The sequence below is a fragment of the Cibotium barometz genome, chromosome 11 (genome assembly GCF_041138505.1).
Source record: "Cibotium barometz isolate CiBa-2024 chromosome 11, ASM4113850v1, whole genome shotgun sequence".
Taxonomy (NCBI): domain Eukaryota; kingdom Viridiplantae; phylum Streptophyta; class Polypodiopsida; order Cyatheales; family Cibotiaceae; genus Cibotium; species Cibotium barometz.
The window spans coordinates 31,708,147-31,852,325 of NC_141056.1; the positions used below are offsets into that span (position 1 = coordinate 31,708,147).

The 144,179-nt window shown below is 42.5% G+C and overlaps 1 protein-coding gene across 1 annotated transcript; it reads right to left on the reverse strand.

The window, feature by feature from the left end:
- Positions 1-15,086: 15,086 nt before the first annotated feature.
- On the reverse strand, positions 15,087-74,646 carry LOC147634062 (nudix hydrolase 15, mitochondrial-like). Its single transcript, XM_086805165.1, has 4 exons — positions 74,145-74,646; positions 72,184-72,326; positions 71,944-72,063; positions 15,087-15,595 (listed from the first exon to the last, which is right to left on the reverse strand). The coding sequence occupies exons 1-4, from the start codon at positions 74,476-74,478 to the stop codon at positions 15,386-15,388; spliced, it is 807 nt and encodes a 268-aa protein (XP_086661291.1). The 5' UTR covers positions 74,479-74,646; the 3' UTR covers positions 15,087-15,385.
- Between the last annotated feature and the right edge of the window lie 69,533 nt (positions 74,647-144,179).

Below are 144,179 nucleotides of genomic sequence, written 5' to 3' on the forward strand. Positions count from 1 at the left end.
ATTTTTCCTATTGAGGGTAGAATTGAGACAAAGGAATTATTATTCCAAAAGATTGCCCTATGTTTGAGTATTTTAAAGAGGTGAAGCTTGAGGCTAGTAAGCACATTTTTCCTATTGAGGGTAGAATTGAGACAAAGGAAAAGAGCCTTGCTTGAGAAAGTGTATCAGAGAGCACAACATGTGCTAGGTGATTATGTCAATGTGCCTAGAGGAATTATTATTCCACAAGCTTGCCCTATGTTTGACTATTTTGAAGAGGTAAAGGTTGAGGCTAGGAAGCACATTTTTCCTATTGAGGGTAGAATTGAGACAAAGGAAAAGATCCTTGAATTGAGAGCTCTTAAGAAACTTGACCTCATTCAAATGACAGCTCAAAGGCTAGTTTATAGGTACTTTTTTTCTATGAAAAGCTAATGAGTCATGTGCATATTTATGGCAACTTAGTGGATTGTTCTTCATATTATGCAGATTCTTTTTGTGGTTGAAAGAAAAGAGTCACATTCCCTCGGTTCCTATTAGAGAAAGAAAATGGCTCTTGCTCAACAACGAGGCAGCTGGCAGTGAAGCCGTGAAGGAGGGACAGCAGTTTCGCCAAGAGAAGTAGAGACCGGGAGAGAGGCTTGGTTGTCAGACGCAAGGGTGAATTCCCTTGGCAGTAAATCCAAGCCAGAGTCTTGGTTTTTGGTGTAATTGTTGTGTTTGTTTGAAGTGTGGTGAAGATGGGACTGGATTTCCCAAAGTTTTATGGTGTGGATGGTGCTGTGTATGTTTTTACTGGATGATCATTTGTCTATCGTGGTTTTGAGCTATCTTTCTGGTGTGGGTGGTGTGGTGAACTGTGAGAAGTGTTCCAGCCGGTGGCTGGTGGTGCCCCCCTTTTGTATTTGTTATATCAAAGTTGGGAGGTGAAGGGCTATAGAGGCATGGTCTTTTTTTCTTGTTTTCACCTCACAGTAATAGTCTACCCTACTTTGATTGCTTATGAAGGAACAGGAGAGCAAGCTAACTCTAGGTGCAGAAAGGAAAGATGGCAAACATAATGAAATGGAAATGAAAGCAATGAACAAGTACTTACATGTAGACCAAGATAGCTTGACTTGATTGATTTGACACACACTCAAGTACATCACTCTTATAGAGTGAACACACACACTCAAGTACCATATGCTTATGGGATAACTCCCAAAGCGACACATGGCACTCTCTCACACAAAGATTCACAAATACACACTCTTTGACTATGATTTGCTCAACATCCCTCCTCAAAGCAAAGAGTGTGAGACCCAACACGTGAGGAGTAGACCGATCCCCCCTCTACCGCAATACTGGAAAGAGCAAGTCCAACTATCCAACACCTCCCGTGTGATAGTGACTTCTAAGTCAGCTTCTTACAACCGGCAAGTGAGAACCATCACTTGTCACCCCCCCTACTCTGAACTGGGTGTCAATAACATCATATCAAAGAAAAACCAATACACATTTTTGGGGGACAATCCAGGGCAGAGGACCCTTATTGACCATCACACATCACATTGTTTATTTCATCCATTTTATGCATAATGCAAGGGCAAAGCACCCATACACACATCGAAGAAATTAGAAACAATAATCTTTGTCATCCTCATTGAGGGTGACATGAGCAGTAAATGCATGAATGTCATCATGTCATCCTCATTGAGGGTGACATGGGCAGTAAGTGCATGAATGTCATCATGGGCTCTATCCACCAAAAGAAGGTGGATAGAAAAGGCCATAACTGTCTAGATGACATGGTCCAGAGTCAGAGGCAATCCAGATCCACAAAATTTTGAAAATTTTCAGAGCAACAACAACTGAGGACTTACTGAGGATGTAATGGATGTCCAACTTTGTAAAGACGAAGACTTGTGCTGAAATAAAGTTTGTTTATGTTCTTGGGTCTGGTGTTCTGGGTGTGTTTGTATCAGTGTGTGGAAGTGTGACACTCTATAAAGGCATATACAGCTATACCGCTTCCGTGTCATCACTTTTTGGTGCCTCCACAGAGGAAGAAATTTCCTTCGGTTTGTGAAAGAAGACAAGGGTTTGTGTGAAGAAAGATTGAAGATATGGCTCAAGATTTTCCAGAGTATTGGGGATTGCCACAGGAGAGTGCAATCAGGTTTCTGGAGAAGATGGAGTTTACAGCTTTGATGAAGGACAGGGCAACCTCGGAGATCCTTTCTCAAATTTTAACCTATTGCTTATAGGGTGATGCAAAAGCATGGCTACAGATGTTTGTGACTACACACAGCAATGCTCATCAACAGGATCCTGAGTACCGTGTAGCTAGAGCTGCATTTTTGACACAGTTTGTCCATGTGAGGAGTTCGAATGAAGTGTGGAAAGAGTTGTGTAAAATTCAGCAGAAGGATGGTCAGGATGTGGATCAATATTTGATTGAGTTTGGTAGACTGTGGAGTCTATGGTGTGAGGCTTTGATTCCTGAAGTACCCCTGTAGATGATAAAGGGAGACCTGTTTGTGGCTGGGTCTGGAGCCAGCCCTCCGTCTAAAGGTGGAGCTGAAGAATCTGGATAGCTTTGAGGAAGCTGTTAGAGTTGCTCGAGAGAAGGAGTGGAAGGTGAAGCGTCTAAGGAAGTTGGGAATATAGGAAGAGCCGAAGAAGTTTATGAAGATGCCAGAGATTGAGAGTATGCATCCTGAAAGAGAAGCTGCTGTTGTTCCTGAACAGGAGGATACTTTGAAGAGAGATGTTCATGAAGCAGTGGAGCTCATGAAGTCTTTAAGTTTGGATTGGATAGAGTCTGCAGGCAGCAGGAAGAGGAAGAGGCATAGGTGTTATGGGAAAGAAGACTGATGCATCATCTAGTTCTGAAGAAAATTCAGCAGATATTGGAAGAGGGAGAGGGTATTTGAGTGATGTGCAATGCTGGAATTGTGGTGAGTGGGATCATATCAGTCCGCAATGTGAGAAACCAGCCAAAGCTAATGGTGGTGTGCTTGCCTAAATGCTGCTACATGGTCATATGGATCTCCCGACCCTTCGTACTTCTTTACCAGTTTCTGAAGAGTTGATGGCCTTACTTGTCTTGAATACTCATCATAGGGCCTACGGCCTCTCACTCTCTCAGTGGGAATTGTTCCTCCTCTCTTTGGTAAGATGGTCCACATGCATCCCAAATTGGTGTGGGTCCCCTATTACCTACCTCACCAACCCCCTCCAAAGATCTTGTTACCCGCATTTCAGTAGGTGCATTTATGGGAGGCCGAGTTGGCTCCCCTACCCTCCGATTGTCATAGTGAGAAAAACATTGTTGTGGTGTGATCTGTGGTTGCACTTTTGGTGTAGGATAATGTCTTGGTGCTAGAGTTGGGCTACTTGCAGTGGTCCACTTTGATGTTGAGGGTCCCTCTCTAGTGAACTCTCTTAGGGGAGGAGCAACAGTTTCTCCAAGAAAGGCTGTCTCTCCCGGTTAAATTGTATTTGTTGAGAACACTTCCATGAATAATGGTTGTCCTTTCCACGTGAGCTCCCGAATCTCCTTCCAATCTAAGGTTCGGTATTCATTGGCCCATTTATCAACGATTCGGTTCATGTGTCCTGCAAGCTTCTCGACTACCACCACAAGTGCTAGAGGAAGATCTAGCTCTGGCAATCTAGTTGTGGCATAATATCCCTCTAAAGAGTCCTTATAGACCTCTTGAAGTGGGTCATCCTGTAAGACCTTTGTCACTGGAATTTGTCGTACAAACTCCCATTGGTTCTCAGCCTCCTGATCCATTTTGCTCTTGCCTTTCCTATCCCTTTCCAAATTTAGATCTACAAGAAGTAAATCATCTATGGATGGCTTTGAGGACTGGGCATTGGATGGTCCAAGCATGTCCGGCTCAATGAGCCAATCATCTCTAGACTCCCTTGCTCTGGAAAGCTTTGATAAGTCTAAGAACTCGGTTTTGGAGAGCTTCCCTAATTTTTCTACATTCTCTGGATAATAGGTGACTTCGTAGTAGCGAACACCATCTCCACCCATGTACATGTTACCCTGGTCATTGACTAGCGGTGCTCTATCAAGTTCAGAGAAAAAGTCTGCGATCTTAACAAGATACCGTTGTTGTAGATCCCTAAAGATCTCAGCTCCTTGAGCATTCGTGTAGACATATTGAAGTCTCACATTGAGTGGTAACCCCATGGTGTCGGCTTCAAATGGATTAAAAGATCTTGTGGGTGTCCTATTTGGGGCTAAGGGATGACTATTTGACGGCCCTAGATTGTCCATGGACAATGAGCTAGTTGTTCTGGAAAGGGTATCAGATTGGGATTCGAAAAAGGTTTCAGCAATATCTGCCAAATTTCCTACCGATTGGGTCCCACTATCCTGCGTAGGTACTCTAGAAGGTGCCCTAGGCCCTATGCAGTGTCTATATGACGTCCTGACCGCAAGTGCATAAGGTCAAATTTTTTTGGTTTTTTTTTTGTTTTTCTTTTTTGTTTTGTTTATATATATATATATATATATATATATATATATATTTATGTATATATATATATATATTTTTAAACCCTACCTAACCACTAAATGCAACTAACCTGAATATGTGTGTAAATACCTATCTTATTTTTTTTTTATTTTTTTTATTTTTAACTAATTACACAAAAATACTAATTATAATAGCAAACTAGATAATACTTTCCAAACTAGATTTTAAACACGCTGGGAAGGTTCTTTCAAAGTACAACAAAGATTCTCCAATGGCTCATACCAAACTAGAGGATTTGGATGGAACCATGCACACCAGAGAAGAGTCAATGGGTATCGGCTAAAGAAGTATGTAACAAGGATGATGATGGTCACCAACCAGTCAAGAAAATGAGGAGAAGGATGGAGAAAATTCATGTGGAGGCAACCAAGAAGAGGATGACTCCATGTACTCAATACATCAGCTATTTGAATTTAAAAAAAATGCAAGTTACACTAATTATGTAAAAAATTACAGAAATTTAAAAAAAATATAAATTATGCAAGAAACATGGACTCAAAATAAAACACAATTTTATTTATTTATTTATTTATTTTTATTTCTTTCTTTCTTTCTTTTCTTTTTTTTAAATTATTTTTATTTTTTTATTGTTTTATTTTTTATTTTTTATTTTTTTAAATTCTTTTTTTTCAAAAAAAATGCACAAAAGAAGGAAATTAAAAAATAAAAAGATACTAACCTTATCTTTCTTATCTCCTCCGGGATTTCTGCATTCGGCTCCTCTTTCGGCGCCTTCGTCTTCTGCTGGCCCTTCGCCTTGCTTACAGCCTGCCTTCGCTTCCCTTCAGCTCCTTGCGCGCTTTTGCTGCTGCTCCACCGCCGGCCACCTTACTCAAGCGCCCTCCTATTTTCGCCTTCTCGCTGCTGCCGGTTACTTTACAGCTGCAGCCGGCCTCCTTGGCTCTCCAAGCACCCCGCCAGCCTGACGCCTTCTCTTCCAAGCTCTCACCTGCTGGCTTCGGCCACTTCACCTTCCTGTGGCCAGTCAACTCGCCTTCTGGCCTTCTTCTTCTCTTTCAGGCCTCCTCGCCTTCTTTGCTTTCAGCCGGCCTTCTTTTGCTTCACGACCGCCGGTCAGCGCTACCGGCCTTCTTTTGCTTCACGACCGCCGGTCAGCGCTACCTGCCACTACTGCTTCACGACCTCTCTTCACCACCGCTGGGGCAAGCATAGGCCTACGCCACCTTCGCTCTCTCAGGCGCCCTCCACGCCGGCCAGCAGTCGCCTCAGCACCAGGCTCTCTCCACACGGCCTTAGATGCAACCGCCCCTGCGCTTACTTGCTGGTGCATTCACCTCCACCTTCAACGCTCGCTTCACCTTCTACACGGCCACCTCTTTCAGCCAGCTGGCTCACGCCTCTCTAGCCTTCACTTCCTCTGCCCGGCGTTCCGGAGCTGCCCGGCCTTCTTTTTTGCGCTGCTCGCTGCTCTCAAGCCAGCCGCCTGCTTACTCGCGGCCAGTCAACGACGCCCGCTGCTACTCAGCTGCTGCTGCAGCCGCCTAGGCTGCCACTTCTTCACCGCCTCACAGCTGCAGCACCACTTTCGCCTGACACCTTCAACGGATGCAACTGGTGTGTGAGCCTCCTTGCGGCCACTCTACCACAGGCGACTTTCCTTTGCTAGCCAGCAGCCGCTTTTGCTTTTATTTTCGGCCACTTTCACACCGGCCAGAGCCTTTGGCTTCTTTTTTTATTTTTTACTAATTACATGTTAGCGAAAAGCATGAAAGCATGAAATGACAAAAAACAATGAAGGTAAGCATAATGAACGGTACTTGAAAAAGCATAAAAGCAATAAAACATAAAAAACAATGCGGGAGAAACCTCAACCGCTCAATGGGTTTTTCTTATCCTAACCTTATCCACTCACACCGGGATCGCACACCCGAACTTAACCTAATCACTCAATGGTTTTGCAACCAAAAGAGGAAATAGTGGTGGTTTCCACACACTCTCGACCAAATTTGAGTCTTCTCCCCGGCAGCGGCACCAATGGAGAGACAGAAAACTCTCTCACTTGTAGCAAGAGTAGCATGATCCACGTGTAGCTCAATCCAATGGGATTTGTATCCCTTTCGGAGCTAGGGATTCAACCCGTACCGGTGCACAAAAGCTTATCCACAAATGGAGAGAATGCTAAGAATACTACTACCATTGACATAGACTTAACACACACACAAGCTCAGTCTTGCCATAACTCACTCACTCATCATCCCACTCATTCATGCATCCAATACAAGAAGAAAGCTAAGCTATTGCATACACAAGCTCAAAGCATTCTTCATTCTCAAGCACTTACTTCCCTAGCATGCACACAAACCTTGAAACTATCAACAAAGAAACATGCACACTAGAGAATAGACATGAGAAGAGAGACAAACAAACATCATCTCATTGCATTGAATTAACAAAAAAAGAACTTACAATAATGTAGATGGGGAGAGAGAAGAGCTTACACCTCTATGGAAAAAGAGGGAGAGCTAGTCTCAAGAGAGCTCCAACATGAGTTTAGCCCAATGTGTGTATAAGCTCTCAAATGAGCCACTTTTTATACAAAAACTCTAAAACTCCCAAAAGTTCCCATGTGGGATTATTGTCAAGCCCACTCCCACACTCATCTACAACTTGGAACTCTTTACAAGAGCCCTAAATAAGCCCGTCACGCAACACTCATCGATACTATGGGCCATTCAAGGTTTTGAGACATCATGTGGTGAAGTTGCTTACCAATTGAAGCTTCCATCAACCATAAGAATTCATGATGTGTTTCATGTATCACATCTTAAAGCTTACCTTATGCCAGAAGTTATTATGCAAGATGAGTTACCTCCAATGGATAAGAAGGGCATGATTGAGTATGTGCCGGAATAAACTGAGTATGTGCCAGAATTGATTTTGGGTATAAGAGAAAGGATTCTTCACAACCAAACCTTGGGCATGATTGAGTATATGCCGAAATTGATTTTGTGCACAAGAGAAAGGATTCTTTGCAACCAAACTTTGGTGGGATACTTGATCAAATGGCAAGGATTACCTAAGAAAGAAGCTTCTTGGCAGCCCACCTCTATATTGGAAGGGTTTGAAGGACTATTGGATGCATTTGACGGGTCTAATGAGACTCAACACAATGAATTAGCTTGCTAGAATTTCCTATAAATTCACTATGGACAGCCCTATATCCTTGGGTTTTGGATGCATAGTGCTTGGAAGCTACATGAGGCTCTTATGCCATTATGGGGTAGATGTTATGGCTTGTTTTGAAGGATTTGGGAGACAGTTTACATCAATACACATGTATTTTTAGAACCATATACATGGCATGAGAAGAGAGAAAGATGTTGACATGAAACCATATTAACAAGAACTATAACCAAGAACTATTGGAAAAAGAATATTGAAGCTCATATTACCATATTAACAACTGTTGAAAAAAGAATATTAAAGCTCATGATGCTAGCGGTTTTGGAAATTACAGAAGAAGGGCCTCCCTCATGGGCTCCTCAAGAACACCTATTATAAGGTGTTGATATGTAACCTCACTTTGGTGAGCATTGGTCTACCATAGTGTGGATAGTAGAGATATGCAACCAAATTTTGGTGGAATACTTGATCAAATGAGGAATACCTAAGGAAGAATCTTTTTGGCGGCATGGTGAGACTATGCATCCCCAAAGGGGAGGTGTTTGAAATTGGGCATGGATTTTAAGAGGCAACCTATTATCTTGGCATAATGTGGTTGAAGGGAGGCATAATTTGGTTGAAGGGAGGCATGTGGTTCTCCTAACTTTATAAATTAAGGGGTGGAAGCAAGTCTCCAATTGTATGGTCTTTAGCTTGCAAAACATCAATTTAACTTAATGCCAAAGTTCAATCACCAATACTATGGCCTAGTATCGGTGAGCTTGCAAAAAATCGCTTTGCCTAAGCGTTATGCATCAAATTGCTAAACGCATCAAGGAGTTGTCGAAAACATCATAACGTCAAACTTACCAAGAAAAACTAGAAATAGGACACGAGACCTATTGATAATGAAACTGTCATCTTGTATTAATAATGCAACAAATTTACAAGTGATGGGTTGGGCTCTGCGGCACGGGATACCTTGCTAACAACCCCTATGTATCAAAACATGATTGAGGTGGAAGAGGTCGGGCTAGGCCACATTATTTCCACAACTCCAAGGGTCTCCTACATAGATGCATTATCCTTGTACGGGCTAGCATAGCTCCAAAGTTTTCTCAAGGCTAAGCCATGTCCCACATTCACCCCCCCTCCCCCCCTTCAAAAGAGCTTGAAGTCCTCTTTAAGCTACTTCATCATGCTACAGAAGAGTCATCCATGTTGTAAAATTGGATGAGTAAGGAGCGGGCTATCTTGAGCATCTTATCTTCGGATAGCTAACTACAATCTGTCACCACAGGCCAACCCTTCCATTTGACAAAAAAATTCGGTTCGGTGCTTTCGGCTCAATCAGGACTTCAAAATGACCTTGGACTCATATGGTGGGTCTACAACATTGCCAAATTGAATGGGAAAAGCATCCTACCCTAACCCATGTAAGGATAGAATCCCCTTAACACTAGTTCTGTAATTGGACACTAAAGTGTCCTGAGGACACTTTAGTGTCTTGTTTCTCACCAAAACTTTGGAATTTTTTGGGAAACCTAGAAACAACATTTCTACACCTTGTTTCAACCATAGGTCGGTTAAAAGTCAAAAAATAAAGGGGATTTTTCATGATGTCAAAACACAAGCTATATTAGAAATTTGACAAAAAAAACTCTAACTTGAAATTTTTATTGAAATTTGAAGCTGTTTTGTCAAAAATCCCATAAAATGCCTATAACTTCTTGAATAAATCATGTTTTTCATGTTTGTAAAAGTCAATTGGTAGAACTTGGGGTTTCAAAACAACACAATCTCCTTTAGGTCATAGTTCCTAAGCTACTTGTGAGCTATAACAAAAATCTCATACCAAGATGCTGAAAAAGAGAAAAATTTTGGCCTTCCAAAGGTACTTCCATAAAACTAGGGTGATGTTAGTGCAAATTGGCAATCGGAAATGATTATATAGTTCAAAACCAAGTTAATACATATTTTTTGGGGTCCCAAGCTCAAGTAAATCTTGCTACTTGAGCGCTATCTTAGTTTTTCAATCGTGCTACATTTTTCAAAATTTCTAAATTCTCTCTCAACAACCATGAAACAAAGGTTTTAGGTGCCCAAATTATGTTTGTACAATGTACCTTAGCGGAATTATTCTATACAGACAAAATGTTGCAAGTTTACTAAGGAATGTAATGCGTATGACTCAAGAATCTAAATCCAGAATTTTTGTTGTGTGCAGTTTTGACATTTTGAAACAATTAATATTTGTAGCTTACTAAGAGGCTTTTACATATAACTTTAAGATCTCAATGGATAGAGTAAGCATTGTATCACCTTAAAAAACTTGCAAACACATTAAAACCATGTATTGGTTTGGATACAAATGGATGCTAAAAAGTGGTGTATCAAACACACACAACTTCCTACTATTTTAAACACTCTCAATTGAATTTTATTTCATGTGAAACTTGGCAAAATATTTGACACAAATATGAAATAATTACTTGGAATTTTTCACGGGGCTTAGTGATTTTTTTCTCTAAGCTTATAAGGTGGTTTTCTCAAACCTGAGTTGCAGTCTCATGCAAGTCCTATTTATGGATGTAATTCCTTATCGTGCCAGCATCCAAATTGCAAGGTTACATTTTTAAGACACACTAGGTCACATATTCAAACTCCTCAAGAGGGATTTTGAATATGTCTTTCCTAGCGCAAGTAGCATTTTATTTGCATCGTTCGAAAAAGGACACTTAAGTGTCCTTTTTTGGTACCAAACTAGTGTTAAGGGACTAGCATGAAATGCATTATGAATGCTCACTTTTGCAGGGGTAAGTCAAGCTTATATATGTGACTCCATTGTAAGACTTAACAACTTTGTAGGGGCCATAGTATCAGTGATTAAACTTTGGCGTTAAGTTTGCAGGCAAAGCGATGTTTTGCGAGCTCATCAATGTGGTTGAACTGAGACATGTGGTTCTCCTAGCTTTACCAATTCAGGGGTGGAAGCAGGTCACGAATTGTATGGCCTTTTAACTCAAAGGATATTTTGTAGAAGGTGAATTGTAAAAACAAAAAAGCAAAATCACATGGCCTAGTCACATCGTTTACATTGAGTAATCACATCGTTTACATTGAGTAATCACACAGTTTGCATAACTCACATGCTTCTTGTGGATAGATCCATGTGGCATACGATCAAGGGTGTTGAGTTGGTGCAACAAAACTAGGAGATTCACACACGATTATTAATACAATTAAACTCTTAAAATAAGGCACCCACTTTCTCCATTGAAAACCACATGCACACTTAAATATTGGACACCACATCGGGACAATAACCCCCAGTGTCGTCATAAGTTTTATGTATACCCATCAAGTTCATAAACTTTCATATGGTACAGGCGTCGCCCAATAGTTGGGCAACCAATCAAGAGTTTGTCAAAAAGTCTATAAATTCATACAATACTGATAAATGTATGTAAATCTCAAAAATGGTGACATCTACTCAAGTACAAGTACAAGAGTCACCTGTACAAGTAGCTAAATCAAAGGCTAAACTCATACTAGCCAATGTAGCATCTCAAATACATGAAACCTGAGTACAAGAGCCAATCTTGAAAGTATAATCTTGATCCAAAGTGTGTCCCAAAATTTGAGTCCAAAGTGTGTGTTATGCAAGACCACTAGATTTCCAAGATGAGATATGATACCAATGTAGCAATGTAGTGTCCAGGAATAATGAATCCCCAAGAGTCACAAAGCCCTCCCCATGGAGTAGTGGGCATGATATCCCTTGCCAACTGGCCTTACAAGAATATATACATGAACTTAACCAACCTATCCAATACAAGAGGCTCCTCGAGACATCTGATTACCTACCTAAAACCAACGAGCCATGTCGATCTCCAAAGTCCAACGCTTTCCAGAGCTATACAGCGCTATCCAAAGCCATCGAGAGCTATCTAGAGCGAATGAGAAATACAACATTCCCCCAGGATCATACCAGGATCCGAGAATCATAAATTGATCTTAATCTTGACAAGGTCAGAAAATCGTACCACTTGTAGGATTGCCACTTTATTGTGAGGATTCGAGAGTCGTCCCACTTGATCCTCTACTTGGCATAGATATTCGAGAATCATACCAACTTAACCTGTTAGTGAAAATGAAGCTCACTAAGCAATAATGATGACCTGTCTTACCAACTTGACCTCTCGTACCCGGGACAACCTAACCAAATTCTTAATTGGATCCCATCACTACAGTGGTTGGGCGGTTGGCTAACCCATGGGTCTGTAGGCTATCAATGAAAATGAAGCTCGCGAAGCAATAATGATGAGATTGGACCACTCAAGTGATGGGTCATGGACCAATCCTCACATTTAATGAAGCACACTCACATATGTGTATTAAGCAAGAATCAATGCTCATCAAGCAAGCATGACACTCACACTAAGCTAAATGAGAAGCATAATCACATGACAACACACATAACTTGAGTATAGCACCCAAGAATGTGTGCATGGATCTCATAGATACAGACCTCACAATGATAGGCCCCTAGATCTAGAATCATCTACCTCTACTCGATCTCCCCTAGATCAATGGGAGATGCCTTGGATCATGGAGATTCCACCTAGGAGATACACCTAATAACATGCCGTCAAGAGTTAAGGTTAGACAAAAACTAAGGTTTATATGTGCACACCCAACTCATGGATGCTACATTACATCTTTCAACACTCTCTCTTGATCAATCATCCATATCACGCAGGGTGTGACTGAATAAGGACACACAGAGAGATCTCACTATACAGAATGTTACAATCACAAAGGGATAATGTCACACTAGTTATCATCACATATACAAGATCTATGATGGAGTTGAAGTCAGCATTCTCCAAGAATAAGATATTGCCTTCAATAGGGAGGTCATTGTCCACATTGATTAAGGATACCAACACAAACCGCCACCAAGGATCACGATGAAGACACCACCAAGAAGATGAGAATGTGATTGTTTCACATGCCCATGTATCACAAAACTACCAAGGATGATGAACCAAAGGCATACACACCCATCTCACGCATGGAATGTATAAGATCACCATAAACTTCACAAAGATTAGCACCACCAAGAAAGAATGTGTGACTTACATCCCCACCAAGATGTCGATGAAGACCATTGCCAAGATGATGAACAAGGAAGTGCATTCACCCATCTCATACATGGGTTGGACACCTCATAGGTCACCATAGATGTTGGCTATTACTCTCACAAAGTACTCACACACACATAGGGAAATTATTTTATAGATGGAGGACAATAGAAGGAGCTTGATTTGAAGTTCCCAAAGGGCTTAAATGCTCACAAAGGATTTTGATCCAACAGACACAGATAACTTCCACACATGATTTTTTGAACACACAAAGGGAATCAAAACCCTTTATAGCATTAGGGCATTACATTGGGAATAAGACTTCACAATTCCCACAGAAAGAAAAAAAAATAAAAAACTTTCTACAAAGGTTAAAAATTCCCTCTTTCAAGGAGGGAAAAGGGGGAAATTTTCCTTGGTTTTTGCACCCAAAATTTGACTTATGCATGTCTTGGAGGAAATCATGAAGAGAGTTTGCCACCTACTTGCTACATAATATGGGTCTAATGCCAAATCAAATCCAAAACTCTGCCTCCTGCACACCTAGTTGGCCAAAAGTACCCTGGTGAAGAGGTGGCCCCAAGTTTTAGATCCTCGTCACAGTTCACAAGAAAACGTTCCACATTCTCCTAGCAAAGTTATAAGGGTAAGGGTGCACATAACCAATGCAACTATATGAGAAAAAATAACAAATGCAATCTTGCAAAACTCAAAATATACTACACTTTTTTATGTTGGTTGGAGTAAATCTTCCTTGTCGTTTAATATGAAGAGGAGGTCCTCTTACCAAAGCCTAATATTCTAAGGTCCAAAGCTAGATTTCTCCCATAGCTCGTCTTCTCTCACAAGCGATTAGCCATATGGTTTTCTAACCAGGTTTGAGCATAACTTGCATGAGTAATTAACTGGAGAGAAAATTTTCCTCAAATCTTCCATCAAAATGTCCCGAAATCAAAAATGTGTGGAGTATTTATATTACATGTGTGGATCCATCGTAGAAGTGGAAACACACTAGGTCATCATGCCCATTTTTGAAAATTTGTATCGCCAAAAAACTTACAATAGTAACTTTTGGGCATTTAAAATTGCATGTAAATGTGCAACTTTCACCCCTCACCGACCAATTTGATGAACAAGGGTGCCTGACAAAAGGCAAAGGATCTTATAGATCTTGAGTGAAGGGATACATGTCTTCTTTTAACTTTGATCATTGATCAAGCTTGTGGGACTCGGCCCTTACAAAAATCCACAACCCATCAATAGAATGTCTGTCCTTTTTTGCTTGGCTTCCCCAATTATGGCTTTGGCTTTGAATATGAGAACATTATCTTGTGTGGAGTGGTGGAGTGGTCCCATCCAAAATCTACTTGCCCAACAACTCTCACAAACACTTCATCCAATACATTTGGTTGTTGCTTGCCAACATTTATGTTCTCATATTCTTGTTGCTTTTGAAGGCTGCCAACAATGTTCCCATCTCCTTATATTGGTCTTGTCCTAATTGTCCTTAGGGGATCCCTTCTTTCTTGCACAAGTGATTGTGTCCACAACTAATCTATATCTGCCAATTTAGAACCTATGTTGCTCATCCAAACTCTGCTTGATGCTTTAACTTGCATCTCGCATTCAAGAATGTTATCTCATGATCACTAATAGAAGGAAATAAATCTACATCGAACCATACTGACCTTGGCTATCACCTCATCGAGACGAGCTCCTCTATCAAGAAAAGCATTTCAAAAAATAATTAGTCCTCACACAAGAGGCCATGCATTGCCACGCCCCGTGTTCTAGCTTACAGATAGTCTGAGGGATTTTAAACTGAACCTCGTGGCCATTCACATTCCACTATCAAATGTCATCAAAACAGAGTGCACCTCCCCCTTTGTCGTGATTTTAGATGGGCCGTTAGTTTAGACCAGATAAATTTGCTATGTAATGGTTCCTTGTGGTTAGAATGTCCCTTCAAGAGGAAGAGTCTACACATTTAAGTAGTTCATTTGCAATTTGCATAGTAGAAGAAAGTGGAGGTTAGTTTCTCACAATTCTGAAGGAAATGTCCATCCTCCTCCCACACCTCAAAAAAAATTACTTTCAAACTTGAGTTAAAACAAGATGTTTGCATAAAGCACTTCCTAGCAAGGATGACTACTCCATGCACTTGATTATTCCTAATGATATTCGAAATACCTTCACACATAAGCATCAGAACCAGAGGAGGCAAACACGATGAAGGCTAGCACTAAAGAGCGAGCCCATTGACTTAGCCAATGTTTCATTTATTGTTAAAAAGAGATGTTACCTGTACTCCACTTAGCTGTGTTTATGAGAAAATTTGGTAAGGTCTACAAAATTAGAGCCTTCTGTACTTTAGGTTAAGTTGGTTGTTGCTTGCATCCAGATGATGCATATGATTGGTCTCTTCATTGCCAAACAATGGGACCGATGATAGTACACTAACTCTTGAAGGAACATCATGCCCCTGCATGAGGTAAACTGAGGTCCTCTGACAAAGAGGTAAAGTACCTGTTACCAAGTGATTTGCTGCTTGTGAATACTGCTAAGTTGACCCTCTACACAGATGGAGGCAAAGAATCATATCTGAACATGGTTAGTGAATGGAACAGACTCTGAAGACTGAGCAAATTCTGGAGCACGCTGATAAATAACAGATGCACAACGGATCAAGATGGAAGCAGTCAACCCCCATATGAGATATTTCTCATTGTTCACTTTGAAGTCAAAATAATGAACACGATAATTGAATCCAATCCACTCCCTGTCCTCACAACGATAATTTTGATCCTGGCAAACAAAAGGGCATAAGAAACATCTCCATGAACTAACTATGCCATACAGTTGCTTCAAAATCAAGAAAAGCAACTAGAGTTCCCACACATCTTATACCTTTGCTATAAAAATGTGACATAGATTCTTATGACAAGAGAATGAAAAACTATCTTGGCAGAAGCCTTCAGCTTTAACCATTTAATGCCCAACATTTCAAAAAACCAATAATAGTACAACGAAGGGACATTCCTCTATGTAGCCAGATTTAGCCTCCTCTACAAAGTGGCTTATACCACACACTTGGCCTTATTGACTAGTCAAGGTATCATTTCACCGTTGATGAAAAAGGTGATAGTTGCATCTTTTGATTGGTCACAGATTATTACTAAACTAGAGACACTTCTTTATATCCTTGCTTGCTTCACATGATGCTAGATAAACTGATTATGTGCCACAGCATCCTGATCCAGCATGATGACATGGCACTCTGGAAGTTTTGTTGACTGCTAATTGGTCGCAATATTTAATTATCAGCACAAAGCTCTGGACAAACATTACTCAAGTCTCAATGATGTCGGCTACATGACATATTCATGGCATGGCTGAATGTGATTAGCAAGGTTGCATAAATATGGCGTACCTTATTATAAGGTACGTTTTAGTGTACAGTACGGTACTGTACCGTACTGCTGTACCATACTGTATGGATCTATACGTGGCAAGTTTTTTTCCCCCCCTCCCTGACTGACCTTTGGCCTGAGATCCTCCCGTAGTTATAGATTTTCCACTGCCCATAGTTGAATGTTCAAAAATGAATTGTTTTTTCATTCATTTTTCTGTATATATATGTAAACTATATAGTATATTTTTTATGTTTTAAGGACCTTACGTATTAAACGTACCTCAAAATCTTAACCCGTACCTGAATGTGTACCTTACCGTACTTTTCCACCTTGGTGATTAGCCATTATCTCGAAAAGACCTATATGGCTGCTTAGGTTCCCCTGACTCCCTGCTAAATAAGCTGCCCTGTTATCAATGAACTCTGAAGTCCAGGAACATAAGTGCCGATGGGAAGGTACAAGGCCCGTGTCTTCGGCTGAAAAAAACTTCTGCCGCGAACAAGAAATGTAACGGAGGAGCAGGTAGCCCTGGCATGCTGAATGAGATAGAGAGCATTTCCCTCCAACACCCTGGATAAGGACCTTTCTGTGAGTAGCTGAGTAGAGAACTGAGACTAAACCCACTAGCTCTAAACAGAGCTGGAGCTCCCCGCCTAGCAGCCTGCTGAACCCCCTCCGTTCGTCACAGCCCTTCTGCCCCCCACACAAACCCCCCCCCCCCCCCCCCCCCCCCCCCCTTTCCATGATCTCGGCTCTTGTCCTCCTTCCCACTCACACCCTTCTGCCCTGCCCATCCAAGCATACTGTTTCCGTCCACCTTCCAGCACCATCATTGTTTCTAGGTTTCACTGTCAATGTTCATTCGCCTTTTGAGCATAGCTGCTTCTAGCTCTTGTCATCTTCAGTTGGCAGTTGCTCAGCAGGTTAGCCAATAGCAGGCACGCTTGAGGGCAGAACCAAGATCTCCTGCAAGCCACGCTAGTCTGCAGCAAGGCTGGATCTCCGACATAACAGTTCCTCAGCAATGAGTACATTTAGTTTGAGTTTGGCTTCGCTGCTCTTGCAGATAGTCTCCTGCAGCTGAGCCCCATCGCAGTATGCAACGCACAACTTCGCCAGAGCTCCATGGCTTCACACCCGACTCTAAACCCCTGGACTCCATGGTTAGCTTTCTCGTCACCATCTGCCTCCCAGGGCTGGCAAAGGAGTCACAAGGTCAGATCCTTGTACAGGTGATAAGAGGCAGCTGCAGTGGCTCAGGCTGCCAGGCTCCTGTCCATCTGACCGATTCTCCCATCACACCCAAGAACCTCCCATGGCACCCTTTGATTCAGAGACTAAGTGGCTCTCATTTCATACAAAGGGCTGAGTTCCCAGGGCTCCCTGGCCCATGCTCATAGTCACATGGATGATGGGATGCGAAATGGGGACGGAAAAGATTGAGACTGGCCATTCCCTGTGACTATAGAGTGACATGGGACAGGAATGGGAACGGGAAGATGCTGCCATCCCCAACATTCCCGAGTCCCATTCCCTGTGACTATGCCATGCTTCATATGTCGCCACATGGGACATATCACATGGTCCAGCACTGCACTAGCTGACAGCAGCTGCAGCAGCAGTCACAACAAGACAGCCCCGACCAAAGAGGCCCAACACGAGAGCCACCACATCCCATGTCCCCCCCCCCCCCCCCCCCAAAAAGAAAAGGAAAAACAAACATCAATGGAGTCACTGCCCAAGCAGAGTTGGCATACTCCCGGCGGACACGCAACAGTGGGTGCGGATTTACTGTCACCAGCCTGGACATTTCCCAGTCTGAAAGGGGTCTGGTGGACTCCAGGATGTTTAAATATTTGGAAAGTACAAGCTTTGGGAATGGGGGATTATCCTAGAATACAAAAGGACCGCACTCCTAACATTTAGGAGAGTTGCTATTTTTGGCCCGACTCCGATGGAAATTCTGTTCGCGTCATTACATCTGGAATTGAGCAGATACCAAGAGTTGGCAAAGTACCTATGACAGAATGTCTACCAGTTGGGATATTTTTAGAGATAAAGTTTATGGAAGGACCCATCTCTTAGATTGGGGCAAGGAGGTGGACCAAAGTGAGACAAGTGGCCTGACATTTGTTAGAAAGTGGATCAAAGTGAGACAAGTGGCCTCACACTTGTCACTTCAGCTATTGTGTGGCTCTCCACTTGTCATCGTAGCCTTCTCTTGCCATTTTAGCTCATGGGAGGCCCAAATCTATAAATTGGAGCCCTCTCTCTTCATTAATGGAGGCTCTCTTGCTGCACACTAGCCTCTACCACCGTTACAGGCTGTCCTAATGATGGCTACTCTCTTTCTCTCGCTCTTGAAGGCTGCCCATGAAGAATACCGACTGTTGGGGACTGTTTTGGAGGCTTCCATCGCGAAGAAATACTGAAGGCAAGGGTATTTAATCATTTATTATGATTTCTAGCCATTGTACTTGTTGCACCAGCATTTGTACTTGCTGTACCAGCCGTCATACCTGCTGTACCAGCCACCGTACTGGCTGTACCAGCCACTATACCTACTGTACTAGTCATTGTACCTGCTGTACCAACATTTGTACTTGCTGTACCTACTGTACCGGCCATCGTACCGGCTGTACCAGCACTCTGTACTTGCTGTACCAACCATTGTACTTACTGTACCGGCTGAATGGAGAGTTGTACTTGCTGTACCAGCTCTATTGCATGAAGACCCATGGTTTTTGGGGAAGAATCAGTACCCACACGGAGGTATATGGATTATATTGTTGGCTCGGCATTTCTACAGCCTATGTTCCGGCTTGGTAGCCTTGTGTTGGGCTGTGTTATGGCATTTGTATAGGGATAATCCGGCATCTCCCGTGGGGAGAGTAAGGCCCCTCAAAGCTTGTACATGATATTATTCTCCTTGGGTAATAAAATACTCCAAGGGGGGGGTCGCCCATTCCGGCCTCTATGTGGTGTCACATGTGCAAGATCCATTTTCAGCATTTGTGGATGTTTTGTCCAGCTTTATGTTTTATGCAAAGTGATGATGGATATGTGTTAAGGCTGTGGCCATGTTTAAATGTTTTAATATGCATTGATGGTATCAACAAGTGTGCCGCGAGTTACATTAGTATCAGAGCATAGGCTTTCTTGGAAGCGGAGACTTCCTTCTATCAATAAGGAAGAGAAAAGATCTCAAGTCGGGACCACACTTACCATCATTGCTGTTAAGCATGGCCAGCCGCTTCATAGCTTATGAAGCAAGAGCATGAGCAGTAGGCAGCTTGTTGGTCCAAGGATTTATGAATTCACAGAATTTATCTTGGAAGTATGGAGTTGGCTTTATGAGCACACGTTTAGCACTCTTTCCATATGGATATTGTGGATTATATTATCATGCTTACAAGCAAGCTACATGGAGATATATCTCAGGATATCTTAAGGATATGGTGACGAGATATTTCTTTTGGTTTCATGACCAACCTGGCAAAGAAAAGCTAAGTATACTTTGAGTTTGTAAAGTTAGTGCTTTTGCTATGAAGTGTTTTTGATGTTCACTTGCTATGAAGTGTTTTTGATGTTCACTAACCCTTGTATAGCTATGCAAGGAGAAAGGTGTTATTGTTTGCCTTGAGATGGTTTCAAGGAAACATTGTTTATGGCTCCCTTTATTGGGATGGATTATATCTATGGAGATTTCTTTCTTGGACGAGATTTATATAGATATTGGGCTTCATAAGCAATTTCTATGGACGAATCTGTCCGAGTTTATAGAGACGAAATCTTTGGATATCTCATGGATATGATGCTTTTATGGATAAAGTCCACCTCTACTCCAAGGTGTGTGGTTAGCACGGAGTATGTGGTAAGAGGTATGGTATACAGGTCTATGGATTCCTAGACTTCTTTTCTAGGGATTTGGATCCATCCTCAGGATTATGGATTATGTTTATGACTCCCTTTTACTAGGATGGATTATTCTTTATAGCTCCCTTTATTTGGGATGCATTGGACTCATGGAACTCATGGTTCACATACCTTGTGTAGTGTTCTCTTGTCCTACGTGCTCTCTTGAAGATTGTTTCTACCATGTGTGGGTGAAACAATAGAGAGCAGATGGAAGGGAACATGGGCACTTCAGAGGGTAGTATGAAGCACAACATACCCTGTGTAGTGTTCTCTTGTCCTACGTGCTCTCTTGAAGATTGTTTCGACCATGTGTGGGTGGAACAATAGAGCGCAAATGGAAGGGAACATGGGCACTTGAGAGGGTAGTGTGAGTTGGTGGCCAAAATGCCTATAAACTATGTGCAGCAGAAATGCTTATGGAACACCAGGCTTGAGACATGGATTATGATATCTGAACTTATGGGACTGATTTGTCTCGCCCATTTATCTTGGGACATGATTATGATATCTAGACTTATGGGACTGTTTTTGTCTCGCCCATTTATCTTGGGACATGATTTTGATATTGGTATTATAGAGACTTATTTAGTCTCGCCCATTTCTTTGGGACATGGATTCTTCGGTTATATTGGATTTTTGAGACTGTCTCGTCTCACCCAATCGATGGGACATGATTATATCTTGAATATATGGCTTGAAGCTTAAAGTTGCGGACAACTTTTAAAAAGTTGAGGAGGATGTCACCAGCCTGGATATTTCCCAGTCTGAAAGGGGTCTGGTGGACTCCAGGATGTTTAAATATTTGGAAAGTACAAGCTTTGGGAATGGGGGATTATCCTAGAATACAAAAGGACCGCACTCCTAAAATTTAGGAGAGTTGCTATTTTTGGCCCGCCGACTCCGATGGAAATTCTGTTCGTGTCATTACATCTGGAATTGAGTAGATACCAAGAGTTGGCAAAGTGCCTATGACAGAATGTCTACCAGTTGGGATATTTTTAGAGATAAAGTTTATGGAAGGACCCATCTCTTAGATTGGGACATGTGGCAAGGAGGTGGACCAAAGTGAGACAAGTGGCCTGACATTTGTTAGAAAGTGGATCAAAGTGAGACAAGTGGCCTCACACTTGTCACTTCAGCTACTGTGTGGCTCTCCACTTGTCATCGTAGCCTTCTCTTGCCATTTTAGCTCATGGGAGGCCCAAATCTATAAATTGGAGCCCTCTCTCTTCATTAATGGAGGCTCTCTTGCTGCACACTAGCCTCTACCACCGTTACAGGCTGCCCTAATGCTACTCTCTTTCTCTCTCTCTTGAAGGCTGCCCATGAAGAATACCGGCTGTTGGGGACTGTTTTGGAGGCTTCCATCACGAAGAAATACTGAAGGCAAGGATATTTAATCATTTATTATGATTTCTAGCCATTGTACTTGTTGCACCAGCATTTGTACTTGCTATACCTGCTGTACCAGCCATCGTACCGGTTGTACCTGCTATACCAGCCACCATATCGGCTGTACCAACCACTGTACTTGTTGTACTAGTCATTGTAGCTACTGTACCAGCATTTGTACTTGTTGTACCTGCTGTACCAGCCACCGTACTGGCTGTACCAACCACTGTACCTATTGTACTAGCCACTGTACTTGCTATACCAACCATTGTACCTACTGTACCGGCTAAATGGAGAGTTGTACTTGCTGTACCAGCTCTATTGCATGAAGACCCATGGTTTTTGGGGAAGAATCAGTACCCACACGGAGGTATATGGATTATATTGTTGGCTCGGCATTTCTACAGCCTATGTTCCGGCTTGGTAGCCTTGTGTTGGGCTGTGTTATGGCATTTGTATAGGGATAATCCGGCATCTCCCGTGGGGAGAGTAAGGCCCCTCAAAGCTTGTACATGATATTATTCTCCTTGGGTAATAAAATACTCCAAGGGGGGGGGGGGGTCGGCCCATTCCGGCCTCTATGTGGTGTCACATGTGCAAGATCCATTTTTAGCATTTGTGGATGTTTTGTCCAGCTTTATGTTTTATGCAAAGTGATGATGGATATGTGTTAAGGCTGTGGCCATGTTTAAATGTTTTAATATGCATTGATGGTATCAACAAGTGTGTCAAAGGCCCTAGTCTCCCGGGCACCCGCCGGGAGTTACATTTACCACATGATCCATCCTCAATGACTCAAGAGGACATGTCGGCCACAACTACCATCCCTTTACCAGAGGAGACCCACTCAGTAGCCCCACCCAAACCGCATTTCCCAACAGCGGAGGCCCGCTCGGTCCAACCGTCACAGAGGAGCACCTGCCCAGCAGCAAGACCCAGCCCCCCCCCAAAACACCCTTGACGGCAGTCTCTGCCATCTCCTCACCCACCCCACATTCAGCACTGCCCGCCCACCCCCCGCCATGACCCAATGCTGCCCGGTCCAGCACTTCTCCAACCTGGTTGAGCCTACGATAGTGTCACACATACCCCCAATGCTACATGGACATACGAACCCTAATCATGTGCCAGTTTTGGGTCAGTGATGAACACTGTGTCCTGTTGTGAGCCCTAGTGTAGGGACATGTTAGGCCAGTCACCATCACACGTGCAACGGAAGCATGGCTGGAGAGATCCTGATAGACCACCTAGTTAACTACACAATGAACAACTCCTCAGCTCCCACCCCCACCTCCCCGCCCTCTCGAAAACCACCTCCTCCACCGGGGCCTACCCCACAACACCGCCCCCCCCAAGCCCCTCAGAGGAATACCACCCGCCTATGCTCTTTCAAGAGCTTCTCAAACCAGGTGGAGGTAACAGAGTACCCAGCCTCACCTCCAAGAGGCCCCTTGTTCCTACTGGAATACATAGTCGACTACGCTTTCTTAAGGTGTCTCCCGGTGGACTCAGCAGCAAAGTTTTTAAGGAGACCAGGGCACCATTGCGAGGTTGTGCCACTCTGCACCCACTACCCTGTGAAAGAAAGGAGGAAGGGGATGACTCATTTACGTGGAGTCGGGAACACGAGACATCGTTTACATGAGTTTAATACATGGGTGAAGGTTACCATGGAAGCTTGGGCATAAGCACCAAGAAGACATAGATGTCTATAGAGAAAAATATGATCAAAAAGGTACCATGCCCATGAGCCCTATGCCTAATACAGCCCAAGGCCCCCAAAAATACACATGTAAATGATCCTAAGCCCAAGTGCCTAGGCCCCATCCCCCATGTGCTTGTGCATACCAAATCTACTTCATTACAAAGCATCCCCTCCTACAATGATTTCGTCCTCGAAATCAAAGGGCGGTCGTGTACAAAACAAATACAAAAGCTATATACAAGGAGCCCATTACATGAACAAATGTCACCATTGCCGAGAGCCAATACCAATACATGAATCTCATGACCCTCGGGATCAAATGAAAAAGATGAAGGACTCCTGTCGATGATGAGGCTAGTCAAATATCCTCCAAGGTCAAATGGAAAAGATACGAAAATTGCCCCAAAGATGAAGTAATCCATACAATCGCGACAGCATGAAAGAAATGTAGATCCAAGCCATGTAGACCCCACAGCAATGGCTCCCAAACCACTTGGATCAAACAAAAGAAAATGTAGAAAGCCCATGTCGGTGATGCGACTAGCCAATCCTCCTAGGTGGAATGGATAACCACAATGTAGATCATCCAACCATGAAACAAATATGTGACCTCCCAGATCAAAGGAAAACTTAACAGTGCATCCAACAATCCGGAACATAAATCCAACACAACATCAGTAAGAGGAACTCCATCATCCATGGTCGTTGCACCAAATCCTCTTATCTCACAAAAATCCTGACTAATAGCCACACTATGCTTTGTTGTACCATGGCGTGCCACAATCATATATCATGCATCTCAAGTGACATAAGATGCATGTGAAAGTGAATGCCCCATTCCCATAGATCATAGAATCATATCAGCATCCACAAAATGTAAAGGCACATGCCTCATAACTAGCATTCCCATGTACATAGGTGTCATCCTCAAGATCGGCATGTTTGCTGCCAATGCATACTTCATCATTATCATGTATAGCATGTGCAAAATCCATGTGGTAGCCATGATCAATAGGAGTAGAATATGTCACCTCAAGACTCATCATCTCCATGAATAACATGTGTACCATCCATATATGCATGATCATCAATACATGCATAGACAATCTCATCATGAGAAAGTCCTCTCTCATATACATCAAGATCCACATCCTTTAAGTCCCCATAGTCAAATAATAGACCATCATATGTTGTCAAATCCGGACTCGAGAATGAATCATACAATGCATTCCCATAGATCTTCCACGAGTCACTCACCTGATGCATAATTATCTAAAGCATAGTCATCACATGTATCATCAATACATGAGTCATCATCCCTTGTGTCAACAACAATTGCATGCACATCTAAAACATCCTCAATGATCATGTCTTCATGATCTCGTGGCATCATATCATAAGCTGAAAATGTATCAATCAAAGCACTTGTGTGTTCCCATTGACCACGGACACATTGGTAATGACTTGTCGAGAAAGAACCGACATCGAGGTACCCTCATTTACTTGTCCACAAATTACAGCAAGTATCTCATCCACTTCAACACCCACAATGTGTGCATAAAGACCCACATAGTCATACTCTATGCAATGACCAAAAGGTTGAGTGAGCAGGTAAACTCTTTTATCCCTTTTGATACCCAAATCTTTCAACATGAGTTGAAGCATTCCATCCCCACTCAAGCGTGAAATGTAGCCAAGAATGGGTACCACCAACTCATTCATTTCTATCTTGCTTAACTCTACAAACTTGCCCTTGTAATTGACCCTTTGGGTATGCATGTGGACAAGTCCCACCAACATCATGATCTCAACAAGACTAATGTCCTCATCAAGTTGCACAATACTTTGAGATACTTGCATGAAATCTTTGTCTAATCTTTGCATAAACTCTCTATACTTTCCTTCTTTTTGATGTCGGGGACGCAAAAGGAAAAGTACCAATATCACTTCATATAACTAGATAGAGAGTCCTCATGTGAAAATATCATGCATCGATCTCTAAAGCACTTTTGCTCTTAGGCGGTCACAAAGTGTTCCACAATATCATATGCCAAATTCAACCAATCCCAACCATATTTGTGCATTTTCTTCAACCACCCTTTCGTTGAAATGAGAAGTCACTTTCTTCACTTTGTCAAACTTGCCACAAGGAAAGGCATGAAAATAAGCATCCCAATTACGAATACAATCCTTGAGTCCCATACAAGTGACTCTTTCACCATCAAATGCAAACAATCTTTGTGCAAATGGCTCTCCTCTTTTAAACCATAGACTACCCACTTATGTAGATGCCATATACTCAAGAAAAGCTTGCACTTTCATTGGTTTCAACAACCTTGCATGCATAAGTCCATACATCATGGAAAACCTAAATCTTGCTTTTGCATCCATGACCTTTTGACTTTGAACATTACTACCACAATGTTCTATACTTCTTATATCTTCAAAAGCATATTTTCCTTTGTCTTCACTCTAAATTGATAAAGGCCTTTGATAGGCATTTCCATCCATTACCCTTGAAGATGAAAAATCTCACGTTGGCCTTGCTTGAGAGAAGCCTTGTCCTTGTATACCATATATGCTTGAGGAAGATTGCTTAGTATAAACATTGCTTCTTGCAGCTTGCTTACATGGCATCAACATCCTCTTCATCACTATCCTCATCAATTGAGTTCGTAAGATCACTCTCAAGGATGTTGAGTTGAGACTCAACTCCACTTTCTTGGTTCCAATCACCATTGTGTAACATGCGGAAGCTTCGGAGAAGAATCGGTAACTTCAATACTCAGAAATCAGCACTCTTTTCGCGATGGAATTAACGCACAAACTGAATGAAGATGTGCAGAAAATAGAGAGAGAGAGAAAGAAAGAAAGAAAGAAAGAAAGATATATTAACGTCTACGAGAGTCGGCCTATGAGACAAAAAATAATACAACTGTGTTCTTCCGGTCATCGGAAGAAAAGAAACAAAAGAAAAAGTGTGCATGTGTCTGGATACAACTGTGAATCATCATGGATCGGTGGAGCCCATATACAAACAATATAAGGGAGGTGGGGATGTGGATGGAGTGCTAAGGCAAGATGCATCTCTATATGCTGAAGGGGTAGTACAAGCATGCTATGTAGATCTATGTCTAACTCCATCCAGTGCCATAAGAGGGATATAAGATATCATACATCGCCGATGCTGAGGCTGTGAATGGCATGAACATGTACCCTGAGTCTGAATGAAAGCGAGCTAGCCTCTCCTGTGTCTCCATCTGGTGTCTCATTCGGATAGCTGCTATCTCTCGGTGACGGAGTCGGGGTGCTCTATGTCCAGTCTGTCTAGGTCTCCTCCTGGCTCTCAATTCCTCTGCTCTCTGTGCGGTCACCCCACGTGGTACATCAGCTAGCACTGGCATAGCTCTCTGGAAGAAATCTGTGAGCTGGGACTGTCTCCCACCCCTAGTGGGAGCGGGTGTCTGGAGGAGTCTCTCTCGAGAACTATGAAGCTCTAGTAGTAGTCTGCCAAGCTGTCGCTGGTCCGAGGCCTCCATCAACTGATGTAGTGAAGAGTGCTCCTCAAACAATCCTGCATATCTATCTCTGACCCCCTGGTGGGCTCTACATCTACATACAAAGTGATCCTCAGTCTCCACCTCCTCGCGGCACAATCTACATATCCGCTCAGCTCTAGGAACCCGTGCCGCTCTCCCAGCCTCTATCTCTAGCTGATGTGATGAGACTCGTAGCTGTCCAATAGCAACGCGAGAGCTGTGTGGCATGTATACATCCATGTACCACGGTCGATGTATAAACCCATCCCCTGAGATGCTCATAAAGTGGTCTCTGTAGTACAGCATCTTCGGTGGTAGTGGGCTCTCTGGTGCTGTCCATGTCTCCTGTATGTAGTGCTGCCATATGTCCTGTCTCATCACTCTGTTCCTCTCATTGAGAGAGAGGTAACCCCGTGGAGCAGACTGATCATACTGAAAAGGTGGCAACCGCTCAATGTCTATACCATGATGTGAGAACCACTGTAGCATCTGTGCATACCAAGATCCAGTGTGTCCAGCCTCGGCCAGCTGTCTGGATGCCTCAAAAGCTCGGCGGGATAATCTCTCCATGGGCATCTCCCTCATCCTGTATCTAAAGGAGATCGTCTGGAACAATGCCTCCACTGCCATAGGTGGTGCAGCAAACTCAGCTCGAACAATGTCGTGCGGGACGGATGGTTTGCTGCGTATCATCCTCGAGAGCATCAAGATCTGTGGTCTCTCCAACTGTACCCATGTGGAGGCTGCAAGCCCTGGTGCCCAAACCGCTGCTGCATACATCAAGGTTGGTGTCACTAATGTATCAAAGAGCCACCCCTTCGTGCGGGGTTCCTGAAAATGTGCCTGATAACACTGACGCTCAAGGCCAGCAAGAGCTGCATACCCCCGGGTCACTCTGTCTCGGACTGCCTGAGCCATGGAGAAGCGTCCAGCTGAGCTAGTAAATGTGATGCCAAGGTAAACATAAGAGCTCACCACCTCGACCCGCCCTCCTGCTAATGTGAGAGTAGTGTGGCTCCTGACTGCGGGTGAAGTGTGGAAGATCATAACCTTGGTTTTCCCAAGGTTCACTGTGAGCCCCTGCTGTGCGCAGAAGTCATCAAGAGCCACAAGGTGTCTTTGAAGCCCAACCTGCGTGTCGGATACCAAGACGATGTCATCAGCATAAAGCATAACATGGACAGTAATACCTGATAGCTCAACCCCAGAGCCTCCTCCTTGTGTGATGTAATCGACCACCTCATCAATATAGAGCCCAAAGAGCGTGGGGGAGAGCGGGCACCCCTGCTTCACACCAATGGTGCTAGCAACTGTGTCGGACAAGCCTCCTGGGCATCGGACTCTCCCAAAGACCTGCTCATATAGCCTGTATATGCCCCACATCATGTCTGAAGGTATGCCTAGTGTCTGTAGTCGCCGAAAGAGGCGCTCTCTGGGCACAGTATCAAATGCCTTGCGGAAATCCACAAAGCAACAATAGAGCCGTTGCCTCCGTGCCTTGGCCTGATCAATCAGGCACCTCAATGTAAAAATGTGGTCGATGGTCGAGAAGGCTCGACGGAAGCCTGCCTGGCCTGCTGCTCTCAATCCCCCAACCTCTGCATGAGTGCTCAGCTCTGCCTCCAAAACTGCCCCGTATAGTTTGGCCAATATATGGCCAATCATGATGGTCCTGTAGTTCCCGGGGTCTAGTACATCTCCCGCTTTATGGATCGGCACAATAGTGTGCATCGTCCACTCAGCCGGAAACCCCTCTGACAGAGCTCTGTTGAAGAGATGAGCAAGAAATGGTGCCAATGTATCAATAGCATAGATGAGATGCTCTCCCTGTAATCCTGTATGATCTGTCGCCCGTCCATGTTGGAGTCGGCATATGGCCCTCCTAACCATAGGTGGGGTGAAGAAGGTGGAGACTGTGGAGCATGGCTCTGTGGGCTGTGGTATAGGGGGCTATGCAGGCACATCATAAAGTCTCTCTGCATATGTCTGCCAGGTCTGAGGATCGGCAATAGGTGTGGGAGGACGGGGCTCTCTGAGTCTCCTCCAGGCAGCAGCAGCATCTCTGCTCATGAGCATGTGATATGTGTCCCAGTACTGAGCCTCCCGCCGCTTACGGCGGGTGAGAGTATGCATCCTCCTGCCTGCCTGCCTCCGGGTGATCTCCCCGCGAGCCCTCTGCACTCGGAGACTGCGGTAAAGGTTTCTGCACTCATCATCATACCATCGGTTCTGGGGCATGCTCCCAGATGTAGGTGGCCGTCCTGTCTGTATGTGGTATGGGAAACTCCTCGCGGCTGCGGAGTGAAGTACATGTGAGAGCTGGGAGGTGAGCATGGCCATGGGTGCCGATGGATCTAAGGCAAATAGCTGATCATGAACATGAGAGAGAGAGAGAGAGAGAGAGAGAGAGAGAAGACATAGTATTGGGTCCGAAATACCCTCTGTAGGGCCCCCACCACGGATGGTGTATTTGCTTTATTAGAATGATGTAAATCTGAAAGAAAATGCAGAAATCCTTGATCTTTCTTGGCTGGAAATTCCCTGCCCTTGACCTACAGTCCTTCACCCCTTTGCTTAGCACCTTCTTGGCTTGTCTAGCCTCTTTATGCTTGAGCTCTTGGTGAGAAATGAGATGAACAATTGGGATTATGGACTCTCCTATTTATACTACTCCATCTAGAGCAGTCAGCCAGTTCTAAACCAGGTGGCCAGCATAAAAAATTCCCACGACTGAATTTCCAGCATTTAATGCTGAAATAAATCACATAAAATGCTGCGTTTTTTTCCTAACTGGCTGGGCATCATGCACCTGCTTCTATATGGCTGGACAATGGTTTTGCAAACCTCTTGAGGGCTGGGCTGCCCCATACCTGTCCTACAGCCACACAAAGGCTGTATCTCCTGAAATCTGCCTTTAGCTTGCCCCTAGGGCTGTCCTACAGCCCCTCCATGGCTGGTGGGTTCAGCCAGGGCCTTGCTGGCCCTCATGGGGGTGGTTCCACACTATCCCTATCACGTGCATCCCGCACTTGGATGCCACGTAGACATTTCTGTACAGAAGGTGCAGGACCTGGGATGGTGAACTGGTCCCATGTGAGCCCAGTCCGGGACGAGTCAGCCAAGGATCCATCTCAGTCGTCCGAGGTCAGGTGTGCATTGTCCTGCACATGAGTCCAAGGTCAAGTGTGCACTGTCCTGCACATGAAACAGTGCCTGTCCGCGCTGTGAGTCTCCCTCTAGAATGATGTCAGTGGTTCTGTGTATCTGGTATGGTACCGGATGCCAAATCACTGAGTAGTTAGTGTTTAGGACAAGGGGCCAGCCCATAGGGCTACCCCGGATCTTAGTGTGGGCATGGGAATGGTGTAGAACCACCCCCATGAGGGCCAAGGCTGAACCCACCAGCCATGGAGGGGCTGTAGGATAGCCCCAGGGGCAGGCCAGGGGTAGCCAACTGATTATCCAGCCATGGGAGGGGTATAGGGCAAGTATGGGGCAGCCCATTCAGGCTGCCCAGTCCCCAAACAGCCTAGAAAAGGTGCCCAAAGTTGACTTAAAGCAGGCGCCTGATGTCCAGCCAGCCAGGAAGAGATGCGCAGACTTTATGGGATTTTTTCCAGTATTTAATGGGATTTTTTCAGCATTTAATGCTGGATTTACAGTCGTGGGACAGAATATTGCTGGCCACCTGGATTTACAGCTGGCCGACTGCTCATGATTGGGGAGTATAAATAGTGGAGGCCACAATCCCATTCATTCATCTCATTCTCCACCAAGAGCTCAAGCATAAGAGGCTAGACAAAGCCAAGAGGGTGCTTAGCAAAGGGGTGAATGATTTAGGTCAAGGGCATGGTATTCCCAGCCAAGAAAAGGTCCAAGATTGCTGTATTTTCTTTCAGATTTCTCATCATTCTAATAAAGCAAATACACCATCTGTGGTGGGGCCCCTACAGAGGGTAACTGGGACCCAATACTGTGTCCTCTCCACCTCTCTCTCTCTCTCTATTTTCTGCACTTCTCCTTTCAGTTTGTGCGTTAATTTCTGCACTTCTCCTTTCAGTTTGTGCGTTAATTTCCATCGCGAAAAGAGTGTTGAATTCTGAGTATTGAACTTACCGATTCTTCTCCGAAGCTTCCGCATATTATAGTGGTATTAGAGCCTACTTCAAGTACAAAGATTCAGCAAAGAAACCAGAATTTTTTCTCGCTCGTGTGGTTGGTTTTTAGACGCTGGTGGACTACCCCTTTCGGAGTGACTCCTGTCCCTCGAAGGACGGTTGGTTTTTAGCCTCCGGAAGTCTCCCACACAGATAGTAGATGGTCAGATTGCGTTCCGGAAAGGAATTGCATTTTCCTGCTATGACGAGCTTCGACGACGAGAGAGACCAAGAACCATGGGACCAGAGTGCACCGGGCAACCCAACTAGGGCACCAAGCTTGAGTGTCACATACATGTTCCAGCAGATGATGCGAGCAATTGCAGAACAAACAGCCAAGTTGGATGAGCAGAAGGTGCAGATCTTGGTTCTGGAGGAGCGTACCCGCTCTCCAACGTCGCGTTTTCCATCTCCTCCTCCCTCTCCTTCCGTATTCCAGATACCAGATCCTCGACACAGGGACCCTCTCGCGGGGTCACAGCCGCAGCCAACAAGCTCCTTGCTTGAGTTGCAGATGCGTGCATTGGAGATCCGACAACGAGAAGAGGAAGCCATGCGACGTGTGGAACACAAGCGTTACCTCAGAGCTTTGGACGCCAGATTGACACCGGCGGCGCCCTCGAATCATTTTCCCGAGAAAATGAACTTCAGTAAGTATAATGGTAAACTCGATCCCACAACTCTTTATTCATGGTTACATCAATTTGAAGCTTACTTTGCCGCAGTTAGAAAAACAGATACTGACAGAGTGATCTTAGCCACTTGGTACTTGGAAGGTGAGGCCATTCCTTGGTGGACTCAGTGGGCCCACACCAGAGCAGGTATGGCAGCTTATGTGTGGGATGAGTTCGTCCGCGACCTTAAGCAGCGGTTTCTACCGCCCCACTACCTTGAGCGACTCGAAGATGAGTTCAGGGGAGTGCGTCAAAACGCGCAACCAGTCCTTTAGTTTGCCAATAAAATTTCGAACTTATGTCTGCAATTAGGCTTATCTGATACGAACAAGAAAGGGTAGTATTTGTATGGCCTGGACATGCAAATCCAATGGGAGGTGCGTATGTTTAGGCCAGCCACCTTTGAGGACGCACTCTCGCTTGCGCAGAGTGCAAAAATGAAACATAATGGTGGCAAGCCCAAGACTTCCCAGCCGGCTTCTCCAAGGGCTAACGCCTGGGGGGGGGGGGGGGGCAAAAGCCAGAACCAGACGGGGTCTTCCCCAGGACAGAGCCCGGGAGCCTCTGGCTCCAAGAACTCGAACAATGCGTCAAAGCTTACTCCAGACCAGAAAGCGGAGGCAGGCAAGACAGGTCGCAAGTTGAGTGCGGAGGAGCTTTCTCAGTACAAGGAGGAGGGTAGATGTTTCTTTTGTCATACAAAAGGACATACTTCTCGGGATTGTCCTAAGAAGCCTCCAAAGCCCGCCGCCGCCGCCTCCACAGCTTCCGTGGTGAGCTCAGCTCCCAAACAGACCCCAGCGGCTAACCCTAGTTCTTCATACCCCAGTGCTTCAGTTGGAGCAATTATTAGCCGGGAGCTCAAAGATAAGCAGAAGGGCGCCCATGACCAGGAGTATGAGCGCAACGAATTGCTCAAGTCCTTTGGCTACATAGGTGGCCAGAGAGTCGTCGTCTTGTTTGATAGCGGCAGCACGGAGGATGTGGTCACGGAACAGGCCGCTAGGCGTGCCCGTTTCGAGCTGACTTCGGTGGACAAACAGGTTGAGGGTTTTAGCACAGGTATGACAACGAGCGTCAAGTATGAAGCTCTAGGTGCTAAGTTAGTGATTCAGGGCATAGAGTTTGTGGGTGACTTTATGGTTGCCCCTCTTGTAGGAGCAGACATAATTTTGGGTATTCAGTGGTTTCACAAGTTTCTTCCTGATGTCAAGTGGGACAAGCACACGTTCGAGATCAATCGGAATGTGTCAAACGCCCCGGTGACCATTAAGTGTGAGCCAGGAATTCCGAACTTTCCGCTCATAAGCCACTTGCAGGCTAAGCGAGCAGTCAGGCAAGGCACACAGTGTGCGATGATTTACATCCAGACAGCCCAGACGGTGGCCAGTGCTTCCAAGAAGTACTCGGTTCTCCATGAAGAGTTCCAAAAGATTTTTCTTCGGGACAGCCTCCCTCCCCAGTTCCCCCCCGTCCAGACCGGAGGATCACAGGATTGACCTCCTCCCAGGCTCGGAACCCTCGAGCAAGTTTCCGTATCGCCTTTCCAAGGCAATGGAATCGGAGTTGGACCGCCAACTCCAAGAATTGTTGTAAGCTGGCTTCATCCGCCCCAGCGTGTCGCCATTTGCAGCACCGATCTTGTTTGTCAAGAAGAAAGATGGGTCTTCCCGTTTGTGTGTTGATTATCGTGCACTCAACAAGCTGACTATCAAGAGCAGATTCCCAATGCCTCGAATTGACTATATTCTCGAGAGGCTGAATGAAGCAAAGGTGTTCTCAAAATTGGATTTAAAGAGTGGGTACCACCAGGTGCGGATTGTGGAGGGGGACGTCCCCAAGACAGCCTTCCATACAGAACAGGCCCACTATGAATTTGTGGTCATGCCATTTGGTTTGACAAACGCCCTAGCTACATTTAACCGCATGATGATGCGTGTTTTCCGGGAGTTGATTGGAAAGTGTGTGTTCATATTTCTGGACGACATACTAATATTTTCAGCTACGGTTGAGCAGCATGACGTTGATGTGGAGAAAGTTCTTAAGTTGCTGGAAAGCAACGAGCTCTACGTCGATGAAAAGAAGTCGGAATTTTATCTGTTCCAGGTGCATTACTTGGGATATATAATTAGTGCAGAAGGCATTCCACTTGATCCGGCTAAAGTGGCCGAGATTGTCAACTGGGAAGTACCTCAGACGGCCTATGTCAGCCCATCTCAGTCGTCCGAGGTCAGGTGTGCATTGTCCTGCACATGAGTCCAAGGTCAGGTGTGCACTGTCTTGCACATTAAACAGTGCCAGTCCGCGCTGTGAGTCTCCCTCTAGAATGATGTCAGTGGTTCTGTGTATCTGGTATGGTACCGGATGCCAGATCACTGAGTAGTTAGTGTTTAGGACAAGGGGCCAGCCCATAGGGCTACCCCGGATCTTAGTGTGGGCATGGGAATGGGAATGGGAATGGGAATGCTGTAGAACCAGATCACTGAGTAGTTAGTGTTTAGGAAAAGGGGCCAGCCCATAGGGCTACCCCAGATCTTAGTGTGGGCATGGGAATGGTGTAGAACCACCCCCATGAGGGCCAGGAAGGCCCAGGCTGAACCCACCAGCCATGGAGGGGTTGTAGGACAGCCCCAGGGACAAGCCAGGGGTAGCCAACTGATTATCCAGCCATGGGAGGGGTATAGGGCAAGTATGGGGCAGCCCATACAGGCTGCCCAGTCCCCAAACAGCCTAGAAAAGGTGCCCAAACTTGACTTAAAGCAGGAGCCTGATGTCCAGCCAGCCAGGAAGAGATGCACAGACTTTATGGGATTTTTTCCAGCATTTAATGGGATTTTTTCAGCATTTAATGCTGGATTTACAGTCGTGGGACAGAATATTGCTGGCCACCTGGATTTACAGCTGGCCGACTGCTCATGATTTGGTAGTATAAATAGTGGAGGCCACAATCCCATTCATTCATCTCATTCTCCACCAAGAGCTCAAGCATAAGAGGCTAGACAAAGCCAAGAGGGTGCTTAGCAAAGGGGTGAAGGATTCAGGTCAAAGGCAAGGTATTCCCAACCAAGAAAAGGTCCAAGAATGCTGTATTTTCTTTCAGATTTCTCATCATTCTAATAAAGCAAATACACCATCCGTGGTGGGGGCCCTACAAAGGGTAATTGGGACCCAATACTGTGTCCTCTCCACCTCTCTCTCTCTCTCTTGGGATAGTTTCCTACGACGTTAAAAAGTTAAGTTCTCTCTTCCTAAATCTATCAACAATAGTTAAGCACTGCGTATTACGCTTACTCGGACTTGGAGGCACATTCGTGACAAAGTCCATGGAAATGTCTTGGAAAGGACCCTCAGGAATTGGCAAGGGCTGTAACAACCCTATCTTCTTTCCACGAGAAGCTTTCACCTTTTGACAAATATCACAACATTGTACATATGTAAACACATCACACCTCATCTTTGGCCAATAGTATTGCCGTTCCAATTTCTCCAGAGTCGAATTCATGCCCCTATGACCACCTGTAATGACGTTGTCAGGTAAAAATCTGAAAGGTGTTTTGGGTCTGTGTACATATGGGATGCGTGGTGTGTCAATAAACTTTGCCCTAAATGCCCTGGCAAATGTACAGAGCGGGTGGTTTTGCAGTGAGCTGGTATATGCACGTGTTTTTTTTGGGAGCATATGCTTGAGATTGGAAGTTTTATTGCAGCAGTATGGTGTGCGGGTGGTTGCTAAATGCAGGGCACCGACTGTGATGGTCATGTTTGGTAAGTTGATGCTGCTGACTATAAGCTGTGGGCAGATATTGCATCTGTTTTGGAAGGAAAGTGTGGGCACCGTATGTCCAGGTGAAGCGAGGTAATAAGGAGATGATGTGACCATAATTGAGGCTTTAAAGGAAAAGAAATAAAAGAATAAATAATATTAATGTGGCCAGCTAGTGAAGGGTCCACGTGGAGGTTTCTACTGCAGCCAACGCAATTCGCCAGCACGTGAAGGAGGTCTGGAAGGTTGGCGAGCTGGCGCAGAGGCGATACAAGGGGTTGCTCTTGTGATTTGAAAAGGAGCCAACGGAGAAGGTGTACCGGCGGCCTTGTGAAGGAAGACCTCTCTTGTGAGGAGAGCCAACGAAAGGGGGTAGCCGCTGTGTACCAAGCCGGGTGATCCAGTGGAGCATCTCCGACCAGCGGCAGAGAACAGAGAGTGAGGAGGGCTGCTGGGGCGGCCCCTGGTGAGAGAAAAGCTGGCTGGTGATACGGCGGGACCAGAGAATAAAGGAGTGGCCGCTTTCGAAAAAGTCGAGCTGGGGTGTGAGGCCCGCTGCAGGTAGCTGCCATGTGCAAGGAGGGAGCTGGGTGCGCAGGTGTGGCAGGCGAAGAGCAGCAGCAAGGTAGAGGAAGAGAAGCCGACTGGGGGCGGGTATTGTTGGCAGCCAGAGACAGTGTGAAGGGAAATGGCCGCCTAGTGGTTTTACTGGGGGCGCTGCAGAGGAAGTTGACAGGCTGGTGTGGGCCGCGTGGGTGACGCCTCTGGTCATAAGAAGCTGGCGGCCTTGTGAAGATAAGGGTCGCGCTAGAGCGATCGAGAGAGGCGAGCAGAGTAAGGAGCCGCCTTGTGCAGAGAAGGCTGGCGAAGTGAAGGGCTCGCTGTGCAGAGGAAGTTGACAGGCTGGTGTGGGCCGCGTGGGTGACGCCTCTGGTCATAAGAAGCTGGCGGCCTTGTGAAGATAAGGGTCGCGCTGGAGCGATCGAGAGAGGCGAGCAGAGTAAGGAGCCGCCTTGTGCAGAGAAGGCTGGCGAAGTGAAGGGCTCGCTCTGGAGTGCAGCTGCAGGTACGATGTGGTAGCCGCCTCGTACGTGAAGAGGGCTGGCGGGCGCTTGTGCAGACAGACGCGGAGGTGCTGCAGAGACCAGAAGAGGCACAGTCGTGTGTAAAGATGCCGCCTTGTTGAGGAGGGGCTCTCTAGTGGTGCTGCTGTGACAGGCGCTGGGGGTGACTCTAAAGAGCTGCAGCGAGTAGGAAGAAGTGGCCGCCTTGGGTACGAGAAGCCTGGGGTGATACTGCAGGGACAGGTGCAAAGGGAGAGCAGCGAAGAGAACAGCCAGGTGTGCGCATAGGTGGCTGGTAGGCCACCGTGGTGACAACCGGCGACTGATGTGGCTTGGGCTGGATGCAAGAGAAGGTGATGCTGCGTTGAGGAGTTAGTGTTGGTGCTGGGGAGATTGTGCAGAGGCTCTGTGGTTGGCGAAGCTGCTGGTCACGACACACAGAGAGTGAGAGCTGCTGAAGTTGAGGGTTAGCTGGTGGGGCGCCCTCTGAAGAGAAGTGGCTGGTTTTGTGTGGGCGACGACTGCAGGTAGAGAGTGGATGCTGACCAGAGAGAGAGCCTTGGGTTTTGTGTGGGCTGGAGACAGGTGGGACTCGCCTACGACACTTGGCAGGTAGCAGCAGACAGAGAGTAGCCGGGTTACAGAGGAAGTGAACAAGGGTTGCTGGTGGGGCGCCCTCTGGAGAGTGCAGAGACCGGGAAACAGAGGCTTGGTTGTCAGACGCAAGGGTAAATTCCCTTGGCAGTAAATCCTGGCCAAAGTCCTGGTTTTTGGTGTAATTGCTGAGTTTGTTACAGTGTGGATGGTATTATATATGCTTTTTGCTGGATAATCGACTGTCTATCGTGGTTTTGAGCTGTCTCTATGGAGTGGGTGGGTGGTGAAGTGTGAGAAGTGTTCCAGCCGGTGGCTGGTGGTGCCCCCGTTCGTGTTGTTGTTTCCAAGTTTGGGAGGTGAAGGGCTATAGAGGCAGGTTCTTTTTTCTTTTTTTCACCTCACATTCTTCTGGTGCCCCCACTGAGGAGAGCTCAGGTATATTTCTCTTACGAGGGTGTATGCCCCAGAGTGAGAGATTGAAGGAAGGTGTTTCCAGTGTTTTTTTTGGGATTTGAAGGTGAAGTTTGGGGATTAAAATGATGTCGTATCCAAAGTTTTTTGGTGGGCCTAATGAAGATGTGGCAGATTTTCTGGAAAGGATGGAGGTTGCATGCATAAGCAATCACATCAATGAGTCGGCACAGGTATTGCGGTTGCTGAATATATGTTTGAAAGGAGATGCAAGGATTTGGTACAGAGCTTATGAGGAGTCATTGAGGGTTGTTGTTCCACGTATTGAAATGACTGAGGATGGATTGAAGACTGCACTTTTGGACAGGTTCAAGAAGATCGAGGATCCAGATAGAGTTTGGCATGAAGTGCAGGGATTGATACAGGGTGAGTTGGAGCCAATTGATGATTATGTGAAGAAATTCTCTTTGCTGTGGGAGACTTTGTGCAGGGCTTTGGGAGATGATCAGGTACCTCCGGACATGATGAAGAAGAATCGTTTTATTGCAGGATTGAAAGGAGGCATTCGCTGGAAGGTGGAGTTAAAGAAGCCCAGGTCTTATGAGGATGCAGTGGAGATTGCCAAATCAAAGGATTGGAAATTGCAACGGATGAACCAGCTGGGGATGGTTCCAGTGGCAGTGAGGCCTGAAATGAGAAGGGTAGAAGCGGTACCGATGAGAACCGTGCTGGAAAGAGTGCAACCAACAGAAGCTCAGGTGAATAATGTTATACCACAGGGGACAAAGGTAGCACCCACAGCTGTTACAGCTTCTGATGAAGAGCTTAAACAGGACATGAGGCAAATGGTGGATTGTATGAAGAATCTGAGTTTGAAAATGATGGAGAACACAGGTGGTGGACGTGGCCGAGGAAGAGGCTATAATCAGGAAGGAGTTGAAGGTCAGACAGCAGGCTATGGTAGTGGTCGTGGTTTTGGCAGGGGCAGACGGTTTATTCCTACATGCTGGAATTGTGGTGAACTTGGACATCTAAGTACAGATTGTGATAAGCCTCAGCGAATGGGAGGTGATATGTATCCCTTACCCTCTCAGATTCCCAATAGGGCAAATGATTATGGAATTGAAATTAGAGGTGAAGCAGGGACCAGTGGATTGACAAATGAAGAGAAAGGTAAAACTAAGGTGATAGATGTGGTCACCCTTGAGAAGACGAAGGAGGCAGAAGCTGATGTGATGCCTTTGGGGAAACGGATGCCACAGGAAAGGGAAAGCAGGGATGCTGCAGGGCCCAGCAAGAAGAAAGGTAAAGTGAAGGAAGGAGGAGATGTAAAGATCAAGCAGAAGAGAAAGTCTCGTAGGAAATTTCAGGTGACTGATTTTCCACTAGGGGTTGGGCAGGATAGCTACAATTTACAGGAGGACATGGCTGGAAGGAAGGCTAATATTACTTTTGGGCAATTGAAAGAGTTAGCTCCCAACTTGAAGCGTCGGTGGAAAAGACTTGTGAATCCGAGAGAGAAGGAGCCTGCCAAAGGGATAGTGACTGTTTTATCTGTTCAGGAGTTGCCTGATATATGTCCTGTGGTGAATGTATGGTACAAAGGAAAGAATCTGGGAGAGGCATACATAGATGGTGGAGCACAAATCTGTGTAATCACATTAGCAGCTGTGGAGAGGCTTGGTCTCAATTTTACTGAAGCATCTGGTTTTCGTATTCGGCTGGCCAATCACCAGAAGGTCAAATGCTTAGGTATGATTAAGGAGTTAGAACTGCAGGCTTTTGATGTAAAGGTGTTTGTGGATTGTCATGCTATGCCTGCAGGAATGGGTGCATTCCCCATCATTCTGGGAAGACCATGGCTGAGAGCGGTGAAGGCTGTTCAGGATTGGAGGAAAGGGGTCATTACTCTGTATGACAGGAGAGGGGATAAAAAGCAGTTTAACATGGATAACCAGAAGCCTGTAGATGATGAAAGGGAAAGTGAAGCTGATTCGAGTGTTGATGATACGACCAGTAGCACCACTACTAGTGAGGGAATAGAAGACACTTCATCCAGTGAGGAGGATGCAGACATGGATGCCCTGGTTATTGATGAGGAAGTGCTTGGTGATGAGGTTGCCCAACAAGAAGAGGCCATACAGGAAGAATGCAAGGAGGTACAAGTGAATCATGAGCAAAGGTATGCATGTGATGTGAAAGAGTATGCTTTAAAGTCTTTAGATAATGAACCTTTGTGGGATGAGTGGGATATAGAAAGTCTACAGGATGATGAACCCGAGTTGGAGCTGGATGATCAAATGTGCATTAATGTCAAGAAAGCCACAAACAGAATTGATGCTATGAAGGAGGAGCAACGCCAGAAGTCTATGAATGATGCTGATGCTATGGATGAGACTATGGATGATGTGATAGATGAATTTCTTATTGGCCTCGACAAAGATGAGCATACAGGAACTGAGGTGGATGCTTTGGGAATGGTGCCTTTTGAAGGGGAGTTTGTTTTGCCTGTAGTGGTTGGCTTTGATGATGATGTTTCTTATGGTGATGGACAAGAAAATGTTATGGCGCAGAAGGTCTTTCTTGATGAAGCTTTCATCAGTTATTATCCTCAGCAGGAGTTGCTTCACTGGTTTTCCAATATTGGTGTTGATCATATCAGTGATTTTGGAATTGAAATGAGGCGGGATGGTATGTATGTCAAGAGCTTTGTTTCCAGAAGTTCTTATGATATGTGGTGGGATGAGGGATGGCAAACTACGCCCTTGGAAGATGACAGTGTTTCTTTGATCACCTGGAATAGAGATGTTTTGGTCACATTGTATGATGCTCAAAGGATAGATGGAGGGAAACGTGGTCATATGCTTTCTGCTGATCATAAATGATTCAGCAGGCTAGGGGTTGGGCAAAGTATGTCAGGTAAAAATCTGAAAGGTGTTTTGGGTCTGTGTACATATGGGATGCGTGGTGTGTGAATAAACTTTGCCCTGAATGCCCTGGCAAATGTACAGAGCGGGTGGTTTTGCAGTGAGCTGGTATATGCACGTGTTTTTTTTGGGAGCAGATGCTTGAGATTGGAAGTTTTATTGCAGCAGTATGGTGTGCGGGTGGTTGCTAAATGCAGGGCACCGACTGTGATGGTCATGTTTGGTAAGTTGATGCTGCTGACTATAAGCTGTGGGCAGATATTGCATCTGTTTTGGAAGGAAAGTGTGGGCACCGTATGTCCAGGTGAAGCGAGGTAATAAGGAGATGATGTGACCATAATTGAGGCTTTAAAGGAAAAGAAATAAAAGAATAAATAATATTAATGTGGCCAGCTAGTGAAGGGTCCACGTGGAGGTTTCTACTGCAGCCAACGCAATTCGCCAGCACGTGAAGGAGGTCTGGAAGGTTGGCGAGCTGGCGCAGAGGCGATACAAGGGGTTGCTCTTGTGATTTGAAAAGGAGCCAACGGAGAAGGTGTACCGGCGGCCTTGTGAAGGAAGACCTCTCTTGTGAGGAGAGCCAACGAAAGGGGGTAACCGCTGTGTACCAGGCCGGGTGATCCAGTGGAGCATCTCCGACTAGCGGCAGAGAACAGAGAGTGAGGAGGGCTGCTGGGGCGGCCCCTGGTGAGAGAAAAGCTGGCTGGTGATACGGCGGGACCAGAGAATAAAGGAGTGGCCGCTTTCGAAAAAGTCGAGCTGGGGTGTGAGGCCCGCTGCAGGTAGCTGCCGTGTGCAAGGAGGGAGCTGGGTGCGCAGGTGTGGCAGGCGAAGAGCAGCAGCAAGGTAGAGGAAGAGAAGCCGACTGGGGGCGGGTATTGTTGGCAGCCAGAGACAGTGTGAAGGGAAATGGCCGCCTAGTGGTTTTACTGGGGGCTCTGCAGAGGAAGTTAACGAGGAAGTTGACGGGCTGGTGTGGGCCGCGTGGGTGACGCCTCTGGTCATAAGAAGCTGGCGGCCTTGTGAAGATAAGGGTCGCGCTGGAGCGATCGAGAGAGGCGAGCAGAGTAAGGAGCCGCCTTGTGCAGAGAAGGCTGGCGAAGTGAAGGGCTCGCTCTGGAGTGCAGCTGCAGGTACGATGTGGTAGCCGCCTTGTACGTGAAGAGGGCTGGCGGGCGCTTGTGCAGACAGACGCGGAGGTGCTGCAGAGACCAGAAGAGGCACAGTCATGTGTAAAGATGGCGCCTTGTTGAGGAGGGGCTCTCTAGTGGTGCTGCTGACAGTCGCTGGGGGTGACTCTGAAGAGCTGCAGCGAGTAGGAAGAAGTGGCCGCCTTGGGTACGAGAAGCCTGGGGTGATACTGCAGGGACAGGTGCAAAGGGAGAGCAGCGAAGAGAAGTTGAAGCGCAGCCAGGTGTGCGCAGAGGTGGCTGGTAGGCCACCGTGGTGACAACCAACGACGACTGATGTGGCTTGGGCTGGATGCAAGAGAAGGTGATGCTGCGTTGAGGAGTTAGTGTTGGTGTTGGGGAGATTGTGCAGAGGCTCTGTGGTTGGCGAAGCTGCTAGTCACGACACACAGAGAGTGAGAGCTGCTGAAGTTGAGGGTTAGCTGGTGGGGCGCCCTCTGAAGAGAAGTGGCTGGTTTTGTGTGGGCAACGACTGCAGGTAGAGAGTGGATGCTGACCAGAGAGAGAGCCTTGGGTTTTGTGTGGGCTGGAGACAGGTGGGACTCGCCTACGACACTTGGCAGGTAGCAGCAGACAAAGAGTAGCCGGGCTACAGAGGAAGTGAAGAAGGGTTGCTGGTGGGGCGCCCTCTGGAGAGTGCAGAGACCGGGAGACAGAGGCTTGGTTGTCAGACGCAAGGGTGAATTCCCTTGGCAGTAAATCTTGGCCAGAGTCCTGGTTTTTGGTGTAATAGCTGAGTTTGTTACAGTGTGGATGGTATTATATATGCTTTTTGCTGGATAATCGACTGTCTATCGTGGTTTTGAGCTGTCTGTATGGAGTGGGTGGGTGGTGAAGTGTGAGAAGTGTTCCAGCCGGTGGCTGGTGGTGCCCCCGTTCGTGTTGTTGTTTCCAAGTTTGGGAGGTGAAGGGCTATAGAGGCAGGTTCTTTTTTCTTTTTTTCACCTCACAGCGTCATGGGCATCATGGAGAAGAGCGGCCCTGAACGACTTCATGACACACAGTCGGCCTTTGTAGAAAAGCCAACCATCGCGTATCAGAAAGTGGCATGGTCCTGTGGCATCCAATGCCTGTTCCCACTGTGTACCGAATTCCTTGGAATCCGCGTATCGTGTGCTTCATGTCATCTAGTCCTATATCAATAAGATCAAGTCTAGTGGTCTGAATCGTAGTCACTTGTCCCTTCCTGCTCAAAGCATCGGCCACTGGATTGGCCTTTCCTGGAAGATACTCAATCATACCACCGAATTGCTCGAATATTTGACTCGAGCGGTGTTGTCGATCACTCCACTGTGCACTTGGCATTGTCTGAATCCGGCGTAATGCCTGATGGTCAGTGCGAACCTCAAAGTCACGGCCATACAGAAAATGTTTCCAATGTTTCAAGGCCTGTAGAACTGCTAGGAGTTCACGATCATAGACTGAGTAGTTTTTCTTTGCAGGCAGTAACTTACGAGACATGTAAGCTACTAAACGACCATTATGTTCCACTACACCGCCAATTGCGATGTTACTCGCATCGGTGATCACCTGAAATGGTTCGTCCCACGAGGCAAGTGCTAAACAAGGCGCTTCTGATAAAGCCACCTTCAGGTTCTTGAATGCCTCCAACGCTGCTGGAGTCATTCGAATCTTTTGCCTTCTTGTCTTCACTCCCTTTAGCAGATCGGTGAGATCTGCCGAGAGGTCGGAAAACTTGTCGATGTGGGTGGAATATACCTGGCATATATCCACAAATGATCTGATGTCATAAGCTGTCTGAGGTATTTCCCAGTTGACAATCTCGGCCACTTTAGCGGGATCAAGTCGGATGCCTTCAGCACTAATTATGTATCCCAAGTAATGCACCTGGAACAGATAAAATTCTGACTTCTTTTTATTGACGTAGAGCTCGTTGCTTTCCAAAGGACTTTCTCCACATCAATGTCATGCTGCTCAACCGTAGCTGAAAATACCAGTATGTCGTCCAGAAACATGAACACACTTTCCAATCAAATCCCGGAAAACACGCATCATCATGCGGTTAAAGGTAGCTGGGGCGTTCGTCAAGCCAAATGGCATGACCACAAATTCATAGTGGGCATGTTCCGTACGGAAGGCTGTCTTGGGGATGTCCCCCTCCACAATCCGCACCTAGTGGTACCCACTCTTTAAATCAAGTTTCAAGAACACCTTTGCTCCATTCAGCCTCTCGAGAATATAATCAATTTGAGGCATCGAGAATCTGCTGTTGATAGTTAGCTCATAGTGACAAGGGGACGGAGGGACGCCCACGTGGGACGTGGGAACGCCGTCCCGAGCAGAGAGACCTGCACACCGGGCTGGGGACGGCCAGGGGGACGGGACAGAGGGGACGTGACCAGGGGACGGGCGTTCCCCCCTGTGGGAACGGGGGACGTTGTCTGCAGGGGACGGGGACGACTGCAACAGCTAAATCTTTAGGCATTTTTTTTCAAATAAACGGCTACTAGCCGTTAACACTGGCCATTTGAGAGAGAGAGAGAGAGAGAGAGAGAGAGAGAGAGAGAGAACAACACAACTATATAATAGGCTTGGAGCCACTCCTCTTCTACTCAAGCCTTCCAAGACTTGAGTTCCTCTCCACGATCTCCCTCTCCTACTCAAGCTTTCCTCTCCACTATCTCCCTCTCCTACTCCACTATCTCCCTCTCCTACTCCACGGTCCATCACCTTCCTCTCCACCTTCTCCTACTCACTACACCGTCCCCACCCACCCGTCCCCGTTCCCTACCTTTAGCCGTCCCCGTCCCCGTCCCTTGGTAACTATGAGTTAGCTTGTTGAGTGCACGATAATCGACACACAAACGGGAAGACCCATCTTTCTTCTTGACAAATAAGATTGCAAATGGCGACACGGTGGGGCGGATGAAGCCAGATTGCAAAAAGTCTTAGAGTTGGCGGTCCAACTCCGATTCCATTGCCTTGGAAAGGCGATACGGAAACTTGCTCGGGGGTTCCGAGCCTGGGAGGAGGTCAATCTTGTGGTCCTCCGATCTAGACGGGGGGAGCTGGGGAGGGAGACTGTCTCGAAGAAAAATCTTCTGGAACTTTTCATGGAGAACCGAGTACTTCTCGAAAGCACTAGCCATCGTCTGGGCTGTCTAGATGTAAATCATCGCACACTGTGCGCCTTTCCTGACTGCTTGCTTAGCCTGCAAGTGGCTTATGAGCGGAAATTTCAAAATTCCTGGCTCACACTTAATGGTCACTGGGGCGTTTGACACATTCCGATTGATCTGGAACGTGTGCTTGTCCCACTTGACATCGAGAAGAAACTTGTGAAACCATTGAATACCCAAAATTATATCTGCTCCTACAAGAGGGGCAACCATAAAATCACGCACAAATTCGATGCCCTGAATAACTAACTTAGCACCTAGAGCTTCATACTTGATGCTCGTTGTCATGCCTATGCTAAAACCCTCAACCTGTTTGTCCACCGCAGTCAGGTCAAAACGGGCATGCCTGGCGGCCTGTTCCGTGACCACATCCTCTGTGCTGCCGCTGTCAAACAAGACAACGACTCTCTGGCCACCTATGTAGCCAAAGGACTTGAGCAATTCGTTGCGCTCATACTCCTGGTCATGGGCGCCCTTCTGCTTATCTTCGAGCTCCCGGCTAATAATTGCTCCAACTGAAGCACCGGGGTTTGAAGAACTTGGGGTAGCCGCTGGGGTCTGTGTGGGAGCTGAGCTCACCACGAAAGCTGTGGAGGCGGCAGCGACGGGCTTTAGAGGCTTCTTCGGACAATCCCGAGAAGTATGTCCTTTTGTATGACAAAAAAAACATCTACCCTCCTCCTTGTACAGAGAAAGCTCCTCAGCACTGAACTTGCCACCTGTCTTGCCTGCCTCCGCTTTCTGGTCTGGAGTAAGCTTAGACGCATTGTTCGAGTTCTTGGAGCCAGAGGCTCCCGGGCTCTATCTTGAGGAAGACCCCGTCTGGTTCTGGCCTTTTCTCCCCGAGGCGGTAGCCCTGGGAGAAGCCGGCTGGAAAGTCTTGGGCTTGCCATCATTATGTTTCATTTCTGCACTCTGCGCAAGCGAGAGTGCGTCTTCAAAGGCGGCTGGCCTAAACATACGCACCTCCCATTGGATTTGCGTGTCAAGGCCATACAAAAACTGCCCTTTCTTGTCCGTATCAGATAAGCCTAATTGCAGACATAAAGTCGAAATTCTATTGGCAAACTAAAGGACTAGTTGCACGTTCTGACACGCTCCCCTGAACTCGTCTTCGAGTCGCTCAAGGTAGTGGGGCGGTAGAAACCGCTGCTTAAGGTCGCGGACAAACTCGTCCCACACATAAGCTGCCATACCTAATCAGGTGTGGACATGAGCCCACTGAGTCCACCAAGGAATGGCCTCACCTTCCAAGTACCAACTGGCTAAGATCACTCTGTCAGTATCTGTTTTTCTAACTGCGGCAAAGTAAGCTTCAAACTGATGCAACCATGAATAGAGAGTTGTGGGGTCGAGTTTACCACTATACTTATTGAAGTTCATTTTCTCGGGAAAATGATTCGAGGGAGCCGCCGGTGTCAATTTGGCATACAAAGCTTTGAGGTAACGCTCGTGTTCCACGCGTCGCATGGCTTCGTCTTCTCGTTGTCGGATCTCCAATGCACGCATCTGCAACTCAAGCAAAGAGCTCGGCTGCGGTTGTGACCCCGCAAAAGGGTCCCTGTGTCGAGAATCTGGAATCTAGGATACGGAAGGAGAGGGAGGAGGAGATGGAAAACGCGACGCTGGAGAACGGGTACGCTCTTCCAGAGCCAAGATCTGCGCCTTCTGCTCGTCCAACTTGGTTTTCTGTTCTGCGATTGCTCGCATCATCTGCTGGAGCATGTCTATAACACTCAAGCCTGGTGTCCTAGCTGGGTTGCCTGGTGTACTCTAGTCCCATGGTTCTTGGTCTCTCTCGTCGTCAAAGCTCGCCATAGCAAGAAAATGCACCTCCTTTCCGGAACGCAATCTGACCATCCACTATCTGTGTGGGAGACATCCAGAGGCTTCCGGAGGCTGAAAACCAACCGTCCTTCGAGGGACAGGAGTCACTCTAAAAGGGGTAGTCTACCTGCGTCTGAAAACCAACCACACGAGCGAGAAAAAATTCTGGTTTCTTTGCTGAATCTTTGCACTTGAAGTAGGCTCTGATACCACTGTAACATGCGGAAGCTTCGGAGAAGAATCGGTAACTTCAATACTCCGAAATCAGCACTCTTTTCGCGATGGAATTAACGCACAAACTGAATGAAGATGTGCAGAAAAGAGAGAGAGAGAGAGAGAGAGAGAGAGAGAGAGAGAGAGAGAGAGAGAGAGAGAGGACACACTATTGGGTCCCCAATACCCTCTGTAGAGCCCCCACCACGGAGGGTGTATTTGCTTTATTAGAATGATGTAAATCTGAAAGCAAATGCAGAAATCCTTGACCTTTCTTGGCTGGAAATTCCCTGCCCTTGACCTGCACTCCTTCACCCCTTTGCTTAGCACCTTCTTGGCTTGTCTAGCCTCTTTATGCTTGAGCTCTTGGTGAGAAATGAGATGAACAATTGCGATTATGGACTCTCCTATTTATACTACTCCATCTAGAGCAGTCGGCCAGTTCTAAACCAAGCGGCCAGCATAAAAGATTCCCACGATTGAATTTCCAGCATTTAATGCTGAAATAAATCACATAAAATGCTGAAATAAATCACATAAAATGCTGCGTTTTTTTCCTAACTGGCTGGGCATCATGCGCCTGCTTCTGTATGGCTGGACAATGGTTTTGCAAACCTCTTGAGAGCTGGGCTGCCCCATACCTGCCCTACAGCCACACAAAGGCTGTATCTCCTGAAATCTGCCTTTAGCTTGCCCCTAGGGCTGTCCTACAGCCCCTCCATGGCTGGTGGGTTCAGCCAGGGCCTTCTTGGCCCTCATGGGGGTGGTTCCACACTATCCCCATGCCCACACAAAGACCCGGGGTAGCCCTATGGGCTGGCCCCTTGTTCTAAAAGCAAACCCTAACTAACTACTCAGTGATCTGGCATCCGGTACCATACCAGATACACAGAATCACTGACATCATTCCAGAGAGAGACTCACAGCGCGGACTTGCACTGTTTCATGTGCAGGACAGTGCACACTTGACCTTAGAGTCCTGTGCAGGACAATGCACACCAGACCTCGGACGACTGAGATGGATCCCTGGCTGACTCGTCCCGGACTGGGCTCACATGGGACCAATTCACCATTCCACATCCTGCACCTTCTGTACAGATATGTCTAAGTGGCATCCAAGTGCGGGATGTGTCACCAGCGTGGACATTTCCCAGTCTGAAAGGGGTCTGGTGGACTCCAGGATGTTTAAATATTTGGAAAGTACAAGCTTTGGGAATGGGGGATTATCCTAGAATACAAAGGACCACACTCCTAAAATTTAGGAGAGTTGCTATTTTTGGCCCGACTCCGATGGAAATTCTGTTCGCGTCATTACATCTGGAATACCACCCATTGTACCGGCTGTACCAGCTTCTGTACTTGCTATACCTGCTGTACCAGCCACCGTACCGACTGTACCAATCATTGTACCTGCTGTACCAGCCCTTGTACTGGCTGTACCAGCTTTTGTACTTGTTGTACCACCCATTGTACCGGCTATACCGGCTTTTGTACTTGTACCTACTGTACCTGCTGTACCAGCCACCGTACCGGCTATACCAACCACTGTACCTGTTGTACCTGCTGAATGGAGAGTTGTACTTGCTGTACCCTCTCTATTGCATGAAGACCCGTGGTTTTTGGGGAAGAATCAGTACCCACACGGAGGTATATGGATTATATTGTTGGCTCAGCATTTCTACAGCCTATGTTCCGGCTTGGTTGCCTCGTGTTGGGCTGTGTTATGGCATTTGTATATGGATAATCCGGCATCTCCCGTGGGGAGAGTAAGGCCCTCAAAGCTTGTACATGATATTATTCTCCTTGGGTAATAAAATACTCCAAGGGGGGGGTCGGCCCATTCCGGCCTCTATGTGGTGTCACATGTGCAAGATCCATTTTCAGCATTTGTGGATGTTTTGTCCAGCTTTATATTTTATGCAAAGTGATGATGGATATGTGTTAAGGCTGTGGCCATGTTTAAGTGTTTTAATATGCATTGATGGTATCAACAAGTGTGTCAAAGGCCCTAGTCCCCCGGGCACCCGCTGCAAGTTACATTGGTCTCAGAGCATAGGCTTTCTTGGAAGCGGAGGCTTCCTTCTATCAATAAGGAAGAGAAAAGATCTCGAGTGGGGACCACACTTACCATCATTGCTATTAAGCATGGCCAGCCACTTCAGAGCCTATGAAGCAAGAGCATGAGCAATAGACAGCTTGGTCTAAGGATTTATGAATTCACAAAATTTATCTTGGAAGTATGGAGTTGGCTTTATGTGCACACGTTTAGCACTCTTTCCATATGGATATTGTGGATTATATTATCAAGCTTACAGGCAAGCTATATGGAGATATATCTTAGGATATCTGAAGGATATGGTGACGAGATTTTTATTTTGGCTTCATGACCAACCTGGCAAAGAAAAGCTAAGTATACTTTGAGTTTGCAAAGGTAGTGCTTTTGCTATGAAGTGTTTTTGATGTTCACTAACCCTTGTATAGCTATGCAAGGAGAAAGGTGTTGTTGTTTGCCTTGAGATGGTTTCAGGGAAACATTGTTTATGGCTCCCTTTAATGGGATGAATTCTTTTCATGGCTCCCTTTAATGGGATGAATTCTTTTCATGGCTCTCTTTATTGGGATGGAATATATCTATGGAGATTTCTTTCTTGGGCAAGATTTATATAGATATTGGGCTTAACAAGCAATTTCTATGGACGAATCTATCCGAGTTTATAGAGAAGAAATCTTTGGTTATCTCATGGATATGATGCTTTTATGGATAAAGTCCACCTCTACTCCAAGGTGTGTGGTTAGCACGGAGTATGTGGTAAGAGTTATGGTATACAGGTCTATGGATTCCTGGACTTCTTTTCTAGGGATTTGGATCCATCCTCATGTTTATGGATTATTCTTTTTGGCTCCCTTTATTTGGGATGCATTGGACTTATGAAACTCATGGTTCACATACCCTGTGTAGTGTTCTCTTGTCCTACGTGCTCTCTTGAAGATTGTTTCTACCATGTGAGGGTGGAACAATAGAGAGCAGATGGAAGGGAACATGGGCACTTGAGAGGGTAGTGTGAGTTGGTGGCCGAAATGCCTACAAACTATTGGTGGCCGAAATGCCTATAAACTATGTGTAGCCGAAATGCCTATAAACTATGTGTAGCAGAAATGCTTATGGAACACCAGGTTATCTATGCCTGCGAGTGATTGTTTTCAGGACTCCTTGTTTAGCCGCCCTGTGTAGTATTTCTCTTTTCCTAAGTGCTCTTCAAGATGTTGCTACCTTGCTTGGTAGAACATAGAGCCAATGGTAGAGAATATGGGCACTGAAGTCGGGCCGGGCATCAAGGCAGCTCCTTGGTGATCTACATCGACATACCATTGTTTTCTAAATGCTGAATTTCATATGCATTCGCATGGAGGATTTGGCAATGGATGCCCGTGAAGCTATGTGGTCAGAGTACCAACACGGAGTGCAAGTGGTAAAGTGGACATGATACCTGGTTGGCACGGGACTTATGTCTATGCCAAGGGTCATGTGGACCGATGCCTTATTGGCAGGAGACTTATTTTGTCTCACCCATTTACTTGGGACATGGATTATGATATCTGGACTTATGGGACTGTTTTGTCTCACCCATTTACTTGGGACATGGATTATGATATCTGGACTTATGGGACTGTTTTGTCTCACCCATTTACTTGGGACATGGATTATGATATCTGGACTTATGGCACTGATTTGTCTCGCCCATTTACTTGGGACATGGATTATGATATCTGGACTTATGGGACTGATTTGTCTCGTCCATTTACTTGGGACATGGGTTATGCTATCTGGACTTATGGGACTGTTTTGTCTCACCCATTTATCTTGGGACATGATTTTGATATTGGTATTATGGAGACTTATTTAGTCTCGCCCATTTCTTTGGGACATGGATTCTTCAGTTATATTGGATTTTTTTAGACTGTCTCGTCTCGCCCAATCGATGGGACATGATTATATCTTGAATATATGGCTTGAAGCTTAAAGTTGCGGACAACTTTTAAGAAGTTGGGGAGGATGTCACCAGTGTGGACATTTCCCAGTCTGAAAGGGGTCTGGTGGACTCCAGGATGTTTAAATATTTGGAAAGTACAAGCTTTGGGAATGGGGGATTATCCTAGAATACAAAGGACCACACTCCTAAAATTTAGGAGAGTTGCTATTTTTGGCCCGACTCCGATGGAAATTCTGTTCGCGTCATTACATCTGGAATTGAGCAGATACCAAGAGTTGGCAAAGTGCCTATGACAGAATGTCTACCAGTTGGGATATTTTTAGAGGTAAAGATTATGAAAGGACCCATCTCTTAGATTGGGACATGTGGCAAGAAAGTGGCCCAAAGTGAGACAAGTGGCCTGACACTTGTTAGAAAAAGGATCAAAGTGAGACAAGTGGCCTCACACTTGTCACTTCAGCTATTGTGTGGCTCTCCACTTGTCATCGTAACCTTCTCTTGCCATTTTAGCTCATGGGAGGCCCAAATCTATAAATTGGAGCCCTCTCTCTTCATTAATGGAGGCTCTCTTGCTCCACACTAGCCTCTACCACCGTTACAGGTTGCCCTAATGATGGCTACTCTCTTTCTCTCTCACTTGAAGGCTGCCCATGAAGAATACCGGCTGTTGGGGACTGTTTTGGAGGCTTCCATCGCGAAGAAATACTGAAGGCAAGGGTATTTAATCATTTATTATGATTTCTAGCCATTGTACTTGTTGTACCAGCATTTGTACTTGTTGTACAAGCTGTACCAGCCCTTGTACTGGCTGTACCAGCTTCTGTACTTGCTATACCACCCATTGTACCGGCTGTACCAGCTTCTATACTTGCTGTACCTGCTGTACCAGCCACCGTACCGGCTGTACCAATCATTGTACCTGCTGTACCAGCCCTTGTACTGGCTGTACCAGCTTTTGTACTTGCTGTACCACCCATTGTACCGGCTGTACCGGCTTCTATACTTGTTGTACCTGCTGTACCTGCTGTACCAGCCACCGTACTGGCTATACCAGCCACTGTACCTATTGTACCTGCTGAATGGAGAGTTGTACTTGCTGTACCCTCTCTATTGCATGAAGACCCGTGGTTTTTGGGGAAGAATCAGTACCCACACGGAGGTATATGGATTATATTGTTGGCTCAGCATTTCTACAGCCTATGTTCCGGCTTGGTTGCCTCGTGTTGGGCTGTGTTATGGCATTTGTATATGGATAATCCGGCATCTCCCGTGGGGAGAGTAAGGCCCTCAAAGCTTGTACATGATATTATTCTCCTTGGGTAATAAAATACTCCAAGGGGGGGGTCGGCCCATTCCGGCCTCTATGTGGTGTCACATGTGCAAGATCCATTTTCAGCATTTGTGGATGTTTTGTCCAGCTTTATATTTTATGCAAAGTGATGATGGATATGTGTTAAGGCTGTGGCCATGTTTAAGTGTTTTAATATGCATTGATGGTATCAACAAGTGTGTCAAAGGCCCTAGTCCCCCGGGCACCCGCTGCGAGTTACAGGATGCACGTGACACATTGCTAAGAGCTCATAGAAAGAATCGTAACCACCTTGATTGAGTTGAGATTTAACTTCACTTTCATGGATCCAATCATCATTGCTACGAGTGACCTCATAGGAAGAATCATAGCCAACTTGATTCTCATAGACATAAGCATCTTGATCTTCCATACCTTCCGAATGCCCTTGAAGATCATACTCATAGTCTGCATTACATTGATCATTATCCATGCATGTTGAATCGTCATGATTGTCACTTTCCTCATCGGAAGTATCCTCTTCATGCAATCTTCCTCATCCGTGGCACAACTTCCATTGCAAGTATTATCATCGATATTATAATCATCTTCATCTCCATAATAGCTTTCATCATCCTCACTATCATAGTCACCCAAGCATTGGCAAGGCAATAATGTGTGATGCACAACATTAAATGCTGTTGTTTAGCAGTTTATTTGTCCATAAAACAAGCCGACAGCTCCTCAGCCCACCAACCGGTAGCAAAACTCCATATAAATACTAGCGCCTAGTTCTCAGCCAAAATCATCAATCATAAAATCATCCACAGCAATTCAAGAGTAGTATGTGTGCCTAGAGCCCTCTAGCCTTGTGCATACATTCAGCGAATCAGCACTTCAATGTGCTATAGTTCCCAAGGCCTCCTCGAAGAGCTTTCTTCAGCATTCAACCAGCATATGTGCATCCCTCAATTTTGGGTTTGCAATTGCATAGCGGTCATCGAAGAGCTATTCAAAAGAGCTTGGACAGCATCTGGTTCACCCTGTGTTCCGTCTACTTCGTCCTTGCATTTGGCATACCTTGGCTGTCATTCATACTCATTGTACAAAGTTCTCCAAAGAAATATAAGCAAATACTCTTGCTTGCAGTGGACAGGGGGGCGCGGCGGGGGGGAGGGGGGCTTGAGTGGGTAGTTGGGACGGACGGGGACTTGAGTGAGTAATTGGGACCCAATATTGCATCGACTATCTATCTTTTCTCTCTCTCTTCTCTTCTCTCTCAAAGTGGAATTGCATAAACTCATGGGTATAAAGACGGCTTTGTTGCACGTTACAACGATCAACCTACCGCATCCTCCAGCAAATTACCTAGGGTTTGGCTGATGAAGTGCAAAACCATCATGGGATGGACGAGAATGTCCAATCTGACGATGGCCCATCAAGATCACGATGTGACAATTGATGACCTGGTCACTAAGGTTGACTTCGAGGCAAGGATGGCCTTGCTAGAGCAACAGATTACGAGCCTGACTAACACCATGGCTGTTATGCAAGCAACTTTGGCGGGTGTGACAACAGGGAGAGCTAGGACAGCTTTAGTTGCACCCTTTTTCACTCCAGAGCGGCGAGCCTTAGACGGGGGGAGAAAAAGCAGACGACTCAAGGACAGTTGACTCCTACCTCAACAGGTGGGGTACACATTTTGAGTTCCACCCTTTCCCTGAGGATAAAAAGATACAGATGATACAGGGCTTCCTGACAGGAAAGGCCCTTACCTGGTGGAAAGAGTTCCGCGTGAAACCCACAACGTGGGTAGATTTTGAGCGGGTTTTCTGGGAAGAGTTCCTGCAAACCAAGGATGAGAACAACATAATCCCTAAGTTTAAAAACTTGGAGATGAAAAATATCTCGTTTTACAAGCTCGGGCAACTTACATGAACCTCATCACTAATCTTGGATTCTTTGTTGATGGATTGCCTAATGAATATCAACTCTTGGTCAAGAATAATCGAAGTAAGACATTGGATTATGCTATCCGATATGCAAAGATAAGATTTTTTATGAGACTCTGGCGAAGAAGCAATCGAAGAAACCCCAACAACCCTCGGTATCAGACCAAGTAGGATCTCAGTGTAAACGAAAGTTTAAGCATGTGAAGGATTCTTAGACTCTAGCAGAGACCCAAAGTCAACCCCAAACTTTGGGAGACCCAAATTCAAAGAAGGCAAAGAAAGCAGAGCAGACACTCCAGTTGTTATGTGAGTGAACTTTTTTGAGAATTTAATTATATTTATTCAATAAAAATTATAGTTAGAGATGAGAGTATATGAATATCTCTAAACAATTAGAAAAATATAAAGAAAATAAATTTGTAATAAAAATAGCATCTTTATGATAGAGATCCCAAAAAGTAGATAGGTTTTTGCATACGGTGGAATTTAGTGAAACGGCCCGCGTTGAGTTGTAGACCAGGCCTATTCCCGTAATTTTAAGTACCAGCTAGACTATATTCTGACGAAAAACCACAGAGATACAGCGCGGCTGCAAGTTGCAATCCTGTACTTGTATACAAAGAGCCAAGACAGGCTGAGACAGGCAAACGTCTACAGGGAGTATTAGTTCTCTTATTGTTTTTCTTATATAGTTTAATTATTTCATGAGTGAGTGAGAGAGAGAGAGAGAGAGATTAAACATGGTTTGTAAGAATTGCAGGTTCCTTGGATGAAGCTCTCTTTTCTTTCTATCTTCTCTTTTCTCCTCTGATGAGAAGATGTATGATTATATCAAATTACTTCATAGCTTAATAAATCATTGAAATACTCATATGTGAGACCGCGGGTCTTGCAGATTGGACCCAATGCTTTTGTCTTGAGTTCATAAATATTTTTCCGTTTAAGTTTTTTGTTTAATTCTTCTTCTAAGGTTGATGTATTAACTTGTAGTTAACTTATTTAAAGTAATTTGTAAAATTTGTTGAAATCTTGTACTTGGAGAAAAGGTCCTGTAATACTAGTACATTAAGAAGGGTGCTTCACGTGTGGTTACAAAGGGCACATGAGAATGTATTGCCCACAGGCTGAGGGCAAATCAAAGTCGAAGGGAGCCCATTTGACTAAGATAAAGGTGTCAGAATACGCAGCAGAGATGATGACCACATCTGGGAACACAAGAGCAAAACGCAATGCAGAAAACAATAGCGCAAGAGAGAGAGATAGAGGCGTGTAACTCTGCTCTATATACACAAAGTGTAGGCATATGCTCACTTGTTTCCCAGCCTGAAGAACTTCCTGCTGAAGAGCCTGTAGCTTGTTAATATGCTCCCGCATCGTCAACGACTTTGCAGGGCTCATAACCCGCATCTGTACTTCCAAGGAAATCCTCTTCATGGGCGATACCCTGTTGTAAAGAGAAGCCAAATGCTGCCATATACCTCTGGCCAGCGTCATATGCTTTACATGATTGATTACCTGCAGTGTGCAATTGAGGAAGATAAACGAACGGACCCTGGCATTGACACGATCCCACCTGTGCCTCCCGGTCTTTTCGGATCGACGGTAACTCCCCTTCCTCTTAACTCCGGCCGTGGAACCCCAACAATGATGAAATCAGCGAGGTCGCAAGACTCCAGAACAGATTCCATCATAACCTTCCATATGCCGTAGTTGTTCCTATCCAACTGACGGTCCACCGGGAACGTGGGGAGTGTAGGGATCTTCACATGCCTCTCGGCCATCTCTAACAGATCTGCCATTGCGGGGATGTACTCTGAAAAAAGGGTGGGTGGGTGGGAACAAAAAAAAACTTATACCTGCAAGTGGCTGTCCAGCAAATCAGCCCGCCGTTCTCTTGCTTCTTCTCTTCCCGAACAGTCCCGAACAATCCACCAATCAGTAACGCAATAGTCCCCCACTTGCTCACACAAATCCCAAGAACTATCAAGAGCCTAGGGCTCTGATACCATGTCAGAATACGCAGCGGATATGATGACCAGATTTGGGAACACAAGAGCAAAACGCAATGCAGAAAACAACAGCGCAAGAGAGAGAGAGAGAGAGGCGTGTAACTCTGCTCTATATACACAAGAAGATCCCGAAGTGATACAATATGTGGCAAGGGACCGGGGGCCATTTTATATGCCCCCCCTACAGCAGTCGGCCTGCTATAGGCAGCCGACAGAGCCTGAACCTCCACGACCAGCCATGAGGACCAGTCAGCCAGCAGCAGGGTGTCGGCCAGCTCATCTGGGGGGGTCGTGGACCTGAAGCAACACACACAGCCAACAGCAGCATGTCCAGATGCAGTCGGCCAGCTTCAGAGGTCCTCCTTCCACCACGGGGCTGCCACCCAAGCCACATTAAAAAAGGGAAAAAATATGGGGAGTGAGGAAAAATGAGAAAACACCTACAAGGGCGGGCACACCCACAACAAAGGCCCTGGTGTCTATGTATAGACAGGAGATGACTTCTAACAAAAGGAAGCTACAAGTGAGAATGCCGCTGAATGATTATGTGTATTTGGCATGTATCTCAGACGCTATTATTATAGGTTGCCTTTTGTCTAGATAGTGTCCAGAGCAAGTGATTTTATTGTTCCATCCATGATTTAGTGAACTCTATTAAACTTTGTGATAAGATAATTATGAAGTGTGTTGTTCCATTTTATCCGACGATAATTGGAAGGATTCAATTGGCTTAGATGTATCGAGATATCTCAGGGTGCGTAACAATAAATCTCTTGATGGACGAGGGTGCTTTTTGAAGCACAAGATTGACAAATGTTGCGCTTAACCCATTGCTTGCCCTCGCCTGACACCCTTCATTACTAGTGCTTGGCCGCCTGCTGCCTAGCTACCTCACAGGCTGCCAACAGCTGTAAGACAGCCTCGCTAGCTTTCAACAGGTCATCCAAACCCTCCATGCTGATGCTTATGCTGGTAATGGTGATCCTGATGCTGATGATGATAATGATGGTGATTCTGATGATGATGTGGCTGCTGATGGCGATGAGGATGATGCTGCTGCTATCCTAATTGATACTTAACCAAGGATTAAGACTGTTCATGCCAAAGATTAGCCATGGCACGGGCGTGCACGTAACAAGGATTGGGAAAGGATTGATCACCCCGACTCAGTCTTGCTTAGTTCTGCAGTCTAACGAAGTTTTATCGGGAGTACATCCTAGTGGTATGGGACGTCAGGATCTGTAGGATGTAGAATTTTCCCGATGAGGCTGTATTGTCCAAGGTGAAGCAATAACCTAGGTGCAGGTGAGGGTGGGAGGTATAGAAACAAGGGTTAGGAAAAGTTAAAGACCTTAAGCAGAATTGGGGAGGCAAACTAGTTGAGTTTCATCGAGAAGAGGACTGACTTTTGTGATTCCCTGAAAGGGCTATGTGAGATCGACATTGTGTAGGTCAATATCGGCAGTAGGTCCAATTAGAGAGCTCCATTTGATTAGACCATGACTCAGGGATCATTCCCTTTATTAGGGTGATTAGTGGCCAATACCTCTATTGGAACAAGATGTTCCAAATTGATAGGTCAAGGTATCGAATAATGTTGAGACTAGGAGATGATCCCTTAGCACGCCTTACTCCTTCAACAAGATATCCAAGGATGCAATAGACCTGATTTTAGGGATGTAGAAGCGTTATTTCTCTAGAGATTTTGAGAATGAATGGAAGATTATACCCATGAATTGTTGGATTGACACAAACCAATAGAGGGCATGATGCTATATGGGTGGTGGTATACGACCGTGGAGACAACTAAAATGACACAACAGTTGTTGGGAAGCATTTCAGGTTGCACGGTTGGGTGAATTTTCTTCATTATCCTCAATCTGTCAAAGAATGAATCAGGGCTTGGTGGAAATGCTTTCTTAATATCCCCAAGAGACCATATGATTGGTCGATTTTGCCTATGAGATGATGAGCATGACGCCGTTTTTCTTCTCTTTTGACGAGAATGGTGTCTCCATCTTTAGAGGCTAATAAAACCACGGAAGCATTTTCCGAGATCATCGAGTCAGTCAAGGACCGCTTGACCAAAGTTCAAGAAGCATATAGCAGACAGGCAAATAAGTCTAGACGGGCTGTCCATTTCAAGGAAGGAAATTGGGTCTATTTACGTATCATGAAACAGAGATTGAAACAAGTGGGCAAACGTTGTCCCAAGCTTTCATTTCGTAGTTTTGGCCCTTTTCCAATAGTTAAGAAGTTAAGTGATGTCTCCATGAAGTTAAAGTTGCCTACCAGTTGGACAATGCATGATGTTTTCCATGTTTCTTGGCTAAAACCATATGTTGATCCATAAGTGTTTGATGTTTCAGATGAACAGCAGCCAGACGTGGTAGACGAAGCAGAAGTTATTGAGCCCGAGCAGATCCTTCTTCATCAATGGAAGCATGGTTCCGGTCGACGAATACGTCAGTTCTATACGAAATTCCGAGATCAAGGCACCCACGAAGCCGTATGGCTAGACGAGGAGTTCTTCCAGGAGTACCCCCACTTGTTGGCGGACTACTTGGAAGCCATGAACCTGCCGCCAAGCTAAGCAGGAGGGAATGTCACATGCACTCTACACTCAGTGCATGGTGACAAACTCGCTCATCATCAGCAGTGCAACATTTGTACAGTATTAGAACCCAGTAGGATGATAATTGTTGTACGCCGTGACCCCATTGTACATCCTCAGTCCAGGATAAGTCAGGCACGAGCTACGTAGGTCATTCCTCAGCCTTAGCAGGTCAGTCAGTCAGTCAAGTCCCTTAACCCACTTGGAGAGAATCATTCATGCATGTAGAGTCAGTAGAAGCCTTAGGGTTTGCATTAGAAAGCACTCTGCATCCTGCATAATATGCATTCATATGCCTGTGCATCATTTAGAACATCCCAGAAGCCTTAGGAAGTGGTGAGACTTGTTGAGGTTAAGTGATCTGTCGATTTTTTTTGTGAGATTGGAGTTCACATTGAGGCTTCAGTGATATATGATCCATTTGGATTGTTTCTGATGGGTTTGATTGTGAGCAGGATTTCAAAGGCAGAGCTCAATTGGGGCTTGATGGGTTTGATTGTGAGCAAGATTTCAAAGGCAGAGCTCAATTGGGGCTTGTCTTTGATTAATGATCGTGGGAGGATATTTGACAGTTCAACCTCAAGATCAAAGTTCTAGTGAGACTTTCTCAAATCACTTTACACAGGTAAAGGCTTGAAATGGGGAAGTATGTTACGTACCTAGACACTAATCTATGGATTAGGGACTAGATGAGGGACTAATCCAATGGGGTAAGGGGGCAGAGTGCTGTGTTTTGTGCAAATTTCCAAGCGGCTGCGTTTTCTTCACCACTTGGCTGCTGCATTTTCCTCCTGAAGGATGCGTTTTCCTCTGGCTGTTGCGTTTTACACATTGGTGGCTGCATTTTCTTCTAGGGTGCTGTGCTTCAGCTTTGGTGGCTGCGTTTTTGTGGTGGCAGCAGCTCATTCTCTCCTATGAATGGGAGTATTAGGGTTTCATGTGAGAGACATACACACAGAGAGAAGAAGGGAGAGAGAGAGAGTTGTGGGGATAAGTCAACTCATTAGAATGAGTGTGTGACTCCCCTATCACACATGTATATTGCACTAGTACACATAGTGCACTTAGTACATTAAAAGTACTAAGTGTACTATGTACTATAACTTATGGGCTTGTACACACTATAAGGGTGGGCATAATGCCTTTACCCCAACAACCTCCCACTTAAAGGCAAAGTGCCCTTAAATGAAGGAAAAGAAAAATCAGCATGTACATGATAATATACAAGGCCATATCAAGGCTGAAACTGGCCTCATCCAATGCCCATCAAGTGTCTACAATGAGCAAACCGCTCCGGAGGCAAACTCTTTGTCAACAAATCAGCCGGGTTGTCATCCGTGTGAATCTTAACAAGCTGAATTTGCTTGTTCTCTATCACCTCTCTGATGAAGTGATACTTCACATCCACATGCTTCGTCTTTGTATGAAAGACAGGGTTCTTTGCCAACTGGATGGCACTCTGACTGTCACAATGCAACAATGGAATATCCCCTGTATAACCCAAATCAACCACTAACCGAGATAGCCATAATGCCTCCTTGCAAGCCTCTGTGGCTGCAATATACTCGGCCTCTGTAGTAGATAAGGCAGTGCACTTCTGCATCCTGGATATCCATGACACAGCACCTCCTGTGAATGTAAACACATAACCGGTAGTAGACTTCTGGTTATCTGGATGACCGGCATAATCCGAATCCGTGTAACCATGCACTAATGCATCCTGTTTGCCAAAGCAAATGCACATAGACTCTTGCGTCTAGACTCTAGAGCATAGTCACAGGGGACGGAGGGGACGGAGGCTTGGAACACCGGGACGGCGAATCGGGACGGCGCAAGGACGGGAACGGACGGGGACGGACGGACGTCCCCCACCCACGGGACGTTTCTCACAGGGGACGGCGACAGGGACGGCGCTGTGCGGGGACGGCAGAGAGCCGTTGCGCCTGCCATTGCTCCTGCCGTTTTTGGCCGTTGCGCCTGCCTGGTTTCTAGCCGTTTATGGCTGTTGGGCCTTGGCTCTTCTAGCCGTTTATGGCTATTGGAGACAGCAGTAAGAGAGACAGTACGAGAGACGATTTTGAGTTCGTTTCAAGCTTCGGGGGCGCTGCCCCCGAACTCCCCCGCCAAGGGGGGCCTAAATGGCTGCCACCGGCCCCCCTTGGATCCCCCCGGCGGCAAAAATTTAGAGAGAGTATTTTTTGAGTGCCGTTCCCTCCCCCGTCCCCGTTCCCTACTTATGGCCGTCCCCCGTCCCGTCCCGTCCCCGTCCCCCGTCCCTTGTGACTATGCTCTAGAGTCTAGACAACTGTAGTGTTTCATTGTTTTGCTTTTTGCACTTGTGGACCAGGACATGTAGGAGAAATGGGGGAGAGAAGCTAGATCGAGATAGAGCTTAACTAGCTAGGGCGGATCAAAGTAGAAGCCTAACATGATGAAAGAACATAAACAAGATGCAAGATAAACAAATGCAATGGATGGGACAAAATACCAAAGACTTACTTGATGTATTGCTTGAGTTGTGTGTTGTGTTATACAATGAAGGCTTGGCTTGTTTATATAGCCTTTGTGACTATGAGACTCAAACACACTATATGGGATAATTGTAGAGGTGCCACATGGCACACACTCAAGACAAAAAGACTCAACTAAGATTAGACAAATGTAAAGTACACCTAGTGTGCACTTATTTCCAACACCCTCCTTAAGTGGACACTAGGAGGAAGACAGATAGACAAGACTATGACATGACAAAAGATAAGACCAAGACAGATAGACTAGACAAGGATTGAGAGACAAGCTAATAGACAAGACTAGAAGACAGACATAAAGACTGATAAACTGAGAGACAAGACAGAAGACATGACATATAAAGATTCTGAGACACCCCTCCTCAAGTGATATCCTCATATGGGTCCACAAGGGTAGGGACAAGAGTGGATCAGACAGACAGAGAGAGAGACAAGAGAGAGACAATCAGCCAGTAGAGTGGTCCCACAAAGAGAGAGACAGATAGACATGAGAGAGTTTGATAGATAGAAGATAAATGGGGACATAGACAGAAAATGCCAAGAGAATGTGGGTAGCTAATCCACAAAAGAGAGGCATATAGACTGATAGATAGAGTGTTAGAGACATGTGACTGTAAGAGCACACAGGATAGACACATAGACAGAGAGACTGACTGATTGTAGATAGACAGAGAGATGAGATGGGAAGGTCTTACCATTTCTGGCAGTGTCTAATCCCGTACATGAGAGACAGATAGATGGGAAGGTCTTACCACTTGCTGAAATGCAAGGGCAGTGTCTAATCCCATGAAAACTGAAAATTAAATTTTTATATTTTGAGTTTTTCGAAAGTAGAAGACTGAAAAGTACATCTAGATATCCTGAACCATGTAGACCTGTAAAGTAGAGAAATTCTCCAAAGATAGATAACACAGTCCTCTGATTGCATGGATAGGATAGCATCCATAACTGTCCAAAGGTAGTAGCATATATAAATCACATTGTCCATCAAAGTAAAGAGCAATAGTATCCAGCTGGGATGACTCCAAGGCAGAGAAGCATAAACTGAATTGTGAGAAGGCATCTGGCCCAAGGATAAAAGCATATGCAGACAGCATATTCAAGGCATCTCCTCCAGGGTTGAATACAAGACTGTCATAGGCATTAAAGAGCAAATTATAAAATCTGTCCAAATAGATAAGTGCCTGCTGCACTGCATTAACTGCAAAATCTGAGTGGAATTCCCCAAAGTTCGAGGCATTGATTGACCCACAGCACATAGAACTATCATATTCAGTTGTACCAGTCATAAATTCTCAAAAGCCCCTTGAAATTGACTCAGAAAGGGGTCAATTTAACACAAAATCAGGAGCAGATGATTCACGTCTTGCATATACCGTTGTATGAACAGGAAAAACACAAAAGCCCCTTCAAATCAATGTGTATACAGCATAACAGTGACTGGTTTCATGTGCAATCATGTACCTCTGGGTAGTACTGATAAACTACCACAAAAGCCCTAAAAGTTCAGTTCTGTAGTGACAGATTTAGGGCAGAAAATGTTGCCCTTTCTCATCATCAAATAAATTCAACAAATCGGACCTCGAACAATGGAGAGCAATTGGAGATGGCTGCAGAACTGGTCGGCCAGTAACCAAGAAAGCATGTGCTAATGGCGATGGAGGCCTTGCACCGAACAGATCAAAACGAGAGAGAGTGCTTAAGCTTGCAAAGAAGCTGGGCACAGACACACACACACACACACACACACACAGAGAGAGAGAGAGAGAGAGAGAGAGAGAGAGAGAGTTTACGCAGGTTCTTGAGGTTGCAAAGCAGCGCACAGTAGAGAGAGAGAGAGAAGAGAGAATTGAACTGGAGTAGAAGCAGATAGCTGAGGCGAGTTGAAGCGGGTTGAAGAGAGCTGAAGCTTGAGGCAAGGATGAGGGGAGCCAGGATAAACCTGCTCTGATACCATGTAGGAGAAATGGGGGAGAGAAGCTAGATCGAGATAGAGCTTAACTAGCTAGGGCGGATCAAAGTAGAAGCCTAACGTGATGAAAGAACATAAACAAGATGCAAGATAAACAAATGCAATGGATGGGACAAAATACCAAAGACTTACTTGATGTATTGCTTGAGTTGTGTGTTGTGTTATACAATGAAGGCTTGGCTTGTTTATATAGCCTTTGTGACTATGAGACTCAAACACACTATATGGGATAATTGTAGAGGTGCCACATGGCACACACTCAAGACAAAAAGACTCAACTAAGATTAGACAAATGTAAAGTACACCTAGTGTGCACTTATTTCCAACAGGACATGTGCTGTAGACATGATATTTGTACTCTCTTTTATCATCTATGACTTTCATGGTTCTCGCTTATATCACTATGACTGTTGACATGAGGTATTGTGTAATGGGCTTGGTAACTGATAATTGATTTAAACTTTAAGTAATGAGGTTCAGTCTTTATTTTAAGTATTTTGGTTGCTATGTCTACAAAATATTCAGGTTTCTAGGACTGCTTACAAATGGTACGTACTGTTTACGTACCTTAAAATTTGTTCCGTACAGAAGTACGTTCCGTACGTACTGATAGCGTGCCGTACACTACGTACCTTTCCACCTTGATCAACATACAAGATGAGGATCAATAGACTGCCATCCAAAGCTTTCTTGGTGTATAAGCAGTGATCTATGTCACTTCTCCTGAAGTCCTGGGATTTCATGAATGTATCAAATTTAGGATACCATTCCCTTGGTGCCTGTTTGAGCCCATAAAGACTCTTTTTCAGCTTGCATACAAGCTTCTCCTTTCCATTCACTGCATAACCCTCTGGCTGTTGCATATATATCTCCTCATGGAGATCACCGTGAAGAAAAGCAGTCTTCACATCCATCTGAATCAAATCCAGATCATCCTGAGCAACCAAAGCTAATACAGCTCTAAGTGTGGTCATTTTGACCACTGGAGAGAAGATCTCATCAAAGTCCACACCATATTCCTGCTTGAAGCCCTTAGCCACTAACCTGGCTTTGTATCTTGGCTTTGCATCAGGTGCAACTTTGAGCCTGTAAACCCACTTGCATGGCAAAACCTTCTTGCCTGTAGGCAAATGCACCAACTTCCATGTTCCATTTTTGTGCAGAGAATCCATCTCTGACTTCATGGCACGCTCCCAAAGAGCCTTGTCTGCCCTCTGTAAAGCCTCTTTATAACATGAGGGCTCCCCACAGTCAGTGAGCATCAAGTAGTCAACCCCTGGAACAAACCTGTCAGGGGGTCTGGAGGGTCTTGTGGACCTCCGTACCCAATGACCATCATTTGCAGGTTGCTGTCCAGCCTGCATATCACCTATTGGTGGCTCCTGTTCCATGCCATAAGGTTGAAATATCATGCCTGGTATCTCCTCTAACTGTGGGATATCCATAGGGATATCTTCTGCCATCTCTGGCTGTCCATTTGGACCATTTTCAGCACCATTTAAGAGCGATTGTTGTCCATGATGTCCATCATCATCAAAGATGACTCTGCCAGGCTCCTGTTGCCTTGCAGGCTCCTTATACATGCATGTTTCATCAAAAATGACATCATTGCTGCGTATAATCTTTCTATTCACGGGATCCCAAAGTCTATACCCCATTTCACCTCTGTCACCATATCCTAGGAATATGCATTTGTGAGACTTAGGATCAAGTTTGGTGCGCATTTCCCTGCGTATGTGCACGTACGCAACGCAACCAAACACTCTCAAGTGCTTGTAGGACGGAGGCTTCCCTGTCCATACTTCCTTTGGCACTTTCCCACCAAGCCTCGTGTTAGGTGACCTGTTTATAAGATGAACGGCTGTCATAACAGCTTCAGCCCAAAAACCATGAGGTAATGCAGCATGTGACAACATAGAACGGACCTTCTCCTGAATGGTCCTGTTCATCCTCTCTGCTGTCCCGTTTTGTGGAGGATCATAAGGAGTAGAGAGCTCCCTCTTGATGCCTTTAGCATCACAAAAGTCCTGAAACTCTTTTGGTCAACTCTCACACACCATGCAATATTACATGTGGCATTCTTATCTTGCCACAATATCTTGCACCTCTAGGGTGCTTTCCCACATACACACAACACCACGATTACATCTCTCAACACCCCCTCTTAATCGAGGTGTTCTACAACTCACCCATCATTCATCACCCATATCAATGTAGCATTGCACAACCGCAATCGCTACCTCTCAACACTCCCCCTCAATGATACATTGGAGTGTCCATCAACCAAACATGTGTGCCCGTGTCTACCATCTTAGACACCTAGTCCATTTTGAGCCGACTCGCTCATAGCGGAACCACTGAGTCCGATTTGAACATGGAAGTTCGGGTGGGAACCAACCCATGCGCATGCACCTCACACGTGCATCGCTCATGCACACATCACAACAACCATTTCGAGCTTCTAGGTGAGCTCGGGCAGGGCGACCCTCATACCATGGGTGATTACAAATTTTTTGTTTTGAGCACGTAGGCTTGTGGATGATTGACCATCATCAATTGTCGGTGAAAAATAAAAATTATACAATCCATTTTGGTCTCAACCCGGCAGGGGACCCTCAATGTGTGTGTGAACATCTTCTTAAAAGCGTTGAAAATTGGTTGTGTGAATGCACCCTTATAATGGCTAAGGGTTTTTTTTTTTTAATAATAATAAAATTTCTTCAAAGTTAACACATGCTGCCAGCTCTGTCAGTGTGTCATCTGCAGACGGCTGGCTTTAATATTGAACGCCGCCTGCCAGTCTTCTTTCTGTATGGACCGTGGTAGGTGGCCGTTATCCACCCTCTCTCTCTCCTCCACTTGCTGGTCTGCAGCTTTCCTTTTTCTCTCTGCTATTGGTTGTAGACGACGAGTGTGCAGAATCTCCTTGAGTCCACGATGCCACATAAGGTAATTGTAGAAGGTCACGCGGGCCTCGTGCAGGAGCACACCGGCGCGCTGGTTCCCATGCTCAGCTTGAACTCCATTACAGTCATCTCACCAACGTCCATGAACTGCAGGCTCCTGGACCCGAACTTGGCCTGCACAGCTGCAAAGCATCCATGGGCTTTTGCTGCTGCTTGACTGCAACTTGGCCCCTCGCCATGCATCTTACATGCAAAGGAGAATCTCCTCGACGCGACTGGATCCACCGCTTTCTTCTGCTACTCTGAGCTTACCATGCGAGCTTTGATCAGCTACTCTAGCTCCTTCAAGAGCCCTGCTCAATTTCTTTGATGCTCACCCATCTTCTATTGAGCTTTATCTACCATCATTTTGCCTCATTGCTCTCAAAGGCGAGGTTTTCCATGGTAGCCATCAACATGGTTATATCAAGCTCTTAAATGAGCTTCCACACCAAAGACTTCTCTCTCGCTGTAGATGCTGCCTTGGGACTGTCTCTCTCAGTTGAAAGCTTTCAACCAAGCTTTCTTCTTCTCCCCTTCCTCAAAAGCTTTTGCCTTAGATTCTCATTGTAATAACCAAACCTTATTTTGGTTTGTGCAGTAGAGGGCCTCCTTCAAAATGGTTACATTGAGCTCCCCATGGAACTCACCTCCTCTTGCCTCAACCATCAAACCTGTTTCTTGAGGTTTACATATAGCCTTCAATATGACTGTAGCTAGCTCCCCATTGAGCTCCAAAAGTGCATGCTCCTTATTGCATACAATCAGTCTTTTAAGGGTACTCTCTTCAAGTGGTTTCTCTTGAAACCATAGGTGCCAAAATAGAATGAATGGCCTTCATTGGCCTCCACAATTTTGCTCAAATCTGTGAGCAAACTCAACAAGCATCACCCCCTTTGGTGTGCCCAATCATGGGCTCTTTTCTCAGCCCATAACTCCTTATCTTACCCCTCATTTGGATAAGATTGCACCTCCTTACACTCTTTGCCCATTTGCAACAAAGAACCATGGGATCTTCTCATTCCATAAAGCAACCCTTATACATTGAGCATTTTTCCATGCTCAAACACAAAACTTTGAGGCAAAACTTCACAAAACCAACCTTCTTGAGGCATAATCAGCAGCATATCTTCTCTTGGTAGCTTCTCCTTGACGATGATGAAGACTCCATAGCCTTCATAATGCTGAAATCTCCATTTTCAGCTTCCTTGATGATGAGCAAGCTCTCCATGTTGCAAAACTCCATTTGCAACTCTCTTGGACAGCTTCTTTGATGTTTGATGAAGACTCCATAGTCTTCATAATGCTGAAATCTTAATTTTCAGCTTCATTGGCAGCTTTGAACTCCTCTCTCAAATGCAAATAGAGAACAATAATAGAGTGTGCATACAATTTTTTTTTTTAAATGAACCATAATAACATGCTTAATCAAACAAACACACAAACAAGCTAATATACATAATAATCACCATGACTAAGAGCCCACCCAAGCTCTGATACCATGTTGAATGGGAGTATTAGGGTTTCATGTGAGAGACATACACACAGAGAGAAGAAGGAAGAGAGAGAGAGTTGTGGAGATAAGTCAACTCATTAGAATGAGTGTGTGACTCCCCTATCACACATGTATATTGCACTAGTACACATAGTGCACTTAGTACATTAAAAGTACTAAGTGTACTATGTACTATAACTTATGGGCTTGTACACACTATAAGGGTGGGCATAATGCCTTTACCCCAACATCCTATGCTATCTTCTCCATCATCCGTTGTCAATGGTGGTGCGTGGGCTGCATTTTCAGCCCTGGGCAGTAGAGGAGGTGTTTCTTCCCGTGTGCTTCAGCCTTGCCGCTTGAGAGGGGGCTGTCGGTCCTGTGCTTTCGCGGTGTTGGCGTTTGAAGTAGATCTCTGGACAGCAGTTGGTGGTCCTCTTCTTCGCATGTGGAGCACCACAGACTTGTGGCATCTTCAGCCTGCCTCTTCCTCAATGGATCTACCTACTTTGTGGGTGTTTTTCGGTAAGCTTTCATGGACTGTTTGCTACTGTGTCCAGCCCCTTTCTCTCTCGGTTTTGAGAGGGGGCTGCTTGTTCCTCGTACCTTGTCCCGTTGGAGAAGGTTGGAGATTGGTTGTGGAGTGTTCAGCTCATCAATGGCACAAAGGCTTCGTTGCAGAGGTGTACTATTGCCGTGGATATTGGTTCCCTCTTGGAGAAGGCATCTATCCTTGTTTCTCAAGAGCAGGTAAGATTCCCTCCTAGTGGACAGGATCAGGCACTTACTACACTGCAAGAGACAAGACGGTGTCACTGCAACTCTTCTGGAAAGCAGGTTAATTTGGCCAAGGATTGCAAGACCAAAGGTACAGCCCAAGCTAGGACCAAGTTTTCAAACACGGGCAATGATCATATACAGGATGATGACTCTGATACTTCTAGTGTCCCCAAGGCTGCAAAAGCCAGGGAGGACCTGGATAGTCAGCTTCTATAGTTATAGAGATAGTTCTCCCCCATGTGCTTCCAGCCAGAGGAGGCTTGTGGACAGGAGAGGGGGCTGTTAGTAGCTCCATTTCTGGTGCATGGGAACCGTGAGTCGGAATTCCAAGAATTAAAAATATCTGTTCATTTTTTGGAGCTATGGACTGGATGTGTTCCACGTCTATTGCTTGGTGTAGCAGAGATTGTGGACTCAATAAGCTCCAAGTTCATTGTTTGAGATTTTTTGGGACATGATGTGTTCGCAGTCCACTGTTGAGGGATAATGGGCGCAGTGTGTCCAGTAGCTCATCGTTTTATTCTTAGAGTTCATTGCACACTTGTGTGGGAATTCGGAGCCAAGCAAAGTTCCTTGTATTCGTGGTGGCATTTTGTTTTGAGGAAATAAGCCGGCGGGTGCTCTTTCCGAGGTGTATCCGATACTGCGCAATACTAGAGTGTCCATGGTTACATTTGTTAGCAATCATCTCCTATCTGTATATTTACACCAGGGCCTCTATTGTGGGTGTGCCCACCTGATTTAGATGTTTTCTCATTTTTCCCCACTCTCCATATTTTTCCCTATTTTTTCTGTAGTGTGGAGGGTTGTCGGCTGCCCACCTGCCTCTGTGTGGTATCCAACATGTCTATTAGAGCTGGCCGACTCAGGTACTGCTGGCCGACAAGATTTTCTGCAGCCGACTAGGAGCGCTGCTGGTCGGGTACCTCCAGGTGGCTGTCGACTATCTCTACAGCAGGCCGACTGCTTGTAGGGGCCATATAAAATGGCCCCTTGGCCCCCACTCATTGTATTCAGTATTCGGGATTTTCTTGTGTATATATAGCAGAGTTACACGTCTCTCTCTCTCCTCTATTGCTGTATTTTTTCCGCAGTGCACTTGCTCTTGTGTTCTCAGATTTTGTCTTCATCTCTGCTGCATATTCTCACATGGTATCAGAGCTCTAGGCTCATGATAAATCTTGGGAACTGTGTGAGCAAGAGGGGGGCTGTTTTGTTGCTGATTGGTGAACTGTTTTGGACTGTTCGGAAAGAGGAGAAGCAAGAGGAAGGCAGGCTGATTTGCTAGACATCCACTTGCAGGTTTAAGTTCTTCTTTTTTCCCACCCACCCACCCTTTTCAGTTATATCCCCGCAATGGCAGATTTACTTGAGATGGCTGAGAAGCATGTGAAGATCCCGACACTCCCCATGTTCCCAGTGGACCGTCAGTTGCATGGGAACAACTATGGCATATGGAAGGTAATGATGGAATCTGTTATGGAATCATACGACCTTGCTGATTTCATTGTTGTTGGGGTTCCACAGCCGGAGTTAAGAGGAAGGGGAGTTACCCTCGATTCGGAAAGCACGCGAGGCACAAGCACAGTTGTGGGATTGTGTCAACGCCAGGGTCCGTTCTTTCATTTTCCTCAACTGCACACCGCAGGTAATCAATCATATCAAGCATATGACGCTAGCCAGAGGTATATGGCAGCATTTGGCTTCTCTCTATAACAGGGTATCGCCCATGAAGAGGATTTCCTTGGAAGTACAGATGCGGGTGATGAATCCTGCAAAGTCATCGACGATGCGGGAGCACATCAATAAGCTGCAGGCTCTTCAGCAAGAAGTTCTTCAGGCTGGGAAGGAGATATCATCTGAGAATATGGCCATCACGTTGCAGTCGCATTTGCCCTCTCAGCATTCTACTCTTCTTTGATTACCAGTGGCAGGCTCAGCACCATCACATGCGAGGAGCTTGTGCCCATGGTCTTGGACCAGGAGGAAAGATTCACGAACCCTCCACAGGGCAGAGGTTCAGAGGCCTTAACTGGCCAACGGTCGAAAGGCAGGCCTTAACTGGCCAACGGTCGAAAGGCCGTAACAACAAGGGCAAAGAGAAGGCTTCATCGAAGAAATCTGCTGAGAAGATGTCCGACTCAGACCGCGAAAAACTCAAGGCAGAGAGGACCTATAATGATTGTGGCGAGAAAGGCCAATATTGGAGGCAGTGTCCCAAGCGGAGCACCAAGAAGGGTGCAGAATCCTTAACAGCAACCGTGAAGACTCCAGCTTTTGTGCACCTGGAGGTGATGGACACCGATGTTTCATTTTCTTCGTGCGGGGAGGAGGTTGGAGGACTCTCTGCTACAGATACTCAAGAGTGGATTCTAGACAGTGGTGCTTCCAGGCACACGACTCCTTCCCATTCGGTTTTACAGGATCTTTGCAGGTATTCTGGTCACATCCTTACTGGGAATACATCCACTATCCCAGTTCATAGTGAGGGCAGGTTGGAGATACTTCCCGATGGCAAAGGGGGGAAGCATTCCTCCCAGGTGTTGTATGTTCCATCACTTGGTTTTCATCTGTTGTCAGTGCATCAGGTTTGCAAGACTGTCATACGGGTGGAGTTTGATGAATTTTGTTGCTCTCTGAGACAAAGCAACAGGCCAGGTAGTTTGAGAAGGCGGAGTGGAGAATGGAGTTTACAAACTTTCAGCACTCTCTCTCCCAGGTCCTCAGTTTTGTGATGAGTGGCAGTCTGGTAATGGCCACTTAAGTGTGGATACGTTGCAGGTGTAGGCTTTCCCGGACCAAATGATGGCAGCAGTTGGCAGGAACTTTCAGACTTGCACACTATGAGCTGCAAAGGGGGTGTTAGAAATTGTGCATCTCAGTGTATTGGAGGTGTGCCCTATTATTGGATATTTATCCATTTTTCTCCTATTTAGCAGGTCGTGAGCTGTCAGCCAGCTCCTAGGGGCAGTCGGCCAACTTCCCAGCATCACTACATAAAGGGGCCTCCTCTATTCACTTTATCACTATCTAACCTATTTGACAAGCACATGTTCTACACCATTTGCTGGCTGGTATTGCCATTGCAAAGGCCTCTTGCTACATAACATGATGTTCATTGTCTGATGTCTCTCTCTCTCATTTGCAATCCCTCTCTCCTATGTTTTGCTTCCGCATTGTGCAACTATATCAATAGTTGTGCAGATGCACCACTGGTAGTCTGGCTTGGGCTAGGAGAGCACACATGCTCCTATGCACATGGCAGGTATGTAGGTTGCTGTGTCGAAGGCCTTCAGGCAGGCTTCGGTGGTATGGGACACCGGAGTTAGATCCAGGCCTATGGGATTGTGCTAGAGCCCTAGCTTTGGCTCAGGGGTGGTTCGACCTACGGTTGGGAGGTGAGCAAGCCTGTTACCTCATGATTTGGTTAGGGGTTATGTTAGTGAGTCCCTCAGCTAATTTCCTTGTGTTCTCTATGCATATGCATCCTATGTTTAATGCTGGATGCAGGTAGGTCCTAGTTGCCTACACGAGGGTGTTTCACCTATAACACTATTCACCATCATTAGAATCCCTAAAATCAACTTGTCATTGACAACAATGCAAAGTTCATGGAGAAAAAAGACCAGTAGAAATGCAGAGTAATACCTTGAGAAACATCTCAAGCGGTGCATCAAAAACAGCATCAACCTCGCCTGGATTTGGAGAGAGTGTCAGTTTACTCCTATCAGGCAACAAAGCCACCACTGGAGTCACTCTTAACAGGTGCTGTCAACAAAAAAAAAAGGAAAAAACATCAATAAGGCTTCAATCCACTAATTTGACCATGTAGTAAGAAACAAGAACGATTGTCGAAGCACCAAATGGTGTCTCTACCAAATCTGTTACCTTTGATAGAAAGGGCTCAAGGTTTGTAACGACTCTAACAAGCAATGGATCCAAACCAATTTCTTCACGAGCTTCTCTTAGAGCGGTTTCTGCGTTATTTGCATCCTCCTTGTCTCTTTTCCCACCCGGCAGAGCAACTTCACCTACAAAACAAAAAAGGTTTTACAGTCTTTTGAGAAGGAATGCCAAACATACAAAGGAGAAATTCTCAACACATGAGCATGTAGAAGTTACCACATCAATAAGCAGGACAAGGAAGGGCATAGATCTAGACAATGCATTAAGGTCATTAGCCAAAATGAAGAAGACTCAAAGACTCAAGTGTCCTGGCGAGCTCACGTAATTATCGCACACTGCCCTCTTCTTACTCATGTTGTGCTGATGCCTAGAAGAGCCGAGAAGGGTTGCTGCTACTATGCTGCTGAAAAGGAAGTTACATGCTTGCAAATACGAGTAAGGTAGGAGAACAGCCAGCTGCAGCAAGATGGCATTAAATGCCAGTCAGCCAGTTCAACTTGCCACATGGCAACCGACTCCATAATTAAGCAACCTTTCCCAGGGAATTTAGGTCCTACCACCAATAACGCTGTCTTGTGTAAAAGCACACATCCTCTTGCTCAAACATGCCTTCTCCTCGTAACGAGATTTACAAACATGGCTAGCAAATGCTTGGGGTGGGAGTATTGATTTCTAACACACCCCTCAATGTCCACCCAAAGGTGGATTTATGACCCAAAACTCAACTGATGTAGATGATGCTCCAGCTGATCTCACCCATAGTAGCATGAGGGGCATCTAACAATTCATCTTGTCCAGAGACATCACTGACCCTTGGAGCTCTTCTCTCAGCGGAGGATTGCCATACAGTTTGGGATGATTGCTGGAGGGCCAAGTTAAGGGAGTTCACACCATTTAACTACCCAAGGTAGCTAAAGAAAAATGGAAAACTTTTCCCCAATAACCAGTCATTGAGTTTCATCCTTGTTTCCACAAACTTTGGCGATGCTTTCACAAGACCTTGAACCGAAAAGAGCAAGTCAGCCGGTTTGCAGATGGACTGTAGCATGCAAATGTTCAAGCACGCCAGGTGTGACACATTTTGATGCTTGGCAATGGCCCTGGAGGTGTGAGATCCTCCCAGCACAGCGGCAGCCAGCAAAGCCGGAAGGGACAACCAAGGTCAAATATGGTGAGGGCAATTGCAATGTGTGTGCCCTACTTCCGTGTCTGTATAAGGAAGAAATCACCACCAAAGAACTAGCAAGGCGATGCTTTTGTGATTCCTTAAGCTCATTTCTAAAGAATCCGAAAAAGCAGTAAAGAAAGGCAGAGAGAAGGTCGACACCAACACCACCCCAACAGTTGTCCCGGCAATCCCAACCCCGACCCCAGTTCCCACCCCTTCAGGTACAACAAATGCTCTACAAATGACATGATCTAGCCAACGCTCTGTAACCTTGGTCTGGCGTAACACAATGATTTGCAAGGCACCTTGCACTGACACCCAATTATCTCAATGGGAGTGCTTCAGAGGACAATGTTCAAGGCAGGTTTGCTAAAATGTTGAAGCTACCCACAGTCGCACATACCCATCGTGTGGTGCTTGTTGCTACTAATATGTGGGGGAAGAACAAGTCCTGAAAGTGCCAGAGGTATTAAAGAATACACGTTTCTATTTTTAAGAATATTCCAACAAGCGCATCTTCACAGTGATTCCTACATGATCTGAGCCGTAATATCATCACAAAGGTGAGCATAGACTGGCTTTCAAGCTAAGGGTTTGCAGATAAGTGTCATGTGTATGTATGTATACATACAGGTAGGCAGTATGTAAGTACTTATGTATATACGTATGAATGATGTGCGTGTGGGTGTGTGTGGGTGGTTGTGTGTGTGTGCGTGTGTGTGTGTGTGAAGAAGTTAAAAAGAGGCTGAAATTGAATGTTAGAGGTGATTGATACCTGAGTGTGAAGAAAGGGCTTTGGCTCTTCTTGTCAAGAGGACTCGGAGATCACCTTCTTCATTTTGGAAAATGCAAATTAGGACAGCAGCTTTCTTCTTTCCTATGTCTTTTGGCAAGCCATTGATGAGCTTTGCAGATTTCTCAGGTATTCCTACACTTGATGAGACACCACCTGCACTTTCCTCACCATCATCATCCTCCTCGCCAAGAAAGTTAATCGGGGCTTTATAAGAGATTAACTGCTCTGCTAATCTCCTGAATTTTTCTGTTGCCCATTCTTCGTTGATTACTGGGTCTAATGAAGAGCTCGTCCTGTAGAGCTTTGATGCCATCGCCTCCCACTGTGTTTGTCTTAATGTGTCGTTAGCCTACAATTTTTTAGCATAAAAATTGGGATAAGATCCTCTTAATAGCCCAGATAGACATTCGATAGCACACGCCAAGCTGTAGTAGGGCTCAGAAACGCTCAGAAACGCTCGAAACTGCAAATATATATATACACATAGCACACTCAGTCGAACCACTATAAAAATTTAAAAATTAAAAAAAAACTTTATATTTAAGTTTATGTGGGTGTGTGCAAATATATATAAGTTTATTTTTATTTTTAATATTTGTTTAGCTATGGATGAGCTTATATATAAACAAGTATTATAAATAAACTAGCCAAGTTTACTTGGCCAAAAGCATGAGCTTCCCAATTGTGTTAAAAGTGACACGTTTGTGTTTTTGCTTAGAACACTTAACCAAACCCTCTAGGAATGGGCTACCATTTGATAACATGAAATGTTTTTGGCTAAGTTGAACTTTGCCATGGGTGCCACTACCTTGATCTTTACCCAACCTTGAATTGGTAATGCATGGTACAATTTACCACCCCTAGACTCTACACCTTTCCATGAGTGCAAGTGCCTTGATCCTTACCCAACCTTGAATTTGTAATGCATGTTGCAATTTACCACCCCTAGACTCTACATCTTAAGCACTTACTCAACCTTCAATCTTCAAACCCTTTTGTCTCTTCTTTTCATACTCATCTGGTCTTTTTTTCTCTCACCACCACCACCATCACCACCATTGTCTTAATTGTTCTTTCTTCTCCTCTACTCATTGTAAGATGCTTGTATACACATCTTGACACATCTCTTATGATAGTTATGATGTCAACCTAGAAACCATAGGAATTCCCAAAGAAACTCTCTCTCTGCCTACTACAAATGTAGGTACCCCACCTTGAAGATCTATATTCTAACAAGACTATACCTCATATGCCAAAGGCATTTGTACCAATTCTTGGCCATATATCCATGTCTCACTTGCTAAGGACAGCACCATAAGATTTTACTTACAACACATCCTAGTCGGCTCCATTTTCGTAGGTGGGACAGTCGGCTCCATTTTACATGTTGTACTCACACATTCCCTTTCAAACATAGGATAGCACCAATATCAAGTCATTAAGGAGGTCATCCAAATTCAGTCTTACTTTTTTTTTTCATCATCTCTCTCCTTTTGACACACTTGGTATAGGGTCCTCTTATGTATACCACATTGCCTATCCTCTATGTTGGCTACCATGTATAGGCTATCCCACCATACCCATGGTTTTGATGTTGTCTCCAATTTCCCACTTCAACCCATGGTTTTCATGTCTGTAATGGCCGGCTTCAACCCCCATGGTTAGCTAGAATCGACAAGCAATAAGTCTTACCGACCTCCTTGTATGGATATCATTCATGATCACTATAATTAACATGCAAAACGCTCAAAATCCATCTCTTAGCATGTTCCACAAGAGGTTCAATTTGACACTCAGAATATATCTCTTAGCATGTTCCACATGAAGGTTCACTCCAATGGCTAAGCCCTCTATTGGAATCAACAATGTGGCATCCATACAACAAGTTTCCCTTGTTGGTCATCCCATTCTATCAATGAGTCCAACCATCTTCTACAAAATTGGTCCCATCCTTCAAGCTTGTAGCTCCCATGGCAATCTCACATTTGGCTTAACCAGAGACCCACATTTGAGAAGAATGCAGGGGAGAGGGAGAGCTTGATCTCCTTGCAAGCACACACACACACACACACACACACTCATTTTATCATTCTCCTAAGTCAATAGAAGTCATGTAGGACCAGAGGTGAGCCCTACAGGGTGGACCAAGGGCCCCACATACACACACGCACACAAGAGTAGGCAAACACACAAGAGAGATGGATGGCTAAATTTTCTTATGTTATATTTTCTTCTTTACAAGTAACTAACCTAAAGAGACAAGAGTACATACTATAAGCAAGACTACTCTCCTACTATAACTTACAAAGGTCGGTCCATAGTGTGAACCCGACTACTACATGAGCCAGAACTATAACTATGCCATAACTCTAACACACCAAAGTGGTTGTGACATAGCTTGTAAGCTGTTGGTGGCACATCGTCCATAATCTCACCAACCATGCCATTGGTGTAAGTAGGGATGCTATCACCCAGGCAGGTCATCAATGTCCATAGCACTATTTAAGCTCAAAATCTCAACTCTCCCCCTAGAGCTCAACTCCACCACACTCCAAGTAAGCTCCTCGAGCTTGCAGAGCTTCTTTGTGCCCAATACCTTCGTAAAGATATCAGCCACCTGATACTTTGTGCTAATATGTACCAACAAATCCACATCATCTGCTCTAGAACCTCAATATCTTCTTCCTAGCATGATAGACTGGGTTATTGGTGGCTAGATGTATGCTACTTAAATTATCACAATAAATGACAATGGCTCTATCCAGGCTCACCCATATCACCAAGTAGCTTCTGAAACCGAGCTTGCTCTCAAGTGTGGAAGTTCAAGGGGTAAAACTTCCACACTTGGCAAACCTGCATCAAGCTCTTCCTCGTGGGGAAAGGCATCCCCAACATTTTGAAATTCTTAAAGTGAGTAAACACTTCACTTTTTTCTTTCATGAAATAGACCCATACCTTCCTTGTGTGGTCATTAATGAAAGATATATAGTAATGACGTTCTCTCATTGATGCCGCCTTTTTCCACTCCCATACATCTTAGTGCATCACATCAAGTGTTCTCTTACTTACATTCTTGTCATGTGGCAATACATTCTTTGTTTGTTTTCCAAATTGACATCCTTCACATACTTTATGCATTCCAGTCACTTTAAACTTTGGTAAACGTGTAACAATTTTTGAATTCTGCATAGACTTTAATCGTTGCTTACTCACATAACCAATACGTTTGTGCTAGATATCTATATTGGCCACAACACTTGCACCTTGTGCAAACATAGCAACTTTCACCTTAGGCATGCTTACATCCCAAGTAAACATTCTGCCCACTCTTTTTCCCTTTGCAACCAAACGACGTTTGTTTTTGAAGTCCTTAACATAATAGCCCTCAAGGTTAAAGCGTACCTACAAACCTTGCTCAACCATCTGCTCAATAGACACTAAATTCTTTGTTATGTTAGGCACATGAAGTACATCAGCCAAGTACCTTATCTTGCCACCTTACATAGCCAATGACACATTCCCAATGTGAGCAATAGGATGAGTCGTGTCATCCCCCCGGTCTTTACATAACCTGGTTTTTCTAGATTTTTGACATCTTTAAACCACTCACCATCACAAGTCATGTGGTTAGAGGCTCCCAAATCCATATACCATACATCATCACGGTTTGTCGATACATTTGCAACAGTCACTGAATTTAACATGTGTTGCATAACAAATAACTGCTCACATTTATCTTCAGCCTACTTGCTTGAAGGTGCATAATTGTTTTGCTGCAACCTGTCGCTTTTTATGTCACATTGCCTCTTACCATATTCTGCTACAAAGTGACCTAGTTTACGACAATAAAAGTAATCCTTTGAATCTGATCTAGATTGTTGTCTTTGCCAATTGCCTCAGCCTCTTCCATGAGACAAGCCTCTTCCACTTATGTGTGTTTGTTTGTTGCTATGAATGATTGGGCTGTTATTGTCTGTAATTTTGGTTTCCAAAATAGCCACTTTGGCCTCGACCACGACCTCGACCTCTCCCTCTACCTGAGTTTGAGTAGAAGGCCTCTTCTAAAGTGTTCTTATTTTGGGAGGAAGAGTCTTCACCCAAAGACTTCTCCTATATGATTAACATAGATACCAAAACCCAAAAATTGGGAACATTCTCTCTTACAGAAATGGAGGTCTTGAATGGCTTTTATTCTTTGCCAAGCCCATTCAGGTAGACGCTCACAAAGTCATCATCTTCCACTGAGATATTAATAGATCTAAGGGATTTAACGATACCCTTCATCTTCAATGCATACTCATTGATAGACATGTTCTTCTTCTCCACTTTATATAGCTTCTATTTTAGGGCAACTTCTTTGCCTTTGTGTTTGTCTGGAACATCTTCACCAGATTTTGCCATGCAACTACTGGAGTGTTGGATCCTGTATGTATGCCCTATCATAGTGTCTGTTAGACTGACTGAAAGCCAATACATGACTTTTTGTTACACCTTGGTTCCAGTCTTTGAACGCCTTTATCTCTACTAAGTTACATTCTCTTTAGGCAATTCTAGAGGCTCCTCATTGTCTCCTTCAACATAGTGCTAATGTAGAAGAGCAATCTATGCAAAATAGATATGTCATGCATACAAGAGATTAGGATTTTGCTGCCAGTTCAGCAAAGGCAAAGGTAAATCCTTTCCTCAGGGTAGATACAAGAGTCATCAAGGCAAGCCTATATACAAGGAAGGTGACAAGCTAAAGAAAAAGAGCAAATGCAACTATTGGCAGGAAACTTGGTCACTACATTAATTGTAGGAAGTGGCTGGAGAAGGAGAAAAAGAAAGACTCAGGCATGGATGTATAGCTGATGCATCATCATCTAATGTAGAAAACAATGAGTCTACAAACTATGCACATGATGATTGGACTTTGATTGTGCAATACAATTTTGAACCTTAGCATAAGGATGCATGCATGGTTATTACAGATGTGCCTGTCCTTGTATTTTGACAATGGTGCTAGTATCGCACTTTATTCTTAACACTTGAATCTGCTCCACAAGAAAACACTATTACATGTGTAAACAACTCCTCATATCATGTAAAAGGAGTTGGTAAAAATATTCTCACTACTACAAATGGTGGATGGTTGACAGATGTATTGTTCATGATCGTAGTGATGGCAATACAATTGTTGCCTCTAGTACTTTATCGCACAGCCTTTACAGGCTAGATGTATATGAAAGACAAAAGCATGTTGTATGTATAGTTTCTGTCACAAAGGCAATGGGTGATGCTAAGCTATGGCATGCATGCTTTGATTACTTGAACTTTGGTAATTTGTTGCATTTCCATAAGCATGACATGGTGTCTAAGCTACCACATCTTGAAGCCCCCATCAAGCATGTTTGTGAGGGTTGTATGTGTGGAAAAATACAATAAGCATCATTTCCCAAAGATGGTCCAACTAGAGCTGTCCAAAAAATTATAGCTTATACGCAGTGATGTATGTGGTCCTATGAGGACACCATCCATTGGGAGCTACCTCTATTTTGTCACATTCATTAATAATTATTCTAGACATACTTGGGTATATCCATTGAAACAAAAATTAGAGGTTTTTATGTGCTATGGTTGAAAATGTTTCTACATGGAAGCACTTTATTGCTATGGTTGAAAATGTTTCTACATGGAAGATTGATACCTTGTGTACTGATCGAGAGGGAGAGTATATGTCTAAGGAGTTTCATGCATACATGGTTGATCATTAATAAAACACCAATGTACTGTGCCCTATACACTTGAGCAAAACGGTGTAGTTGAACATAAAAACAGGTCTCTCATTGAGATGGCACGTTGTATGGTCAAATGTTAGGAGTTACCTCATGGTTTCTAGCTAAAAGCAGTCATGTGTGTAACATATGTTTTGAACAGGTGTCCTACAAAGGCTTGGAATGTAAGAAAGTCCTCTTTAGGAGGCTTTGCATACAATTATGCCTTTTGAAGCTTGGAATGTTAGAAAGTCCTCTCTTTAGGAGGTTTTTTCCCCCGTGCTAGTATACACCTCTTGGGGTGTATACCTATCTTGGGGTATACACCCCAAGATGATAAGTACACCCATCTTGGGGAGTACTTATCATCTTTGTAGAGCACACATTCATTATCTATCTATCATCTCATTGTGTGCTCCCTTGAGCTTCTCCATTCTCTGAATATGAGCTCAATGAGTGGGTTATACACAAGGTGGGAGAGATGCCCTCTTGTATCAAGTGGGTTATACACAAGGTGGGAGAGATGCCCTCTTGTATCAAGTAGAAGCATTAATTAGAAGAGATGTTCTAATGATTAGCCTCCGTATCTTGGGAAGTCCCTCCATTTGGCTCTTCTTTAAGCATTATATTTTCTTGAGTGTTGTTTTAAGTCTTCTTTTTACTCCAATATTTTCTCTCTATGTGGCCTAGTTATACTTCACTATGGCTCTCTATGTGGCCTAGTTACTCCAACAATTTCTCTCTATGTGTCCAAGTTTGCCACAAAAGTTGCACTTCAATCTCACTCTTGGTTCTTTGGTGAAGAATGGTTTCTCTTCCTGTCTCTCCATGTGGCCTAGTTGCTCCAACAATTTCTTTTTATGTGGCCTATTTTTCCACAAAAGTTGCACTTCACTCTGGCTCTTGGTTCTTTGGTGAAGAATGCTTTCTCCTCATTGTGTGATGAAGGTCCACCCACTTTGACTTTAAGTCTTTTCTTCTCTTCAATCAAGACCGCTCCAATGTTGGTGAAGGTTGGTTCACGTAAGGTAGCCACCAATGGGCTAAATGCTTATAAGGTCATGCTCTTTAAGGAGAATTGCTATGGCATCCTCCTCATCCCCAGTGGAGATTTGACACATGCAAGTTGTTTTGCAAAGCATCTTTAATTTTGCTTGATTGAGATTGGAGTGACTCGCTTTCTTTGATGTCTAATGAAAAAACTAAATTTCTAGACTAATTTTAGAGTTCTTTTATCTAGCACCAAACAACTTCTCTAGTTCATCCCATTCTTCTTTAGATTTTCTTTTGATGTAATATGATGGATGAAACTATCTCCTAGTCTTAATATAATGATGGCTAGGGCTCTGTCATCTCTTCCAAGCCAAAACCTTTTCTCTTCTCCTAGTCCTAATATAATGATAGCTAGGGCTTTCTCATCTCTTCCAAGACAAAACTTTTTCTCTTCCTCTTCTAATCCAGCACACTTCTCCCTTTCACTCACAATCCCCCGAAGCTCATCTTTCATAAGTACAAACTTAAGCTTTAGGAATAGCCCAGGGCTTAGCTCCATTTTTCCATTTATTCTAAGTGAATGGGATTGCCCGATATTTCCCAATATTGATTAGGAGGTCAAGCTTTGAAAAACATATGGTTTTGGAGCATTAGATATGTTCATTTATGTGTTTGTTGATTTTCATTTGAAGTTTATTTTACATTCTATGTTCATCAATTTGTAGGGTAAAACCTTGGTTTTTTTTATGATTTGCATGAAATTGGAGCCAAAGGGCCTTAGATTTCATTGCTTTGATCCAAGGATTAACGTAGTAATTATGATTAAGAGTGGACTCCACTCCAAAAACATGAGCATTGAACTCCATTGCATTTAATATTTTTAGAATTTATTTATGCATGGTTTAATTGGTAGAGTAGTAGCAGGTTAAACCATAAAAAACAATAAAAAAGTACTTAATTAGTTGTGTTATAACCATTAACTAAGATTAAGACCATTAACCATAATTGAGCTTGGAGGTAGTTATACCTAATATAGTAATACAAAATATTATAGCCATAAAGACACTTACAGACACATCTACCCATGTCCTTGGATGATTTTCTTGTTATACAATCTGAACCAATTCCAAGGAAAATTCTCATTCTTTGTAATTATGAGGGAATTAAGTACACTTATTAATAATTGCACAGCAACCTTATCATAGTCCAATTCTTATATTTTCATATCCTAAGTAGGCTCCTTTCATACAAGGAAACTACGTGAACCGAGTTCATATAAAAAGGCATGAGCCTGCATACGTGAACCGACAAACGTGAGCCTGGAGTTTATATAAAAAAAGCATGAGCCTACATACATGAACCTGCATACATAAGCTTGGAGATGTGAGTCTAAAGAAATGAACCTAGACATGTGAGCCAAGAGCCGTAAGCCCAGACACATGAACCTCGACAGATGTGAGCCTAGAGGCGTATGCTTGGAGACATGAACTTGGACACATAAGCCTAGTAATTTTTTTTTGTCTAAAATCATTATTAGACTTAGTCTAGAAACATAAAAAACCCTTTGATGTGAAATCGATCTAGACTAATTGTTAAAAATGATAGTATATTTTATTACATCACATCAAACTAGACCTCCTCAAACCCACCAATCCTTTAGTCATAGTAGCAAATGACCAACACACTCACCAGAGTGCTCCCCAGTTAAAAAGGCTAGACTCCTTTGGATCCACCTCAAGTAAGGAGCTTTGGGAGGAAATAAGTCAGCAAAACACAGACATAAGTGGAGGAATAGTGGAACCCCTAGAGAAACAGGGGCCTTTGTGCTCCGGATTCACTAACTGGCTCTATAAAACAACACCTTAAATTCTATAAAGAAGATATTCAACTTCCCTATTAGCTCTAGTGAAGAAGCGAGAGAAAAACCTGGAACCTCATGGTTCACTTGCATAGGAAGCAATAAAACCATGTCAGTCATCACAATGTTTCAAACATTTCGTGTCGATCTTGACTTGGGTTTATTCATAGTGTACCATGGCTAGCCAAGTAGCCCATCAACAACCACAATTAATGGAAAATGGGACATGTCTCTTTTGGTGTACCACCAGCAGGGAGAAATGTTTCACAGTACACACAATAACAAGCGTACACATCGTAAGTAGGTGTCATGCTCTCCACATAAGCCCATTTATAGAAGTGCCTTTACCACAGAAACAAGTTCTAGTTCTTCTTCGTTTGGAATCCATTTGGACAAATAACATGTAACACGGGGAAGGGTAAAGAGCCAATGTTGGGACTACCTCATCACAAAGGGATCCACACAAACATTCACAGAATGTATCCTCGACCGCATCAGCAAGCTTACAACCTTAAGACGCCCTACTGAGGACAAGTGCCATTAGAAACCACATAGCCCAACCTCATAGGGCAAGGAATCCTAAGCCTTGAAATATAGGGTTTTGTGTAGCCACTCCCTTATGTTCCACTGCCATGTGAATATACTGAAGACATGCTTAGAGATGGGGTTTAAAATGGGAAAGGTTGTTGCAATCAAAATAGCACCTAGAAGCTTAGAATCTGGCAAAACCAAGCCAATCCACATCTCAAGGATAATTAATAGAACTAGAGATCCCATCAAATACCCAGAGAAGTTTGATCAAATTTGCAAGGCCATGGGATGGACTGATGATCTGAATAAGATCTTCTCATTTGGAATTTACCTTGAATGCAAGTAGGCCAGTGGTTTAGGCCTCTAAACCCGCTTGAAAAGGTTAGCTTTACAAGGTCTTAAGACACACTTTCATAGTGGGATTCTTGCCCAGTGGATCCAAATGGATTCATACACATATATAGCCTCAAGAAAGAGGAGGGAGAAACCACGTGGGACTATATTGCTAGAACCAAGTATCTCCATAAGAGATGCAACACCCGTTGAAAGACTGCATGACTTGTCGCTTATTGATCGATTTATAATTAGCCTTAAGAACAAGAGGCTTCATGACCATATCTACTATAGGTCTAGACACTATATCTAAATGAGTGTTGTTGGTGAGGTAATAGGCCTAGTAGACAACTTACAAGACAAGGATGTAGAAGTCGTCCACCTAAACAAAGAGATAGGGGAAAAATCATCCAAAGTCTCATCGTCGGCCTCACTAGCACTAGCTAGAGTCCTAGTTAAGGGCATGAGCATGGATGAGTTGGCAAAGAATCTTCTCACAATTGTTAGGCCACAAATAGTGGCCTAAGGGCAACCTTAAGGCCAACCCCAACCAAACACCTCAACCACATCTATTCCCCACCATGAAGAGATGGTTTGGTGCACAAACTTTGTTTGGCAAAATCAGATGAGTACAAAGTGATATGGTTTTTGGTGCACAAACTTTGTTGGCAAAATCAGATGAGTACAAAGTGATATGGTTTGGTGCACAATCTTTGGTGCACAATCTGTGCCGAAATCATGTGAGTACAGAGATATGGTTTGGTGCACAATTTACCACATAAATCATGCAAGTATAGAGTGACATGGTTTGGTGCATAATTTGTCATGTCACTGAAATCATGCAAGTACGGAGTATTCAATGATGAGGCCTAGATTATAACACTATTGTGATCATTACTAGCATTCCCACACAACAAGAACCCCATGACATAACTCATTGTTAGTACCAGGGAAACCCGGCACCATAACCTATATTCATGATGCCAAAGAAACCATAGTAGCCCTATCGCCCATATCAAATGCTTCCAACCAGTGCATAATCTAACACCCAGTGCATAATGCTTCCAACCAGTGCATAATCTAACACCCATTCATCAAAAACCTCTATTTAGAGGTGTGTGCAAACCACTACCAATGCCATACCCACCTCCGGTATTACCACCCCAACCAGTTTCTCTTGGAATCACACCATACTACTCGGTGACTTTGCCACAGTAGACTCTAAGAGTCTGGAATAGGAGAGCTATGAGTCATATGATGTGTAATATGATTTTTATATAGATATTGGAGGTCCCTAATGGCACCATGGAAAGGACGTAGGGAACAACCCAATATCGTGGGGCTTTGCCCAACCACACACAAGAGTACAAATAGCTCAACCGAGAAACCAATATGTTGTGGCCTAGCTTAGAAATGCAAAATCTGGGTATGTCACTCACCTCGTGAAAGTAGGTTACCTAGGATTCATAGGTAGCATTGTCGCTATATAGAAGCACTCAAGAGATCCGCTCTGCCACTTCTATTGCACACCAATGGAAGCTCAACCCTCCTCACAACTCAATATCACACACACTCTCTCACATACATGCAAGCACACAAGAGCTCGACAAGCAAGAAAGTAATAGCGTAAGATAGTAGTGAAGAAGAGAACTCTATTGAATTAGCATAAGAGAATACAAGACAATGAGAGATCAGCTTTCCTTTTGAATTATCTCCTTCATTTCTAGGGTTTACGCCATTTGGGTAGAAAAACTTAAAAATAAGGTTCTTGGGCTCTCTAGCCCACCTAGGCTAATGTAAACACTCATCGAAAAGTACTAACCTAAACTCCTTGATCCCGTGTGGTGTGCCTTTCATAAACAATCGATGATAGAACACATGTAAAATATATAATACATAGCTTTTAAGTGGATTCTGGCCATTCTGGTTCTTATGGCCCAAATAAGGTGAAAATGATATGATGGTGGCCATCGACATTGATGCCATAGAGGTCTCCGATAAGGGTTAACATGCCCCCTTCCCCCTTCCCGATGTAGATTCCATCATATGTCATGAAGATGAGTCAATGGCGCCTTTGCGAGATGGAAGGTGAGACGATAGCAGATACCCAAGTTTTGTGATACCTACGTGAAAAACAATTAAACTAGTAAGATGTTCCTTGTAAAAAGTAACATGAAATACGGATGTAAAAAATAGATATGCATGCATATTCATTTATTGGTTAAGACGGGGTGAACTTAACTTATGGTACGAAGAGAAAAGATAAGGCTAACTAACTTAGAGGTTAGTAATAAGCCTATCTACACCTGAAGAACTGCTCATAGACACATGCCTACAGTTATGGTTTAGTCTCAAGATACTCAGACCCTTATGTACTTAGTGGTAAGAGTGAAGATGAATAGCTTTTATTTTTTTCTTTTCATTTTTCTCTCTTTTGTTTATTTTTTTAAATAAAGATAAATAGGGATAAGGCACCAATCCACGGAGACCATGAAATTGGCCGAGAGACCTCTGCCCAAGAGTATCTAAGGACCACTAGGAATCTCTTGATTATAGCAATGGCTTAATCTTTTTCTTTTATTAGTATATTGGTGGCACAGTCTCACCAAGGTGCTATCCCATGAGAACCAAGGCATCGGTCTCTCATTGGCCTCAAGGTACCATCATGAGTAACTAAGAGTTCTACCAGGATTCTATATGGCGATAGTTATCTTCTTGGTCTTTGTTTTTTCCTTTAAAAAAAATTATTATTATTTGAACCTAGAACTTATCTAAAGTTTACTAAAGGCTGAGTAGGAGTGCTTGTTGGCATACTCCATGGGCATATTATAAGGCCAATCATGGTTGGATAGGGACATTATGAAGCCTAAGAAATAATATGGCCTTAGAGTTCCTCTAAGAGACAAGTAGAAAGTAGTTCATTCTAGTCATAAAGTCATTGAGTTAATTCCATGAATGCAAGTTTGCAAAGTAAAGAAACATTTTGAAAGTTGAAGTTAAGGTAGGGTACACCTGAGCCAGTGGAAGAATCTGGTCCATATCGAGGTTGCGTGTCCATCATTGCATGGGTTCTTCAAGTTAGAGAATCTAGATTTGGTGCTTTGACTGGAACTCGATAACCTGTAAAATAATTATATCTAGCAAGCTTATTTTGTCAGATAACCATAGTGAATAAGCAAGCTCTAATTTGACGTCACTTGGTTGATCTTCCCCCCCCCTCGCTTGGGCTTCCTAAACATAACCTTCTGGTGGATGAGTAGGCAATGGTCATAGTGTATCCTAGCTATGGAAGGGCATAGGTACTATAGGTAAGTTAGTCAAGCATATCACTCCTTGAAAAGCATCGATAAACTCACCTACTGCTACCCAGAATGAACCTAGTGTTGGTAATAGCATCTCATAAAGTGGTGGGGTGAGTGCAAGGTAACACTCTTGCCTCCATTGTTTGATTGCTTCCTCTTGGGGTGTTTATACTTGGTTAGATCCACCGATCATGTATGGAACACTTAGGTCATCATGCCTTTACGATGTTAATCCTACTGTGGATTGGAGCAAAGCAGTCCTATAGCATAAAAAATATGTCCTACATTGCCACAACAAAGATGGGATGCAACAAAGAGTGTACATCATTTACATGCATCACATAGAGTAGTGGGATGGAATTGCAATTAAAACAAAGCAATGAAATTATTTCCACAAAAAGTTGCTCCTAAAGATATATAAAAGTAACGAGAGTAGGTCTAAGATAGGTGGTATGTTAGACACTCCTTGTTGATAATACCAATCTTGATAGTCTAAAGGGCAAATTAATGAAATTATTTCCACAACAAGGCACTCTTAAAGGTACATAAAAATAATGAGAGTAGGTATGGAAAGGCGGTATGCTAGACACTCCCTGATAATACCGTTCTTGATAGTCTAGATCTAGAATAGGTGCACTAGTGTTGTGCCAAAGTGAAATCCATTGCTTGTAGGTTACGTAAAGAAGTAATGACAACCTCATTTGCCATATTCTAAGCATTTTCTTTTTCTTAGATATGTGCTTAACTTCTCGTCCTTTTTAGGTTTAAAAAAAAATAGCTAATGTTTGATGTTTGTTGGTATAAATGCTATTTTACTGTACACGTGGGAGTTTTTTTTTCCCATTTCCCAACAAGTTCCCGCTTTGTGTGAACTTAAGTTTTCAAGGAAAAAAATAATAATTGGGGGTACAAATATAGAAGTTGGTTGTACACCCCCCTTCCTATTTCCCATCATCCATGGACTTATTGAAGAGAATGTATGCCTTTTGAACCCAACTGTCCATTTTTCTTGATGATGACTTTGGCACCATACGAATATTGACATGGAGGCATGAGGGTGGCAAGGGACTCTCATAAGACCGAATCGAGCTTATTGATTATTCCTCCAAAAGATATGTGTTATTTTGGGTGAGACATCAAGCATCTCCAGTATAGCAGATTTTATGTGAGAAGCTCTTTAAGATAAGGGTCTTGAGGTTGAGTAGCTTTGGGAACTCATTTGAAGGTAGGTTGTGGCTGTTAAAATATGCGCATTTCGAGTGTGGGAACATGTTTTATATAAAGGGTGTGGTGGCTGATTTATGCTGTCAGGGGTGGTGGCCAGGTTTATGGAGCTAGTTGGCCAACTCTCTTGGCCTTTCCCACTTGTTGTAATCAATCAATCCTAACGCATATGTACTTTTGCCCATTTGTTGGCTTTCCTACCCCTTTGTAACCTCTTTGTTATGATGAGAACTTGGTCATTGCCTACTTTGTCTCTCTCTCTCTCTCTCTCTCTCTCTCTAACTCTCTCCTTTCTCTTTTATGCTTTCACTTGTGCTTAGTCTAACATGGTATCAGGTGTCTAGGTCCTGTCTCTCCACCTCTAGGCAACCCCTTCCCTCCCTCATCTACATTTTTTTGGAGCAAGACGTGCTGCTACATTTTTTCAATAGGTGACTATGTTTTCTTCTCTGAAGTGTCTTCTACATGAGCGCTTCTTCTGTGGACTGTCCTTGCTCTACAAAGTTTTGGCCTAAGACTGTAGTAAGTGTTTGATCCTGACCATTAAGAGACATCTTGACCTTACGCTGTGAAATGAGGATGGACTCTTGTTCCAAGACAAGGGAGATGAGGTCATCAAAATCAAATTTGCTTTTTATGACCTGGCAGCGTAGAGCTCGAGAAACCACATTCTACTCTGGAGGAAGCTTTTTGAGAATAAGTGGAGTCCTTTCGTTCTCCGAGAAAAACTTTTTGGAGTGAGGAAAAAAGCGAGCGATACATTTCAAGGACTGGGTTACAACAATAGTGCTCCATAGGTAATGAGAACACTACCATAAGTAATGAGAACACCATAGGTAATGAGAAAAAAGCAAGAGGCACTGCATGTATCCTTATAAGCCAAGTCGAATTCTAAACAGACTAGCCACAATACAAAAAAGATATAGTCAAAATAAAACATAGAAGGCAAAGTATGGAAATGTGTCAATCAATGAGATGTACATTCGTCGTCGTCAACAAAGGGATTTCATCTTGAGGAACTGCCATAGTTGAAGCCATTGCCTTTGCATACTCTGGCAGTACACTTTGATAACAAAAAGAAAGTGGAGAATAAATTTATGTCACACATAACTCAACAGAATATTCAAATAAATGGAGAAACAAAAATCCAGAAATCCATAATGTAATCTGGCAAAATACGGTAATCCAAAACCAAGTGGCATGGGGAAGCTCACTAGTCACAGGGGTTCTCTCCAGCATATACATCTATATCATCTTCAACATCCCATGAGGTACCTACATTTGTATGCTTCCCTAGATTCCTGTGTAGCATAGGGATCACAAAGGTAGAGATGATACGATCATCCCTATCAACATTTGCACATAAACACGGCATGTGTATAGGCATGCTCGAAAAAGTGGCATTGTCCCACAACCGAGCTCCAAGAATATACTATTTGGTGGAGAAATCATCTCCATGAAGCATGCTATGAAGAGCACACTACGCTCCATCACACCACGCAACTTCTCCCCCATAGGTGACCTGGCCCTCACATCAGATGGCAAGTGATGATAGAGTACGGAATCCTTGGGCTTCATGCTCAAAGATTTAAAGTTAGGCACGCTCTCTTGGCAAAACAAAGCTGCAACCATCCCACGCCTTCGTGCTACAAACATCATGGAGGTACAATACTACAAAGGACACAAAAAGACACTGTAAAAATTTTCCAATCATGCAAAGTTGACTATGCAAAAAAGTGACCCATGGCAAAGCAATTACCTCAGTGCGTGGTCTCAAGGTCTCGTAATAGCCATATGGGAGGGATGCATCACAAGAACTCTCCGTGATATCTCCAAGTCAGAGAGACACGACAGTAGCACTTCACCCAACCAATATTATCTCCTATTCAATGTAAGGCACTTTAAGAAACAAAGTAATAGAAGGTACACATTTGTAAAGAGGCTGGGATTGTTACCTCTTGTGGAGGCCATCACAAGCAACGCTCCAGAATCTGATAGAGTAGAAGCTGCCAATGAAACACCATATAGTGAAAATGATCCTCTAAATGTGTATCCCACTATAGACGTGGCAGCTGTCCGTGGAGGACTCCGCCAAATGGGAGATTTAAGAACACCAAATCTGCAGCCCATGACACTAGTCTGCCCTTCCTAAAATATTGTTTGTCCTTACTTGCACACCTAAGCATATGCTTATAGACTTGAGTGTAGGTGGTGTTCTTCAATCCCACAACGAAATCACCTCCTATCTCCATGTCATCACCAACAACTGCAATACAATTGGGTTCTCTAAGTAGCACAATAGAGCCCATGGCATAGGACATGGATTTCTTGACATGTAGCCCATCACGCCCACCACAAAAAATGGTACACATAACTCAAAGGAATATCATTCTTAAATATTTTTACAACACAATGCATAGATTAAAATGCAAAGAAAAGGCAATTGAGACATGCATACCAAATGGTTGTGATGGCTCTTCTTCCCACACATCTTGCATGTCATCCACGTTACATAACTCACGTAAAATTGGTCGATTTACTAGATGCTTTCCTTAAACCAAAAATAGGCAAGGAAGGTTTACAAATCCCCTCACATTTCACGGGAAAAAATGAACAGTCTCCCCAGTAAAATTAATGAATTTTCAGAACCAAAGCAACAACCATAAGCCTTTCAAGGCCTCATGCACTGCGTGGCATACAATAGTATAAGATGAAAGCCTCACTGGCCTTGTAAAATAAAGTGTGGTCATTTGCACAAGATAACAAATATAAAAGCAACATTATCCACACTTACCTCTTTGCTCCTTGGTCTCAAACAAGTTCTTTTCCTTTGCTAAAATGTGTCCCTTTGCTATGTCTAGCCACTAAGGACAATTTGCCATTTCCCACTCCGTGAGATTTTCCCCCTTTGCCAAGTTCTTTTCGTGTGCTAAAATGTGTCCCTTTGCCATGTATAGCCACCGAGAACAATTTTCCATTTCCCACTCTGTGAGATTTTCCATCTCTTGAGGGTACATACAAGTAGCCTCCTCTGTGCAGCATTCTGTCCACTTCCTAGCCATCACTGGGAGCGATGCAAATACAAGTAGCCTCCTCTGTGTAGCATTCTGTCCACTTCCTAGAGCCACCATCACTGGGAGCGATGCAATACATCCTCTCTCCTTCAAAGTGGAAAAATACCTAGAGGGAAGAGCACACATATAACATCGTATGCACAATAGTTTAGTATTGGACTAGTGCCTAAATAGCCAAGAATTGAAGTTACCTAAATACCAATCTCTGAGAGGCCGACTGCACTAATTGCTTGTTCTTCCTAGTGTTGTCGGTTACTCCCTTGTCCTAGAGGAAACATGGCATTTCTCCTCTCCAATTTGATTTCCTCATAGTATTCTGACAAGGAAAAATCTACAGAGGTAAGACCAAGCCCCCCGGAATGTCAACAAAGTTCCTCAAGATGTCTTTTGCCAAATGCAAAAGATATTCTCAAGCAAGACTTCCCTGCGTATCCAACTACGTGAGAACGAAAGTTTATCACATTATCCACAATGATCAATTCATACGAGAAACAAGTTTAGGACAAAAGCACTCATTGTCTATGCACATGATCACAACGGGCAAGGTGGTACATGGCTTTAGTAGCCCTACTTGCCTCCAATAGAGGCAACCATAACACCTTTAATTCCACAGGGGCTTCACATATTTCAATTTCTCCAATGTTCCAAAGCTCTTTTAATTCCATTTTAATAATAATACTTTGTCATGGCCATGCATCCCCAAGTCGAGGGGGGTCAATGATATTGAGAACCTTTTGGATAGTTTGATGAATACGAGAGCTAGTTTCGGCGGCAAAACCGTACACAATGAAATACCTCACCAGCCAAAGAATAGACTTACCTTGCCTACTATCGGATCACCATAATGTGATGCAAGAGACTCTACCTCTTTCTTCTCCTCCTTTTGCAACTCTTCTTCCCTTATTGTTGCCCTTTTTAGATCAACTTCTTGTTCATAACAGTCATCATTTGAACCTATGCGACCATGGTCATTGATTAGGTAGTTAAAAAATCACATGAAGGAGAAGCATGGACAGTCAAACAGTGAATGCAAAGTACTTGCATTATAAACAAGCTTTGCTAAATATCTTCGTGTCAATAGATACCTCCTTGGGGTACTTCTTCCTAATCTCCATGATGAGCCGTCGATCCCTTTTCGATAAGTCATGCATGTACACGACGATTGATCAGCCACATATATTTATACACTTGACAATCTAATCCTGCAAGGTAGTGGGAACCAAGGCATGTGTATTGAGACTGAGACAACATGGCATGTTAATTCCCATGAGTTATTTACATTGAATTCATGTTAATTATAGTGAAAAAAGATACAAGTTCATGCATTGCAAACTTGAGAGCAATGCAATCTTGCTAACCTTGCACGGATCAATGATCATGCATGTAAGATTCCTCCCTCCAGCTTTTGAGGTGTAAAGGAGTAAGAACCTCCCCTTCTGATCTTGTAATTATTTCCCTCTCTGAAATAAAAGAAAGATCCTGTTTTACCCTGTTTTAGCCTGGAGAGAGAAAATGTCTAGAGAGAGATAATCCAAAATTGAGATATTTTTGGATATAAAAATCCTCCTAGTGTCTAAAATGGTTTCCCCTGAAACAGAAATTCAAAAAGAACTTTCCAATGTGCAATTGGAATTAATTAAAAATGTGTATAAAGGACCTTAGCCTAAGGGTCTAGATTTTCAGAAATTTTTGGATTATGGTCCAATTACGGTTCCTATGGGCCAATAGGATCAATCCAAGTGTGGGGAGGAGATAAATCCAATGAATAAAAGAAAATACCCAAAAATGAGTAAATGCCCACATAAGATGAAGAGTTGACTGAGTACAAGGTTTATTAGTTAAAAACTATGAGATATTACTAAAAAAATGAGATATTTTGGTATAATGATACATTTTTGACACCTTGGTAAGGAAAATGTTGAAAGAACGGTAGATGGAGAGGAGACACGCACACAGGAGCAAACCCTAATATATATTGCAAACCCTAACCATAGAGGGAAGCCATCTCCCTTCTCACACAATGCATAAAGCCATAATCCATAATACATACAACACACTATGAGTTGTGTCCACACACATCTAACCCTAGCTAATGTCCACACACTATGACCAGCTGGACACGCGGTCATTTATGTCTCACACATGTTCCTACCTAACATGCCAGCACATAGCATAGCTGGCTCACACTGACATCGAGCTTGAATCTCAATAGCCCCTCTCAAGCTCATGATGTACTGCCGATGAAGATGTAGATGAGCTTGGGATATCAAGACTCTCAACACTCCCCCTCAAGCTCATCCCATGTACTCCCAACATAGTACGGAAGTACTCAAACTTCTCTCTGCTAAGTGGCTTTGTAAAGATGTCTGCCACACCTGCTCATCAGTCTTTACATACTGAAGATCAACTGTACCATCCAGCACCTTCTCTCTGACAAAATGATAATGGACCACTATGTGTTTGGTCCTCGCATGAAATACTGGATTCTTGGCCAACTGTATACTGCTCATGTTGTCACAATGAATGACAACTTTGCCATCGATAGGCTCACCCAAATCTGCCAAGAGATTCTTTAACCATACTGCCTCACAACAAGTAGCAATGGCTGCACCCCTGTATTCAGCCTTTGTACTAGATAAAGCAACTGTAGGTTGCTTCTTGCTACTCCAACTCACCACGGCACTTCCAAGTGTAAAAGCATATCCACTAGTAGACCTCCTGTCATATGAGCTACCTGCCCAATCAGCATCTGTGTAGCCAAGTATATCCAAGCTTTTACCACTCTCATAAAGTAGACCATAATGTGCAGTGGTCTTCACATATCTCATAATGCGTCTCACTGCATCCAAATGAGGTTTCCTGGGGCTCTGCATAAACTGACTTACTAGCCCCACAGCATAACTCAAATCCGGGCATGTGATAGTCATGTAAATGAGACTACCAACCATCTTTCTGTACATAGATGGATCATCCAACTCTCCTCACCATAAACAGCCCGCAACTTCACATTTTGCTCTAAAGTTGTACTCATAGGCTTACACCCTGTCATGCCATACTTTGCCAACATATCCAATGCATATTGGCGTTGTACTAACCATGTACCTGCATGATCTTTGACCACTTCAATTCCAAGGAAGTATCTTAACTCACCAAGATCTTTCATGTCAAATTGCCCACTCAAAGCTTTCTTGACATGCATCACATCTGCACCATGATCACCTGTGATAATCAAGTCATCCACATAGATGACAAGTAAAACAATCCCATGCTCTGTCTTCTTCACATAGAGTGAAGAATCTGCTGTAGAAATCTGAAAACCAAGAGAGATAAGATATCTGCTCATCTTATCACTCCAAGCACGAGGTGCTTGTTTCAAACCATATAATGCCTTTTTTAATTTGCATACATAAGTGGGATATCTTGGGTGTACATACCCTTCTGGCTGTGCCATATACACTTCCTCTTGTAGATCTCCATTTAGAAATGCATTCTTGACATCCATTTGATGCATTTCCCAGCCATTAGCTGCAGCCATAGCAATGACTGCTCTCACTGTTCCCATCTTTGCCACTGGACTAAACGTTTCATCATAGTCCAAACCTTGGGTTTGTGCATAACCCTTAGCTACCAATCTTGCTTTATGTCTCTCAATAGAACCATCAGATTTGCACTTCACTTTGTAAACCCATTTACATCCAATAACATTCTTGTCCTTTGGTAATGCAACCAAGTCCCATGTATCATTATGAACCAATGCGTCCATCTCAACATCCAATGCTTTCTCCCATACATGCTTTCCAAGAGCTTCTGTATAGCATGTAGGTTCCACATGCTTCACCATAGATGTCATATATGCATAGTGCATAGCGAAATCTCGATATGTCAATCTATCAACTAGATATCTGACTCTCTGGGATCTCCGCAATGCATGCGGGTCACTCTGTACACCTGTAACTCTAGCATGTGGTGGCACAGATCACATAGCATAGCTGGCTCACACTGACATCGAGCTTGAATCTCAACAGAAAAGGGGGTACTTCAAGGAGGTGCCTAATTCACACATGTGGTGGAGTTTTTAACTGAAAAAAATTGTGATATTTTCATCTCTCCTCTCTCCTGGATCAAACCAAATCAAAAGGGAGCCAAACTAGGTTCAAATCTTGTCCAAATTCAGCCAAATTGAACTTGGAAAATTCTAGAACCTAGTTGGACTTGGTTAGAGGCCTCCCTCACCTATAAATAGATCCTTAGTCCTTTGTAAAAAAATCTGTGAACTATACCATGCTAGTATTATACTAAAATAATGATATTTTTTATTATCCCTGAAAAATCCTCTACTTTTGGAGAGAGTGGACCATCCTTGGAGCTTTCCTTTCAACACACAAACCAATTGATTGGTTGGGGGCTTCTTCTATGATAGAGAAGCAAACAAAAACAAGAGGTAAAGTGTAATTTTATGGTTTTTCTCTACTATTCTCAATGTTTTCACTTCTCAACCCCTCTCAAGCTTGAGAAGTTTCTTAATTAAGTGTTTATAATGCAAATCAAGCTTTTCTTAAGAGTTGTAATGAATAATTAAGAAAAGTTTACATTTATGCTTAAATTAGGATGCTTTTATGTTTATCTCTCTCCCCCCCAAAAAATGGTCATTCCTATGACCAATTCTCTATTTAATTGATGCTTCTCATGAAGAAATTCTCAATTCACAAATCAAACTCTAGGCTTGTGAAGCTAGAGGTTAAGAAAATAGTTTTTATACTTATATGCTTGTAAATTATGGTAATATTATGAGATAAATCCATAAATTAGATTTAAGGTTAAAAGATAGTTATACTATCGTAATTACATTACTAAGTCTTATTCTTTTCAAAAATATTAAAATTTGTTAGTAATAGCAGGCAGCGGAGCTATGGCAAAATTTTTAAGAAATTGATACATAATTCATTCTTATGCATAACGTGAAAAGAGGACTTCCTACCATATTCTAGGATTGAATATCCTAGGTTAAAAGAATGATTTTCATCACATGCGATGAAAAACTAATTTTTAAGGTTTATGTATAATTAAATAATTGAGAAAAGAAAAAATTACGGTAAATTTATTTAAATGATAAAAGAGGAATTCCCATGACATTTGGAATTCAATCATTTAAATAGGAAGAGTGGAATTCTTAGCATATTGGAATTAATGGATATTTTATCTAAATTTAAAAGAGGAATTTTAGATAAATTTATTTTATGTATGAGAAATATTTAAATGATAAAAGAGGAATTCCCATGACATTGGAATTCAATCATTTAAATGGGAAAAGTGGAATTCTTGGTATATTGGAATTAATGGATATTTTATCTAAATTTAAAAGAGGAATTTCAGATAAATTTACTTCATGTATGAGAAATATTTAAATGATAAAAGAGGAATTCCCATGACATTGGAATTCAATCATTTAAATGGGAAAAGTGAAATTCTTGGTATATTGCAATTAATGGATATTTTATCTAAATTTTAGATAAATTTATTTTATGATAAAAGAGGAATTCCCATGACATTTGGAATCCTTGCAGTACAAGTTGTTCAGTTGTTGGGAGTGGAAGGCAAGAGATTGGGACTAGCAATGTTGCTTTGTTCCAAATAGCCAAACTAGTCAAAGTGCCCTCTTGCAAGGATTTGTGTGGAGTATATCCATATATTGTACTTGAAGCATGCCAACTCTCAGGGTACAAGGATTTGTGTGGAGTATATCCATATATTGTACTTGAAGCATGCCAAATCTCATGAGATTTTGACACCAGGAGAGGCAAGTGTTTGTAGGTGTGAAAAGTAACTAAGCTGATAGCTACAGTAGTTATAGGACTTCATAAGGACCCGAGGGACTCATAGGTTATTGGGGGCTTTCTCCTTTGAAGTTGGGCATGAAACTTAATATGCGGGTCTTATAAAAGTCAAGGAACAAGTCTGCAGAGTTTCATCCTTTTGTTCTATTGAGGAGGTGCAGCAGAAGGGTTAGTGTCTGCTCCAAAACATCTCCAACCGGCTGCTAGCTTACAGCCATATCAGAGGGCTAATGGAGGGATTGCTGAAGGACATTTGAGTTGGAGCTTGGTGTACAGGTGGACCAAAGGTAGAGGATTTCTCCCATCAAGTTATGTGGTGTTTGGACAAGTGGAAGTGGTTATGGGCCATGGGGTCAACCCCTTGGGCTAACTAAGGCCCACACATGTACAAGCATTCATGCAACCTTTTCGTACCATATGAATAAAAGAAAACCCTAACACCCAATCTCTCTCTTCTTCTCTCTCCTCTATCTTAACCATCTTAGTTCAACATCAATGTTCTTAATCAGGGTTAGAGTTATGGATCAGTATATCAAGGCTTTCACGCATGCAACAAACCGACGCTCCCCTGAGGCAACCGGAGCTAGCTGCCTGAGGGCTCGCCTAAGGTGCTCCCAAGTAATCTAGATGCAAACTGAAAAGATGCAGGGGAGAAGAGAGCTTCAGCTCTTGCAAAAGCACACACACACACTCACATAACCCTAAAAGAGAGCACACAAGGTGAGAGGCTCAAAATCTTCTTCTTCTTCACTCAACACTCAACACACCATATACAAAGATAAGAGTACACACAATATGAAAGGGACTCAACCAAATACATATTAGGGTTCTCTATAGTGTAAACCCAACTAAATGAGTTGGCGCTATAACTATGCCAGTCTCTAGAATGGCTGTCACACAGCCTGTCATCCCATTGGCCGCATATCACCCATGATCTCACCAACCATGCCAGTGGTGTAAGTGTGGGGCCTATCCCCCAGGGTGGGTCATCAGTGTCCACCGCCTCACTAGATGAGCTCGATATCTCAACACTCCCCCTCGAGCTCAACTCCATCTCATGTACACCAAGTGAAGCCCTGAATCTGCGGAGCTTCTTTGTACCCAATGCTTTGGTGAAGATGTCAGCGACCTGATCCTATGTGCTGACATAAACAAGGTCAACGTCTCTTGCCAAGACCTTCTCTCTGACAAAATGGTAGTGGACCTCTATATGCTTCGTACGAGCATGAAAAATTGGGTTCCTGGCCAACTGTATACTGCTAATGCTGTCACAGAAAATGACAACTTGTCTATCCACTGCTGATAGACCCAAATTTGCAAGTAGCTTTCTCAACCAAGCTACCTCACATGCTGCCATAGCAGCACCTCTGTACTAGATAGAGCAACCGTAGGCTGCTTCTTGCTGCTCCAAGTCATAGCAGCACTCCCCAAAGAAAACATGAAGCCACTAGTAGATCTTCTATCTGAGATACTACCAGCCCAATCAGCATCTGTGTACCCATGTACACACATCTCTGTCCCAGTTTCATAAAATAGTCCACAATGCAAAGTAGACCTCACATACCTTAGTATGCGTCTCAATGCATCCAAATGCGGCTTCCGAGGAACCTGCATAAACTGGCTCACCAACCCAACAACATAACTCAAATCTGGCCTGGTGATCGTCATGTAGATCAAGCTTCCTACTATGCGCCTATACATAGTAGGATCCTCCAAAATCTCTCCAGAATCTGCACTCAACTTGCCATTCTCATCCAATGGCACTGAGATAGGCTTACAGCATGTCATACCATACCTGGACAACATGTCCAAGCCATACTGTCTCCTCTGAAGTAATCCAATACCATGTGGTGACCTAATCACCTCAATGCCCAAGAAATATCTAAGCTCCCCGAGATCCTTCATCTCAAACTCCTGTTGAAGTAAGATCTTTACATCAAAGATCTCTGCATCATGGTCCCCCGTAATGATCAAGTCATCTACATAGATGACAACAAGCACAACCCCTCTATGACTGTGTCTCACATACAGCGAGAAATTTGCATTGGCTACATGAAAGCCAATAGTGACAAGATATTCAGAAATCTTGTCAGACCATGCTCTTGGAGCTTGTTTTAAGCCATACAAGGCTTTCTTCAACCTGTAAACATGCTCGGGGTGACTCACATTCTCATAACCACGTGGCTGCAACATATACACCTCTTCCTGCAAATCCCCATGCAGGAATGCATTCTTTACATCCATTTTGATGTAAAGACCATTTCTTTGACGCAACACTGAGAGTTGTGATAGCAGTGGCTGCGTCAAAGAATGCATTCTTTACATCAGATGGATGTAAAGAATGCAAGAATGCATTCTTTACATCCATCTGATGTAAAGACCATTTCTTTGACGCAGCCATTGCTATCACAACTCTCACTATTGCCATCTTGGCAACTGGACTGAAAGTTTTCTCATAATCAATGCCATATGTCTGCGCATATGGCATTGATTATGTCTGCGCATAGCCAAAGGATATGTCTGCGCATATCCTTTGGCTACCAATCTAGCCTTGTACCTGCTTATGCTTCCATCACTGTTATGTTTTACTTTGTACACCCACTTGCATCCAATGGCTTTCTTGCCTTCAAGCAATTGCACTAAATCCCAAGTCTCATTTCCATATAGTGCATCCATCTCCTCATCCATAGCTTTCTCCCAACACACATTTCCAATAGCCTCATCAATGCATGTGGGCTCTACAACCTGCACAACCTTTGCCATGTATGCATAGTGATGTGCCACATAACCATCATAGGTAAACGTCTGCACAGGATTCTTCACTCTCCCAGATCTTTGTAGCTTTGCATTCATGGCTTCCATAGCCTTCTTTACACCAGGTGTTCTCATAGCTGGTATCCCAAGCTCCTCATCAAGGCTCATCTCTGAGCCACTAGACTCTCCATCAACATGAGAATGCCTTGCAGAAATGTCAGGCATACTAAGGGGCTTAACCACTTTCTCATTTCCTTTACGTGATGTACTAATCACATTTGCAGGACTGGTATTATGACACAGCCTGCCACTCCATGGTCTATCACAACAACTGAACCACTAGATGAGGACTCTCCTGGTCCACTCAACGACTGTGATTGCTGACTTGTATTCTGTGCAACCACATTTCCACTCACATCAGCCCCAATAGCTTCTTTTTTAGCAGCATACCAGCTGCTCATCTCATCAAAGACAACATCCCTGCTTACCCTCAACTCACGTGTAGCAGGGTTATAACACATGTATTCCTTTTGCTTAAGGGAGTATCCAATAAACACACATTTTTTTGCTTTTGGATCCAGCTTAGTTCTCAGCTCATCTGGCACATGCACATATGCAATGCATCCAAAGACTTTCAGATGAGACAAATCAGGTTTTCTGCTAGTAAACCTCTCCTCTGGAGTTACATCATGTATGGCTGCAGTTGGAGTCCTGTTCATGATGTAAACTGCTCTAGAAACACCCTCAGTCCAATAGCTATGCGGCATATTCTTCTCTTCCATCAATGCTCGCACAATCTCAGCAATGTGCCTATTTTTCCGCTCAGCAACTCCATTTTGCTGCGGAGTGTACCTGCATGTAAACTGTCTCCGAATACCATTCTTCTTCAAAAATTCAGAGAACTCATTGGAGAAGTACTCTCCCCCTCCATCTGACCTTAGGTACTTTACATATTTCCTTGATTGCTTTTCAACCATAACTCTGAAATTTTGAAAATGAGTGAACACCTCACTCTTCTCCTTCATGAAGTATACCCACACTTTCCTTGTGTGGTCATCAATAAATGTCACATAATACCTGCAGCCTCCCATAGACATGGTCTTCGTAGGACCCCATACATCTGAATGCACAACATCTAGTGCATTTCTGCTCACATTTCTGTTACGTGGAAATACATGCTTTGTTTGCTTTCCAAATTGGCATGCTTCACATATTCTTTGCATACCTTCAACTTTAAACTTTGGCAGGCCTGTCACAATTCCTTTAGTCTACATAGACTTCATTCTTTGCACATTCACATGTCCAATTCTTTTATGCCAAATGTCTGTGTCTGCAACAATTCCTGAACCGTTTGTAAACATCGCAGCACTCACTTCAGGCATGTTTACATTCAATGTAAACATTGTGCCCACTCTGTTGCCTTTTGCAACCAACCTGCACTTTTCTTTAAAGTCTTCAACATAACAACCATCATGGTTAAACCGAACCTGCAAACCCTGCTCAATTATCTGGCCAACTGAAACCAGATTCTTTGTTATGTTCGGAACATGAAGTACATCTACAAGGTACTTCACTTTGCCATCCTGTAGAGACAATGGCACATCTCCAACATGGGCAATTGGATGAGTAGTGTCATCCCCTGTTTTCACAAAACCTGGTCTTTCAAGGTTTTTCATCTCCTTGAACCACTCCCCATGATTTGTCATGTGGTTCGAAGCACCTGAATCAACATACCATACATCATCTTTATGTGCTGCTTCAACATTTTCAGATATGGCATTCACGACATGCTGCATAACAAATAACCTTTCATTATCCTCATTGTTTTTGCTCGAGGATGCATAGCTGTTTTGCTACAATTTTCCATTTTGCATGTCAGCCTGCTTCTTATAACAATCTGCCTACACATATCCAGGCTTACCACAATAAAAGCATCCACGTGTATCATTATGCTGCCTTTATCAATTTCCACGACCTCTTTGACTCGATCAATATTTGAGGTCCAGTGGTTATCCACCAAAAATCTAACTTATCAAGCTTTTCATAATCCACAAACATTACACGTACATGAAGTTGATCTGCAACCTTCTGCAATCTTAGATTGTAAATTCCAAGGAGCCCAAAGCTCTCGTCGCATAACTGTCTCGACCATACAAACCCAACAATAATCTAGATTCTAAAAAGTAAAGATATTCCCTGTTGCAAAAAGAATGTTTCAAAAAATATATAAATTAATCAAACAAAAAAGAAAAGCTACATAAAAAGGAAGTTTCTATGTATACCGTAAAACACCAGTGCTCTCTAATAGTTCAATAATTAGAGATGCTGTTGCTTGTCCTTCCCAAAATGGAGAGTCTACAATTCAGCCATGAATATTAAAATAGATCTTGGAAAATAATAATACCTATATTATAGCAAACGTCTAAAAAATTTACCTTCAATGTCTTCTCCATCACCATAAACAAACGAAAATGATCTCCTTGCCACATCCATCCTAAGCAATATACCCCTCATATCAAATATAACACACTCTCTCTTTCTCTCTCTCTATATACACACACACACACACACACACACACACACATGGTTGTGTGTGTGTGTGTGTGTGCTCAATAGCTTGAGCCAAAAGAAATCGAAAGACTACAGTTGCACATCTTTGTCAACTGCTATTTTCACCTCTTCAAATATTTGTTTACCACATGGATTTATTTGGATCACAAACAACCATTTATGATCTGTCGAGTTTTTCACAAAGATGACTTGCTCATGCCGGCCGTCGGTAGTGAATGTCATCCCCATAAGGTGGATAAAGGACCACATGGTGGACGTCATGAAACATTTGTGGGGAGATGTGACTAGGAGAGTGAAGGCAGGGGGTGAGAAGCCTTGGTACATCAGCACCGAGGATTGGATGAGGAGAAGGAAAAGTATGCAAGAAATCCCCAACGCTACAAGAAATAAGAGGATGCGACGAAAGCCCGAATGGAGAGCATAGGAAGCTCTCACCTTGGAAGCGGCGATTGGGACGCATTCCATGTCTACTTTGTAAGTATCAACGCTTATCTTGTATGTTTCATTTGATTTTATGTTATGTTTATTGTTTTTATGTTATGGTACTTTTAGAATCAAGTGGTTGGTCGGCTGGCAACGGGAGAAGAGGAGGACATTGCTGGCCGCCATAACACGCACTTTCTTTTGGAGAAGCTTGTGGAGAAGCTTGAGCAAGAAGGCATCAACCTCAATTGGGGGAATGTTTGTAGATATGGTAAATGCAGCAAGCGTTAACCTTATGATTTGTATACTTGCTTTGCCATTGCATGTTAGATCGTTGTTTTGTATACAAAAAGAAAGCGTCTTGTATGGTTTTTGTAGGGACCAATACCTGACCTTGAGTGAGGGCTCCGCATAGAGTGGCCTTGCCCATGTCTTTCCTCTTGTACATACATATTTTGGTCAGCTCACATCTTTGTTTGAGCTTGTATAGCTTGTATGCAACTACTTTACACAAATTTGGTCATCGAGTATAAAAACCATTTCGGCTTTCCATACCATACTATGGTCTTTTGTCGGCTCATCTTGTCAGAGCTTGTAATATGGTCTTTGATATATGTAAATTTCATATCTTGCAATATAATTTGGCCATTGTTTGCACTTGTGTACAATGTACATACTTTGTAATGTCAAAAACGTTTTGGTACTCTAACTTTTTCAACAAATTTGCTTCGTTCTTCATATCAGAGTACAATTGACTTTGGTACTCCATAAGTTTGGCATAATGGTGCATCTAGCTACAAGATTGTAGTTGGATGCACCATTATGCCAAAAAAAACTTTATACCTGCACGCGTCGAAATAAGCATCAAAAGTTTCCTACATCCGTCGAAATAAGCGTCGAAAGTTTCATGCATCCGTCGAAATAAGCGTCGAAAATTTCTTGCATTCGTCGAAATAATCGTCAAAATATGCGTCGAAATAAGAGTAAAAAAATTGATTATTTTGACCCGTATTTTGACGCATATATCGACGCATATTTTGGCATTTCCATTTCGATGCTTATTTCCACGAGTATTTCGATGTTTTGGGATTTTTGAGCTTAGTTCTAAAGCGTCGAAAAAGGTGTGGATAATGGCCCCGCCTCTTTTAGTGTCTCTTTGAATCATCCAAGGAAGTGGATTTACTCATAAGACTTTGAGACTACCGAACCAAGAAAGCAAGCTACAATGGATTATGTGTACATGATGTATTACACACTTCAAGTAATAAGATTCAAGAACCTTTTATGAAGCATTATCACGTCATAAATTCTTTATTCTTTTAAAAGATTGGAGTTGATGCTCAAGTGTTTGTCTTTGTTATGGCATGTTACATTTTTGGAATACATCAATGGGAGCTAGAGCAAGGTAGGGAATTTCAAACTCATGTTGCTAAATCTTGAGCATACCTCTTATGCATACACTCAAAAGAGGTACTTTCTTTGAAAAAATTCAAACTATTTTTTTTGTTTCGTATATTAGATGTGGGCATTGATTTTAGGATATTTTTTGTAGTGAGGCTTTGCAATTGATCTGTCTTTAAGGAAATGAGGAAAATTTTGGAGTCCCTTGAAAAAAAGGTTAAGAGTGTAAAATGCCGTTGCGAAACTGCATGGTGAAAAAAAATCCTGGTTGAGATACTAGGGTACAGGTATTTTGATTGGTTTCTATAGGACAAGGCCCTGATCGCCAAACAAGATGGGGTCAAAAGTATCTCGGGTCATTTGTGGTTTTGTGAAGTGGACATATAAGATTTTGAAACAACTAGTTGCCGGTTTCTTCTAGTGTAGAAATCAGCCCCTAGCCAACTAACAGGGAAACTACACCAAAAAGAGCATAATTGAGTAGTCTTTGCAAAAGTTGGTGGAGTTCCACCTTCCCACCCGTGACAAGGGTTTTCAAGCTCAAAATGAGACCATCTTGATTGCTTTCGAAAAACACATGCAAATTCTACCTTGTAGATGAAGCAACAGGTGTCAGGGATTTATTGGACAACTGCTGCAGATTCTACGTCCATTTTTTCTGTACTGGCGACAATCAATTTCCCTTTTCAAGCAGAAATAGCTCTCTCTCACAATCTGTTGCATCATTGAAGGTGTAAGCTTTCAAAGATGTGCTTAAGCCTACCCGGATTAGGGCTTATCTGGATTTCAAACTCTGCCATGACAGACAGGATCTCCGTTTGTAAATTTTTCTCATCTGGGTCGATGAAAGGCTTCGCTCTGGTAGCTTGTTTTTGGACCAAGATTACCTTGTCTCTTACTTCTTCACAGACTTCCAAGAGATCACATGGTAGAGATGAGAGTGCAGTGGCAATGGTGTGAGTGAGTTTATGGAACTGGTTACCCAGCAAATCCTGCTCCATTAGCGATAATAAGTTGCTTGAGTGCCTGCAATCATGGATAAGGGCCTTGATACTCCGAATTGCAGTCCTGAGTTGCCTGAAAGAGGCCAAAGCAGAGGGGGGTACCCAGACTCCTGAGTCTCTCACCTCTTCAAACAATGAAGAGAGGGTGCCAACTCTTCTGCAAATGATCTTGGCATTAGATCTTTGGCAAACCTTAGGCTTTTAACATAGGCTAAATTCTTTAGAAGCTGTGAGGAGAGCATTGGCCTTGCAGATGGGTCTCTGGGCGTTTACGCGCGGCCAAGGTAATCTTGATGACAAAGAGCGTGCCATGCGCCCTCCTCCTTCGACCTGGGGGGGAGGATGAAGCTGAATGTGATTAAACTACGAATCAGAACTAAATCTCCACCGGGGATGGGCTAATTAATTCTGACAGTGGTCTGAATTTCAGGCATACATATTTATTTTTGCATTTAAGTCGCCGAACACGCCGTCGTCGCCGTCACCCTTGCAACGCCGCCGATGACGTCCTGCCGGCCCTAGCTGTGTCAATATTTAATTGTCTTTTTGATACTGCCCTTCACACATGCCCAATGGAAGGTTTCATCTCAAAGTTTTTGAAACTTTTCCTATTTACTTTTGACTTCAAGATGGTGTTTTTACAGTAACTATGTTAATCATGAGTAAATCTAAGATAAGCAACCCAAAATGCTATGCTAGGGTTAGAAGAAAGCTTGTTTTGGAAAATAATATGATATTAGGTTTTATAATGACAAGGTAAACCTTTTGGCATTAATCTGTCAACAAGTCATGCACTTTCACAGTGGTATTAAGAGTGCCAATTAAAGGTCACCATTGGGGGAGAACAAGGGTACATTTGATGAAATGTTGCTAGCAATAGTACAATGCCACACTTTTGAAATGAGTTGCTCTAGTTTAGATAGAAAGGTCGAAGTCTTTACACATATATATTTGTTGTTGTTGTTATTGTTGTGTATGTGTATGTGTGTCCCCAGGTGTGTATCAAGAGATAACATCTACATATACACACTCTATTAATACCTATGTATACACATTTCACTTGTTGCCATACATATATAGGCAGTGATGTGTGTGAACACACTTAGGACCGTCGGGGCACTTTTTTCCTCTTTAGGAGGTTTTTTCCCCCGGCTTGTATATACGCCCATCCTTCTAGGACTAACTCATCTTTTGTACATTGACACAATCTAATACATGGTGTGTTGTGTGCATTCTTGCTTCTTCTTCTCCAAGCTTTGTGTGCTTTCCTGCAACCCTAATTCCAACAATTGGTATCAGAGCAGGCATCGGCTCCCAGGGCTACGCCGCCAGCATCCTCCGACTCACGTTCTCCGATTGAGGTGAGCTTTCACGATTGCTTGCAGGTCCCTATACTCTGCAAATAAGCCCGTAGGCCTTGCGTTCTCAGAAATCGCATCTGAGGTCGTTTCGGGCTCCGTTTTTGCATTGCAAGTTCTGCACAGGTGTTTTCGTCATTTTCTGCAAAAATTTTGACAGTGCAGTTTTCTGCAAAACAGGCATACGTATTCTATTGTGGACCGTGCTACATAGCACGAGTTGTTTTCTGTTCAGTCTTTGCTTCATTATAGGTAGCTTTTGCATCAATTTCAGTCAGTGGCCATGGCTGATAACAGCAATGATGTATTTCGCATGTTGTCTGCCGCTGAGACAAACTGGATGGAGACAGCAACTACCCACTTTGGGCATACATGATGCAGCATGTTTTGGTTGCAAAAGGAGTGTGGAACATTGTGCAGGGTATGGATGTACATCCAGGTTCTGTGGATGTAGGATCTGTTGAGGATGTTGCAGGTTCTAGCAGCTCTACTGTTTTGCTGCTGTTTTACCCACTACTGAACAAGCTCGTTGGGATGGTAAAGATGCGTAGGCTCATGCCTTGATTGCACTTTCTGTCAAACGTAACATCACCCCACATATTCGTTCAGCTAAAACAACAAAACAGGCTTGGGATATTCTAGTTGGTTTGTATGCAGGTCGTAACGAGGCAAAAATCTCTTACCTGCGTAAAGAGCTAGAATTGAAGATTATGCAAGAAGATGATGACATGAATGTTTTTCTTGCTGAGATTAAAGATCTCAAAGAACAGTTGATTTCTACAGGTGAGATTATTCCTGATCATTCTCTTGTGCAGACTGTTCTTGATGCTTTACCTGAGACATATCAGACTTTTGCTTCCACGTGGAGACTTCTTACTGCTGAGGACAGACCTGATGCTGTCAAGTATGATACTTTAGTCAACAAGCTCTTGCAAGAAGCGCAGTCCAGGCAAAACAGGGCCAGGCAGCGTGCAGTTGATCAAGCATTTATTGCTGCCCAGCAGTAGAGAAGAAGTGGTAAGGCAGCCCCTTCCACTGTTTCTTCTCCTATTAGTAGGTCTGCAACTTCTTCTCCTTCCACAGGTAGCAACAATAAGTCTGAGAAGGCTCTTGATGATAAAGGCAAGAAAAAGACCAGGTGCAACTATTGTAAGGCAAATGATCATGTCATTAAGAATTGCCCTAAGCTAAAGGCTAAAGAGGCAAAGAAGAAAGAGTCAAATGTAGCCACAATAGCGGATGCTTCTACAAATGCAGATTCTGCAAATGTTGTGCAGGATACAGAATGGGCATTTACCGTGTATTGCCAGTATGACCCATCTGTACATGATGCATGTTTGGCATTTCTGTTGACTCTAATGTATGGTATTTTGACAGTGGTGCTACAAAGCACATTACCTCACATCGTGATATATTCACTTGTCTTGAGGCTGTCTCTAATGGGAATACTGTCACATGTGCCAATAATGCTTCTTACCCAGTGAAGGGCGTTGGTAAAATTATGTTTACTGCTACAAATGGCAGCGCTTTCACACTTTCAGATGCTTTGTATGTGTCAGGGATAAAGAAGAATCTATTGTCTGTCTCTGCGCTTGCTAGACTTGGATTTGTAGTCAAATTTGTGGATGACAGATGTACTGTTCATGATTTGACTTCTGGTGATACGATTATTGCATCTGGCACCTTGTTTCGTGGGCTGTATAGGCTCAATTCTTATGACAAGTGTGTGGAAGATTCAGCAAATGCAGTTTCTGATGAAAAGGCAGTTTCAGATGCAAAACTTTGGCATGCTCGTTTTGGTCATCTGAACTTTGCTAGTTTGCTGCGTTTGCAGAAATTTGATATGGTTGCTTCATTGCCCCCTCTTGAGGAGGCACCATTGAAACATGTTTGTGAAGGCTGTATTTTGGGCAAAATGCAGCGTTCCAAAGGATGGTTCTATGCGGGCCACTTGCAAATTGCAACTTGTACATAGTGATGTATGTGGGCCTATGCAAACTCTGTCATTTGGTAAACGCTTGTACTTCGTGACTTTCATTGATGATTACTCAAGGCATGCATGGGTATATCCACTGAAGGTAAAGTCCGAAGTGTTTTTGTGCTTCAAACAGTTTTTTCTTATGGTTGAAAATGTATCCAATTGTACTGTGGGTACCCTCCGTTCTGATCGAGGGGGGGAGTACTTGTCTAAAGAGTTTGATGCATTTCTGGCTAGCCGTGGGATAAAACACCAATGTACAGTGCCGTATACCCCTCAGCAAAATGGTGTTGCTGAGAGGAAAAACAGGTCACTTATGGAGATGGCACGATGTATGGTCAAGAGCCAAGCTTTGCCACATGCGTTTTGGCTTGAGGCTGCCATGTGTGCTGCATATGTACTCAATAGGTGTCCCACTAAGGCCTTGCAGTCTATTACTCCATACGAAGCTTGGCATGGCAGGAAGCCTTCTATTGGTCACTTGCGTGTCTTTGGTTGCTTGGCCTATGCTTTAGTGCCTGTGCAACAACGCAGAAAATTGGATGATAAGGCTGTCAAATGCATTTTTGTTGGTTACAGTGCTGAGAGCAAGGGTTACAGATTGTATCATCCGCAGTCAAAGCATATCTTGATTAGTCGAGATGTTGTTTTTGTGGAAGATGCTGTGCAGCCTTTGTTATCATGTACCAAAGAGACAGGTGTGAGCTCATGGGATGTATATTGTTGCCTCTGTTTACAGGTGGGAATTCAAATGTAAGTCCTAATGAGGTAAATATTCAGCCTATGCAGATTTCAAACGACATCATAGATCAGCCTATTTCTGATCCAGATTTACAGGATGTAATTTTTGAGGATAGGGCTGAAAATGAGCAGGCTAGAAATATGCGTAAATGGCTGGTGCAAACCTTGCGTGATAGTAAAATTGATGCACCTATATCTAGTCGTACTCGTTCAGGTTTTCAGCATGCCTCTTATGCATCAGATTGTTATGCTTTGGCTGTGTCTAGTATGTGTGGAGGAAGAACCTCTTTCATTTGATGAGGCACAAAAATCAAAAAATTGGTTGGCTGCAATGCAAAGTGAATATGATGCTATAATAAAGAATGGTACATGGTCTTTATGTGATTTGCCTATTAGTAAAAAGGCCATTGGGGATGTAAGTGGATTTTAAGTTGAAACGAAAGCCAGATGGCAGTGTTGATCGCTATAAGGCTAGACTTGTTGCAAAGGGTTATGCTCAAGAAAAGGGCATTGATTTTGATGAGACCTTTGCTCCCACTTGTCGTATGACTACCATTCGTAGCATTTGTGCATTGGCAGCTCATAATGGTTGGAATGTACATCAGTTGGACATAAAGACTGTGTTCTTGAATGGAGATTTGCATGAGGAGGTGTATGTATCGCAGCCTCGTGGTTTTGTTCAAAAAGGGCAGGAAAACAAAGTGTGCAGGTTGAAAAAGGCTTTATATGGTTTAAAGCAAGCTCCACGAGCTTGGTATGAAAAGATACATGCATATTTGACTGCACATGGTTTTCAGAATAGTCCAACAGAATGCACTTTATATGTTAAATGTGTGGATGATGTACATCTAATCATTGCTCTCTATGTCGATGACATGCTGCTCACAGGACCAAATGAAAGTCATATTGCTGATTTTAAGGCTGATTTGAATGCCTCTTTTGAGATGTCAGATTTGGGGCATTTGCATCATTATTTGGGGATATAATTTAAGCAGTCTGATGGAGGTATTGCTTTGTGTCAGACAAAGTATATTGAGACATTGTTGCGGAGATTTGGCCTTGAAGACTGCAAGCCTATTGCTACTCCAATGGAGACAGGTTTGAAGTTGAGTCTTCATGATGCTGGAGATCACTTTGATGTCACACTCTATCAGACAGCTGTTGGTTGTCTCATTTATGTATGCATTACGAGGCCGGACATTCAGTTTGCAGTCTCACAGGTGAGCAGGTTTATGCATAGCCCAGGGTCTCAGCATTGGAAGGCAGTTAAACGCATCTTTTGCTACTTGAGTGGCACCATACATCTTGGGTTGTTTTATCCCAAGGGGGGATCATTGCCGCCAGATTTACATGCTTTTTCGGACTCAGATTGGGCTGGTTGCTATGACACAAGAGTGTCCACAAGTGGTTTTTGTTTCATGCTCGGTAGCTCATGCATATCTTGGTTGAGCAAGAAGCAACCTACTGTGGCCACTTCTAGTTGTGAAGCTGAGTACAGGGCAGCTTTCACAGCTACGGTTGAGTGTGTGTTCTCAGACGGCTTATGGCTGACTTGGGTGTTGGACAGGAGTCTGCCACCTCTATCTTCACTGATGACAGTCAGAGTGCATTGGCAGTTGCGAGAAACCCAGTTTTTCATGCTCGCACAATGCACATTGAGGTGCATTATCACTATGTCAGGGAGAGACTCTCAGCAGGAGAGATCAGCTTGGCCTATGTGTCAACACAGGACAACCTCGCCGATCTTTTCACAAAGGCGCTTCCTCGTGAGAAGTTCGAAGCTTTCCGCAAAGCTTTGAGCTTGCTCCCCTTTGTGGACTGATCTACTTCGGGCATGGCACTCCCCTATACATGAGTGCCAGCTCTCGTTCACACCATCACTCCCAGGGGGGATTTGTTGCCATACATATATAGGTAGTGATGTGTGTGAACACACTTAGGACCACCGCCCGGGGCACTTTTCCCTCTTTAGGAGGTTTTTTCCCCCGGCTTGTATATACGCCCATCCTTCTAGGGCTAACTCATCTTTTGTACATTGACACAATCTAATACATGGTGTGTTGTGTGCATTCTTGCTTCTTCTTCTCCAAGCTTTGTGTGCTTTCCTGCAACCCTAATTCCAACATCACTTACCCTCATATATTTGTGAGCCCTTACGCCATCTAACAAATTTTCTTTAACCATGAACATGAGCTTTTTTAGCATCTAAGAAATTTTCTTTTTTCCTTTTGGTTTGGGCATTCAATAGGTTGAGGACAAAAACACTTAGCACCGACATAACTGTAGTTTTTAGCACAATGGTTAGGTGTTTAGCTATAAAAATGAATAAAATACTCACTTTTGACAAGTTTACCTTCACAGGCTACCTTTGGTAACCCTTTAGCTATAAAAATGTATAAAATACTCACTTTTGATAAGTTTACCTTCAAAGGTTACCCTAAGGTCTAGTAGGGACCTTAAGCCTAAATTAACTTACATTAATCACGCGACCTTGCCAAGCTTGATTAATTAACATGAAAAATATAGAACATGGGAGTGGATGATAATGATTTCCTACACATTCATAAATGGTTGCAAAAGTGAGAGTAACTAAAAAAGAGGTTCTTGAAAAAGTCACAAAGCAATATTCCTTTGACTTTGTAAATTATGTTAGGAGATGTAGTTAAATTTAAACTACACTCTTGGTTCAAGATGTTGGTGGGCTAACCACTTTCACAAGTTTTAGGACTCTGTTTCAACAGCTAGTTGTAAAAAAACCATAGCAAAAGAAAGATTAAAGGTTCAGTAAATAAGAAGGATTAAAGACTTTGAAAAAATTCACCAGCACTTTGTCCTTGTAAATAAGAAGGATTAAAGATTCTGTAAAAAGTCACCAACACTTTGACCTTGTTAGGAAATGTAGCTAAATTTGAACTGGGGCTCCTCTTTATTCAAAGAGGGTGACCCTTGATTTACATTTCACAAGGTCGATAAAAACAAAATTGTGCTTTTAGGACTTAGTCTTCCCTTAGTTTCTAGAAATAAGGATCATCTGGCATTACTACTTTGAACACGTCAAATAACCTCGCGAATCACATATTAAGTGATTGATGTGTATTTGAATTTTGTCGTAATTGGCCTCAATTCTATGTTAAAAAATGGAGTGGCATTATGTTTCTTGGCATAGACTAATAGATTATATTTCTTGATTTTATTTGGCTCCCATTATAAACGCAATCATGTAATTACTAAACTAATGCATACAAATTAAGAATTCAAGAATCCAAATCCTTATAAGTAAACTATAAGAATCAATGTACAAAATCAAAGAATTCTATAATACGGCCCATATATAAGTTTTATATATATACACGCATGTAGGTTGGTTAGGGCTCAATGTCACTATAGCACCATTTTACCATGAATAAGCAAGTTGCGCTACACAGTAAACCTTTTGATTATTTGAACTTATTTTACACTACATGAGCTAGAATCCATGGAACAATAAACACATTGTTAATAAATATCATCTGATTTTTACATATGGTTTTTATTTTAATAAATACCAATATTAAGAAGTTACACACATGCGCGCGCACACACACACACACGCACACACACACACACACACAGAGGACTTTCTCTTAATCATGGAGACCTAAAAGGAAGGGAGAGGAGGAGTGTGCTTTTAGTATTTACTAATTCACACAAGGTTTGGGTTTACAACCTTCAAATTTGTTAGCTTTATCTTTGATATATTCACTATGGCATGTTACATTATCTAGGGTTGTATTATAGGTTACACAACCCCCACTGCCATTTTCTTTTGATGTCCCCTCATCTTCTTTAGATTTTACACTTGACATTTTAATTAGATTAAGGGTTATTTATATTTGTACATAGAAGGAAAAACATGTGATTATTTTACTACTTATAAGGAAATAAATATAAGGTAGATAAGCTATGTGGCACTTGGAAATTAATGCTCTAGCTTTAAATATGCTACATAGGTAACAACTAGCTTATGTTTGTAAGGCCCTCTTTATATAGCATAATCATGTTTGAGCAACTCGGATGAGCTCCAAGGCTAAAATTTTCTTGAACTTTAAAATTGAAGGCCTATAAAGTGCCTTTCTCTTTAAGTGAAACCTGTTACTTAAGAAAATTAACTTGGGGTGGCCTTCTACTAAAACCCAATTTATAAACTAAGCTTTCAAGCCCACTAAATCCCTCATAATTTAGCACTACTAGGATCAATTCAAAGTCAAATGGTGGAAATCGATAGGGTATACAACAATTTAAACATGCAAGCCTTCTAAAACAAAGTTGATGTAAATGGCATCAATATTACTCTACTTCTTTTTATCTTGCCACATCCTAGTCTATCACACATGAATGGGAGAGGGAATAATAATTTTATTTGAATACTAATGGTGATAGTAAAAAAATTTCTCAGTGATACTTACTATATTTATTGAACATAGGAAAGCATATTAAGTCAACCTTGGTAAGTACAAGTAATAGTCATGTACCTATGCCTCTACTTTTGCTTTTAACTGATAACTTTTATAGTGAACTTGCTTAATCTGTACACCTACCACAAAAAATCGTTTAAAAAATAACATTTCTTAGCTTTATTCATTCAAACAAAATTATTTCTTAAACACACCTTGAATGATGTTTGATGAGGCACTTGAAAAAAAAGCACATAATTTAATATACTTTTTGAGATAATGTGTTATGTTTTGTTCATTATAATTTGTACATAATTTAATATAAAGTTTAAGATCATGGGTTATGGGTTATTCATTATGATTTGTAATACTAAACTTTTACATAATAATGTGTTATGGGTCATTATGATTTGTAATACTAAACTTTTACATAATAATGTGTTATGGGTCATTATGATTTGTAATACTAAACTTTTACATAATAATGTGTTATGGGTTGTTCATTATAATTTGTACATAATTTAATATAACGTTTAAGATCATGGGTTATGGGTTATTCATTATGATTTGTAATACTAAACTTTTACATAATAATGTGTTATGGGTCATTATGATTTGTAATACTAAACTTTTACATAATAATGTGTTATGGGTTGTTCATTATGATTTGTTCTCTAAGTTATAAATAATATCAAGGGTGCTTCACAAAATACTTCTTTCTCTATGCTCTTCTTGAAAATTGTAAGAATGTACTTTTTTATGGATAAATTTTGTTCTTTGAGGCTCCTTATTTTAAAAGTTAGTCCTAAAGTAATACATGACCCTAATTATAGTTAAATGAAGCAATTTTTTGGTATATATATTTGTTTTAAACAAAGTAAATCACAACATTCTATATAAACAAACCCCTAAAAACCATTCAACACTAGTTGAATATTTTAAAAAAATTAGCAATACTTCAACTATTGCAATTGAAGATATCACTTTTTTATATTGAGCTCCACTACACAAAAAGAGTTTTAAGTGATCAGGCTTTAGCATGTCACAAGATACTTTCATTATATGACTTATTCCCATGTGAAATCTTCTTTGAAACTATAATATTGTTGTTTATTATGGTGAATCAAGTTCTTGCCCTCAATAGTCCATTCAATGGCACCTTTTAAATCTACCAAAATAGTATATATTTTTAGTTTTTAGAACATTGTAAATCATATTCATATAAAAATGTCTTGTTGAAATTTGAAAGAAAATGTATTATACCAACTTTACATGTGTTAGAGTAGAGACAAAGGTAGCAACACCACACACAGACATGAAACAATCAACTTTACTTATGTTGGTGTCACGAGACCCTTTAATCTCCTTGAAGAAAATAATTAAAAACTCACAAAATACATCAAAAATTAAAACAAAGACTTTGAATTAAATTGAAAATCAAATCACATAGTATAGCATACGGCAAGAGAAAGAATAACATCACACGGCGATATTTAAATCATATTAATAAATTTTGCCCTTGGAGCCATAAATAGCATAGCTTTTTCTAAAATTGGGATTTTACAAAATTAAACCTTAGTTCAATGCTTTTAAAGCATCTCATAAAAAATAAACCTTGGCCAATTAAAATTGCTAGTGGGCCTTATTACATAAAATGACTATGTGCACATTTACACCTATACATTAATCTCGTGCCCACTTGCATATTCCATTAAATTGAATCCTGCACAAATTAAATTAAACATAAAGTTTTTGTAAGATTATTAATTCATCAAAAATATAAATAAACATATACCTATAACAGTCCTCCCGTTTGGGAAAGCAATTGTCCTCAATTGCGTCAAGAAAATGCTACAACAACAAAAACAAATCTCGTGCGACACTAAAATTGGTGATACTTACACCATCATCAAATCACAAATAATAAAAAATAATAATACGATATAGACAAGACCCCTTATGTGCGACACACACACATTGCTCATCACCTATTTCTGTAAACATATCCCAGTATGATACATTGATAGGCACAAACTTAGCATATATCCACCACTTGTTTCACTATGATGAGAGTATCACTATGTACACATCATCTAGCATGGTGTGAGTTGCCACTTGTTACACTCCAATGAGCATGCCACATCAGTTGCATAAACCACTTGTTTCACTTCGACCGTGTGTAGCTGTAAAGCATAGTCCACTTGTTTCACTTGACCACAATATAGTTGTCAAGCATGGCACTACTTGTTGCATTTTAACAACATACACCTGTCAAGCATGGTCTCAAGCTGCTATGGCAATACCACTAGGTAATAAGTATTTAATGTGGAGTCACCCATGATACCAATTCACTAGCATGGCACACTAGTGTCCAGGCGTCCCCGTACAACTAAAGGAGGATAGACATTATGTAACATCCCTCCTGCTTGGATAAGCAACAGACCTCAAATGCTTGTTTGCTTATGCGAGCAAAGGAGATCAATTGTCATATACTATATAAATTTAAGTATGTTCCCTAACAAAAGACATTATATCAAGTACTTCTATGTGTTATAAATTCTAGTGTCCCATACCACCAGAAATTATCCCACACAGATGTAGAGATAAGTATGCATCAGAATCCTTCACACAGGATTAATCTCGTGTCCCATACCACAAGATTAATACATAGTGAGAAATTCATAAAGTATAATTCAAGATGGAAGGGCCAATTCCTTCAAGAGGTTCTACTTTTGATGCATAAAAACTCTACTTGAGTTTACCACAAAGTGTTAAATAATCAAATGCAATAAATTGTTACCTAAAGAGTCTGAGTAGTCATCGGGGTATTCTTCTTCTTCATCTTCATCGATCATATTGAGTCCTAATGAAATAAACTTTGACTTCCGTGGACAATTTGATATGCGATGTGTCCAATCTCATTACACCTGTAACACTTCTTGGAATCATGTTTATTAGCTTTTTGAGAGTCATCTATCTTATTGTTAATACATGTGTTATGGTCATTAAGAGATGTGTCAAATGATTTTGGAGAGGTTAGTAGGGCTCAAAGATGTTGATGCCGAAGTTTGAGGAATCATTGTTTTCTTAGAAAAATCATTTTTCTTTTCACAATTCAAAGCTAGAGAAATAGCTGAACTAAGAGAATGTGGTCGAAACATATTTACATCAGATCGAATTGTAGGTTTCAAACCTACTACGAACTTTCTTCTTTTATCCTTGGTGCGAACCTCCTCGATTACCTGCATTTGTAATAAGGTTTGCCAAAACCTTGTTGAAAATACAAGTGAATAGGGTGTGTGCGGGAACAAGCCCTTGGTTAGAGGCTGTAAAAGAGAAGATGTAATTGTGAATGAAAAGGTGAGAAGAATCTACTGGGAGAGAATAAAGGGTAGCATGAGATAATTTAGGAAGTGTGGAGTTATTCTGGGAGATATTCAGGGAAAAGAGAAGAGGTGGAGAGAATCAGGCAAGAGGTGGAGATATTCTGGGAGTGAATCATGGAGAAATCAATGGGATTTGATGCTTGATGTAAACACTATAAATTGAAGCATAGCCCTAATGAGAATTTGTTAGTTTTTGAGTATCCATGCCTACACTAATCTATTTGCTAATTATCCACTAATTACGTCTTAATTATTTACTAATCACTTTATTAATGATGTTGATTCTAGTGTTTGATCCACCATAGCTCATCACATTGCTCAAATTTCAACATAGTATCAGAGCCATGCCTAGAATCAATTAGGTTTATGAGCCTATTATTTAATTAATCAAGATTAGTAGATAATTAGAAAATAATACAATTTTTAGTTATTTTTCACTTCACCTCTTCACCCCCAGCCAGTGGAGGAGCTCTAGCTTCTTGTACACTCTAAATTAGGTCTTGTGCTTCTAGCCCAACATAGTTAAGATCCTTGAGCTGCAGCCAGTCGAAACAGAAGCGAAAACTGCCAACGCGTTGAGGAGAAATCGACGATTTTGCAAGCGCATTTTTTCTGAGGAAAATGAACATTGCAGCTTCATCAAGTCAAATCTCTCTAATTCCTCTTAGCCCAAGGTGTATTCAAGCATGATCTACAAGGTGGTGAAGACAGAATTCAATTTCATCAAGTCTACAGTGAGATCCAAGCTCTTCATCAAATCTGCAGGTGACTTTGGTAAAACAAAGATTAAGCTTTCAATATTTGGTCAAATCTTGTGTCTCTTGGCTTAATCCTCTACTAGACTCATTGCTATTGATGCCTTTGAAAGCATTTGAGCTCATTTGAAGTCTAAGGCACCAGATCTGGACTCCCCGCATACTTTGTTTTCTGCACACAAAACAGTGGATTAATTTACTAATCAGTGCTAATCACTGTATTTTGGTACAATTGAGGGTTCAAATTAACCATTAGGTATCTGATACAGATCCCTATAGCTTCAGATTGCAAATCAGAGTTGGTTTGATACTCCAACCATCCCGTACAAATTGGCTACCCTTAATTTAATGTAATTTCTGGTGAATTTATGCTGATAAAATTATTGTAATCATCTATTAAACACTAGATTGAGTTGTTAAAGGGTAGACACTTCCCTTGAATCTTGAAATTAGATCAAGAGGTAAGACCCCCTTCACATCACCATGAGTTCAGCACAGGAAATAGCCAAATTTAATGGGGAACAGTTTTATACATGGCAGACAAAAACCATGTATTTGCTGATGAGGAAAAATCTATGGGGATTAGTTGAAGGGAGAGATGAATGCCCAGAGAGAGGGGAAAATGAGTGGAAGAGCAGGAATGAAAAAGCATTGGGACTTATTGCACTCAGTTTAAATGATGAAATCATTCATCACATCACAGGGATACAATGTGCAAAAGATGTATGGGATGAACTCAATAAATTATTTGGTACACAAGCAAAAAATTCAAAGATAAATCTGTTAATGCAATTCTACAAATTGGACATGAAGGAAAGTGAACCTTTAATCACACACTTGAACAAATATAAAAGCATTAAGCAACAGCTGGTGGCAGCTATTAGCAAAAAGGTAGAAGATGATGAAGCATTAGCTGTACTTCTGAAGAGTGTGGACAAAGGTGATTATGAAAACATTGTAGGAACACTAAAGAATGTACCTGAATTGAAGCTACAAGAGATAGAAGCAGCTCTACTAGAGCAAGAGAGCAGAGGCAAAGAGAAGAAAGGGCTCGACTCAACAGCAGGAGAGGAAAAAGCATTCTTCACCCGAGGAGGATTCTCTCGAGGACGAGGACGAGGAAGAGGCAGAGAAGGAGGAAGGACCTTCACTTGCCACAAATGTGGAAAGCCAGGACACTTGGCGAGAGACTGCTACAGCAAACCCAGTGGAGAAGGAACGACATCGGCAAACTTCATGGAGGCTCCAAAGGAAGTGGAGTCGGATCATCTTTTCTGAGAGAGAGAGAGAGAGAGAGACCCCACAACCCAATGTAACCTGCCCCAATAAAGTAAAACCACCTCTGAGCCACCGATGATGTAGGCCACGTGGTAGATGTATGTGTGAGCACTTTAGTCAAGGTCGCGTGCACTTATAGTAGCCTTGGACACATAGAGAGAGAGAGAGTGTCAAGGACTATGGAGTTTAGGGACTTGAGGCACTGGTCACGGGCTATCAAGTAAGAGGGAAACTTGGTATAGGGTCCAGGTGTGCTAGGATTATTCACTTGAGGGGAGGTGTTGAAAATACAAGTGAATAGGGTGTGTGCGGGAACAAGCCCTTGGTTAGAGGCTGGAACCTGTGAAAAGGTGAGAAGAATCTACTGGGAGAGAATAAAGGGTAGCATGAGAGAATTTAGGAAGTGTGGAGTTATTCTAGGAGATATTCAGGGAAAAGAGAAGAGGTGGAGAGAATCAGGCAAGAGGTGGAGAGAATCAGGCAAGAGGTGGAGATATTCTGGGAGTGAATCATGGAGAAATCAATGGGATTTGATGCTTGATGTAAACACTATAAATTGAGGCATAGCCCTAATGAGAATTTGCTGGTTTTTGAGTATCCATGCCTACATTAATCTATTTGCTAATTATCCACTAATTACATCTTAATTATTTGCTAATCACTTTGTTAATGATGTTGATTCTAGTGTTTGATCTACCATAGCTCATCACATTGCTCAAATTTCAACAAACCTGTCCACATAAGTTGATACATGTTCTGTGTTAAGTTGTCTAAAGGTAGACCATCGTTGTGGAGTCTTAGCTTTATATTGTCAAGGTAGGAAATAATTCTTTAAGAGTTTTTGGAACTTTTTCGATGTTAAAGGTCCATGTTCACCTTGTTTGATCACATTCCACCATAAGGCAGCAAACTTTCCAAATGAGGGAAGTGGTGAGACTTGTTGAGGTAAGTGATCTGTCAATTTTTTTTGTGAGATTGGAGTTCACATTGAGGCTTCAGTGATACATGATCCATTTGGATTGTTTCTGATGGGTTTGATTGTGATGAGTAGGATTTCAAAGGCAGAGCTCATGTCTTTGATTAATGATCGTGGGAGGATATTTAACAGTTCAACCTCAAGATCAAAGTTCTACTGAGACTTTCTCAAATCACTTTACATAGGTAAAGGCTTGAAATGGGGAAGTATGTTACGTACCTAGACACTAATCTATGGATTAGGGATTGCATGAGGGACTAATCCAATGGGGTAAGGGGGATCCAGGATTAGGGATTGATAGGCTAATGCTTGGCTAGGGTTCCTAGATTGATAGGCTAATGCTTGGCTAGGGTTCCTAGATTGATAAAACAAGCTTTATGGCCTTTTATAACGAGGTAGTTATTTATGGCGTAGTTATCACTATATAAGTGAGAGCTTCGGTTATTGAGAGACATAGTTGTTAGAAATTGTGCATCTTAGTGTATTGGGGTGTGCCCATTTATTGGGTATTCATCCATTTTTTTTCCTATTTAGCAGGTTGTGAGCTGTCGGCCAACTCCTAGGGGTAGTCGGCCAACTTCCCAACATCACTATATAAAGGGGCCTCCTCTATTCACTTCATCACTATCTAGCCTATTTTACACGCACATGTTCTACACCATTTGCTGCATGGTATTGCCATTGCAAAGGCCTCTTGGTACATAACATGATGTTCATTGTCTGATTTCTCTCTCTCACCTTTGCTCTCCCTCTCTCCTATGTTTTGCTTCCGCATTGTGCAACTTTATCATGGTATCAGTCGCTTAGGTGACTGGCACTTCAAGGCTATGGACTAGATGTGTTCCACATCTATTGCTTGGTGTAGCAGAGATTATGGACTCAGTAAGCTCCAAGTTCATTGTTTGAGATTTTTTGGGACATGATGTGTTCGCAGTCCACTGTTGAGGGATAATGGGTGCAGTGTGTCCAGTAGCTCATCATTTTATTCTTAGAGTTCATTGCACACTTGTGTGGGAATTCGGAGCCAAGAAAAGTTCCTTGCTATTCGTGGTGGCATTTTGTTTTGAGGAAATAGGCCGGCGGGTGCTCTTTCTGAACCAATACTGCACAATACTGGAGTGTCCATGGTTACATCTGTTTAGCAGTCATCTCCTGTCTATATATTTACACCAGGGCCTCTATTGTGGGTGTGCCCACCCGATTTAGGTGTTTTCTCATTTTTCCCCTCTCCATATTTTTCCCTATTTTTTCTATAGTGTGGAGGGTTGTTAGTTGCCCACCTGCCTCTGTGTGGTATCCAACATGTCTGTTAGAGCTGGCGACTCAGGTACTGCTGGTGGCCGACAGGATTTTTTGCAGTTGACTAGGAGCGCTGCTGGTCAGGTGCCTCCAGGTGGTTGGTCGGGTGCCTCCAGTTGGCTGTCGGCTATCTCTCAGCAGGTCGACTGCTTGTAGGGGCCATTTAAAATGGCCCCTACAAGCAGGTCGACTGCTTGTAGGGGCCATATAAAATGGCTGTCGGCTATCTCTACAGCAGGTCGACTACTTGTAGGGGCCATATAAAATGGCCCCTTGGCTCATTGTATTCAGTATTCGGGATTTTCTTGTGTATATATAGCACAGTTACTCTCTCTCTCCTTCTCTATTGCTGTATTTTTTCTACAGTGCACTTGCTCTTGTGTTCTCAGATTTTGTCTTCATCTCTGCTGCATATTTTGACGTGGTATCAGAGCTCTAGGCTCTTGATAAATCTTAGGAACTGTGTGAGCAAGAGGGGGGCTGTTTTGTTGCTGATTGGTGGACTGTTTTGGACTATTCGGAAAGAGGAGAAGCAAGAGAAAGGGGGTTGATTTGCTGGACATCCACTTGTAGGTTTAAGTTCTTCTTTTTTCCCACCCACCCACCCTTTTCAATTATATCCCCGCAATGGCAGATTTACTTGAGATGGCTGAGAAGCATGTGAAGATCTCGACACCTTGCATGTTCCCAGTGGACTGTCAGTTGCACGAGAAGAACTAGGGCATATGGAAGGTAATGATAAAATCTGTTCTGGAGTCTTACAACCTTGCTGATTTCATTGTTGTTGGGGTTCCACGACCGGAGTTAAGAGGAAGGGGAGTTACCCTCGATTCGGAAGGAATGCGAGGCACAAGCACAGTTGTGGGATTGTGTCAATGCTAGGGTTAGTTCTTTCATTTTCCTCAACTGCACACCACAAGTAATCAATCATATCAAGCATATGACGTTGGCCAGAGGTATATGGCAGCATTTGGCTTCTCTCTATAACAGGGTATCGCCCATGAAGAGGATTTCCTTGCAAGTACAGATGCGGGTGATGAATCGTGCAAAGTCATCGACGATGCGGGAGCACATCAACAAGCTGCAGGCTCTTCAGCATAAGAAGTTCTTCAGGCTGGGAAGAAGGAGATATCATCTGAGGATATGGCCATCACGTTGCAGTCACATTTGCCCTCTCATCAGTACTCAGCATTCTACTATTCTTTGATTACCAGTGGTGGCAGACTCAACACCATCACATGGGAGGAGCTTGTGCCCATGGTCTTGGACTAGGAGGAAAGATTCACGAACCCTCCACAGGGCGGAGGTTCGGAGGCCTGAACTGGCCAACGGTCGAAAGGCCGTAACAACAAGGGCAAAGGGAAGGCTTCATCGGAGAAGTCTTCTGAGAAGATGTGTGACTCAGACCGCAAAAAACTCAAAGCAGAGAGGACCTGTAATGATTGTGGCGAGAAAGGCCACTATTGGAGGCAGTGTCCCAAGCGGAGCACCGAGAAGGGTGCAGAATCCTCAGCACAGCAACCGTGAAGACTCTAGCTTTTGTGCACATGGAGGTGATGGACACTGATGTTTCATTTTCTTCATGCAAGGAGGAGGTTGGAGGACTCTCCATTTTACGGATACTCGGGAGTGGATTCTATAGACAGTGGTGCTTCCAGGCACACGACTCCTTCCCGTTCGGTTTTACACGATCTTTGTAGGTATTCTTGGTCATATCCTTACTGGGGGAATACATCCACTGTCCCAGTTCATAGTGAGGGCAAAATGTTTTTGGCTAAGTTGAACTTTGCCATGGGTGCCAGTACCTTGATCTTTACCCAACCTTGAATTGGTAATGCATGGTGCAATTTACCACCCCTAGACTCTACACCTTGCCATGAGTGCAAGTACCTTGATCCTTACCCAACCTTGAATTGGTAATGCATGTTGCAATTTACCACCCCTAGACTCTACATCTTAAGCACTTACTCAACCTTCAATCTTCAAACCCTTTTGTCTTTTCTTTTCATACTCATTGAGTCTTTTTTTCTCTCTCGAGGACCACCACCACCACCATCATTGTCTTATTTGTTCTTTCACGAGGACCACCACCACCATCATTGTCTTATTTATTCTTTCTTCTCCTCTACTCATTGTAAGATGCTTGTATACACATCTTGACACATCTCTTATGATAGTTATGATGTCAACCTAGAAACCACAGGAATTACCAAAGAAACTCTCTCTCTGCCTACTACAAATGTAGGTACCCCACCTTGAAGATCTATATTCTAACAAGACTATACCTCATATATACCAAAGGCACTTGTACCAATTCTTGGCCATATATCCATGTCTCATTTGCTAAGGACACCACCATAAGATTTTACTTACAACACATACTAGTCGGCTCCATTTTCGTAGGTGGGATAGTTGGCTCCATTTTACATGTTGTACTCACACATTCCCTTTCAAACATAGGATAGCACCAGTATCAAGTCATCAAGGAGGTCATCCAAATTTAGTCTTACTTTTTTTTTTCATCTTCTCTCTCCTTTCGACACACTTGGTATAGGGTCCTCTTATGTATACCACATTGCCTATCCTCTATGTTGGCTGCCATGTATAGGCTATCCCATCATACCCATGGTTTTGATGTCTCCAATATCCCACTTCAACCCATGGCTTTCATATTTGTAATGGCTGGCTTCAACCCCCATGGTTTTCATATCTGTAATGGCCGGCTTCAACCCCCATGGTTAGCTAGAATCAACAAGCAATAAGTCTTACCGACCTCCTTGTATGGATATCATTCATGATCACTATAATTAACATGCAAAACGCTCAAAATCCATCTCTTAGCATGTTCCACATGAAGGTTCACTCCAATGGCTAAGCCCTCTATTGGAATCAACAATGTAGCATCCATACAACAAGTTTCCCTTGTTGGTCATCTCATTCTATCAATGAGTCCAACCATCTTCTACAAAATTTGTCTCATCCTTCAAGCTTGTAGCTCCCATGGCAATCTCACAGTTGGCCCACCAACCAAAGATCCACATTTGAGAAGAATGCAAGGGGGAGAGGGAGTGCTTGAGCTCCTTGCAAGCACACACACACACACACACACACACACTCATTTTATCATTCTCCTAAGTTAATAGAAGTCATGTAGGACCAGAGGTGAGCCCTACGGGGTGGACCAAGGGCCCCACATACACAAACACACACACACAAGAGTAGGCAAACACACAAGAAAGATGGATGGCTAAATTTTCTTATGTTATATTTTCTTCTTTACAAGCAACTAACTTAAAGAGACAAGAGTACATACTATAAGCAAGACTACTCTCCTACTATAACTTACAAAGGTCGGTCCATAGTGTGAACCTGACTACTACATGAGCCAGAACTATAACTATGCCATAACTCTAATACACCAAAGTGGTTGTGACACAGCTTGTAAGCCATTTGCGGCACATCGTCCATAATCTCACCAACCATGCCAGTGGTATAAGTAGGGAAGTTATCACCCAGGTGGGTCATCAATGTCCATAGCACTATTTGAGCTCAACTCCACCACACTCCAAGTAAGCTCCTGGAGTTTGCAGAGCTTCTTTGTACCCAATACCTTCGTAAAGATATTAGCCACTTGATACTTTATGCTGATATGTACCAAATCCACATCATCTGCTGCTAGAACCTCAATATCTTCTTCCTAGCATGATAGACTGGGTTATTGGTGGCTAGATGTATGCTACTCAAATTATCACAATAAATGACAATGGCTCTATCCAGGCTCACCCATAACACCAAGTAGCTTCTGAAACCAAGCTACCTCACAAGCTACCATAGCAACACTCCTATACTTTGCCTCTATACTACTCGACAAAGCAATTGTCGGGCTATTTCTTACTACTCCAACTCATAATAGCATTTCCAAAAGAAAACATAAAGCCACTGGTAGATCTCATGTCTAAGACACTACCAGCCCAATCAGCATCTATATACCCATGTAGATGTATCTGTAGGCCAACCTCATAGAAAAGTCCATAATCAATAGTGGACTTATTAAAATATGCACCAAACACATCCCTAGAAGGATGGGGCCAAATGGAGCATGTACATGTGAAAGGGACCAAATCACTTAGCTTGTGGGTGAAAACGAAGCTCTTCATTAGAGTTGTCTTCTCACAGACATAGCCAAAAGCTTCTGTTAGTGATTAATAATCACTAATAATACCTTGTGTTTGGCTAATCAAGTCTTCTCTCTAAGCCTTACTAGTTGTTCCATCTCAATGTTGGTTTTGGCCTCTCTTGCAAGGCCCAACAAGCTCCTTGCAATCAAATCCAATCCTTTCACAAGTTCTAGTTCAAATCTCTCATTCACTAAGAGCTTCAATCTTCAAGGTGACTCAAGTTTGAGTGAAACCCTTTTCAATACTTGCTCTCAAGTGTGTTGCTCAACCCTCTCCACCCTAATGGCCTCACATGATACTACCTTCTAGTTCAAGGGGTAAAACTTCCACACTTGGCAAACTTGCATCAAGCTCATCCTCGTGGAGAAAGGCATCCCCACATTTTGAAATTCTTAAAATGAGTAAACACTTCACTTTTTTCTTTCATGAAATAGACCCACACCTTCCATGTGTGGTCATTAATGAAAGATATATAGTAATGACGTTCTCTCATTAATGCCGCCTTTTCCCCCTCCCATACATCTTAGTGCACCACATCAAGTGTTCTCTTACTTACATTCTTGTCATGTGGCAATACATTCTTTGTTTGTTTTCCAAATTGACATCCTTCACATACTTTATGCATTCCAGTCACTTTAAACTTTGGTAAACCTATAACAATTTCTGAATTCTGCATAGAATTTAATCGTTGCTTACTCACATAACCAATGTACGTTTGTGCTAGATATCTATATTGGCCACAACACTTGCACCAACATAGCAACTTTCACCTCAGGCATGCTTACATCCCAAGTAAACGTTCTACCCACTCTTTTGCCCTTTGCAACCAAATGACATTTGTTTTTGAAGTCCTTAACATAATAGCCCTCAGGGTTAAAGCGTACCTACAAACCTTGCTCAACCATCTGCTCAATAGACACTAAATTATTTGTTATGTTAGGCACATGAAGTACATCAGCCAAGTACCTTATCTTGCCACCTTGCATAGCCAATGACACATTCCCAATGTGAGCAATAGGATGAGTCGTGTTCCCCCCCCCCCCCCCCCGAGTCTCTACATAACCTAGTTTTTTTACATTTTTGACATCTTTAAACCACTCACCATGACAAGTCATGTGGTTAGAGGCTCCCAAATCCATATACCATACATCATCACGGTTTGTGGATACATTTGCAACAATCACTGACAATGGGAAGTTACATTTTGCAGCTCGAAGGCAAGACCCAACGACACATCCTTCGATAGGTTAAGGTAAACTCTTGACTTGAATATATTTGGCATCATTGTGTCGAGGGGACTAGCCTAGGGCTGCTCCATTTTTTTGTCTATTTCAAGCTATTGGGATTACCCAATATTTCTCGCTATTATTGATGATCATAGTTCAACAAACATACCATTTTGGAGCATTGGATGTGTTTGTTGGTGTGTTTGATTTTAATTTGAGGTTTATTTTACATTAGGGCATTCTATGTTTATCTATTAGTAGAACAAAACCTTGGTTTTTTGGTGTTTTACATAAAATTAGGGCCCAAGAAGCTTAGATTTCATTGCTTTGATCCAAGAATTAACGTAGTAATTATGATTAGGAGTGGAATCCACTCCAAAAACATGAGTAATGGATTAAACATATTTGGTACCACTGTTGGGGAATAGCCTAGGGCTTAGCTCCATTTTTCCATTTATTCTAAGCGAATGGGATTGCCCAATATTTCCTAATGTTGATTAGGAGGTCAAGCTTTGAAAAACATATGGTTTTGGAGAATTAGATTTATGTGTTTGTTGATTTTCATTTGAAGTTTATTTTGCATTCTATGTTCATCAATTTGTAGGGCAAAACCTTGGTTTTTTTATGATTTGCACATGAAATTGGAGCCAAAGGGGCTTAGATTTCATTGCTTTGATCCAAGGATTAGCGTAGTAATTATGATTAAGAGTGGACTCCACTCCAAAAACATGAGCATTGAACTCCATTGCATTTAATATTTTTATAATTTATTCATGCATGGTTTAATTGGTAGAGTAGTAGTAGGTTAAACCATAAAAACAATAAAAAAGTACTTAATTAGTTCTGTTATAACCATTAACTAAGATTAAGACCATTAACCATAATTGAGCTTGGAGGTAGGTATACCTAATATAGTAATATAAAATATTATAGCCATAAAGACACATACAGACACATCTACCTTGGATGATTTTCTTCTTATACAATCTGAACCAATTCCAAGGAAAATTCTCATTCTTTGTAATTATGAGGTAATTAAGTACACTTGTTAATAATTGCACAGCAACCTTATCATAGTCCAGTTCTTATATTTTCATGTCCTAAGTAGGCTCCTTTCATACAAACTCCTTTCATACAAGGAAACTACGTGAACCGAGTTGATATAAAAAGGCATGAGCCTGCATACGTGAACCGAAAAACGTGAGCCTAGAGTTTATAAAAAAAAAGCATGAGCCTACATACATGAACCTGCATACATAAGCTTGAAGACGTGAGTCTAAAGAAATGAACCTAGACACATGAGCCAAGAGCCGTGAGCCCAGACACATGAACCTCGACAGATGTGAGCCTTAGAGTCGTATGCCTGGAGACATGAACCCAAGGACACATAAGCCTAGTAAAAAAAAAATTTGTCTAAAATCATTATTAGGCTTAGTCTAGAAACATAAAAAAACCTTTGATGTGAAATTTATCTAGACTAATTGTTAAAAATGATAGTATATTTAATTACATCACATAAAACTAGACCTCCTCAAACCCACCAATCCTTTAGTCATAGCAAATGACCAACACACTCACCAAAGTGCTCCCCAGTTAAGAAGGCTAGACTCCTTTAGATCCACCTCAAGTAAGGAGCTTTGGGAGGAAATAAGTCAACAAAACACAAACATAAGTGGAGGAATAGTGGAACCCCTAGGAAACAGGGGCCTTTGTGCTCTGGATTCACTAACTGGCTCTATAAAACAACACCTTAAATTCTATAAAGAAGACATTCAACTTCCCTATTAGCTCTAGTGAAGAAGCGGGAGAAAAACCTGGAACCTCATGGTTCACTTGCATAGGAAGCGATAAAACCATGTCAGTCATCACAATGTTTCAAACATTTGGTGTCGATCTTGAGTTGGGTTTATTCATAGTGTACCATGGCTAGCCAAGCAGCCCATCAACAACCACAATTAATGGAAAATGGGACACGTCTTGTAAGATCCCTGTCCCACCGCACAACGGATTCTAGGTGCTAGCAGTGGAAGTAGCACATCTTGCGCGGGGAAGGGTCCTACACTCGAGGGCTCACCCATGGATATCCGGATAGGTGACTAATTCCTCGGTTCTTCCAAAACCGAACTTAGAAAAACTTTCCTTGCCCGGAAAGCACAGGCGATTCCTCCATGTTAAAATTTTACTCTAACGTAGTCAGGGTCATTACTGAGACCAAACTGATCCAACCGAACCTAAAGTCACTTGGTCATATCAAGGAAGAAACTTGTACTTGGATCATAGAGATCAACGCTTTTTTCCCCATCAAGAGGCACAGCCGTTGATTCCTTTTTCCATAGAACAATTACTATCCGAGATTTACTTCATCTAGCGTACTACAATAGAAATTGAGTCTCATTTTACGGATCCATCAGTCCAGCCTAACCCCATCTAGTCCCATGGGTTAGCCAACCACCCAACCACTGTAGTGATGGAATCCAATTTAGAATTTGGTTAGGTTTTGTCCCGGGTACCAGGGAAAAGAGTTCCCAGGCCCCCTAGCCGAAAGTTCATACAAACATAAAACTAGTCACACCACTTACACACCCAATATGAAATTGACTTTTTCTCAGCATCAGCTATCTTTAAAACAATCCTTTAATGAAACCATTATGTCACTGATCACAATCCTCAAATCTCTAGTTGAATCCTTATTTCCAATCATTCCTTCATCGGTGTACTTATGGCATCATTGGCAACCAAAACGCTTCAGGGGCCTTTTCAATAGTTCCTAGCTCATAGTACCCGGCAATACTTCGTTGAAGATCAGCAAGATCAACCAACAGATCCATATAAAAGAGTCATGGACTCATCCGTTGAGGACTAGCAAGTTCAATCAACCAGATCCATGCCCGGTTTCAGAAAACAACTCTTACTCCTTGTTCCAAATATCTTCCACGATGCACGTGTGGTTATCTTCGGGCGACCCAGAGCCGGAGAACCGTATGGTCAGCACCCTCTAGGATCCTTCGCAGGTCACCTAGCGCTTCACTCATAGGCCGCTTCCTTGGTCCCTCATCCACCGTACCGGAAGCTCACCACATCAATCCATATTACTTAACCCAAATCCAAATCATATGTGTATCCATTCTTGACCAGATACATCATTTTCCATCCTATCACATCAGATTCATTCACTTCACATACATCATTCCTATCTTTCTTTATTTACATTACGTCTCATCACATCCATTTCTCATTACATCTCATTCATTCACATCTTATATTATTCATTCACATTCTGATTCACATGACATCTCATCTCATCCATACACTCATATCGACTTCATATCCATTCACATACATATTCGCATTCATTATTCCACATACACATCCACATTCGTACATCCACATTCACTTTTACATCCATACATCCATTTTCACATCCACATTCATACATCCACATCCATATCCACATCCACATCCACATTCATACATCCACATCCACATCCTTACATCCACATCCATACATCCATTTTCACATCCACATTCATATATCCACATCCACATCCACATTTATACATCCACATCCACATCCATATCCATGCACCCACATCCATACATCCACATCTACATCCATGCACCCACATCCATACATCCACATTCCATACATCTATTTCCACATCCACATCTAGATCCATACATCTATTTCCACATCCACATCTAGATCCATACATCCATTTCCACATTCACATCTACATCCATACATCTATTTCCACATTCACATCTACATCCATAAATCTATTTTCACATCCACATTCATACATCCACATCCACATTCATATTCATACATCCACATCCACATCCTCATTCGCACATCCAGATCCACATTTACATTCATACATCTATATCCACATCCATATCCATACATCCATTTCTACATTCCCATTCATATATCTACATACGCCTTCACATCTATTCTTTTACATCACATCCATTCTCGCCCTATCACAACCCATATACATCTCATCCCATCGGATACACTTCTTACCTCATCCCATACACATCTTATCACATTCTAACTCATCCAATATGCATCTTATCACATCCTATCACATCTCGTACACCTCTTATCACATCCTATCACTTCCCATACGCATCTTCTCACATCCTATCACTTCCCATACACATCTTATCACATCCTAGCACATCTCATACACCTCTTATCACTTCTTATCACATCTCATACACCTCTTATCGCTTCTTATCACATCTCATACACATCTTATCACATCCTATCACTTCCCATACGCATCTTATCACATTCTATCACTTCTCATACACATCTTATTAGGCATAAAGATAACTTTAGTAGGAATAACATTTTTATGATAATCCTTTTATGTATTTTACTATGCATAAATTCTATTTTAATGAGAATAATACTTTCAAAATCAAAATAGATCTTTTATACATCTTTCTATGCATAAATTTCCATCTTAATGAAATTAACACTTTTAGAATAAAAAATAAATCTTTTATGCATCTATCTATGCATAAATTCAAAATTGATAAGAATAACTCTTTTGAATTAAAAATAAAATTCTTTATGCATCATTCTATGCATAAAATCAAAATTGGTAAGAATATCTCTTTTGAATTAAAAATAAAATTCTTTATGCATCTTTCTATGCATAAAATCAAAATTGGTAAGAATATCTCTTTTGAATTAAAAATAAAATTCTTTATGCATCTTTCTATGCATAAAATCAAAATTGGTAAGAATATCTCTTTTGAATTAATAATAAAATTCTTTATCCATCTTTCTATGCATAAAATCAAAATTTTAATGAAAGTCACACTTTTATAGTAAAAATTTTCTTTTATGCATCTACTTATGCATAAAAATCAATTATCATGAAAATCACACTTTTAATATAAAATTATTTCTTTTATGCATCTACTAATGCATAAAAATTAATTATGATGAAAATCACACTTTTAATATTAAAAAATTTCTTTTATGCATCTACTTATGCATAAAAATCAATTATGATAAAAATCACACTTTTAATATAAAAAAATTTTCTTTTATGCATCTACTTATGCATAAAAATCAATTATGATGAAAATCACACTTTTATAATAAAATATTTTCTAGTATACATTTTTCTATGCCTAGAATGAAAATAACCCTTTAAGAATACTCATACGATGGGGATTACTCTTTTTAACATAAAATTTAATTACTAGAAATCCTCTTTTTCTTAATTCATCAATTATGCATAACATAAAAATCAATTTCTCCATGATTACAATGAAATTCTTTCAATTAATCTAGGATGATAATTCCTAGAATATGGTAGGAAGTCCTCTTTTCATGCTTTCAATTTTTTCATGATTACAATGAAATTCTTTCAATTAATCTAGGATGACAATTCCTAGAATATGGTTGGAAGTCCTTTTTTCATGCTTTAAATGAAATTGTTTTATGTGTAATTTTTACAGAAATTTTGCCATAGCTCCGCTGCTATGACTGATAAATCTCAATTATTTTAAAGGATAAAGCTTACTATTAAGGGAATGATTAGAATGATCCCTAATTGGATCATTAACCCAATAATGGATTGAATCATCCATATTTATGAAATACATAAACTAAAAGCATTAAAAAAGCCATTAATTGGCCTCCAATTAAACAAGCCATTAATTTGGCCTCCAATTAAACAAGCATAGATTAATCTTGGATTAAGGAAAAGCTTTACGAGAAGCTTCATTTGGGTTAAGAATAGGTCATGAGAATGACCATTCTTTGAGTGAGAGAGAGAAATTACATAAAAAACCATTAAAATTAGGCATAAATAAAAATTTATGTAATTATTCACTACCATTCATCAATTAACTTCAATAGCATTCAAAAACCATTCCAATTAAGCTTCTCAAGCTTGAGAGGGGTTGAGAAGAGAGAAACATTGAGAATTTATGGAGAAAGATCAAAATTCACACTTTACCTTACAAATTGCTTGATTCTTTGATCACGGTAGAGGCCCCCAACCAATCAATTGGTTTGGTATGCTGATGGAGCCACCAATGGAGATTGAAGAAAGAGGGAAGCTCCAATTTCTTCAATTTGGAGAGAATTTTAGAGAATAGTAAAAATTATCATTATTTCAGCATAATTCTGGTATAGTAAAATTCTCCTATTTTTTACAAAGGCTCAGGTTCTATTTATAGGAGAGGGAGGCTCTAACCAAGACCAGGTAATTTCTAGAATTTTCCAGATTTCAGTTTGGTTGAATTTGGACCAGATTTGAACCTAGTTTGGTTCCTTTTTTATTCGGTTTTGATAAAAATATCACATTATTTTTTAGTTTAAAACTCATTCAAGCATGTGAAGTAGGCACCTCCTTGAAGGGACTCCCCTTCCTTACACATGTGTCAAAATGGAATCATTATACCCAAAATATCTCTTTTTTTTAGTAATACTCATAGTTTTTTACTAATAACCCTTGTACATAGTCAACTCTTCATCTTATGTGAGCATTTACTCATTTTTGGGTATTTTCTTTTACAAATTGGATTTATCTCCTCCCCACACATGGATTGATCTTATTGGCCCATAGGAACCTTAATTTCAAATTTCAAAAAAATCTTGGCCCTCAGGATAAGGCCTCTTGAACAGATTATACTTGATTTCTAATGCACCTTCTGAAAATCTTTTTGAACTTCTGTTTTGGGGGAACTTATTTTAATAACAAGAGATATTTTTCCATCTAAAAATATTTAAAAACTGAATTACCACTCTCTAGAAGATTTTCTCTCTCTAGACCAAAACTGGTAGAAAGAAGATCTTTTATATTTCTGAAGAGGGATTTGACTACAGGGGAAGATACTAGACATCCTGAGAGGCTGGGAAGGAATCTTACATGCTACCCCACTTAAAAAACGTGAGATGTCCTCATCTCGCAAAACTGATTATGGGTTCCTTATATTTTGGTGAACCCAAACAAAATCCTGGGATAAAGATCCCTTATATAAAACTCATTATTAAATAACAATTCACTCAGATCATAACATTCAATTCCTTATCACAATAATGGTCCATTAGACCGAATTTTCTATCTCAACAGTCCTTCATGGAAATTTTTCATTTATGCAGATTTTTAATTTGACCTTGCTTTAACTTGATCCACTGGGTCAAGTGTTAACAACAGCAATCTACCAGCACAATCCACTAATCTCATAGTGATTTGCTGGAGTCATTAACATCATTCTAACTACGAACATTATCACAGGAACTCGTCCCATTCATCCTCATTGAGGTTTTGCTAAGTTATTACAATTCAGCCCCACCAAAATTCAGAAATCTTTATTTTTCAATCAGAATCCAATTCAACTCATCATTTCTCAATCAGAATTAAAAATCATATCAACCACATTCGAATTCATCATCTGGATAGTATTAATGCTTATAATTTCAAGTCTTAGATTTACTCGTATATACTGCAAGTAAAGAGCTGTAGTTATACCCTCGGTATATACGGGTAGTCACGGTCCTTGGAATGACAAGGTAAATACCATCATGTCTAGGCCTCAAGCAAGTCAGGGATTCCATATAATTGCGGTACTTCCATTTGAAGACCCAATTACCAATTTACGAATTTCAGTCTGAATACCAATTTGTATGAATTTCATCACACAATTCCAGCCTTTTACTGTTATTTCATAAATTTTTGATATTTTTAGCTTCTCAGTTGATCCTCATTAGCCAATTTACTCTCATACCAACTGTAAGATCCCTGTCCCACTGCGCAATGGATTCTAGGTGCTAGCAGTGGAAGTAGCACATCTTGCGCGGGAAAGGGTCCTACACTCGGGGCCTCTATCCGGACAGGAGGTGACTAATTCCTCGGTTCTTCCAAAACCGAACTTAGAAAAACTTTTCTTGCCCGGAAAGCACAAGCGATTCCTCCAGGATAAAATTTTACTCTAACGTAGTCAGGGTCATTACTGACCAAACTGATCCAACCGAACCTAAAGTCACTTAGTCAGATCAAGGAAGAAACTTGCACTTGGATCATAGAGATCAACGCTTTTTTTCCCATTAAGAGGCACAGCCGTTGATTTCTTTTTCCATAGAACAATTACTATCCGGGATTTACTTCATCTAGCGTACTACAATAGAAATTGAGTCTCATTTTACGGATCCATCAGTCCAGCCTAACCCCATCTAGTCCCATGGGTTAGCCAACCACCCAACCACTGTAGTGATGGGATCCAATTTAGAATTTGGTTTGGTTTTGTCCCGGGTACTAGGGAAAAGAGTTCCCAGGCCCCCTAGCCGCAAGTTCATACAAACATAAAACTAGTCACACCACTTACACACCCAATATGAAATTGTCTTTTTCTCAGCGTCAGCTATCTTTAAAACAATCCTTTAATGAAACCATTGTGTCACTGATCACAATCCTCAAAATCTCTGGTTGAATCCTTATTTTCAATCATTCCTTCATCGGTGTGCTTATGGCATCATTGGCAACCAGAACGCTCACCACCTATTCACTGAGGGGCCTTTTCAATAGTTCCTAGCTCATAGTACCCGTCAATATAATCACTTATAAAAATCAAGATGGAATCTTCGTTGAAGATCAGCAAGATCAACCAACAGATCCCTATAAAAGAGCCATGGACTCATCCGTTGAGGACTAGCAAGGTCAATCAACCAGATCCATGCCCGGTTTCAGGAAAACAACTCTTACTCCTTGTTCCAAATATCCTCCACGATGCACGTGTGGGTATCTTCAGCGACCCAGAGCCCGAGCACCGTATGGTCAGCACCCTCTAGGATCCTTCATAGGTCACCTAGCGCTTCACTCATAGGCAGCTTCCTTGGTCCCCTGGAAGCTCACCATTTAAATCGAATACCGAGGCTGGCCAAGACCTCGGCCTTGCTACGCGAGACGTCCTCCGTTGACCGTCAGCTATTACAACTTTATCAGGTAGGTCTCCACGACCACATTTTCAAGACAGTCAAAATGCTTCCCCAGCATTCTTGACATAAAAACAGTCATTTACAAACAGTTCACAAATACAGTTTCTATAATGAACTCGCATCTTTCCAAATTGTTCCATATCAATCCATATTACTTAACCCAAATCCAAATCATATGTGTATCCATTCTTGACCAGATACATCATTTTCCATCCCATCACATCAGATTCATTCACTTCACATAACATCCATTCCTATCTTTCTTAATTTACATTACGTCTCATCACATCCATTTCTCATTACATCTCATTCGTTCACATCTTATATTATTCATTCACATCTTATATTATTCACTCACATTCTAATTCACATGACATCTCATCTCATCCATTCACTCATATCGACTTCATATCCATTCACATACATATTCGCATTCATTATTCCGCGTACACATCCACATTCGTACATCCACATTCACTTTTACATCCATACATCCATTTTCACATCCACATCCACATCCACATCCACATCCACATCCTTACATCCACATCCATATCTACATCCATACATCCATTTTCACATCCACATTCTTATATCCACATCCACATCCACATTCATACATCCACATCCACATCCATATCCATGCATCCACATCCATACATCCACATCCACATCCACATCTACATCCATACATCCATTTCCACATTCACATCTACATCTATACATCTATTTCCACATCCACATTCATACATCCACATCCACATCCATATCCATACATCCACATCCACATCTAGATCCATACATCCATTTCCACATTCACATCTACATCCATACATCTATTTCCACATTCACATCTACATCCATACATCTATCCATATCCACATTCATACATCCACATCCACATTCATATTCATACATCCACATCCACATCCTCATTCGCACATCCAGATCCACATTTACATTCATACATCTATATCCACATCCATATCCATACATCCATTTCTACATTCCCATTCATATATCCACATACACCTTCACATCTATTCTTTTACATCACATCCATTCTCGCCCTATCACAACCCATATACATCTTATCCCATCAGATACACTTCTTACCTCATCCCATACACATCTTATCACATCCTAACTCATCTTATCACATCCTAACTCATCCTATACGCATCTTATCACATCCTATCACATCTCGTACACCTCTTATCACATCTCGTACACCTCTTATCACATCCTATCACTTCCTATACGCATCTTCTCACATCCTATCACTTCCCATACACATCTTATCACATCCTATCACTTCCCATACACATCTTATCACATCCTAGCACATCTCATACACCTCCTAGCACATCTCATACACCTCTTATCACATCTCGTACACATCTTATCACATCCTATCACTTCCCATACGCATCTTATCACATCCTATCACTTCTCATACACATCTTATTGGGCATAAAGATAACTTTAGTAGGAATAACACTTTTATGATAATCCTTTTATATATTTTACTATGCATAAATTCTATTTTAATGAGAATAATACTTTCAAAATGAAAATAGATCTTTTATACATCTTTCTATGCATAAATTTTCATCTTAATGAAATTAACACTTTTAGATTAAAAAATAAATCTTTTATGCATCTATCTATGCATAAATTCAAAATTGATAAGAATAACTCTTCTGAATTAAAAATAAAATTCTTTATGCATCTTTCTATGCATAAAATCAAAATTGGTAAGAATATCTCTTTTGAATTAAAAATAGAATTCTTTATGCATCTTTCTATGCATAAAATCAAAATTGGTAAGAATATCTCTTTTGAATTAAAAATAAAATTCTTTATGCAAAGTAGGAGTCATGCTCTCCACATAAGCCCATTCATAGAAGTGCCTTTACCACAGAAACATGTTCTAGTTCTTCATTAGGGAAAATTTGGACTAAAAAAGGAGCCTTGTAAGAGATCCCTTGGGATGGTGATGTGGACAAAGCAAGCCAATAAACCCACATATAATATTGGAGGGTACGTGCGTCATTTTTGAGTTCTTTATTCCATTAACAGACATGTAGGGTGTTTTTTAATTCAAAACAATGCCTCTTAAGTATAGTTTTTTATTCCCACTATGGTGTCTTATTTTATTGAAAAAAGACACCACTCTCTTTCTTCATTACACTTTTGAATGTAACGAAGCCAACTTTGCTTACCAAACTTGAACCGAACTTCGTCCCTGCAACCCATTATCTTGCATTGTCTCCCTCATTGTCTTCCCGACTCCACAACCACAACCACTCCAAATCCGAATTGTTTTGAGCGGGAGGTTTTTGATTTTCTCTTCTTCTCAAGGCGGAAAGTTTTGAAAAAGGATGGAAAAGTATTTGTTCTTCATGCGCCATACCTGCTTGTGCATGAATAACAATCCCATTTCTTACCTTTTTCAAGTGAGGGTTGTGCTTACAAGTAGTTTTGAAAAAGGATGGAAAAGTATTTGTTCTTCATGCGCCATACCTACTTGTGCATGAATAACAATCCCATTTCTTACCTTTTTCAAGTGAGGGTTGTGCTTACAAAATGTACTCTGTACATTTTGGTTCATCCAGGATACCAACAAGTTTGTTTGATGGACAAGGAGGTATTATTTAGTGATGTTGTCTTTTGGTTTTAATGAAGCAATCTTCTTCACGGGAGATAAGTGTAATATCTTTGGTTTCTTTTGGTTAAAGTGTAAGTAATGATGCTTTTTGGTGTTGTTAAAGCACAGAACAATGCAATGGAACCTGTGAAGCAAAAGAAGAAAAAGGTGGACATCCACTTCCAAGTAGAAGCCGATTATGCTCCCTGCTGTAAGAGAAATTGGTCTAGGCCAGCATGCGAAGCCCACATTACTGAGCTTCAAAATGAAGGAAAGAAAAATATGGACCTATGGTTGGATGGTAGTATTTACCCACCAGATCCAACCTCCTTTCAATCTCCATCATTCTTTGGGTTGACAAGTTTCTTCAAGTTTGTGTGTGAGGGTGAAAATGAATTGCTTGGATATTGCAAAAGACTGTTTGGCCAATGTCAAAGTATCTTTGAAAGACATTTGAGTGATAGAGATGCCAGAATAAAAATGCTTGAAGGTGCGAATTTTTACTTGGCATCGATCACAACAGCTTTGCAAGCTTCAAACGAGGACAAAGCAAAAGTTTGTGCTGGGTTACAAAAAGAGTTTGATCATTTGTAGCAGACTATTTGTAAGATGCAGGACACTATTAAAGAGAAGAATGAAATTTTGGCAGTTCGAGAAATCAACAATTTCACATTGGAGAGTGAGAATGCACACCTTCGAAAACAACTTGAAAAGTTCAACAAAAAATTACAATATTTGAAAGACACGCCATTGGGTGCTCGATTACGCAAGAGACAGATCAAACCATTGGAAGAACTCAATGTTGGAGGTGGCCAATGGAAGCGTCGTGTAAAAGCTTGCAGGTATTGGGATCTATAATTTCTTTGAGCTTAAATTTCTTTGAGCACTCACTTTTCATTTTCATCTTTAGTTCCTTTTTTGGAGATGGGGGATTGGGTGTGGGGGTGGTATAGTTAGATGAATGATGGACTGAAATAGCTATCGTTGTTGCTTCAGGATGGTCACAGATGTTGTGGGTCCAAAAGAGCAAGGTTCTGATATATTTGGCAAAGTTCTGACAAAAGACATCGTGGAGTCAGCAATACAGCATCCTAAGTTTGCAAGACTTCGATCAGACATAGCAAAGCAATCCTTGTAGGAGGTGAGTGAAGCATTCACTCCTGCAGATGCACAAGGTATATGTGACATGGCTGGTATAAGCACAAAGTCTTACAGGATGTTGTTTAATAAAGTTAAAGAGGGTTTCAATTGTAAGCTTGGAAAAAAAACAGTGATTCCCATTCCAAAACCATTTCACGTGAACAAAGCTCGAAATATTCTCAACTTGGGAATGGTCGAACTTATTGGAGAGCCTTGTCATGTGTCTAGTACATTGACAGTGACTAAAAAGAGCGGGGAACAGAAAATCATAGAGCTTACAGAGCTCAAAAATTTCATTATGGATGTTCGGAAATTACAAATGGCTATGGTGAAATTTTATGACATCAGTGTACATGAGTGCAATGGAAGGCTGAAATTTGTTTTAAAACTTGATGAGAGAGGTGATCAAAGGACGGAAGCTGGAAAGGGTTAGCATGACTTTAATGAATAGAGCTTTGGATGCAAGTATCAGTAATGCTGATGAGAAGCACTTTAGTGTACAATCCGAAAATGAGATTTGGTGGCTGGCTGCATTTGAGGTGACGTGCTATCCATTTTTAAAAAAAGAATATTATGTTGCTATCCTCTTGTTATGATGTTGTAGACAATTTAACTATTGTTGTTAACAGGTTCCAACAGAGACCCATGAAATTCTAAAGTGGTACTTCAACCAGACTGAGCTTCCTTCCACTATCCAGCAGCAGTCGAATGGCGAAAAGCTTTATGTAGAAGGATATGGTGAATATGAGGTTGAATGGCACCTGGCTGCAGATCTTAAAACCTTGAAATGCATGTTTGGTATTTCCCAAGGAGCAATGGCCAAGTATCCTTGCCTGTATTGCATGACCAAACGAGGTGTCTCCAAAGGAGGAAAAGAGAGAGAATGGAAATGCCTAAATGCAATCAGTAATAGGCGTGAAGCCCCAAATCGTGATGCTCCAGGAGTGGATCCTAATTGGGATCCAATTCTTCCTATCCCTTTGATTAGAGTTCATATTTGTGTTTTGCATGCGCTGGTTAGAATAATTGAGAAACTAGTCTACATGTACATCGAATTTTCATGGAATATGAAACCAGCATTAGAGAGTGAAAGAACTATTGAAAAAATAGAGCAAGTGCTTTCAGATGCAGGTTTACATTGTGGTCAAGTGAAGATTGAGAAGGACTTGAGAAGATCAGGGAAGACAGGAAATGTTCCTAGAAAACCATGTTTTGGAGGTGCAAAAGCCAGAAAGTTCTTATCTAATCATACCCAGAGAGGTCATCTGGGTACAGATTTTGAGGTGTGGAGGAAGCTTCATGCAGCTGTACTACCTGATGATCGAGGCTCTTCAGGACAAGCAAGGGTGGCAAAGGCCACTTGATCGCCTAGCACCTTTGTTGCAAAAAGCAAGGTTTGAAGATGGGGATGTTGAGAAATTTGAGGCAGTTGTGAGACAGAGTTCTACACTAGCTATGAAAAGGCATGGGGTGCGACAAACTTGACACAATACATGGTTATTACTTGAAAACCTACAGCTTTGAGTTTTTTTTGTTGTTCAAAAAATATTGTACGATACTAAATGTCTTGTTGTTGAGCATTTGTAGCACATTTTGCATGCACATGGAACCTTTTTTGCGGAAGAGTTTGGAAGCCTTGGGATTTGGTCTACCCAAGGCATGGAAAGATCTCATTGGCAAGCACGTTGTGCCTATCAAAGGGCCACTCAACATGGAGGAGGAATGAAGAAAAGTAATCCCATGAAGCAACTATGTCAGTGGTGGTATAGGTCAATATATGTCTCCTCACAGGGAAAGCAGAATCATGCTGAATGGCTAAGACAACGACAAAGACAGGGCAGAGTGTGGAAGAAAATTGATCATTGAAATACATATTATAAAACAATGATGTAACTGTGAAAGATTTTAAAAGAACAAGAGCTTTCATCTATGTCCCATATAAATGTTTTCAATATATATACATTTTATAGTTTTTAATGGTAAGCAAGAAGAGTATTGAGAAATATGAAGAAACTTCTTAGCAACTGGAACAATCTAAATCTGTTAATCTGGAGCAGAGACTTCCCCCAGCCGAGCCTTTTTTGATGAAGTTTCTGCATCATCTTCTTCATCCTCTATCAATGGCACAACAGGGACCTTTGGCCTTGCTGTTCTAAGAAGATGCTTCTTCCCGCAATCACTCAACAGATTAGGATTTGTGATTCCATATGCCAACTCGTAAGCAGCATATGTTAAATAATAGTTACATCTCAACGAATATACTCCAGCAGGTCCCTCTCCAAAAATTCGAACAGCTGCTTGCCGCTCTAGAAGTATTGCCTTGTTTGCATTCAGCCTTAAGTGATAGCCACCTAAATACCTGGATAGAGTCTTTATCGCCATCAGAGGAAAACTTGCATTGTCCTTGGAGAAGCTAGCGTGAAATATCACAATTTGAGGGAATTTTAGGCGATGTATATATGTTCCTAGTGTCGAATCGTGGGCCAATCTCGCCATACGCTTGCCTGAAGCACGTTTGAGGAATGTGTCTTCATATATTTTCAACTGAAAAAATAAAGGAGCATTAGCCTGAAACAACATCACCAATTATTTCAGGAAAAAGTTGATAAAGCCAAATCCACAACAAAAGTACGAAAACACAACAAAAAAAACTAACCTCTTGGTTCTCATCTGCTTCAAGCAAGGCGTCTTGCCATAAATTAGTGCTCGAACTAGGAACGGTTTTCGCTGACTTACTTGGCACATCCCTAAACCCTCCCATGTTGGTAATATTTAGTCTTTCCCTTGCTTCTTGTAGCTCTTCCTTTGTGGCATCTTTTCCTTCATATTTAAGAACATCAGCATAGATCATCTTTAGTGTTGCTGCAGCAGATAGGAACTCGATGTCTTTCACATGGCTATCCACTAGTAAGTACTTATCTATCCCATCATCATCTACAAAATTGTCATCGGATTTTGGGCTATGAAAGCTATGCAATGGTCCTCCCTTAAGTTAAATACATGTTGTATGTCTGTCAGCAATATATACTCTGAATCTCCTACTTGGTAGGAGGGGAGTAATGGCGTTGGAATGGGGGAGGAGTCATCTGATTCAATCACAAGCTGACCTATATCAGTGTTTTGTTCTCTCACTGTCTCAATATCAACCGCCGAACTGAGCTTCCTCTCTTCTTCAACATTGAACTCCTCAATCACATGAGGAGTGTCCTCCTCTTCAGCAACATCCTCAACGGTGGGACTAGCCTGACGAGAAATCGTGTCTTCACTTTCATTTGTTGCATGCGGCTATGTACATTCTTCATCTGTTAATTGCACGTTCATGTGCAAGAAGCATAAGAAGGCATAAGAGTATTCCATCAAGCGGCATTTTCTTTTGTGAAAAGGGCATAGCAAAGCTCTCTTCTTATCACATGGTACCTTGTGCCAATCCCTGTTGCCAATCCCTGTTTAACCTCTGCTTCTTCTCCGGCGACACCTTGAGATTAAAATGAATGTGATTTTTCCCATCAATCATCATTGGTTCTTCATTTGTGAGCTCGTCAAACTCTTGCTTTGCCTCTTCAAAGTATCCATGATGGCTAGAAAATGTATCCTCCAGAGAAAAATTGCAATTGAACATCAACGAAATTGCAGGGTGCAAATCATGACGTCGACATTTGTAGAGGAAGTCATATAACAGAGTTGCAGGTGTTTCTTTAATCTCTTCGTCCACATCAAACTCGACTTGAACTTGCGCCATGGCTGAATTCAAGGGTGTAGATAAGACATGGAAAATATTAGTTCAAGCAATGAATCAAGAGACAGTCGGTCTTAAACAACAAATCTCTGTGTGGTGTGAATGGATTCAACATAACGCGAGAGGAGATGCTAGAGGAATCCAGGTATTCCTCCTCGCGTTGTAGTGAATCTATTTTCCCTAATGCAAATAAAATTGCAGCTTAGTCAAGGACCTCTTCTCGCATTATGGTGAATCGATTCACCATAATGCGAGGAGGAATATTGTGCTTCCTATGGGACCTTCGCTCGCGTTATGGTGAATTGATTCACCGCAACATGATGACTTTTTTATCCTTTGGCGCCGCCTCTTACGTTATGGTGAATTACAAATAAAGATAGTTCTCAAGTACCCATACTGAGAGAGGAGGTGTCAAATGAATTAAAATAGTCTTCTTCGCAGTCAATTCACCATAAGGCGAGGAGTCATAGGTTTTCAATTCACCTTAACGCGATGAAAAGACAAAGCAAGGAGTTCTGCACGAATGAAACCAAAAGAACGAAATAACAAAAGAAGAAGGAAGCACAAAAGAGATAAAAATACCAGGAAAATAAATTGTATACAAACGTCGCAGGAGATGGAGATGAAGGAGTTTGTCGTTATCTTTGATGGAGATGGAGGTTGGAGGTTTGTCTTTGACGTTTGATACAAGAGGATGAAGGAGGATGATTGATGAAAGAGGGTTGGAGGAGATAGTCAGTCGTCGTTGATGGAGATGAAGGCCGTTGGTGGAGATAGTCAGTCGTCGTTGATGGAGATGAAGGCCGTTGGTGGGGAGATAAATGAGAATACGAACTCCAAGAGAGGCAATAAATGAG

Coding starts and splice junctions, on each gene's coding strand:
- LOC147634062 (XM_086805165.1), bottom strand. CDS start 74,478: ATGGCATCAAAGCTCTACAGGACGAGCTCTTCATTAGACCCAGTAATC. Junction 72,064..72,183: donor TTGAGCCCTTTCTATCAAAG/GTAACAGATTTG, acceptor TTTTGTTGACAG/CACCTGTTAAGAGTGACTCC. Junction 15,596..71,943: donor CGCTTGAGATGTTTCTCAAG/GTATTACTCTGC, acceptor TTTGTTTGCCAG/GATCAAAATTATCGTTGTGA.